This window comes from Elgaria multicarinata, chromosome 9 (genome assembly GCF_023053635.1).
Source record: "Elgaria multicarinata webbii isolate HBS135686 ecotype San Diego chromosome 9, rElgMul1.1.pri, whole genome shotgun sequence".
Lineage (NCBI taxonomy): Eukaryota > Metazoa > Chordata > Lepidosauria > Squamata > Anguidae > Elgaria > Elgaria multicarinata.
Genome location: NC_086179.1, coordinates 61,086,786 through 61,218,983, shown reverse-complemented (window position 1 = coordinate 61,218,983; position 132,198 = coordinate 61,086,786). Strand labels below are relative to the sequence as shown.

The window sequence follows — 132,198 nt, the reverse complement described above, 5'->3', positions numbered from 1 at the left end:
TCAATACTGTGGAATCAATTTGTCATATATTTTTGTTGTTTATTCGTTCAGTCGTTTCCGACTCTTCGTGACTTCATGGACCAGCCCACGCCAGAGCTTTCTGTCGGCTGTCGCCACCCCTAGCTCCCCCAAGGTCAAGTCTGTCACCTCCAGAATATCATCCATCCATCTTGCCCTTGGTTGGCCACTCTTCCTTTTGCCTTCCACTTTCCCTAGCATCAGCATCTTCTCCAGGGTGTCCTGTCTTCTCATTATGTGGCCAAAGTACTTCAGTTTTGCCTTTAATACCATTCCCTCAAGTGAGCAGTCTGGCTTTATTTCCTGGAGTATGGGCTGGTTTGATCTTCTTGCAGTCCAAGGCACTCTCAGAATTTTCCTCCAACACCACAGTTCAAAAGCATCTATCTTCCTTCGCTCAACTTTCCTTATGGTCCAGCTCTCGCAGCCATAGGTTACTACGGGGAATACCATTGCTTTAACTATGCGGATCTTTGTTGTCAGTGTGGTGTCTCTGCTCTTAACTATTTTATCAAGATTTGTCATTGCTCTCCTCCCAAGAAGTAAACGTCTTCTGATTTCCTGGCTGCAGTCAGCGTCTGCAGTAATCTTTGCGCCCAGAAATACAAAATCTGTCACTGCCTCCACGTTATCTCCCTCTATTTGCCAGTTACCAATCAAGCTGGTTGCTATAATCTTGGTTTTTTTGAGGTTTAACTGCAACCCAGCTTTTGCACTTTCTTCTTTTACCTTTGTCATAAGGCTCCTCAGCTCCTCCTCGCTTTCAGCCATCAAAGTGGTGTCATCTGCATATCTGAGATTGTTAATGTTTCTTCCTGCGATTTTAACTCCAGCCTTGGATTCGTCAAGCCCAGCACATCGCATGATGTGTTCTGCATACAAGTTGAATAGGTAAGGTGAGAGTATACAACCCTGCCGTACTCCTTTCCCAATCTTAAACCAGTCCGTTGTTCCTTGGTCTGTTCTTACCATTGCTACTTGTTCGTTATACAGATTCCTCAGGAGGCAGACAAGATGACTTGGTATCCTCATACCACCGAGAACTTGCCACAGTTTGTTATGATCCACACAGTCAAAGGCTTTAGAATAGTCAATAAAACAGAAATAGATGCTTTTCTGGAACTCCCTGGCTTTCTCCATTATCCAGCGGATATTGGCAATTTGGTCTCTAGTTCCTCTGCCTTTTCTAAACCCAGCTTGTACATCTGGCAATTCTCGCTCCATGAATTGCTAGAGTCTACCTTGCAGGATCTTGAGCATTACCTTGCTGGCATGTGAAATAAGTGCCACTGTCCGATAGTTTGAACATTCATTAGTGTTTCCCTTTTTTGGTATGAGGATATAAATTTATTTTTTCCAGTCTGATGGCCATTCTTGTGTTTTCCAAATTTGCTGGCATATGGCATGCATCACCTTAACAGCATCATCTTGCAATATTTTTTTCAGTGGATTACCGTTGTTTTAACACTTTGAGCAACTTCAACTGGATTAACATATTCTATTCTAAACATAGTGGCTGATACTGCATACCAACTCTGTTGTTTCCTCTCCATAGGAACAGTGTATTAAGTGTAGGCCATGTCTCTATTTTTTCCATCTATTTTATCTAAATATAGAAGGTAGCTACTATATAGGGCTACTGCTCAGCACCATGGGAATTGACTCAAGGCATCCCATGGAAATCCATGCCATTCAATATCTATATGAAACCATTGGGAGATGTCGTCAGGAGTTTAGAGTGAGGCACCTTTAGTATGCCAATGACACAAAACTCTATAGTTGCCGATGACACCCAATGATGTTTCACACAATCATTGCATTCCACTGTGGCTTAAATAAGCCATGGTGGGTTGTGGTGCATGCCAGTGGCCATTTTGAATATTCAAACCCTGCCCAGATCGACACCAAGCAGGATATAGCACTATGAAAGCGGTATGAAAGCAGGAGCCACACTACTGCTTTGTGGTGGTATTGAAGTGCACTGACAACTGTTGGGGCCCATGACACATATATACTGCTTTCATAGTGCTAATCTGCTTGGTGTAGATCTGGACCCTGATGGGGGTTGCCACAATTTGTTGTATCCCGGACAGCAGGGTTTGTTTGAGGGTTAAACAACTTCAAATAACCCTACAACAGAACATGGTTCTGTTTATCTGAGAATAGCTTAATTCTGAAACAACCCCAGCATGCACCATAAGCCATGGTTGACTGCAGTGATTATGCAAACTCAGTCTATCTCTCTGTTCCACTTGGTGGAGGTACTGGGCTAGTTTGCCAACACATCAGGCCACTTTGGATTAATTTATCCACAGGAGCTCTTGCATCATGCCAAGCTACTGCACCACCAGTTTTGCATGGTGCCCACAGGTTGTTGTATTGTGCAAACCTAAGCTGCAGAGGCAGTTTGATGGTTAGACAACCCTCAAGCCATGAGCTATTAGAGGATTAACTAACCTCTGATGCCTGGATTCGCAATGACATGACAACCCATGGCAAGTTGGGTACCCAACACAACACAATAGCCCCCACAGGTAAATTTACCCACAGTGGGCTGTCATGTCGTGCTAAATAGATCACTGTGTGTTCTGAGCTCTTGAGTCCAGGAAGTGGTAAGATGGACTGTTCTGGATAGGGTTGTGCTCCCCTAGAAAGAGTAGATATGTAGCTTGGGGGTTCTTTTTGATTAAGCATTGTCACTTGAGGCCCAGATGGCCTCGGTGGCTAGGTGTGCCCATTTTCAGCTCTGGTTTGTTTGCTAGCTGTAGCCTGTCATGGACAGATTTATTAGATTTGTACACTGTCCAAATGGTAAATGCCCTGGTAATGATTTACAAACAACAACAAACTAAAAATAAATAAATAGAAATAATGATCTAATAATACAAGTTTCAGAATAATTAAAAAATATTAAAAATATTGAACTAGCAGTAAAATTAATAAAGCAGCAGAGTAAACATTAAAGCAACAGAGTAAACAGTAAAAAGCCCATCTAGTGAAATCTACAGGGTTGGAGGATGCAAAGGCAAACACCGCCTCTAGTGCACTTCCTGCCTGGCAGTGGATGATCGGAAGACTCCAAGTTCTGGAGAGTCCTATTAAGAGTGCAATTCATAGAATTACTTTAAATGGTCCAAGTTACCCTAGAGACCTCTTCCTCCCATGCTAGCCTGTCTGTGCCCTAAGATCTGATGGCGAGGCCCTTCTCTATGTCCCAATTGTGGTAGAGGCATGATTGACAGGGACAAGAAAACGGCCTTCTATAGGGCTGCATTGAAATTGTGGGATTCTTTGTCCCAGGAGGGTTGTTTGGCACTCTCACACAATCTTGCCCTTTGGCAAAAGTCTTGTTTAGGCAGGCATTTACATTAACTGATGGATAAGTTTTCTTTGCTGCATCTGTCTGTTTTTATTGTATTTTCTCTCTTTTGCAGTATGCCAGTCTGAGGTAAAGCAGGATCCAGGAGTCCTAGGACAAGCCAGTAATGAGGACCGAGTAACAATTCAGGTCCAAAAGGCAAAGCAGGCAACAGGACCAAGGAGCGAGTCAAAGCTGGAGTCTAAAACAGGCTGCAGGATAAAGGAGCAAGCCAGAAGTCAGGATCAAAGAATACCCAATGGTTTTTAATATGAGAAAGAAGACTTCTTCATTCCACTCTTCTTGGTTTTAAAAGAGCTCTGGTTTTTATCTGATGTATTGTTCATTCTTGCTTTAATGTTTTATTTTGTATCTTCTATCTTGGGGCCCTTGTTAGGGCTGGAAGGCAATTTATACATATTTCAATCGATCGACCAATGTACAAGTGGAACCTGCAACAAAATGTTGCAGAGTAGAATGCTCCTGTTCTGTAAACAGCCAGCCAGGCCTTCTTTTAGGAGACTGTATTCCGTTCGTGCTTCTCAACAGCAACAACATTCTGTAGCCACCGAACATGCTCAGTCCTCTTTTGGCTGCTACCGCCCCCACCCCGGGGAGTAGATTTTGTTCCCTAGAGATTTTTCTCCCCCTACTTCTTCAAACTTTGGAGTTCCGTCAAGTATGCTGATACCTCCCTCTTATTTCTTTGTAGCCCTGTTTTAGCTGCATAGCCACCATAACAGTATTTGAGTTCACCATCACTGTATATTATATGTAGCACCATTTTAAGCATTACCATCAGCGTTACTAGAAGGACGATTTAGTAAAATCCCGGTTAATGAACGGATATGTCCCTGTGGTTCTGGAGTAATAGAATCTGTTGAACACGTTATTTTGCATTGTAACATGTATAAGGAATGCAGAAAAAAGTTAATCTTTCCTTTATTAACAGCCTTTTCTGGATGTAACCCCACAATGTTGGTATTAATCTGATTAAGGGATGTGTCCTCCCATATTACTGGAAGGGTCTCTAAGTTTCTCATGACCTCAATGCAAATTAGAAAAATAACGCTGCAATCCTTCTGAGAGAAGTAACTCACTAAGCTGTATTTTGTTTTTATGTTACTTTTTATCTATCCTTTGCATGTTTTGGTGTTGATTTTGCTGGTCTGCGACCGTAATAAATAACAATTTGATTTGATTTGATTTTAATATGGAAGAGCTGCTGGGTTTTTTAAATTATCTGTGCTTGCTAAGGTATTTTTTATTCAGGCTGATTGGGGGGAAATAGCAAGACATACTGCTTGTCTTGGTGCATTTCATATGCCAAATTTTGTCCTTGGTAAGGTTAACATTTACTGCTGTAGTATTGGATGGCACTGGGAGGTGTCACTAGGGCTTGCAGGGGGAGGAGGAAATTGGTGAAAAATGCCTTTTCCCCATTTCCACTAGAAAATGCTACTACCTGCACAACGAAGCTCTGAATCCAGCCCAGTTAAAAGAGAACAGAATATAACGTATTTGGATTGTCTTGAAAATGTCGCTTATATGGAGGTGAAACAGGATATTAAAGAAAAAATATGCTAACATCACTTTTTTAAAAAAGTAATGTGATTAATTGTCTTGGTTTTTCACAGAAAACATGTAAGGAGTGCTCTCCGTGGACAACTAAAAATAAGCATATACAGTACTACTAGATTTGTCTTGTCACACATTATATCGCAACTAGTTATTTAAGAAAGTCCTCCATAATTCCTTTCCTCAAGTCGATGCTATAGCAAAGCAGGAGAGAAAAATTCTGTGAGCAAATTCATTTTATAGAGGAAAAAACTAGGCATGGTTATGATCCTATACACATGTACATGGGAGTGAAGCTCATTAAACACAGTGAGATTTACTTGAAAGTAAACATGCACAGGATTGCATATCACATCGAGTTACTACAGTGATAGTAATACACAATAATTATTTTCTTTCTGAGTCCTAGTGTGATCAGTGATTTATTTAAAAAATACATCTTGTCTGCCTGGTTGCTGTTCCATTGAGCACATTGTAAAGACATATTTAAAAATTAAATTGAGAAAGCAAGAGTAAAAAAAAGCAATAGGTGTGAATAGTTAAAAGTAAACTTCAACTAGAGACAGATCAAAATCCGAAGAAATAATCTGAACATCCTTTATAAGATACATATTTCTTCTTCTTCCTGGACATAACTCCTTGGCTTTGTCTACACTAGTAGGCTGAATGTGAATTGGGGGCACCTTTAAAAAATTGTGTACCTGATCAGCATCTTCTGCAGAGATGTCCTCTCAGATCCTGAAATGAGACACACTAAAAACATTACAGATTTGAATAAAGGCAAATATCCCGGTTTCATTCTTACAAAACTGTGTGTCAATGAAAGTCCTTAAAGACAACATCACTGGTAAAGCCCCATCACATCTAGGTAGAAACGCGCAGCTCCCGTTGCTTCTCTGTCGTCACTCTGACGTTGCTTCCTGAAAACAGGAAGTAACAAGGCCCATTCAGTCTGGCAGGAGAGAGCAGCAACTGGACTTTTTCGGGTGGGGTGGGGTGTTGCAGCGCAAGGAATGCCAGAAGGGACAGAAGATGCACAAGAGGCAGACGATGTCATGTGAGCAATCCATGAGTGCCCAGTAACGAGTGTGCAGTAAAACGCTCATCGGATGGAGCTTGTAGAGAACGCCCATCTTGTCTGTCTTCTATTATCCCCTAGTTTATTAGCAGATAATTGTTGAAACAAAATGCTGGACCAGATTGACCTTGAGTTGATTCAGCAAACCAATTCACTCATGTTTCTGGTCTCTTGACTTCCACGATTGCACTATTTTGTTCTGAATGAATATATTCAGTCATTGGAAGAATTTTTTTAAAAAACTTTAAACGTTTATGCCGCTTATACAAGTCAACATGTAAAGGGGTGAGGAGACTACTCTGCAAAAACAATAGCGAGCAAGAGGGAACCCTCACAACTGGACAAAAAAAAATCTAGTGTATGAGATCAAAACAACATATGTGGTGGTGAACAACATGCAATTAAGGAAAGGGGTCAGAATCTCCAAATTTCTCAAACTGGTGCAGTGCTGAAAATGTCGTCCACATTTTTTCAACCATTCTCATTCAATGTGATGGAAAAGCAATTACTTTCAAAAAGGAATTGAAATTTTGGAAGAATTATCATGGGTTGTTTTCAGGGTTTCTGTGTTTATCTTACTAATGAAGTGGTTAAAGTGTGTATGAGCATCCTATCTTTCTTTGTACAATCATCTTTCTGGCAGCCCGTAACCTCTTGGTCCATATACCCAGTCTCAGTTAATACCCTCATGGCCCTATGTTGTTCTACCTGTGATTTCCATTTTCGATCTCTTCTGCTTCCAAACATTCAAGATAGAACTGTACAGATTTTGGCATCCGGAGTGCACTAGATCAGGGTGAATTTGTGTTATATATGAGAGTACAAGAAGCTGAAGTCCCAAGTAAAGCTATGTGAAGGAAACCCACACTGAGAGCTTTATCACACCAGCATTATACTGTGCAATCACTGTGAATTGTGTGCAAAGGACTCTGAAGTTTTCCAGTTTATAATCTGCTTTGACTGTGAAGTACTCCCATGCATCCTGCTTTAATTGTGCTATAAAGGGAAAAGACCTGCCCTATTTTGCTACTAGTTTTCGAGCGAATCATTTGTTGTTTTCCGAGCAGCCACTGGGGCGCAGGAGTGGGATTTGATATGTTTAAAGAAAAAGTAGACAAATGCTTACATCTGTGTAAGCTTTAAAGATAACGACATCAAAATTGGCACAGTAATAGATATTAAGGAGCGCTTTAAGCATACCAAATTTGAATCGGATTGGGTCATCCGTTGATTTTTTATGATTTTTTTACATTTCCCTCCTTAAACCCTTTGCAAAGGATCTTAGGAGTGCTGCCGCCCAGGGTGTGATTTAGGATTTAGGAACAACAACAATGGCAACAGCTTAGCGCTGTAGGGGATAATTCGAGGGAAACAGGTACGTGGGATGAAGCTATAAATATAGCAGAAATATCCTCCAGAGTAAACACGGTCTAATACAACTACTTACTTAAGACTAATATGCAATCAACTCATCCTTGGTTTCTCCTCTTTCTTTGAGTTATACCAGGGGGCTCTCTATATGTATGGAAAACCCCGGGGTGAGTGTACAGTGGTGCTGCATCGATTATACCCTGACTTTTTTCTCCAGAGAGAGGTGAGTACAGCACATCTGCTGTTTATCCTCGCTCCAGAGTCACAGCAGAGGAGTGACCAGGTAGATGATGACCTTTGATTGGCTGCTGTCCACATGGGCAAGGGGTGGGCCCAGTTGTTGGAACCCCCATGCTTTTTCTGATGCATTGGGATTAGCCACCGCCACTGTATAGTCACCATATAGGCAGCCCCCTGAATATAGGCTCATTTGTGTTCACAGCAATCAATGAGCCAATAATAAACTTACAGCATCTTTTTGTAATGATGTCATACACACACACACACACACACACACACACACACACACACACAAAGTCAGGTAGAGAACGTTCAATAACTTGTGTCCCTGGAGCTGTTGTATGCACTGAAACCATGGCAACTAATAAATGGTCTCAAGACGCAAACAGGAGAAGCCTTCAGAACAAGAAGAATCTTCACGCCAGAACATTTGGAAGCACCCATCACATGGAACAGGGCCATCCTGTTGTGAGTCTTCATGGTTGCTCCATGTTCCCAGCAGGCATGATGAGCTATGAAAACTCAAAACTTGAATGTGCCAAACCACCTGGATTGTATTCAACATTATGCAAGTGGAAGTCTGCTTACGCAATAAGGCTTTTCCATCCTGTATTCCCCTACTCCAGGTCCCTGTCCTCCCACATACACCCCCCCCCCATCTACTGAAGGTTTGAAGATCCTTCAAGAAAATGTCTGATATGTGGTGCAGGGGAATTGCTATGTGGGGGAGAAATTGCCAAAAATTGGGCAGAGACAGCTTCCTCTTGCAGAACATTGAATACAGTGCATTATAAGTACTTCCCAATGTTACTGTGGTGGTAGTGGAGAGATCAGTCATCACCGGTGGCTTTTATGGAAGCATCCCAGTGGCAAAAATGATACTTTTTGTGAGCCAGTGGTGTGTTGAAACTGCTATGATTCCTATGGTGGAATCATCTCTTGTCCATTGCCTAAAGACAAATCATATGAAATTGGACTGATTTCCATTTGTGAATTATTGAGCCTTTCTACTCAATATTTTATTGGTCACTCATGTTTCCTCACAGTAGTTTGCAGGTCTTTTACATGGCACCGTCATGTTCCAGAACGTCTTCCGTGCTTTGCAACCATTATCACAGGGTTTTTTTTACTAACAAGGAAATCTGGTATTTTTTCTCAATGGTATTATAGCATGCTCACCCTGTATCTGCATAATTCCACTATATCACAGTGCACCTAGTGGTTGTATAGTGGAACCTATAGAAATAAAAAACCCGGAACAAAAACATGTGTAAAGGAGCGGATCTTAATCCTGCAAAGAATCCAGAAGCAGAAGCCTTGGCAAAAGCTGTGGGTTAAAAGCCTCATGTAGAAAAGCCCATTGACTCATAAAGACTGGAGTATGCATTTTACATCTTTCAGGTTGTTTGCAAATAGAGGTGCATGGCGTTTTTAGCAAGTCAGGTGGTATATAAATGTCAGTAATAAATAAAGAATAATGATTCCAGCTGCAAAGGATAGACTTGGAAGATAATTCATGAAATGTAATTCAAAATGGTCTCAAAAGCTAGGATAACTGAAGAAAATGTTTTAAAAGAATGCAAAGCAGTGATAGCCTATAAAACAAGCTTAGTAATTAGAAGCAGATGGAAGTTAAAGCAAATTACAGGTAAATCTAAAACAAAAAAACTATTAACTTCTCTATTCTGCTGCACTATAACACAATTGTATCTCTAGATCTAACAGACTTTTAATGTGTTCTGATTTGTTGCTTTTATTTATATATTCTTACATTTGGCAAAATTCTTGGCTAGTTGGGCATTCAGCAGCCATCAGAAATAACACTGATTTATCCTTAAGTCACCACTAGTAAATGGAACCACATCAAACAGAAGTTAGAACACTGATTTTGTATTCTGTTTGTGCATATTAGCCTTCAGAACTGCCCGTGTGCTCAAATTTGTTTATGCACATTGCTCAACAGATCCATTGTAAGGATGGTTGGACATCATGCTTAAGAAGCCATTTTTCATTCATAGATATTTAATAAATAGTGCGTCTAAGTTGAGATCTCACCCCTAAATATATTTACATGCATTTTAATCAGATAAAATAATACTGCACTTTTTTGCAGTTTACCACACTCTTTTTCTTTACATTATTTCTTTGGTAGGGTTGGAAAAAACGTAAGAGCTCCATCCGACTAGCGTTTCATTGCACGCTCATTACTGGGCACTCACGGAGTTTGCTCAGGTCCTTCACATGACGTTATCTGCCTCCCATGCGCCTCCCACCCCTTCTAGCCTTCCTTGCGCAACAGAAACAAACACACACACACACACCCCGGTTAAGTCTGATGTTTTTTTAAACTCGGAATCACTGCTCTCTCCTGCTGTGTGCAGGAGAAGCAGCGCCATTAGAACAGCGGACTCAATGGGCCTTGTGCTCATTGTGTACTTCCTTTTTTGAAAGAGGAAGTAACTGAAGAACGAAAACACGGGCAGAGAAGCGACGCTAGGGAGCGGTTTCCCCTGGTGTGATGGAGCTCTAAGTGCCTGGTTGCCCCAAAACCAAAAAGGTTAATACTGCTGCCTAAGAATTATAAGATATTTCCATCGCTATGCAAGGCTAGGGTCTAAATACTTGATTGTGCTTACTACCCATTTGTTTCTATATTTTTCCAATTCTGACAGTAGGAAATCATATCCTTAGTCAAAATACATCCACTTCTTTCTGGTACAATGTGTTTATAAGGGGAAAACACATTATTGTTTTTGTACTTAAGACACTGTTTTTTAACAGAAATGTGAAAATGGATTTAATTTTGTGTGTGCATGTGGAATGGGAGAATACTAACTAGCCAAACTAGTCAAATTTATACAATTATAGGTTCAATCCTATGCATGTTTAGACAGCAAGCTGTGTTAGCTGGGGAATGCTGGGAGTTGTAGGACTTTTTTTCTGTCTAAACATACGTAGGATTGCACCTTCATTTAGATTGAACTTATACTGTGAATTTATGATGCAGGGTGTGAAAAACTACAAATTATATTTTAGATGATTGAAGAATAAATCCTCAAGTAATAGCCATAAGGTGATGAAGAGTACAGCCAAAAAATAAAATAAAAAAGGTGATCTTGTATTCATGTCTGCTAGAATATAGATCCAGATTCCAACAGCTGTATGTGTTTAAAATTGACATCTTTTGCAGAATCTCCCTGGAATGCTAGCCAAGATAGCTTTGCAACAGCAATATGCTTGCAGTTGACGTGCTTAGGCTATGACAGTTCATTTTGACCTGTTCAACAATCCAATCTTCTCTTCAAATCTAGAAACCTGCATAAACAGACAGGTGCTTTTAAAATACAATTTGTTTTGTTCCAGGGGCTGCTGCCACACCAGGACTACATTTTAACTTACCGTTTAAAATGCAGATTCATGTTAAGAATCTGGAAGAATCATTTCCGCATCATCCTCTAACAGAACAGTGAATGGCAGCACTCCAGATAAACAACTTAGAAAGTTTTGTTTTTGATGGTTTCGGACACTGGTGGTATTGCAAAACAAAATGTTCTCTGAGTATTTATATATACATGATTTATTTGGTACAGTAGGAAGCATCTTAAGTGCCTGGTTGCCAACAAACAGCACAAGAACAGTGATTATGAACACAGTTTATCTCTCTCTGCACATCAGAAATGTCAAGTTGTTTAAAGGAAGAAACTACATTTTATTATGGGAAGGCTGCACGAAACCATTGCTTGATTGTTTTTCTACTTGGCAAAGAACAGCAATCAGAACCTGATGCAAAGAATCAAGGACTTATCTATAACGATGTTACTATATTGTTTTTTTTTAGGAATCACATATCATAGACACATTCTTTATATAGAATAATGGTTGACAAACATCTCCACTGGTTGTCACTAGCCTTTAAATGTACAAAATATGTTAGATGTAAAAGGCTCACAGAAGGACTTCTTCCATGAATTGAAAGTCCTTCCATTTTGAGGGCAGAATCCAACAATTTCTTGTACCAGTCCACCACTTCCAGTCTGCAAGCAGGCCCTGTCTCTTGCAAAACAGCAATTTAGCACTTCTGGAGGCAAGTGGAAATGCTCATTTCTTGAAGGGGCAGGTCGGAGGAGCTCACAGATCATTCCACAAGCTTGACATCAGAAGCACTAAATTATTTTTCCACAAATGGTAAGGGCTGCTTGGGGATCAGAAGTGGCAGGGCTGGACGGCCAGCATTGGATTCTGCCCACAGAGTGGGACCTTTGGAGGCAACCTAAAATGATCATAATTCACTATTACAGGTTTAAGGGGAAGTGATGTGGAAGGCACAGTGATGTGGAAGCCACTTTCAATCCATATTGCTCTTTAACATTTGCAGGCCAGGCACCCAGTGGGTTCAGCACTTAGATAGATCCTTTAGAGTTTTGATTGGTTCTAACTGAAACCTAGGGCATGTCTACACCTTAAGGGTGTAGAGAGAGGGAGGGGGAGGATGATGGACTTACCTGCTTCCATGATCCTCCCCCAATGTCTTGACAGCTGCACCACATCCTGGAAGGAAAGAGGGATGTCACGGCTGGCTTTTTTCTTTTCTTTTCTTTTTTTAAAGAGGAGCACTGTATGTGCGGAGAAAAACAAGGGGGGAAAGCACCCCAAACCCCCATCCTTAGGATGGTGAAATTGCTGGGGGTCCCCACCCCCATGGGCATGTGCCTGTTTCCGGTCCTGGGAGTGTGCGGCACACCAGCTGCAGTCCTTGAGATGGTCCCAGAACCATGGCGAAAATCGGGATAACTGGGCAACCAGTTATCCTGGGAAAATGCAGGGGTCATCCCTGCCTGCCCCTGGGTTCCCCTCTGCATCATTTGGACACACAGGGATGATCCAGGGATGACCCCAGAAAAAAGGGGTGTAGACATGCCCCTAGAGTGGATTTATAGCACCACTGAATTTGGAGCCACCGGCCTCCACTGCCTAAGAGTTATAGGAATTTTCAAGGCTAATGTTTTGCACACGACTGAGACAAAAATATGCCTATGGCTGAAATTACATTTACATTATCTGTACCTACATTTTGGTGCAATTTTAGAATTCATGATTACTGAATTATGCAAATTTATTATAGCTTAATTTTTAGCAATAAAGTGGGATGATAATGATGAGTGAGATCATGAATGAGGAATGAAGATAGAGAGGGTGAAAAGTAAATTTTTCTCGAACAATAAAATAATTTAAAATGATGCTTAAACTGTTCTACTTTTCAAATAAAATAAAATTATATTCTACTTAAACATTTTACGATAGTAGGATCTTGACAAAATAATGATTTGGCATTACAATAAAAAGGCAAGTAGAATCTGTATTATTAAATTTGAAAACAATGCATTTATCATTTTTTATAATGAAACTGTCAAAGCTTTTAAGTCCTGTAATAAAACCATCAACAAAACTAACCCTTTCGGAATTTCAACATTTCAGACAAATGTGGGCTTATTGTAATTCTCATAGTATCATTTTGTGCTTTCAGAAAGCTGTCTGTATGCACGATTATTTCAGCACTTAATTTCTGCTTTGTGAAGGCACCAAAGTGTGTGCATTCGACATTGCTCCCCCCACCACCACCAAAAGCCTAATCAAAGATATGTTACATTATTTCAGTTGTGAATCATCCAATAAAGGAGAACTGAAGACATAATTGAGACTTCTTCTTGGTCAAGTCTGGAAGACAGACATTTTTAGTGCCTGTACAAGATTTTTCTGTCCCATGGCCAACAGTGAAAAACCCATTCAGCCTGAAATGTACTACCTGGGTCTTGTTGTCTTGCAATAATCATCTCTGTTGCTCCATTATTTCAGTCATAGTCATATGGAGGAAATATAGTGTCAAGCCTTTTTCTCTAACTAAAAATTATGTTCTGACCATCTCTCTTGTTAAGCATCATTAGCTTAAACCGTTCCGCACCATAGGAAAAGAAGACACGAAATACCTCTTTTAAGTTCATTCCTGTCCTTTCTATTGTGGCAGGTTTTCTTCTATAAAATTATATTATGCAGGGCCCACACTTAAGCTGGAGACGGTGAGATTGTTCTGATCAGCTTTGCGTCTTCAAAAACAAATACATGGGAACTGAAAAGGATTGCATTTTGGTGGGGATATGGAATTGCTTAAATGACACCAAGCAAGGAAAGTGGAAAAATACTGTCATCTTTAATCCACAAAATTGATGTGGAAACCTATAGGATTGTATTTAGCATAAGTGAAATTTATTTATTTATTATCTATTATTTAGTTGAAATGATCTGTTTACCAATTAAGTACATCAGCAGGGAGACACAGTCTTTGCATCTCACACATCCATTCATTCTTCTGATGTAGCCTGGAGCGATGATGATCAATTATTCAGAAAGGCATTTTAAGCTGCATCCATCCTTTCAGAGCATGTCATCGGCTGGATTGCAAGACACAGCAAAAGATAGGAAACAATACGATATTTCCCGAGCCTGTCTGAAATTTCAGTTGCTGGAGTAGGGATTCGATGGAGCTATTAGCATGGCTGAAAAATATGTATTCCCAATTGTTATTCCCAATTTTTATGTACTGTTCTCAGAGTAAAAGGAAAGGCTAGCTTCCAGTAGTCCAAACGTGCAGCCATATTTATTAAGTAAACAAACAGAGACACCTTTCAGTCACACTCTTGTTATTATATATCTTTGTTTCCAGACATGACAATCAGAATACAAATATGACTAAAAGGAATAGTTCTGAGATTGATCAGTATTCTTATTTGAAACAGAGGAACAGTAATCATCAGATCACCTCCTAAAGTCACAGATATTATCCTTATAGGGGAAATTGCTGTTTGAATGCAGAGAAAGGGAATATCTTAAAGTTAAGTTACCTGCATTGATTTTTTTTAACATGACACATCCTTCAACAGTTACATCATGTTCTCCTCTTGATATGATTTCTATTTTTATTAATAAAATTAGTAATAATGTAAGATCAAAATTTATTTAACATATTAATGGAAATATGCAGCCACTATCCACTTCTTTAGCAGCTAAACTCTCCTTAAAATAAAAATGAAAGTTTCTTAAGATGGATATATAATGAATTCAAGCAGCCTTCCCCAACTTGGTGCTCTCCAGGTGTTTTGGACTCTGACTTCCAGAATTCCTGACCATTGGCAGTGCTGGCTGTGGCTGACATGAATTGAAGTTCAAAACAACTGGAGGGCCCCAAGATGGGGAAGGCTGAATTATAGAGTCCAAAGCTGGGAAGCGAAAACCAAGGATGCCCATTTATGAACCCCAGTCATGGATTTCATCTCTGGCTTGTCCGTCCCCATTTGCAACAGGAGCAATCACACTGCTACATTCACAATAACCCAGATTTTTTTTAAATAATAAAATAAACTGGGTTATTGTGACATGTGAACTGGGCCAATGATTCCAGTGAGTTTTTTAATGAGTGTGATAATGGTTCCAACATGCTTAATGAAGTTCCTGCGTGAGAAAAAGAGGCTTAGCATTTTTCTTATAATGGTCCTTGGGCTGCAATCCTATACCCACTTACCTAGGAGTAAGCCCAGCTGAACACAATGGGACTTCTTTTTGAGTAGGCATTATAGGATTGCACTGTTGTTCTGTTTTTCCACACAAAAAGAAACTAATGAATCTTCTGAAATAAGATGCTTACAAACTACAGAGCAATCCTATAAACTAAAGCCAAAGGCTGCAGTCCTATAGCCATTTACCTGTGGGTAAGCCCCACTGAATTCCATGGGACTTATTTCTGAATAGACATCTATAGGATTGCACAGTTAATTGGATTTCATGTTGTTGTTATTAATACAGTGACATCAATATCCACACCACTTTATAGAGTTTATAAGACAAAAAACAACAGGTCCCTGCCCACAAGGAACCTACAACCTAAGTATTAATGAGATTTATGCCACTTCATAAAACATTGAAAATCCATTTCCTTACTACTTCTAAATTACCAGCCATACAGGCCTAACCACAATGTCCAATCAATCAGCACCACATAGTTGAATAAATGTTTAAGTATTTGCTTCATATTTATCATCCAACCTTTATAGTTCATGGCCATTCAGCATTGGTAAATTAGTTTTACCTCACATAAGGCTTTTTTTTAAAAAACAAAAACAAAAATACTTTTGACAGGAAAACATACCAAAGGTCACTGTAAAAGAATCAAGATTCTTCACAATGATAAATCTCTTATTCTGCTGCAGGAATTACATTGTTATATTCTATCTTTGGGGCATTCATTTTTTAGAAGGGAGATGTGGGTAAAGGGATTTCATCTTCCTAAATTCATGCACTACATGAATCTGTTAGAACTATGAATATGTCAAAAGCATAGTTGTTTAATGCACCTCTTTTTCCAAAGGTTGTTTTATTTTATTTTTAAATAAAATAAAATTAACCTTTAGGGTCTGCTGACTTCAGTTTCAGGAAGCTGACTGTAAACTACATCTTGGGAATAAAGATGGGAGGAGGATCAGCCTGTGCAAAAATGAGATGTTAGGACAGCTCTCTAGCATCTCACAGCCACCTTTGATATTTTGCAGGAGGAATGAATGCAATATTTCAGTCCATTGATTAAATGTTGAATTACTGATTAGTGAGAAGATAAGGAAATATAAGCATAAGCAAAGCTGAAGTAAAAAAAAACAGTGGAACGATTTAAGCAGAACAATGTAAGAAAGGGCAAAAGATAAGAAATATGACTTTTCTCAGTCGATAGCAATTTTGCCTGCAAAGGTCAAACTTTGATGACGCATGAAAGGACGACTAATGTAAATATTTCACAATTCGAGATAAATATTTGGGCAAAAATGGCAAATTCAGATACTATGGTCAAGAACTGTGCATCAGGAATGCCTAACCGGTAACTGGGCAAGTTCACACAATCACTGCAGCCCACCTTGGCTTATTTAACTTAAGTTAGGTTGTGGCATATGCCAGCAGCCATTTTGAATGTTCAACCCCTGGTAAAGGGTTGCCATGGTTTGTAGTGTCATCTAAATCCAGTGGCATGGTTTGTTTGAGGGGGAAACAACCATCAAATAACCAGTGCTCTGTCATAGGGTTATTTGAAGGTTATTTCCCCCTCAAATAACCCCTGCTGCCCTGGTTAAGACAACACAACAAACCATGGCAACCCCCCTGCCAGGGGTTGAATATTTAAAATGGCCACTGGCATGTGACGCAACCCTCCATGGCCTAAATAAGTCACAGTGGGCTGCGGTGATCATGCGAATCCCAGCGAGTAGGTTGCCTTCAGGGTATTTGAAAAAGGTCAAAAAGTAGTGACCAGGCAGAGAGAGGAGGGCAAAACCAAAGCTGGCTATGGAGCTCTTCCTGCATGCCACATGACAGTTAATGCACATAGGGAGAAGTAGATGTGTAGTGCCAGGCCCCACCTCTGACCTACCTGTACTAGTAGCCTGTGAAAGTGCTCAAAGAACAACAGCAACAAAAATAGACCCTCATGTTTTGTGGGGCCATGCAGTCTAGTCTTGGAACCTGCCACTCTCCCCCTACACACACACACACACACTGGCTGTGCATTTTGGAGAGCATGATAGGGCCCCTACCTGGGTATCACCATTTTGTGTAGCACTCTTCCATATGAGGAGCATTCCAATTGGCTCAGAATCTCCCCTCATGTAGAAGTGCTCATGCAGAAGAGCTCAAAACCTGATACACCTACCTCATTCTCACTGAATATAATTGACAACTCTGGAGTGATTTTAAAATGTGAAAGTCTAGTTGGAAACCTGACAACTGGTACTTCAAAGTGGACTAAAGAACCACGTCTAGACACAGTCAATGTAATTTGCTGGCTTCACTGTTGAGATGAATGGTATGCATCTTCTCATCAGTGTTATCTTACATGATTAATTGTTCTCTCTTCACAATGGTTCAGATAATGGCAACAGAGTATATTTTTAATCATCTTAGTGAGTTCAGTGCAGACACTTATTTTTGTGTGTAATGAAATGGCTGTAACTATGCTCTAGGACTTGGAAAAGATAGCACAGGAATTGAAGAGAAAGGCTGTATTCCAGGGGTGGAGAACCTCTGGCCCAGGGGCCAAACCTGGCCCTCAGAGGTTCCCCACAGGGCCATGTCCCCTTTTCCCTGGTCCTATCCCTTCCCCTAACCACCGATTGTTTGGAGGTGGGGGTGTTCCTGGGGTTTGTGCAGTTTTTCCCTCATTCTAAAAGGCTGAAATGCCTTTTCTAAAGCTTTGTTACTGGCAGTAAGAGCTTTCAGCTAAAACATGTGGGTATTTTGGCCCCATCCCACCACAGGATGTGGGTATTTTGGTTCCGAACCCAACTGTAATTCAGCTTCCGAAAGCTTCTTGTGGAATTCAGCCCTTAGGGCAAAAGAAGTTTGAAACGATCCTTTGCACACTTACCTGCGAACTATTAAACATTCAGACGACATGTTAAGCCATGATGGTTAAGCATTTTGAGGTAAACATTATGGCTTAGTGTGCTGTATGAACCATGACTTAGTGTGTCGTGTGATTCTTAATCATGGTGGCTACATAATCACGGTTTAATAGCTACTCTCTTCAAATTGTACCATACCCACTTACCATTTCAGACAATAGGGTTCTATATATGACAGCCGAGAAGATCCAAACAGCCTGTGGTGATCATGGCTGAGATCTGAGTAGCTTCTTTAGACATGTCTAAGAGCTTGGGCATACATCCCCACCCCCTGAACAAAAGACTGCCATGCCATACATTAGGGGTGGGGACCATGTGGCATTCCAGATGTTGGACTGCTACTCTCATCAGCCCTAGTCAACATAGCCATGATAAGTTGTGGACCAACATCTGGATGACCACATGTTCCCTATCCCTCCATACATAATGGGAACCTGATGTTTGGGAAACATGTTTTTCTGGGACCAGGTCCATCCCAAGAGAGTAACATGATTGGACATTTGCCAGGGGCCAAAGTCCATTTGATGGACACTGCCTTAAATAGTACTACCATTCTCACTTTGCAGAAAGTGCCCAAGATCAGATGCAGCATAAAATAATTCTTGGTCTTCATGGCTTGCCGGTTCCAAGTTAAGGAGGCCCACTAAGGGTGCAACACTTAAGGCCCCCCCAAATCCCAGAACCAGTATTCTTTGTTACCCAGTGCTATACATCTTTCAATCAAGAAACATGCTACATTAGGGATAGCATTAAATCATAGCTGCTTACTTAGAGGAAATGGGCCTTCAACTTCAGATGAACCCTGGTATGGAAACAAACCTTGGATTAAATAAATAAAGGATTAGTATTATATGTGCAAACCAAGCAACTACCTCCAGTTGCTGGGGAACCTGAGTGAAAAGGTGCTATTGCGTTCATGTCCTGCTTATGGCCTCCCCATAGATATCTGGTTGGCTACAGTGGTTACAAAATGATGAACTAGATAGGCCTTTGATCTGATTCAACAGCGCTCTTATGTTCTTTTGGTAGATTTTTGAATGGTTCATAATATGTCCACAATACGCCTAGCATCCCCAATGGCAAGATCGGAGCTGGGTTACTCTATGTTCATGCTTTGCTTGGGCAAAGCCATAGATGCTTACAAGGCCTGCTCTTAAAAGGACTTGGACCCAATTCATAACAGTGTCTTCATTCGATCACATAAACAGTTTCTGTACATTGCAACTGGACTCTTCATGTATTTCACCCCTAATGGATTGTTCCAAAGTGCAGCAGCTTGCAGAACTGAATCTTTTATCCACTGCCTCAGGAGCTGTAATAAACTAGATCACAGTTCCAGTAAGCCACGTGATTGCCTGCAACGTACCACTGTTGCTATGATATAAACTTGGATGTCCTCTAATTTCCTTATGCCGCATTCTGATAAGAATGGACTATTGGGGATTGGTTCACTACAGTGCAGGATTCCTTCCCCGCTCCACACTTCCTAACGGTTGCCTTTGATGGTCTTATAACCTTGGAGATACATTTGATCTGAAACTCTCCGGAGGAATCATCGTATTAATCAGACAGGAAGATTCCGACATTGATGTCTCAGGAACTGCTTCAAGCGAGTATGACCTCTACAGTCTCACCAGGGACTAAGCCTTTCATACATGCTTTTATCTCATCCTGTTGACCTAATTGCTATAACTCTTTGCTTGCTGGTTTACCGACTTCCATCTCTTTCCAGAAAGAGAGAGAGAGAGAGAGAGAGAGAGAGAGAGAGAGAGAGAGAGAGATGAGCAAAAACATGGCTGCCAAGAATGCACCACAGAGGGAGAACATGTAAGTATTTGGTACTGGAGGAAATTTACGGCCGCAGAACAATAGATGTTTAAGTTTATATAGGCTGTAATCCTATGGTTCTTTAGAGGGCATCCCGGGAGCCATAGAATGTTTTGGAACTCCCTCTCCAAGAGAAGAGAGGCTCACCCTCAACAAGGGAGATTTGACCTTGGAAACCCCTTCCCAGTTGCTGCAGAGATCTAGGGGGTATCTATAAGGCACCACTTTACTAGCTGATTCTCCCCAAAGGCAGAATCGATACATGGCAGGAGAGAGTGCAGGATATCCAGCCAGGAAAATCCACAGCATCATTGTCAGACAGCAGGAACGGGGAGGAAATATGGAGGGGCCTGAAAATGGCAAAAAACATTTTCCCTGGCAACTCTGAAAGTCTACAGCAGCGCAAATGCACTGCTACAGTTCATTTAATTTCTACATTATATATCATAACTGCCCTTACTTTATTCCCCAGAGTTTCACATCACAATAGCGGCCATTCCAAGGCTTGTCAAACCCGTCCACTTCCCCTCCCCTGAATTCCCGTGTTTACTTTGCACCAGGATCCACCCCTACCTACGCCCACATTCTTAACCCGAACCAAAGCCACCACTGGCAGAAGAAGAAACAACGTGGTGACATTGGAACAAAAAGTCGTGGTCAAACAACATTTCAAAAAAGTGGTTTCACGGGGAAAAGCCCGACGTGGTTGCAAGTTTGCGGCTGTCATTTAAACATTGGGGCGCAACTGCTCAGCCATGACTGCGCACCACATATAAACAAGCCCCTTGCGATAGTAGAAGCAAGACGGGAGCAATCTGTGGGTGTGTCAGGGGAGGGCTTGGATGTGCAAGACCCAAAGCCTCCCCATTCCCCCGGCATGGCCCCAATCTAGCAGCAAATCTATGGCAGCTCTGGAGGTGGCATAGATTAATTCCTTGCATTGCAAATAAAAAGAGGGAATTCAAAGGAATGAACCTGCCAGGACTTTGGAAACAGCAGATCCTCTGCCTTCAGTTCTCTCCCCACCACACACCTGGCAGGATTGCACTGCCCATCTTATTTAAAAGTACTTAGTACCACTCTTGATCCCTATAGAGGAGAACATTATGGGATATGCCGAAGACTTTGGCTATTTTATCTTGGGCATCTGTCACCAATCCCCAAGCCTGCACTAGTTTTCTGTTGCTTTCCAATCACACAAAAATGTTATTATTTTTTAAAAGGACAAATAGAGTGTGGTTCAAAGATACAAAATGCATTCCATACTTTAGCTCAGTAATCTTGATAAGAACCTTGTAAATTTGGTCACAACTATTGTCCCATTATTTTAGATGAGGAGCTGAGGGGGCTGGCTTGCCTAAACTACCTAGAGAACACATGGCAGAGGTAAAACATGAACTAGTTAGGCAACTCTTTGGGGCCTGTGGGCACATTTGGCAATTTGAAAAACTGTCTTGGGCACCATCACAAAATGGCTTCTCAATTTAGTCCTCCTCCCCCAGTTTATCAGACAGAAGAGACAGGAGTCCCTTTTTCTCCCCCAACCATTTGTTTCCTTGCTGACTGCATGTGCCGCAGAGAAAAGCAGACCTGCAGCCACCCACCACCTTCCTTCCCTAAGAATGTCTGAGCCACATATGTAGTCTAGAGGCAGTCACGGGAAACAAAGATGGCAGCTGCTGGAGGCCACTTGGCTTTGAAACAACCCCAGATGCTAAGGGCCTTTTCGGTGGTGGCCCCCAGACTGTGGAATGATCTCCCTGATGAGGCTCGCCTGGCGCCAACGCTGCTATCTTTCCGGCGCCAGGTTAAGACTTTCCTCTTTGCCCAGGCATATGGCAGCACATCCTAATTACCCACATGTTTAGTTTTTAATCGGTTTTTAATGCTTTATGTATGAATGTTCTGTTTTAGAGTTTTAAATTTTGTATACTTGTTTTTACCTCAATTTTAGAATTTCTGTAAACCGCCCAGAGAGCCCTGGCTATGGGAGCGGTATATAAGTGTAATAAATAAATAAGAGAATGTGTTAATGTGTTGTTTTTAAAATTAAAAGTAGGAGTAGAGCACCAAGGAAGGTGTCTGTGGTTGTACCACTGCACATGGGTGCAATATTTCCTACCCCTGAACCAGAGATTTTCTGGCTCCCAACTTACAGCCTTAGACTTGACACTACAGCTGTTTGTCTTGGATATTCTCTTTCCCGCCAACTGCATTCTTAATGATCTATTGAAAACACCTCCTTCACTTTGGCTGTGATCCAGGGAGTACATAAGCATAGCAAGCTCATGTGTGTGTACATTAACACTTTTCAGTCCTTTACCTGACCACAACCTCTTGTGCTATTGAAGACAACTTCCAAACACAGCCAGTCCTCCACCCTATCACTTTGGGAGGATCTTATCAAGGAGACAGGCTGCTTTGATAATAGATGCTTTGTGTATTTGGCGCTTTTCACAAGGCCCTTTAGATCCAGGCCTCTACATCTTGCAAATTTGCCAAGAGTTGACAGAGACACATTCATGATAGCTGCTCCCTGATTGCAGAACTCCTTTTCCTTGGCACTGCCTACAGTTCAAGCATAGTTCAAACGTGCAGATCTTCTGAAAGCTTCTTTTCCCATTTTGCCCCGTTTTCAGTTAAACCTTTGATGAAATAAACTGAAAACGTGAGGTTCTATAGTTTAATGCAGTTCTGCAATTTATGCCTTATTTAGGAAAAAAATGCTTCCCATTTCAATCTGTCTAGGGTAGGCTCACCATCTGAAAAACAACACATTAGTTCTTCTCACAATAGGCTATATTCTAAACACAGCAGTACAAGCAAACCATAATGTTCATTTATTAAAAGGGTAGAGTGCTTTAAGGCATATTTTCAAGCCAAGTATGAACTGTTGATAATCTGTAACAGTTTCCCACAGGTTTTTATAATAACTCTTGGCCTTGAAATAGGCACATGCATGACTTATTCTGCTTCCAATTTTCAAAAAATAAAAATGCTTTTTTAAAAACCGTAACAACCAATTATGTGACAAAAGAAAGAAGAGCCAAATGAGGGTTCTTAGATGGGCAATGGATAACTAAGTAGAGGAGAAAGAAATAGCATGCACTACTGAAGTCCCAAGGTGATCACCAGCTTTTCCCCACCACTTTTGAGGGCCACTTTTGATCTTATTTTAAAGGCACAGATTCAGAAACTTGTATCCCTCTGACTCCTCACATTTCAGATAATGCACAAAGTGACCTGGTTTGTGTGATCACAGTGGCTTAAACAACTGGCCATGGGTTATTTCAAGGTTACCCCCTCAAACAAGTCATGCTACTGGGGTTCAGCCGACACAAGCCACACCCAGGTGGGTAAGTAGACACCCAGCATGCACCACACCTTAAACAAGTCATTGTGGCTTTAATCCGCAATGATCATGTGAGGCGGGCTACAGAGATTTCATAGGTAACAAAATTAAATGCTAGGGAAGGGCTCCCAAGCTAGCTCTCATAGGCAAGGATCCACACTTCTGCAAAATTTTCTTTTGGCACGCAAGAGAAATCATTTTTAGGGGCACTTTTATGTTTACTAACTCAAGAGGCATCACAAAGTTAACTGGAGAAAAGCATTTTTGTTTCAATTTTTAAACTTTTAAAGCCACTCTAATTATTTCTTTTCTCTCCCTGTCCCATAATTCACTCTTTTCTTTGCAGCATTATGAATAACTTTGAATCCTTGATAACCTTCTTTGCTCAAATAATCCACACCAGGGGGCTGTTCATACAACATGCCAACCCATACTCAGTGGCTAAGGGTGGGCTGTTGAACCATGGTTTAGTGTGTTGCCTGTACACAGCCAGGGTAATCATACAATGTGGCTTGACCAACCTGAACAACTCAAGAACAAACAATGGTTTCTTAAGAGAAAATAAGCCACATTGCATGGTTAACAAGCCACCCTGGCTGCATTCAGACAACACGCTAATTCGCAGTTCAACAAACAACCCATGGTTCAAAATAACCCACACTCAACCAGTTTGTTTTGTGAACAGCCTCTAAATTTTGTAATTTTAGCACATATTCTCTGTAGCACAATCCCACATTACCTTTTGTTTCGCCACCAATTTTCTCTGCCCAAATAAAGCTCTTCTCTAAACCCTATCCCATTTAATGGCAAACGATGGCACATTTATGCCAGTGATCTAAAAAGGTCTAGTTTTTTTTTAATTGGGACTGTTTTTAGCTATCTTAAGTTGTTTTAAATTTTGTATATTTCTATGCTGTATTTCTATGCCATTTTTAAATTATTTTATCAACTGCTGTAAACTGCCCAGAGAGCTTCAGCTATGGAGAGGTAAATGAAATAAATAGTAACAATAGTATTCATTTAAACTAATCCTCAATTACAACACAATTTTTAAAGCAGTCACAAGAAGTACCCACTTATTTTCATTTTTTTCTGGATAATCATAAGGAGCAATGTCATTTCAGTAATAACAGCTATTTTCAAGAAGACCGTCTGCATAATAGGTATCAGATTTAGCACTGCAAAGCTATAAGAGAGCAAGTACTTTATCCTCACACTTTTCAGATTTCAGGCATTCTAACTTCCACAGTTCAGCACTACAAAGAATTAAGTGATTTTTCAGCTTACCTTGGGTCAATGCAGCACTCGTATTTACTTTTTTAATCTGATAGTCGGAATTTTTTTACAAGAATATTGTAAAAATATCCCTAGGCATGATGGGGGAGATGGGTAGTCAGAGTGCCTGCTGCCTTTACACCACCACAAAACTGCTATTAGCCACAAAGTACGAAGAGAAGATCGTCACAGTATGGGGCAAACAGCCATTTCATGAATGTGTGGGAGGATTACTTGCCTCGGCCTGACTACCATAACCTTGATCCAAATGGCTTCCCCCACATAACTGCTTTTATTAAAGAAAAAGACACCGAGACATTTGATCACAAATATCATTTGCAGCTTGGCCCTCAGATTTTACACATCTCCTCCAAAGCACAACGCAGAACTAACTTACAATACAGATCTTCCGCATACCATGGTATCAGAGTAAAAGTAGAACATAAGCTAGGTCAAGCATTTTTTAATCTTCTGGCTAAAAAAAAAAACTCTTCAGTGCTCCTAAACAACTTTCAAATAGAAATAAAAACATGTTTATTGAACCACAGTTAAGGATAAAATGGAAACAAAGTTGCCCATGATTTTAAAGGTTACAAGAATCATGAAAATATGGTACTATTAGCCATAAACAGTGACTTACAATGCTATAAATATTTGGTCTTTTCAAATTTCTATTTACAGTGGCATAGAACACAAGTCTTTATTTTATAAATTTACATAATATATAAATCAATCACTAAGTTCTTCCTCATCACTAAAATATGCGCTTTTTTTGATCCGGGGTCGCCTTGAATCAAATGTTGAGGACTCGCCTGCTACCTGTGTTGACTTCTGCTGCTCTTCTTCAATTTTGGCTTGCTGCAAGACAATCGTATAAAACAACATCACTGAAGACACAGAGCTACATGAAGCTATGATGTCTTGCGGTATAACTTTTTTTGTCAGGTCAGTCGTTTGCTTGGTCCTAGATTGCTATGATTGCACTGTGCCTGTGTGTCTTGCCTGCAACATTGCGCTTTTACCTTCCTGAGTGAATCTGCCTTTCGGATGGATGAAAAAACAACAACCCTACATCAAGTGTTGAAAGAAAGAGTGCTTACAACTCAATGCTGTAGTCATCCCTTACTTTCTTTTTTATAGCCCCCTAAATTAAGTCAAGGAATGTGGAGCTTCTTTTCTATGAAGAGGCATTGACCCATGCGGGGAAAAAATCAATCAAGGGCCAGATCCTACAGGTTGTTCTGGCCCCCAATGGATTCTTTTACTCAATCCCTCATTCACACACAACCTCACACCCCATGTCGGCCAACCACACCCCCATGTGCCTTGTTCCCACTGTCCCCACACTTGCCATCTCTTCTCCTCCAGGCAAGCTAGCTTACTTTCTTATAGTGGTTACAGCTGCAATAGGGAAAGTGGCATTGACAAAAGCAGCAGCAATGGCTCTTTGACTGGAGTAAGACAGTCAGCTTTTTTTATACCCCACAATGCAATGCATTGGTCGTCCCATTTTTTTGTACCCTACAACGCAGTGTGTTGGGTGTAAACGTTGGCAGCTGCCCAATCGGAGCAAAGCAGCCAGTCACATCCCTTCCAGCCTCGAAGTGGCTATAGCAGTGGAGCCAAATCACTAATTTATTTAGTCAAGCAATAAAGGGAAAGATGTCATCTCATTGTGATGCATATGTAATAGAATCATAACTTTGAAGTAATCCATCAAAAGGGAAAGATGCATCTACTCAACATTGGCCCCAACCCATGATTCAAACCCAATAATCATGTTTTGCACAATCACAGTAGCTTAAACGTCATGATGAACTGTGGCACCCACGGGCCTCTGCCATCTTGGACCAGGATCAATTCAGCCATCCAGCTGAAAATGGCTCCCTACCATTGGATTACAGAATAGCAACAACAAATATGCTAAACAGAAGGAAGCTGAACAATCCTTTAATGCGATTCTGGATCCCTCCAGCTTTGCTTTAAACGGAAAGGAACATGAACATTTGTTAGAAGCAAAATAAGTATTTTAGTACCTGGAAAGCTATAGCTTGACTGAGGCTGTCAAGAGCAGGATCTTCTCCCTCATCTTCACTTTCTTCTTCTTCTTCACTGAACAGCATAAAAAGAAGGAGGGGGGAAACCCACGTGTGTTTTATTGCTGTTGTCACTTTCTAAAAAAGTAGGATGCGGAACCTGCTTCATACACTTACATTTCTTCTTCTGGCTCAATTACTTTCTTCCTTTTCTTCTTTTCTTTCTTTTTGGGTGGCTCACGCTCTCCTAGCATATTCTTAGGACATGCATAGCTTAAATGTCCTGTTTCCTTAAGGGAAAAATATTAATGAACAGAATTCATGAAAAAACACAATCGCTTGGAGAATCAACATAGACATAAAATATTAAGCCAACTACACTAATAACGAGGTTACTAATTTTCCTTCACAAATCCCCACAGTTAAACAGTGGATCTGTACCTTTGAAGGGACGATGCAGAATTTGTAAATACTAAAAAAGAAGAAGTTTGAACTGAAAGATGTGACAAAGCAGAAAGAAGCTGCAGTCTTTCTGACAGATGCAGTATAACAAACAGAATTAATTTTAGGTGTAGTGTCAAAGACACTTTAGCAAACAGACTTTCCAAAATTATATTAATTGCTGCAAAATAATTCTGACAATTATCTATCAGCTTACTAGTTGGTAACCCAAGAGCTTACTTTTGTGCTGGACCAGGTTAAGCATAAGAGCAATACCAAAAATAGATATTCCCGCTAGTGACATTATAAACGTACTCACTCCACATTCGTAGCATTTTGATTTGTCATAATAGTTTCGCCTGCGGATAAATTCAGCAGCTCTTCCATTGTCAATAGCAATACTTGCTTTTATCACTCTTCCAAAAAGCTAAACAAAAGAGGGAAAATCCAAACAGAATCATAGCATTCTGAGTGTCATGAAAACGTCTCACAATAATGTATTGTCACTTACCTGTTTATTGTTAAGTGCCCGAGAACAGTTCTGTGCGGATTCTTTATCCAAGAACAAAATAAATGCAACCCCTTTACTCCTTCGCGTGTCTTTGTCTTTCATAATTGTAACTCTAAAAGGCAACCAAATTACTGATATAAACAAATAATAGTAGGTTATCTTTACGTATCATTCATTTTTTAATATTCTGTAGTTTTAAACTTTCATACTGTATTTTATCACGTTGTATTTTATGGTTTTAATTGTAGTGGACTGCCTAGAGAGCTTCAGCTATTGGGCAATATAGTAACGTAATAAATATAGAAATGATAAACCAGTGCTTTTTAGAATTATTTGGGTTTTGACCGTATAGTATTAGAATATGAAGTTCACTGACAAAAGGAAAGGTAAAGTTTCATATATTATTAAAGCACAGAGGTATGCCTAAGTCAGCATTTAATTCAGATCTCCTGTATCGGGTTCATTCAAAATATGCACAATGAGAAAATCCAAAGAAGCCAACAACAAATAGGGGAGGGGGAAGAGACCCTCAATAGGGTGTTTTCAGAGAGTCTACTGATTAAACCTTAAGAAATAGTCATTACTGAGAGTTATGACATGTGAAAGCAGTTTCTGAAAAGCAAGATACTAGCAGGCTATAATGGGTCTGGACCATTTCAACTGAGATATGACACTTCTGCATTTCCATGCAAAATAGCTGACTCAGAACTGTGATTGCTGATGTTTCTCTAACAGGACAAAAACATGCTATCAGATAGTCATGTGCTGTTATTAGCTCACAATAAAAATGTGATCTTCCAGTATTGTATCATTAAAACAAAATAAAAAGCCCACATTGCCATTAAGAAATAACTGTGCCACCTTATAAAATGTGAATGCCGTATTCTTCTATTTTGTCCACCTACGTCTGCCTGCCAGACCCCAAGCCATTTAATAATACTTAATCCTTAACATTTGAATCACACTTTCCAGTGTTGAAAGCTCCCTGCTCAGATAACAGTTCAGGGCTGGAACGAAGATCTTCTGGACTTCCAGAAGCCAATGGTCAGGAATGCTAAGAGTTGAAGTCCAAACCATCTGGAAATATACTTTCTGTCCACCTCTGTCCTAGTTGACAGTCAGCCAGTTCAGTGTGTCTTGCACTTGGTGTTGGAGAAATGAGAGAGGACTGGAATTCTGTTGGAGTAACAACCACCCAGCAGTACAAACATGTTCCTGCCTGGTAAGGCCTGTGAGCATTTCCCATCTGACTGGGCAGCTTCTTCCCCTACTCTACCCCTTTCGCCACAGAAAAAATAGGTCTCATCTTCAATAAGGTAAGAAACATTTTTCAGTGCTTAGGAGGGGAAGTGTTTCCCTGTGAGGCAAATCCAAGAGGGAAAGCTGCTGAATGGTTCAGGCCTGCTTCCTTCTGAGCCTTGTCTTGTTTGCTTGTGAGTAGACATGCTGCTCATGCTTCCTTCTGAATAGAAATGCAGTTAGAAAGTTCTGCTGAGTGATTCAGTCTTCCTTCCTTCTGAGCTTTGCTCTCCATACTTCTGAGCAGACATGCAGAGGCTCAGTGCAGAATTCAACAGTGAAAGTGGGATAGCATAGGAGCCAGTCATTCTGACCAGATTACACTTCTCCTGCATCACTTACACTGGCTGCCCATTTGTTCCCAATCACAATTTAAGGTATATATATAAAATGCTTAGGTATATTTCCGTACAGGCTTCAGCTGATACAGGTTTCTAAGCAACAGTAAGAACGTGTAACGTCAGCTTATACAGGTTGCTAAGCCCCTCGCCCAACTCCTCCGGGCTTTCCAAGGTAATCCTACCCCTCTTTCTGCCTCTTTGCTCCCCCCGCCCCCGAAGGGGGCAGCGCCATGGTCCGGAGCATGAGCAAGGCACAGCTGGGGCCCTTGGTGGCCGGGTGGGAGGCCGCTCGGCTGCTGCGAGCCAAGGCCCGGGCCTAATCTCATGCGAGCTGGGCTGACAGGAACCCCAGGGAGAGGGGGACACCTGCTCCCCCTCCTCCCGATTTCCCTGCCCCCCAGGTCTGCCAGACGGCACTGTATCAGCGGCCTCCAAGCAGCTCGCACCCCCGCGATGATATTTAATTAATAAACTTTAACATATGCTACAATAGGGTATATTACGCCAGGTACAGCTAGTTAACCTTTAAATCCATAATAATTTTGGTCCTGGCTCTCTGAAGGACCACCTGAACTCACATGTACCTTTCTAAGCCTTAAGCTGGGCAATTGAGTCCCTGCTCTCTGACTAATTTATTTGGGTTATTGATTTATGCACTGCTGATTTTCTGTGAGCTTATATTTAATGCAATTTGCGTGTGATCTTATGTTGCTTTATTGACTATTTTAAGATAATTTGGAAAGATTATCTAGAGGTTTAAATAGTAAAATCAACTGTTTCACATGCATCATCTAGTGGTAATCCTTACAAGGCAAGTTATGGGAATGTGGTGGAATCCTGGATATGTCAATGACAAGATGTTAACTATTACAGACCATAATCAAAAGTATGCAACATATGTCACATCTATACTCACTTAACCACTTTGCCATATTTGGAAAAAATCTGGAAAGATATAAAAAGAGATTTTAGTTGTTAGGGTCAGAAAAAAATGCAAAAGGGTATTTTTCAAAAGTTAAAAAATACACAATGGCTGTGTTTGGACAACACAACAGTCAACAGTGGGGTAATAATCAATTCAACAGTTGTTTAACTAATGGGTACTCCCCACACAACATGATAATAATCAACCATGGTTTGGATTAGGATCAGCACTGAGTTGACTATTAGTCCACACTGAGTTGACTCAATCATCCCTCACCCTCTCTCCCCCCTTCAGTCCTCCTGCTAGTATCCCATCAGCCATTGCTGCTGAAAATCTATCCTTCTGGCTGGACTGGAGCGGCAGCCCCCTGCTTTGACCGCTCTTGCCTTTCAACTCTGTGGCTGAAGAAGTAACCAATGGTGGCCAAGGAAAAAGCAACTGCGCTGTCCAAACAACATGATAACCAGCAATGATTTAAAAAGCCAACTCTATACAGTGGCTGAGTTCGGACGACACGCTAATCAATGGTTGTTTCTCATTCTGTTCCTATTAGCCACACACCACCACCCCAGTTGATTAGCGTGTCATCCGAACTCAGCCAGTGTTGATTATTTGTGTTGCTTATTTTAGCCAAATAACCAACCATTGGTTAAAAAACTCCCTCCACACAACACGATAAACCATGGTGGGTTAAATAACCAACCGTCAACTATTTAAATCACCGTTGGTTATCATGTTGTCTGTACCCAGTCCATATGATGTAACATCCCACAGTTATGTGTATGAGAAAACAGGTAACACTCAATATTAATATTTAATTTCAAAGTGCACTTCCTTACCCTATATAAGTCATTGTTTGTCAGTGAGAAGGGCAAATTGGACACGTAAACTGTGCTTTTGCTTGGTGCTAGCCCTCCACTCATTGTTTTCTAGAGACCAATAAAAAAAAATTAAAAAATTAGTTATCTGTCACCCAAAAATAGCCCCAACTTTAGTTAATGAACTGAGAGTTTGATAAATGATAGACATGTAGTAACATTTCAGATAGCAAAGGCTTTGATTTATTTCAGCTATATTTACAGGTTAATGTACAGGCTCAACAATGTTGAGTGATGAAGTCAGAAGAGGCATTCATCCAATCTGGGCACAACTCCAGCTGAGACTCCTTTCCCCAGCAAGCCAACTTAATCCTATTAGAAGCTGCTGCAATCAGGAGCAGAAAGGTGCCTCCAAATCAGCTCCTTGCTGCAGAGTTATTACTCCCCAATAAAGAAAGATTAAGCTATTTGGGGCTTTTTAATTTTAAAAAGGAGCAAGTAAGGGGTAGATATGATAGAGATTTATCATGCATGATGTAGAAAAGGCGGATTAAGTTAAATTTGTCTCCCTCTCACATAGTGCTAGAACACAGGGTCACCCAACAAAACTTAATGGCAGGAGACTAAAAACAGACAAAAGGGAATACATCTTCACACAGAACATAGTTAATTTGCTACCACTAGATGTGGTAATGGCCAGCAACGTAGATTATTTTAAAAGAGGATTAAACAAATTCATGAAGGGTAAGGATATCAATAGCTACTATTAATGATGGCTATATGCTACCTCCAGTATCAGAGGCAGCACACTTTTGTATATCAGTTGCTGGTGACCAACAGCAGAAGAGGACTATTGCTCTTATGTGTTGTTTATGGAATTCCTAGACATCTGGTTGGCCACTGTGGAAACAGGATGCTGGACTACATAGATCTTTGATCTGTTCCAGCTGGGCTCTTACGTTCTTAAATATACTGGATGCTGCTATATTGGAGAAAGATCAAACAGTCACTTTCTCATTCTATGCAACATATACTCTTCTGATAATAAAGACTGAGTGATACCTCTGGCAAGCATGCATAAATGAACAACACAAGAGCTTGCTAGGCTATGGAGGACAGAGTATAGGGGTCACTCCCCTTCCCATTTCTTTTTATTCAGCTTGTTCTTGGAAATGAGTATACTTGGAAGTCAGAGAAGCTAATATCCGAGTGAAAAATGGGGCTTGGAAACAGAGAGGCTGGGTTGGAGTTGGGCTGAATTTTTAACAATGGCAATTCAAAGCCACAAACAGCGAGTTTTTTTGGGGGTGTGTGTGTAAAACAGGTGCCATATAAATAAATAATAATAATAATAATTTTGATATGTACTTTTGTCAATTTTAAATCTATAGTTTAAAATCTGAATCCTAGCAATGGCAGCAAAAGGCAGTCTTCATTCAACTCTGCTCTAAGTAGTAGACATAAATTGCATGGTACATCTAACAAAGCTTTCACAATGTAATTTCAGCCTAAGTAGCACGTACTTCCTCAGAATTAAGTCACACCAATTTAAATAGGAAATACTCCCAGAGAAACATGCACATCATGACAACCTCTGGACCACCCCTAGCTCTTCTAGGTTACATGCTGTACAGAGTAAACGCACTCGAAAGAAGTTTAAATATAGGAAAATTTGTCCACGAAAAATAGTGAAGAGCCCAGAACAAACTGGAATCCAAGGTGGTAATTCCGCTGCAATGTCAGTCCTACTCAGAGTAGACCTGCATTGCAATGAATGGGAGTTTACGTTAGACTAACACTGGACACAACCCTTAGAATGCCACCCTTACGCTACTTATCTGGGAGCTCAAGCTTACTCCTCAGTAGGACCAGGCTGTTTGGGGGGTTGGGAATGCTTTGGGGAATCCAAGCGAAACAGGAACTGAGGCACGGAGCGAGGCCTTACTAACCGCAGCCGAGAGCAGCCGCTCAGTGGGGCCCAAACGACACCATCGCGCTGACTCCTTTCAGTTGACGCCCACCACCCTCGACAGCTTGACTGCAAGACGCCTCCGCCTGACGCCTTTCTGATGACGTAAGCACAAGGCCCGCTACTGGGAAGGTAAACGAAAAGCGGACATAACAGACTCCAAGGGCTGTTGAAGAACAATTACACCTCATTTCCGGCTTCCATTTGAACGCCGCCGTATGCGGGGCAGTTGGTCTAAGTCCTACATTTCCATGACGCTCTATCTTCTTATTTCTTTGCCGTGGTTAATTATCACGTTGCAAGCCAACCGGAGATGTTGACATAGCACAGTTCGTGAAGTCTCTATGGTAAGGTCTTGGGGTGGGGGGTGAAGGGAAAAGGAAATACCGCGCAGTGCATTTCCGGTGACGATAGCGAACGCGCCGGAAGTGGTTTGTTTCGCGTAGCCGTGTGGCAGTGGCTTTGATTTGCGGCGGGTGAGTTCGTTGGGAGGCGGCCCTGTGGCGCGCTCCGTTTCCCTCGGCGGCTTCTGTCAGAGGCCGGACGACGCTCGGTGTCCTGCCTGACTCTGGTCGCGTCTTCTCGGCTCCTATATGGGTGGGTTTTTTTGACGCGCATTCGGGTTTCGTCTGGCCGACGACCAGGCAGGATTAGAGCTTGTTGAAGCGGTGAGCTGGGTTAAGCTTGCAGCCTCCATCCTGTGCTCGTCTACTCGGAAGCAAGCCCCGCTGAAGAAAGTGGAGTTTCCCTCTCACGTTATTGTGCGCAGGACATTTGTCAACCCGTCCAAGCTGTATTTTTAAAGGTGCAATCTTATGCATGTTTCGGCAGAAAAAAAAGATTCCCAACTCCCAGCATTCTCTAGCCAGCTAAGCTGGGAGTTATTATTATTATTATTATTATTATTATTATTATTATTATTTATTTATATAGCACCATCAATGTACATGGTGCTGTACAGAGTAAAACAGTAAAGAGTTGTAGGCCTATGTTGGCTGGGGCATGCTGGGGGTTGTAGGCCTCCCCGCTTTCTATCTTAACATGCATAGTATTGTACCCTTAGCTGTTTTGGGATATAGCTGAGGGAGGGCTGTAGAAGTCGGAGCAGCCTGTACTGAACCAAAACCACGGAGGAGGCTTGGAAACCTCGCCAGGTGGTGTGGCTACCTTAGTTTTCAAGAGCTGTGTTGAGTGTTAATATAGTGTTGTGGCTAACATAGTCTTCAAAGCCTTCCCCCCCATTGTCCTTTCATTACTGTTGCTTTGACCAAAAACAAAAAGCTGAATATACATCTAATAAACGTTGAGCCAGTTGTTCCCTGCTACCATTCCCATTCATACGTTCTTATGCTGATCAGACATGTAGACGTGGGGGGTGGGGAATCACAACTTGTATGCCTTGCTCCTACCTCTCTATGATTATGTTTTCGCTTTTAAATAAACTTGTAAAAATTTAAATATTGCAAGGAGTTGTCATAAAATTTCATAGAGGGAGAAATGATAGGCAGGGCAAGGACAGGGGAGCTCTTTCTCTTACCTTTTTCCTCCTTTCCCTAACCCATGTTTCCTCACCCCATATAAGTAAGGAAATTCACATGCAGATCAGGAGTGAAGGATAAATCAGATCCACATGGGTATGTAATCTATCTGCCATGGGTAGCTTTGAATGGCATTCATATCCAGAATGGGTACAGAAAAGCACAGCCAAGTAGCCATCCCAAGGCAGTTTCAATAGATTGCAACAGTCATTGAATTATTGGGAGAGGGAGTAGGGTGGCCTTCAGTGAGTTCTACAAGGCCTCTTCCTTGATCCCAAATCATCCCCAACACACTTAGTAGTCTTCTAAAATAGCTGCTAAGGGAACTGGTTCCCTTTGTTCTTCCCAGTAACATGAGCACTGGATTGCAACTACAAGATAAGCATCTGATTTGTCCCTTCTTCCTGATCCAGCAAGTGATGCACATAGGAAAATCTATTTCCATTTATATGTTTGGATTGGGGCACCTGAGTTCACAGGAACAACTGCTGCAGCATCTCTGCCTGAATTCAGAAGTGTGGTTGAACTAGAAAGCCTGTGGTGGGTTTTCCCAACATCTGCTCTGTAGAGCCAATTCCAGGGACAGCCTCCACTTCTGGCTGGAGAAGATGCAAGTGGTGGAGGTGGGACGAAAGAGCGCCTTGCACAAGCATCCTTTTGTTCACACACTTCTTTGGATCCAACCCAATATATTAGGTTTTGAAGCTTCAGTCTTTAATGGAGAAGAGTATTTTCTAACATAATTTTCCTTAATCCATAGGAACTAACTGATTTGGATTGTTGAAGCAAGCACAAAAGTAAGTTGCATTTGGAAATGCTATCTTCATATTGAAACTAGAATTAGTGTGGTAAAAGCAAATGAGGCTCTTTAAATTGGTTGTTCTATTTTTAAATTCTGGTATTCTGTAATTTGGAACATAATTTTTTCAAGTGTTTACTTTTGTGAGGAAAAGTTTCCATTTTATAGATTCATTAGTTAGAATGAATAGATGCCAATAGCAAATGCAATAAGAGGTAAACTTGGCAGTTTTAAAGTTGTAATTAATGTTTTTCAGATGATTATTCCTAGCAGGTATGTGAGAGAATATGTATGTCATTGAAATACATACATGCCTTGGTGTGAAATGGAACTAATAAGTAGTGACCCTTAATTAACCCATCATGGGTTATCATGACATTTGAACCCAATCAATGGGTTAAACAACCTATAGGCTATGGGAGATGAGGGGAAGACAGCGAAACATGCTTCCCCCCCCCCCCCCCCCCGCAGTCCTTCTGCTTTTACTCATCAGCCATGATTGGGTCCTTTGTAAGTTGCTGAGTGTGATGTTCAAGCCTGGAGTGCTATTCAAATCAGCAGTTAATTTAAAAGCAAACCATGGGTTAACCGCTGTCTGGGGTTGGATGTCATGCTCAGCAACCTATGAAAGAGCCTATCAATGTGTGTGTGTTGTTTTCAATGTAGGTGATTGTTAAGTGTACCTAGGTAATTTAACTCGTGCCTAGCTCTGAGCAAGATTGGACTTTTAATATGCTTTCTAGTTTTTGGCATTCTGTGGCTAAAGGCTAAGTGGATTCTTTGATGGTTGATTTGAATTAAAAGGAAATCTTAAGGTTGGGGGAAATATAACCAAAAATATCTGTAAATTGCATCTGACAAGTGGGCAGCTTGTGAAAACTACATGCATGTACGGAAAGTTCTGCTGAGAGTTTGCTTCATATAAGTATAGATAAGTTAACGTTCCTCAAATGCACGTTGAAATTTGCCACTGTGCAAATGAATCTGAGAGTGAACCTAATAATGCTGGGGATGTTTGAGGGATGTTTGTAATGTCAGAACTCCATCCAAGATTTCTGGGAAATTCTGAACTTGGGAAAGTAAAGGAGGGCTAGGCTACAAGTGGTTGGGACACCCTTGATTTGGTCTCTGGGAAAGTGACAACCCTAGCACTTGTGGAGCAGGAAATTTCTTCATCACTTACCCTAAAAGGGAAGAGGAAGGAAATTATAAGTTGAAGAGGCTTTGTATTTTGAATTCTTCAAAGATCTTGAAGTCTATATTTCTTACAATGCAAAGATTCTTTAAATGTGAAAAGCAGAAGCTGAGAAGGAAAACAATTTTTCAGATTTTTTTTTTCATCCGGTCTGCCTGGTTAGTAGTAGGTTTTCTGGAAAATTTTTAATTTGAATCCAGAAAATTCAGCTAATTTGCATTGGGTCATTTGCTTTGAAAAATTTCAGTTTGCATTGGACAATCACTAGAGAGTGAACTAATTTAGCATGTCTACTAAATACAAGTAAAATAGATAACAAAGATAAAAAGACACACTTGTGGTGCATTGTTCCAATGTACCACAAATATATATCAGAGTCAAAACTTATTCAGAATCTTTCCTTCTTGCTGCCAAATATCAACTACAGCTAAACAAACTTTTATCTTTAGTGGCATATAGAAGAGATGAAATGTGGTCTGATGAGCGATATGGGTATGAAAGACTTCCACGAGAACGGCTTCCTCCACGTCCTGATGTAAGTAGCTTTTTCTTAATATGCATTATGAATTTTCAGTTGTAAGTTGTCTTTACCATTTTCATTTCTCAAATATTGTGTTATTTTGTTATTACATATTTCAATTTAAGGTACCAATCTTGCAAAGACATGAGGTGGTCAAACCTTTCAGGTTGTAAAGAGTGCGCATATGAAATAGGGCTAGGAATCTTGACAGTGATTCTATGTAAATTATGTTCCATATATTTGGAAATTCAGTAGACTTGGGTTCTAAGGAAAGGAGGGACTAATTAGGTGAGGTACCTTTTATTGGAATATCCTGGTTCACTACGATACATTTTGGTAGATGTCAAAGTAGGCAGAAGTAGTTTGTTCTCTGGACAAAGTGCTAAAATGTTGTTTAGATTTTGTAAAATTACAGGATCATTTCTAATATGCTCATTCTCAGATTTTTGTCTTGGGCTGTGTGAGGCATTTAAATAGTAATAAAGGTGCCACCTAATAGAACCATAGGGTGCAATCCTATTGGAGTGCCCTTGATACTCATAAACCTCTGAACGTACAAGTTTCTGAAGCAGAGCAGGAAGCACACAGTGCCTCCCATTCTGCGGTTTATCTGGACAGGTGTTTTTGCCTGTCTAGTTGAGGCACTGGGGATGGGGAGAGAAGGAGACTGTGGATACAGCATACGCTGTCCTGTTCTCTCCCCTCTTCACCCACCAAAAGGTGTGAATAAGAAGCTCATGCTTGAGACAATAAAAGGTAGCTTCTTACATCTTTTATTTCTTGAGTGTAGCATGGCTCCTTAATCTGCATATCTTTAGTACAGAGGTTAAGCATAAAGTAATCTCACCTTTCTTTTTGTGATCAAAGTTTGTCATATTGGACTGAATTGTTCAGAGGGTTGATCCTTTCTTTTCAAAAAGCATGTTAAAAATCAAATTTGCATCCCAGTCCTCTGAATGTCTATCTGAAGTAAATTCCACTGTCTGCGTTCCACATAATGCTAACCCATGTTTGTGTTAAACATGGTTTGTTGCTTTAGCCATTAATTGTTTTGCAGAAGAGCAAAAAACTGTGTCTTGTTTTCAATATTTCTAGTTTATTTCTCTTGTCCATTTTGCCAACCTTCAGAGCAGTTTCATTTTTAGGTTGCTGTTGCTGGGCACCTCTATAGCAGGACAGACAGCAGTGCAAACAAGCCAGAAATAAGCCACGGTTCTGAGTTCAGGACTCACAACAAGGCATGGTTTAAACAAGGGGTGGGCAGAAAGTTCCCCAGATGTTTTGGACTTCAACTCCCAACATTCCTGGCCATAGGTCTTCATAAGCCAACAACAAACAAAGATTCTATTTATGGTTTATAACTTGTTAACAAACTACGGTTTGTGTGTGTGGATTGGTTCAGACACAAAAACAAGCCATTTGTCAACAAAACACATGTTGGCTTAGCGTTTTGTGTGAATTAGACCTCTGAGTTGAGTGGGTATGAATTCTAAGTAAGTATTCTCAGGCTGTAGTCCTATGTAAAAATGAAGAGGATTTTTTTTCTGTTCTATCTTGAATACACCATCCTAGCATAGCTGTGGAATATTTATTTACAAAAACATAAACAGAACTCTATTTCTATGTTAGTGTTCTCTGGATCCTTAAATGTAAAATCATTATAGAAACTAAGAGAATGCAATATTTAGAAAGAGTAGATGCAAGGATTAGGTGAAAAATAGAATACAGTTGAATCTTTAATTTCAAAATGTTCAAATGCAAGTCTTGACATACAGAATTTGTGGGCTAATATTAGATGCTCTGCCATTTTGACACAACATCAATTCTTGCTTTTGGCCTTCTTCACCTGCTTCCCTACTTTTGTCATAGTGATCCAGTTCACACATCATGGTAGCAATTCATGGGTTGTTTAACCTTGGAATTGTGAGAATGTGCAAAGCCTTTAAGCCATGTGGTCGTTTTTTTCTGCTTTTAATTAACAACCCAGGAACCATGGGCAATTGTTATGTTAACTCTGGGTTGTTTAACAATCACCCAGAGTTCTGGGTTCAGACCTCACGAAACAACCCAGAAGCAGGGTGTCCTTGGGTTGTTAATTGAAAGTGGAAATTCTGAGCATGCAGGAGGCAGTGTGCTCATCATTTCATTCAGCCCCTGTAATTCCTGGGTTAAATGATCTCCACCATAATGTGTGAAAGCATCAAAAAAGATAATGTCAGATTTGGCCTTTAGGATAAAAAATTGTTTGCCCTTATTTGGACTTTAATAATATGCCAAAACAGTCCTTTCTCTGGGAGGGGGAAAAAAAAAGGTTCTCCTATAAAATGGTGCCTGTTAAGGCAAATCCAAGCCATTTCCAATCACAATTCAAAATGCTGGTGTGTACCTCTAAAACCCAACATGGAGTACTTGTTACCATATTAACCTGTCCATCCACTGAAATCATCTTTAGTTGTTATTCAAATGTCTTTGCCATTTGAAATGATAATTCTCACCTTTAGTGTCCTCTCTTTGGAACTCCATCACCAGGGTGACTTGCTTTGACACCTACATTTTTTAGTGCCAGACAAAGACCTAATTTTTCAAGACCCTTTAGTCTTTTAGGGTACAATTCTATGCATGTTTAGACAGAAAAAAGTCTGTTTATGCTGGCTGGGGAATGCTGGGAGGTATAGCAGTTTTCTTTCTCTAAACATACATAGGATTGCACCATGAATTGTTTACATGCTACTTGAGTTTGTGGCTCTGTCATTGTTTTTATTGATTGATTTATGACATTGTAGAGTTCTCATCCGAGGAACTCCGTTATTGAAGATGCAGTATTTTTCAAAATAAATACATTCCTTTAACTTGAGCCTTTGTGCTATGAGGTAGGATTTTTAAAAAAAACTTTCCAAATTATTTTATTTACAGGTTATGCCGTATGCATTTGGCAGCATAAAATTCCAGGTATTAGCATTTGCTACCAAGGTTGCCATTCTTTTCTTTATTTAGATTGGTTTTGGGTAAACATTATGGACCTGTCTCTTTTGCACACAGTTTTCAGGCAATCACAGACTGTGTTGTTTGTACTGGAGACTACATTTGGGTACTCTTCTTTGCCAGGCACATCACCTTGGGATATCTTTGTTCTAGGTTTCCTATGCAACTGTCCAATTATTTGTGTGTCTGTTGCTTGTTCTGAAGTGAGCAGCACTTAAAGACCCACGACTGAACCAGCTGTTCCTAGCTTAATTCACACCCCTCTCCATATACCCAGGGAGAATGTGTATGCTTAAAAATCCTGCAGTGAGAATAGTCCCTTGAAATCTTGAAGGGCACAGACTGCCGTATCAGCAATGTTTTGAAATATGTGTAAGGACAAGAGCTTGAAGAAAAGCAAATGAAAAGGAGCAGTGGTCAAAGTACAAACTTAGGGTGTGTGCTCACTTCAGAGTAAAAGTTTAGCTTGTTTGTGATATTTCTTAATTCTTTTTGCAGGAGTCAGAAAGTGTTCTCCATTTTCAACATGCTGGATATTGGATGAATTGGAACAGGGTATATATAGTCAGCCAGTCAGCTGTTGTTTTAGTAGTCAATCAGCAATAGGATGCAATAAAAGGGAATTTACTAATACAGTTACCATCTGATTAACGGTTGGCTAATGCATTTATGATAATAATAGTTTAAACATTTTTCAGGTAATGGTCAGTGCATTTTGGTTTATCTTGAAATAATTATTGTGTGATTTGATTTAGATGCTCTGAACGGGTTTATGTTTTTAATACAAGGTATAATTATAATTATCACCAAGTTAAACTTCATATAAGATCAGATCCCAATAGAAGTTGCAAAATTTTGCATGTGTTCAAGTTTAGATAGGTAATGGAAGTATGTGCTGGTTGTTTCAAAAATGTCACCTTCTTGTAGATTGTTATCCCATCAAATGTTCCCAAACTGTGAGCAATATGGCCCAACGATTCTTCCTCACTCTGTATTATAAATTCACATTAATTCCTTATCCCTTCAATTACCCTGCACCATAAACTAAGGAAACTTTTATTTTTGTACACCCTTAGTACAGTAACAAGGTGTTAGGCTTCAGCCATGGAATGAACAGACACAGATAATTATTTTGAAGGTAAAACAAATAGTTATTTTATTAAAGCCTTTTTTTAACTTGCATCAGGACACATCCAGATTTAAGTGCAGGCACCTGGGTTGGCTGAAGCAGACTTCCCACCCCTTTTCTCCCCATAGCAGCTGTTCCAGCCCCCTGAAAATGCTACACAGTGGTCCGGTTCACACAATCAGCAGGCAGTAAACAGGCCATGGTGGCTTGTTAACTACGCTGCATGTGCCAGTCACATGCCAGGGGACTTGCATAATTGTCCTTGGTGGCACAGCTTGTTGTGTTCTGTGAACCCACCTAGGGTGGCTTGTTGCCATGGGTAACAAGCCCCCCAGAACAAGTAACTGTGGCTTGTTAACTGCCTGCCGATGGTGTGAACCTGGTTAGATGATCAGGGGGTCCTTCTGAATGGGATAGGTGCAGTGCCTGGAGAAGGGGGAATCCCTGAAAAATCAGGTGAAGGCACCTTCCATGAGCAGAGCTCCATTTATGGAGGGCACGTCTGACTGATTTTCAGGGTCCCAAAATCTAATATACAATTAGATGTTAATACTTTTCAATAGTTACTTTACATCACTTTATAACTTTTAAGGTCAATTCACTAAATAAAATGCACTTACTCTTTCCCTAACTCCACTCCAGTAAGCTCTCCTAGAATGACACAGATGATAACACTTGAAGTTCTCTTTCTAGTCAGGATTTCATTAGAACAGCTTTCCCAAACCTGTTGTCCTCCAGATGTGTTGAGCTGCACCTCACATTATTTAATGGCCTTTGCAGTCCAATACGTCTGGAGGTCATCAGGTTGGGGTAGGCTGCGCAAGAGGGATACAACGTTGGACATAGACTCTCAGTTGTCACTCATGATGGACTCAGCTTCTTGAGGCTGATGTTCTTGCTCTGGCAGGCTTTCCCTTAATGTTTTTCTTCTGATCAGGGGCTTGTGGACCAGGTTACAGCCTCTCTGAAGTCTTCCTGCTTCCTGAGGCCAACTGCCTTCTGCTGTCATTCTGCCCAGATGTTATCCTGGATAGCTGCCATGGAGTATTTCTCTCCTGGCTAGCTCTCATAGCTTCTGCCTTTTAGTGATCTCAGCTTGTCTTCTGCCTCATCCTAGGCTCTTCTTTGTGTTCTGTCTTGAGAAACTACCAGACCACACTAGTCCCCTGGACAGTGGTTTGTCAGCCCCCCTCTGACCAAAGACTTACATTAGCTCGATAGCTGCTAGTTCATTGGCCTTTATCTATGGGCATGAGAGTCAATAAAATATTCATAAATAGCATATCAAAACTTGACCTTTTTAATCTTGCTGTCTAATATATAAGCTGACAGGTCTGACTGGGAACCACTAAGGACTATAACAGCTTCTTTGTAGTAACTGACAGCTACAGGCTGTCCACAGTATACTTAGTACACAAAGTAGAGGTTAGACTTCAGCTAGAGCTGGACTTCTCATTTTTCACTGTTACTATTGTTTGCAAGTTGGTATTGCCTTTCACAACATGCTCTTATTTTATGTTAATAATACATTTTAACAATATCTTACCTCAGACTTCAATTATCCATAGCTATGAGCAGAGTACTTTGTCATTGATGATATAAAGAGTTAGGGTTAGGCATATCCAGTGAGATTTATTTTTTTTGGTGTGTGCATTGAACAGCCTTGTTCCAAGGCCTATCACAGTGGATACCAATCTTTAATATCAGTAAAGAGTAATTAGTTGTTCTATATGTTTTAATTTCTACTTCCACGTCTTCTTGTAATCAGGAAGATGTAATGCTAATTTTAAAAGATTTTTTTTAAAAAATCACAGCACAAATTTACAATGCATGCAATCAATATGTTTTAGGATTCTGGTTTGAGAAATTTTGCACTACTTTGTCGGGTGGGTGGGAAATAATTCAAAGTTTATATCTTCCAAAAATATTCTACGTTTGAGAAATAATGAAAATCTTTATCAAACAAGTCAGGAATAATATGTTTCAACCGGTTGACATCATTAAATAAGAACGGACAGTTCTTGAATTTTAAAGATGATTAGCAAGCTTTATTTAAATTGCCTTTTGAAAATTAGTGAAAATAAAATGTAATGGAAGAAAAACTCAGAATTGCCCCTCTCCACACCCAGTTAATTCAGTCTTTTCCTGATTCATTTGGTGAGTTCACACATCACACAAATCCACCCTAAAAATAAGCCATGCTGGATGGGTGGCTTATCCGTTACTCCTGACACACGATTGCCCGTTCGGTGATTTACTGTGTCTTGTTTCTCCCTCAGTTCCTCTTCGGCCTCCTGGTTCCTGTTGGCTGAAATTCTCATTTCCCCATTTCCTACACCAGCACCATTTCTGCAATTTGTCCTCTGGGTTGCTGGCTCTTGAAGGAGACCCCACCCCCACCCCTGCATCAGGTTGCCAAAGAGCTTTATGTTTCTGAGTCTTAATGAACACAGGGAAGTCTTTGAAAGACCGCCTGCCCACTATTGAGCCTAGCATAGCCATCTCCTTTGCTTTTCAATGCCCTTGTCAATTTCATCCTCCACTTCCCTGCTTCCCAAGTGAAATTACTCCCTGCCCTCCTGCATCTGATCACAACTAGGAAATAATTTTCTGAGCACTTAAGAATGCAGGAACCTGTTAACATTTTTTTTCAGGCTCTTGCCCAAGTGCCTGTCCATTGTTTAGCCAAGCATACCCTATCCCCCTCTTGTCATGTCCTTCTCAATTTCATCCTCCACTTCAATGCTTCTCTTGCTAGCAAACACCTTTGATTTTAAAGACTGCTTCACATTCTACTGAAGTAATAACACCTGAAATCTCCTCTCTTGCAGCTGCATTCATGCCCCTTCAATGCTTGTCACTTCCCTCTACTGGTCTCCATTGCTTGCTGACAGAACCTTTTAATTTCAGTCTTTCCTGCAAGTCATTTACAAATATGTGCGAGAACGTAAACCACCCAGAGAGCTTCGGCTGTGAGGCGGTATATAAATGTAATAAAAGAAATGTATATGAAGGTTACAGAGGAGTGAGCTGGGTCGCGAAATATACGTAAATTTCAAGGCAGAACAGGGACTGGGTAGGTAACTGTATGCAAATTTCAAGGCAAAACCACTAAAGCACAGTAGCTATTTTGCTTTAGCACAGTTATTGTGCTTAAGCATAATACTTACTGTGCATTAGTCGATTTGTGCAAATCTCAGCTAAAGTTAAATTTGCCCCAATTCCCCTAAAGGTGGCGACTTCCTGCAGGTGCAAAAAACCAACAACATTAAATTTGCGCAAATCTTTCTGAACCAGGAGGAAAGGTATCACTGTTTATTGAGGCAACGAAGTGGAGGAGTAAATTGACTAGGGTCATTTCAAGATGTGATAGAGAGAGGATATCATTAGCAAGATCATGAGGAGCAGCCAGCCGGGCTTTTTGCCAGGTGGCTCTCTCGCCGTTTTAAACAACCCATTCTGAAGAGGCAATGGCTGGGTTCACACGATCATAGGGGGAAAACTATGCACTATGGGTCGTTTCTCTCTGCCTGCTGCTTACATGCCCGGCATTTGCTTAATTACACACACTGCAGGTTGCCATATTATCCAGTCTCAGCATGCAGCATGGTGGTGGTGGTGGGTAACTTCTAACTCACCCCATATCCCCTATTACAAGCCAGGGGTTGTGCAGTGGATTAGAAGCTACTCCTGGCAGGCTGTACACCACGATCGAATGACATGGCTACCTGCGATGTGGCATGGATAATTAAGCAATGGTGGCCAGGGGTGCAGAAAACAACCCATACTACATGGTTTCCCCTGCTGATCATGTGAATCCAGCCTCTGCCAGGTTCAGACGTCATGACAAGTCACTCTGAGAATAAGCCAATCTAAACAACTTGTTACAAGCCATGGGTTCTCAGGGTGTCTTATTTGTGAAAAACAATCCATGATGGAAGAGTTGTGCTGGGTTCAGATATCCTACTAACACCTGGTTCCGATGATCACTGCAACCCACCATGGTTTATTAGTCGCTGCCACATTGACGCTCTATGCGCCTCCACTGCGGTTTCTTATTTGTGAATGCACTGAAAGTGGGTTGTTGGGGTGTTTTTGGGTTGTGGGTGGCTTGTCACATAATGAGAAGCTATAGTGCACCTCAGCCACACCCTGAATATTCAAAATGGCCGCTGCCGCGACAAGAAGCCCTGCAGGGAAATTCACCCACGGTAGCTTTTTGTTATGTGCAAACCTAAGTCACCCTGCAACCACCCGTGCTGACAGTCCATTGTGGCTTAGTGTGACAGGTAGACCAGGTAATTGTGTAGTTTTAGTAGCTAGGTTGGCTAAGTATCTCACCCTTAGTATTTATGAGCAGACAATTAAAAAAATGTTCCAAAACAATTTACACATAATGGTAAAAAGTTCATAAAATGATAGAATAAACTGGGTTGCATTGACATAAATACCCTTTATCCTTGAGGTCCCCTGGTATTTGTTTTTTTTTTAAGAGACCTGGTTCACACGTAACAGTAGCAAATTGTGTTTTAATTAATTGGTTTAATTATTGAGTTCGCTTTTAAGGGCCTTTACATGGTGATCTCAATGTGGTATGGAATTAAGCTAATTTTGAACTCAATTGACCTAGTTCGCACATGATGACAACCCATGGGTTGTGTGCTGTAATTAGTTGTTTCATTTTGGGTTGTTTAACCCACGAGCAACCTGAAGACCTACTTCACATGGTCACCATGGCTTAAACAAGTTACAGTGGCTTGTTTATGCTGTGGCATGTACCGGGCATCTTTTGCCTAATTACCCACCCGGGCTTAGCTTGTCATGTTGTCTAAACAGGCAACATGACCAGCTGTTCCTGGGTGGGTGGCATGGTTTATTTGAGTGGGAAACAACCAACCGATAACGCATCAAAAGGTCGTGATTTATTTGAATGTTTCCCTCCCTCATACAAGCCAAGCTGCTCCAGTTCAGACAAAATGACAAGCTGTGGCCATGTGGGTAATTAGGCAAATGATGTTCAGCACACGTCACAGTTTGAACAAGCCACCATGCTGTGCTTAAGTTGTGGTGACCGTGAGAACCAGGTCAGAACTGGGTTCACATCACAAAGTAACCTACGATCAGGCTGATTGGAGGTTGCATATTCAAATGGGAAGTGGCTCATGCGCACGCAGCATGTGACCCAAAAAATCATAGGTTAATTAACTAATTCATGATTTGCCACCATTATGTGTGAACATGTCCAGAGTATGTTTGTTCTGCCTGTTTTTTGGGGGGACGTGTGGGGGTCTTGGGGAGATGTTTTGGCTGTCTGTGTTTCTCTGAGCATCACCAGTTTGCCTTTTGTGAAATGGGTATTTTATTGTGATTATGGGGGCAAATATGTGATTTGGCATTTGGGCTCAGATCCCACCTCTGCCTTGTACTCAGTTTCTTGGACTTATTACTTGTCCTTGAGCCTCATCAATTGCTTTCTTGAAATGAGTGTTGGAGCAGAAGATTGTGGGTTCAAAAGCATGGTTTTATGCTTTGAAACTGAGAACCCACTTCTGCCTTGTAACTTAGGTTCTTGGGCAAGTTGTTTTTCTTTTAGCCTCACCAGTTTGCCTTCTGGAAATTGGTATGGTGTGACTAGCCACATCAACCATGATAGCCATTTTGTGAGAATGCCCATGACAACACTCAAAATTCCTAATGTGCCCACTGGCTAAAAAAGATTGAGGACCCCTGCTTTATCTAGTTCAATTGTTTATCTAATTCTTTTTTAAAAACCTCTATATGATGATCTTAATGCATCATGGAATTAACTCATTCGCATTGATGACAATTCATGGGTTGTTGGGACCTCCTGCCCACTTGCTGCTTTGCATCTGATTTAGAAAATAACCCAGGCACTCGCTGTTCCTGGGTTGTTTGGCATGATTGCCTTTAATTTTTTGACTGGTTGTATTAAAAAGGCAATGCCTATTAGTTGTTTAGGCTTTAATTATTTCATAATAGATTTCTGTAAAATTGGGTAATTGCATATAATTAATTTTTTTAGGATGACTACCATCGAGTAGTGAGCTTCGCTCCCAAGAAACCACCACTTCCAGAGAGACCTGGGGAAGGAGCCTACAGTAGATATGAATATAGTCATGCTCATGTTGGCTATAGAGACTATGGAGAAGGTCGCGGTTTTGCCCATGAAAGAAGAAATGAACCACCACATAGAATTGTAAGTTTAATTTTTCCCCCTAATGGGTGCATTGCTAGAAGCTAAATGCTCCAAACGGGCTTTGTGTATTTCTATCTTTACACTCTTAAATATTTATTTATTTATTTATTGCATTTATATACCGCTCCCATAGCCAGGGCTCTCTGGGCGGTTTACAGAAATTCTAAAATTGAGGTAAAAACAAGTATACAAAATTTAAAACTCTAAAACACAGAACATACACACATAAAGCATTAAAAAACGATTAAAAACTAAACATGTGGGTAATTAGGAGACAAATCCTGATATTTGTCTCGTATACCATAACTTGCCATGTAATCCTTGTAATAAAGTAACTATGATACCAACATAACACACACATAACCTTTAATGGTGCATAAATCGTCTTCAAACTTGAATAACCTCTTTTGTGTTCATTTCAGCAATGAATTTTTACAGTTCCAGTGTACTATATTTGATGGCTGCCTATTACTGCTGCAGTAATATTGTCTTTTAGACAGATGAAACTGTATCCCTGATAATACATGCTGATCTCTTGGTGCAAAAACTTAGCAAATCATCCTCTAATCTTTTGATTTAATGTTTGATCAGTGCATTTTTTTCATTCCCTCTTTAAAATATTTGTTTTGATTTTGTGGTATTTAGTAACTTGAGTGTATGTAGAAGACACAATATTGGGTTATATGCTCGGGGCAGGGGGTATGCCACAAATATTAAACGTATTGTCAGGGAAATTGAAACACATGTGATGAAGTTAACTGTGTTTAAAGTATAGTTAAAAAGTAACAGTCTTTTATTTTTCAAATTTGGATTTTACATTGTATTGAATTTTAATCTTCAGGCGTTGTTTTTCTTTTATAGGATGATCCAGAATATAGATGGTCAAGAGAAGACCATCCTAGTCGTCAGCCTGATTATAGGTATTGTTTGATTTTTAAACTTAATTGTATACACTTCTGAAATCTCTAGAACCAGTTGTTTGTATATATTTAAAATCAATTTGTGCATAGCAAGTTGAATGTTAGCTTTACAAAAAAAAAGTATTCTTGAAGCTTTGCTTTAAAGGTTGGCAATGTCCTTGCACTTCAGCATTGATACTCCCTATCATTCCATCTACAGTTGAAGGTTTGACTTATAAACTCCAAAAAGGTATTTGTCCCTAAATACCTTGAATTCTGTGTGTATGGACTTGCTTGGAATCTAGCTATGGGACGAGTGGGTTGGAGAGGCTCTTTAGTTGTATTTTTCTGCAAGGGTAGTCAGGCTAGCTCTCCACTTCTCATAATTCTTCCCTCTCCCACGTGTGTGGTGTGATATGGCCTAATCTCTCCCTACCTATTACCTCCTATCCATCCCCATCCCCCAAATCATCAGGAGCTGGGAACTGCAGATACATGCTGCTCTCATTCTGCCAGGAAAATGCCAGCTTAGAACCAAACATGCCAGCTAAGGCTAAGAACAAGAAAAAATGAGTTCTCAGGGATGTCCAAAGGAAGAGGAAGAAAATGGTAGACCTGCTGCTCAGTAAGGATGAGAAAACGTTGGTGAAGCATTTATCAAAGTTTCTTTTTATATTTTGATCAGAAGACTGATAAAATGCAGTTTAAATTATAGTGCCATTATTAGGTAGATTCACAGTGCACACTTGTGATTCCTTGCCAAATTTCCTCATCAAATGAAGGCCGTTTCATTTGGGGGCGCTGCAGGGCTTTGTCCTGGACGTTATATTCTTCAGTAACTTTTATCAGAGATTTAGATGAAGGAGTGGACAGAATCATTACCTGATTTGCAGGTGACACAAAACTGGGGGTGATAGTTGTGAAACTGGTGTCAGAAAACGTCCACCATCTGGTGTGTGTCCTCTTCACTCTGTTGTGCACAGCCCCAGATCCTTTAAGCTTGCAAGGCGCTTTGCCTTTACACCATCTTTTAGAGGATTGTGTTGAGGAAGAGGAAATTAATCTCAGAGAGAGCACAACCTCCAAGGTCAATACATTTCTAACAGTAAAGGGTCGGGTAGATTATAAATTTAAATGCTAATAGTGATGGTAAAATTATATTCTCATGAAACTACTTGGCTAGTTTGCCTGTCATAGAGGCCAGGCCTATTGATTACTGTTAGCCTGAATGTCTGTTCGCTCATGAACAGAAGAAAAGTTGTGTAACAATATTACTTGGAGTAAATGGGCTGCATTGTTTCATAATTAACTTGACATTTAGATTGATGTGTCTATTATTGATCTGCTGGCTGAGACATGATGCTAATCTATGTGTGATATTGACAGGTCCTGTGTGATCTATGTTGAGAACTTCCAACATAATACTTTGTTGTAGCCTTTTGTTGGAGTTTAGCACTGAGGTATACTTTTAATTTTATGTGGATGATCCCAGGTTCAGTCTTTGGCATCTCCACAGTAGGGTTGGGACAGAGTCCTGCCTGAAACCCTGGAAAGCTGCTGCCAGACAGTATATATACTACTAAGCTAATCATCAGACTTTGTGTAAGATAGTTTCTTATGTTTGTTCCTAAGAGGGCACTATAATATATTTCACCAAAGTAACTTAATAGTAGAAGATAATAGTAACTATAATTAGTAAGTAAAATCTGGAGAAGGGTGGTAGAGTGAACTTCATTTTGTTTTTACAGAATTTGGGATGATGATGTTGGAAGTACAGAATGTATCTAAAGTATTATTTTAGAAGTATTCATTTGTTTTTAGTCTATAAAAACATCAGCCTGAGCTGGCTGTTTGACACAGAAGCACAGTTGTGTTCTACCCTGGTTGTAAACATCTGCCCCATTTATTTATTTATTTTGCTTACAATGCAATACTATGTGAATAGGTAGGTGTCTCAATGTAAGGCCCATGTTAAAATATTACTTGCTAGTACAGCAAGGTGTAGTATTGCTGAAAATTTTGTTGAAAATCTTTTGAAGGTGCAAAAATTTAGCTGATAAATATCTTAATGACAATTTTAAAATGTATTGCTATGGTAAGGACTTAGAATTTACAGATTATTAGCATTCACTTGAATGCTAATAATCTATAAATGCCTGAAATCTTTGCCTTTTCTTCTTAAAACCTGAAATTATTGAAAGCTACAGCAAAGAAATTAGCCAAATGTTAGGCAGCTTGTTTTTGAAGAGCAATAGTGGCCTCCAGTGGTCAAAGGGAATTAATCTTAAAAGTTCAGCTTGCCTTGACTTACAGGATCAAGTTAAAGGGTTTTCTCTTTAAGGTACAAGAATTATTTCTGTGTCCAAGAAATTGGTAGCGGACAACTGAGTGGCAAAATCTAGAGTCCCAAATGAGTGTTGTAATGAGTCAGTGAATAAGACCCATATTTTAACAACTGGTTTTATTGAATTTGATTAGTTTCATTGAACATCACTTTCTGTGAAATTGTGTTGTTGTCTTTTCTGGAAAGGTGGCTGATAAGTTATAGAATAAGATGCATGCAGAGATGGTATAATGCCCGATTCTGTCTTCAAAATGTAAAACTAAAGTAATGCCTCAATAAATTTGTAGAATGTGAAAATACCTATGTGAATTTGCATGTTGGCTAATATTTTAATGTCAGTGAATTCCATAGCATTTCATGGTTCTGCCGGTGTCTGTTAACTAGGGGCAGAATCCAGTGGGGTGCTTACATGTTGCTGATTCCCTTCTGCAGGTGGTGGGTTCCGCCAATTCCATTGCACAAGTGGGATCCACCACTTAACGCAAGGGAGATTTAGCTTTTTTGGGGGGAAGCCCTGAAAAATGCAGAAATGCTAGTTTCTGGAAGGAGGCAGATCGGTGGAGGTCTTATGCGAGCTCCACCAACCTGCCTTCTTTCAGAAACAAACATTTCCATTCTTTTCATTTAGCCCCAGAAGTGCTAAATCATGGTTGCTCAGTGGTGGGGGCTGCTTGTGCAATGGAAATGGCAGGGGTGTAAGAGAATTTGGTGCGGGTGTAAGCACCTGTGTGATTCTTCCCAAGGACTGACACCAGATTAAGGAAAATCTAGTTCATAGTATGAGATCAGAAGCACAATCTTACGTATGTATACTCAGAAGTAAGTTCCACTGTATTCATTGGGGCTTATTCTCAGGAAGATGTGCATAAGATTGCAACCATAGCAAGATTGTGACCCTCTAGCAAGCATTGACTTTAGCTCTCACACTCCCCCCTCCCCTTGCTGTGTGAGTTGTGCCTATTTCAAGTCCTGGATGCAGGAAAACTAAAGCCTAGCCAATTCATGTGTTAAGCTCTTTTAGCTGTGCAAAAAACATGATTGCTGAAATGTCTGAACACAGGCAGACTGGATGTTGTTGACTGTAGCATTTAACCTATCACTATGATTTCTTGACATGCAGCTACGCTGATGCACTGGATCTAGGGTTCCCATGCTAGCGAAATGATTTATTTACAGTCCTTATGTAATCGTGGTTTTCAGAGAAGACATCTCTTGAGAGGCCACTGTATAGTAGCGAGTGCCTGGAGTTAATTGCCTTACTGTAGTGCTAGTACTCCTGCAGAAATAATAGCAGGAAGTCTTGCAAGACAAGCTTCTGTGATTACAGTTTGATTACATCGGAAATCCTTCCTAGTGACCTTGTGGGAAAATGACTAGACAGGCGGATTCCTTTTGACCCCCCATTCAACCCCAGATTATTGGTGCTGTGTTTGGCTGATTATTCAAAATAATATAAACATACATGAAAGCAGTGATTTGTAGTAGAAAGGTTACTTTTCTTATGAAAACGTTATAACATTGTATCTGATGGGACATAGTATAGGTATTTTAGACAGTATAGGCATCTTAATCTGAGTAGTTTTTGTAAAGATGCCTGTCTAAAGTTAAAGTAAATTTGCAGTCTCAGTGCAATTTTTTTCTTTGAAAGCAGCCTTATATTTAACAACTCACCTGGTTGCCGTAAGCAACTTGGAATTCCATGCAGAGGAAGTATGGATCTCTTCCCCCTACCTACATGAAGGGATGTGAAGGCCTGAAAAACCCCCGGAAAAATTAGGAAATAACCGGGTTTTTCCCAAAGCCTCCTTTGGTTTTTTCCAACCCAAAATTGGAAAAATTGAAAAAAATGAAGAAAAAACGGATTATGGGATGTTTTATTTTAGCATGATGAATAAAATGTTTAAGACAAGGTGTTCAGATATTTACTTCTCCAAATGATTTCTAAAAACTACAGTATCAGATTATTACAATGTCTGTGCACCAAGGATAAGCAAGTCCTAGGTTGCAAACTGAGACTACAACTCTCAAATGCAAAAGCAAGATGCGTTTCTGCCTCTGAGGGGCACTGCCATTGAAGCAGAGACTGAAACTAATAGTGACAGCTATAGGTCAGAAAATGAGTCTGATTCAATTTCATGCATATTCATTGAATCTTGGTTCCCCCTTTTTTCTCAGTTCTTTTTATGGGAATGGGTGCTTTATGTCTTGACGCTGGAGGACTAGCAGAAACATAATTTTCTTTGTTACTAATGTTGGTGGTTTCTTCTGTTGTTGTTTTAAATTGATTTTTTGCCTGCTCCCCATAAACTGGCAGAACCAAAGAAGTTCCTTACAGTTCAGGTGTTACAAACAGTTCAGGAGCTTGTAGCTCCATTTGTTACCATAAAAAAGTAAATTAAATTTGTAATAATGGTTTGAATACACTGTACTTTTAATATACCAAATGTAATAATTTTATGCCAAACCAACTTGGACATAATTACATTTTATGTTACTAAAGTAACAAAGTGACTTTCAATCTGTAAAAAGTGCTAATGTTGCATTATTTCATTTCCCCCCACCAAAATTTCTCTTTTTCCCCGAAACCCCCCGGGAAAAAACGGCTTTTTTCCATGGCTTCAAAATTTCCAGAAATTTCACATCTCTACCTACATGGGCAGCAAGGCAACAACAGAGGAGGGATGAACACGGTGCAGGACACGGAATAACGGGCTCAAGTTAAAGGAAGCCAGATTCCAGCTGGACATCAGGAAAAACTTCCTGACTGTTAGAGCAGTGCGACGGTGGAATCAATTACCTAGGGAGGTTGTGGGCTCTCCCACACTAGAGGCATTCAAGAGGCAGCTGGACAACCATCTGTCAGGGATGCTTTAGGGTGGATTCCTGCATTGAGCAGGGGGTTGGACTCGATGGCCTTGTAGGCCCCTTCCAACTCTGCTATTCTATGATTCTATGAATGTGATAGCAGGCAAGTTTTAAAATTAGCATGTCAAGAGGCTAGTAGCTTGTATTTCCATACTGGTTGCAGAGGCTCCCTGTTCCCCATAGCCAACATGAAAATACAGTCCACTAGTTTCTCAGGAGACTATTAAAAACACTGGCTGATCATAAGTTTTGTTGGCTTATTTACAAGTCTGCTTTAGATGTGGTGGCGTCAGATCAAATATAATCTTTCCAATCCTCTAAATCATGGTTTGAAGAATCAGGAAACCTGGACAATATATCTTCTTGATAAAATAACATTTAAAGTGAAGCTGTAACTGTGGCACTGTTGAGAGGAGCAACAGAATAGCCAATTATCTGTCAGCGTTTCCATTAGAGGATTCTTTTTAGCCTGACAGAATGAAGCTCAGCAGTAAAAGGTCTGTTTGAATAGGAACTTGGCAAAAAAAAATGGTATATAGCACTGAGACCCTCCCCCCTTCCCCACATCACAGCTTATTTTTTTTAAAAAAGCTGGCATAAGAACTTAATTTGTAGGGGAAATTAACAGATTACTCTATCTACTGGAAGAAAGATTTCATCTAAGGTTACTTTTCTTTAAAATGTATTTCCTGCAAGAAGTATGATCCCCTAATAATATTGAAAACTATGCTCCTTAAACACAGCACTGGCAGAAAGTTGCAGCTTGGAATAGGACATTTGAAGGAGATGTATTCCAAAATTTTAGTTATGTTGGTTTGTATTAACCAGAAGACAAAATACAATATCTCAGAGTGTACTCAGCAATACCTTTAAAAGGAGTTTGATGTTTATTTAGAGCAAGAATCTACACATTTTGGCTGAACTGATTAGCCAGTTCTGCTTGCTGACCTTGTCCTATGTGTGGTCGGTTACAATCCCCTTACCATTTCCAAGTCTGGAGTTTGAAATGTTATCAGGTACTTGCTGGTTAGGTGAATGCATGGCTGAGGTTACAGCTGTCACAAGAAAGCTATCACCACTGCAATGTGCCCATCTTCACAAACAATGACTGTCCTAGTAATTCCAAAGCTAGTGAATTCCATCTACCAAACAATAGTTTGTTAACCACAAACAACCCACAGTTCACAACCCAACAATAAATCATGGGTTCTCTTCATGGGTTGTTAACAATCCATAGCTGGTTAACACAACTAGATTCAGACATTACGATAACCCATGTTTCAGTGACAACCCACACTCAATCCTTGAGTGTGAGCTATCATGTTGTGTGAACCCAGTCATTGTTTCCTATGTCATCTGAACCAGGAAAGTGTGATGCATGTGCTGCTTAGAACCTGTTTTGATACTTTGGTCAGTGTGAAGTGCTAAACCATACTTTCCCAGCATGTGCATGGAAGCAGCTTTGCAGTTCTTTGGATCCCAGTTGAAGTGTCTAGAGTCAACAATAAATATACACCAAGTTTGTATTCTTAGGTTTAGTTAACCTGATAAGATTCAATTAACCTGACATATTTGTACTGCCTTGTCTTAACAGTGCAACTTCTCAGTGTTAAGTACTATAAACAATTCCTCAATCACAAGCAATGAAAGCCAAACGATAGGACAATCCAGCCTTTATTTGTAACATGTCATGAGTTCAAATGAGGGTCATTCATTCCAGGTGCATTTTACTTACACCTACAATAGTGCAGTACTGTATGTTCTTAGCAGAGAGAAATCTGGATGGAGCTGATTAGGATCTTCAGGGGAAGGGGTGCTAATAAATGCCATTATGTGATTTACTGCCATGCAAATTGACCTGGTTTCTCATCAGATGAATAGCTTAACAAGTCTTGGATGTTTTTACTAACTGAAATCTTTTGAGAGAAGGAGCTTTTTGTGTTGTCTGTGCACATGTATATGCAAAAAAAAAAAAAGGGGGGGGCTTTAACACTCAGGAAACCAATACTCCTGTTCTCATCTTTTGCATATTGTCACAATGTCTAGATTTATTGTTGGGGCTATTCCATGCCTTTATGGATGTAAAGGCTTACTTTAGTGGCAATAAAGTAAAATGTTATAAATATTTACTTTGTTCCTTTTTGCATTTTCTGTGTTATCTGTTTTGCTTCAAAGACTCAAAGCTGTTCTGGCATAGGCGAGCACTTGCTTATCTGTAGAAGGCTTTGGGTAGAATTTAGCTAGTGATGTGGGAACAATAGTGCTCTTACATGGGGTGGTGAGTAACATTAAAACAAAAGATTTATTCAAGTGCAAGGACTTGAGCTGGCACACAAAGTTAAAAGGGTTACTGCTTTCTTGGCCTAAGCGCACTTACCTGGTGTAGAATTCCTAGACTTATGCCAGTTTGGTTTCTACCCAGAGTATGCTATCTAGATCTTGTTTTCATCTCTTGCTGATGCTGTTTTCTAGGTCTGTGCACTGCCTTGGGTCAAAGCCTTGAATCCAAGTTGAGGCGGACGGATTCAGCCTGCCTCTGCCCAAATACAAGGTTGGCCTGAGGCACGCTGAAGCCAAGTGGATTGGTTCCAAAGGCCTCAGGTACCTTGGGCCACTCCCCCCAGACTGCCTGGGAAAGCCAGAGCGAGGCCGATGATGAGTCCATTGGACTCCCTGGACTCCCTCCTCCCCCCCCCCCCGGGTCACCACCCCCAAACCTGCTGTAGTCATTGCTGTGCATCTTCTTCCCTTAAAGCTGCAATTTAAAGGTAAGATGGGAACTTGCTTTTTTTTCATAGTGCTGTGGTCACAAACTAGGGAAGCGGCCCTATGAAAAGAGATTCATGAGTATGCATTCTAAATGTTATAAAACTTGTGATTCCAGGAAGATCTCAAGTCTTTGAACTTTATTTGTTGCTTGTAATGCTGGCTTTCCTTACCCATTGGAAGCTAATAAATGATTCTGAGAAGACAAATGCAAACCAAGACAGTATGTTCACTTTGCCATTCTTCTCAGTAGCAATTTTGACCTGACTGACCATGACTTGTGGGTACAAAACTATTAAGTCCTGACAAATATTTGTGGACAGCTTTACCAGATGTGATGGCTGTCAGTTTAATACAGTTTAGCTGAGAAATCATGTAGAGATTTGAAGTGTCAGAAGTATGTTAATAAAAAAAACAGTGGAATTTATTTTAATTCTTTCTTGATGTTCTCTGCTCCTAGTGTCTGGCCATAGTTGATGATTCAACCTTCCAGTTTCTAGCATATAATTTTTTTATTTATTTTTTACTTTGTTCATTTCAGATATTCTAATTTCCAGAAATATGTGTTTCTAAATGTGTCTGTTTAAAATTTAGGATACATAAGTGCTATATTCTAGAAAAACAAGGTTGTATGTTGGCAAACGGGTACAAATAATTTTTATAAAAGTAGTGCTTATGTATACTTTTAGCTACACTCCTTTAGAAACATACAAATAAGCTTTGCTTCAGCATTGAAGGCCCTCTACTAAGTGTACACTAGAGGGCTCCTTTTCTTCATTTACCTTTACTTCAGCTGCTGTATTTGTGCCTGGCCCTTCTGCAGGTCATGCACTTAAAGCATATACTTACAAAGTAAAGCAGTAAAATAACCTGTGTTTCAGTTTACTTTAAATATGTTCCCTTTATTGCATGGCAATATAATAGTTGTAAAAGTCTGGTGAGGATGTGAAAGCTCTTCAGTTCTCATTTACGTATTTCCTGGCTGGTATAGACATTCCTAATCTAGATCTTGTTGGTGTCAGTTTCACACTTGTTAACTTTATGAGATTTTTCACGCTTTGAAACTTTGCTCATGATTGCTGCATGACTTTTTCCTCCTCTTTAGTTTAATGTGCAGGTGCAACTTTAATTTTGGCCATTAGATCTTTTAGTGGTTGGAGTTTTGCTTTAACGGTTTTAAAATGGATTGTCATTTAAGAACATGACATAATATAAAGCAAACGAGGAACCTTGTTTCTAGAAGGGAAAAATCAGAATGCCCTGTGAGTAGCTAACAAAGTCACACCAATGTACGTCAAATAATGTTTTGCTTCAGCGTATTTCCATTTAGCCATATGGTAGGACAAGGTGACACAAAATATATAAGTATCCATGAGTACGAAGTCCTTTTTTTTTTAATGGGAAAAAAAATCCTCCTTTAAAATAAAATAAAAATAAAATTCTAGGGCCTTGCCTCTGAGTAGACATGCATAGAATCGAAATGTACTTTGCATGTTTTGTGGGGAAATGTCCACATTGGTATAAATTGCATCTGGCCCTGCCCACTCCTGGAATACAGCCCCAAGACCCTTCCCAAATTGGAATTCAGCTGCTGGGCCAAAAAAGATTCCTTACTCCTGTTTTCCTATAGGTGTATCTGTGGAGCAAAACTTTTCCAAATCCATGAGATGTGATTTACCAAGTGGACAATGCTTATGTCAGAGGCTGTCCACTCAAAGCTTTATCTTATCTCGTGTGCTGAATCCTGCCACTTTATGCACTGCATTTAAGTAAATCTCTTAGCCCACTAAATATTAAAGGTAGAGATAATTAGGGGATTAAAAAAAATCTATTCGAGGAAGTTATCATTGATGAGGTTGCTTACTGATTTAATGACACTAATAAACTTTGCTTTGGATACCTAATTGTGTACTTCCCGATTTTTGACATCTGCTAAGCAACACTGCATTGCAGTGGTTCCGTTACTACTTGACGGGTCAGCTCCAGAAGGTGGTCATTGCTTGGCCCCATGGATTCTCCAGTATGGGATTCCACAGGGATCAGTCTTGTCCTCGATGCTATTCAACATCTACATGAAACAGTTAGGTGTGGCCATCCCGAGTTTTGGAGTGCATTGTCATCAGTACGCTGATGACCGCAGCTCTGTTTCTCTTTTTCATCTTCATCAGGGGAGGCTGTGCTGAACCAGTGCCTGGGCACGACAATGGACAGGATGAAGGCTAATAAACTGAAACTCAATACAGACACGACTGAGATGCTGTTAGTGGGTGGTTCTGCTGACTGGATGGAGGGTGTTCAACCTGTTCTGTATGGGGTTGCACTCCCCCTGAAGGAACAGGTTTGTAGCTTGGGTTATCCTAGAACTATCTCTGTCACTTGAGGCTCAGGTGGCCTCGGTGGCATGGAGTACCTTCTACCAGCTTCGGTTGGTGGCCCAGCTATGCCCCTATCCAGAAAGGGATAATCTGGCTTCAGTTGCCTATGCTCTGATAACCTTCAAGTTAGATTACTGCAATGCATTCTATGTGGGGCTGCCTTTGAAGATGGTTCGGAAGCTGCAGCTTGTGCAGAATGCAGCAGCCAGATTGATAACAGGGACCAGAAGGTTCAAGCATATAAGACACACTCTGGCCTGCTTGCATTGGCTGCCTGTATGTTTCTGAGCCCAATTCAAGGTGTTGCTTTTAACCTATAAAGCCTTACACAGCTTGGGACCACAATACCTGACAGAACCTACCTGTATACTACGCTCAACATCTAAGGTCCTCCTCTGGGTACCTACGTCTAGGGAAGCTCAAATGATGGCTACAAGAGAGAGAGCCTTCTCTGTGGTGGCCCCCCCAACCGTTGAACAATCTTCCTGGCGAGGCTCGCCTGGCACCGAGATTGTTATCTTTTAGTCGCCAGATCAAGACTTTTATTTTCTCCCAGGCATTTAGCAATATGTAATAAGCCTGGGTTTGTTTTTAAGCTCATAGTTTTTAAAGTCGTTATAGTGGTTTTAAATGTAAGTATATATTGTATGTTTTTGTGGTTTTTAATTTTTGTATATTGTTCTTAAGTGTCTTAATCTTATGTAAACCACCCAGAGAGCTTCGGCTATGGGGCGGTATACAAATGCAATAATAATAATAATAATAATAATAATAATAATAATATATTATTACTGTGGTCTTTAAAGGGACATTAGAGATGGCATGCGCCGAAAACCTGTATATCCTCACTATGCAAGAGATCGCTCCCCACATAAGCGAGATTCACCTTACTTCAGAGAATCGCCAGTTGGCAGGAGGGATTCTCCACACAGCAGATCTGGCTCCAGTGTTAGCAGCAGAAGTTACTCTCCTGACAGAAGCAAAGCCTATGCCTTCCACCAGTCCCAGCATAGCAGAAGTATGTCATCTTTACATAAAAGAAATATTTCTCAACAAGGTAATGCAGGATTAATGATGAAAGTCAATACTAGTGAGCAGATGTTGACTTCCTCTGAATACAACAGAGGTGCAGTACCACAGGCCAAATCCCAGAGGGCCATGCCGCTTCTCTTGGCTCCACCACTTTTCTCCAGCCATCAAAAGTTTCATCATTTCCTGGCTTTTGTGAAGTCCCCACCCACCCCCCATCCTGCGCCATTCTATAAGTGCTTCTCCTAAAGCAGAGTTAGTCGTAATAGGAGCTTTAAGATGAAATATGCTGGAGTATTTGGTGCTTTGACCCCACTCCTGTTGCTTTTGCCCACACAGATGAGCAGGGCCAATGTGGTGTAGTGGCTAGAATGTTGGACTGGGACTCAGGAGATCTGGGTTCTAGTTGTCACTTGGCCATGTAAGTTCACTGTGTTACTTTGGGCCAGTTGCAGACTCTCAGCCCAACCTACCTCACATGGTTGTTGTTGTGAGGATAAAATGGAGCGGAGGCGGATTATGAACGCCACTGTGGGTTCCTTAAAGAGGTAAAAAGGCAGGATCTAATCTTGGAATTTCCCCCTTGGGCTGAAAGAGATTCAATACAAGTGGTATACAAGGGACACAATGCTCAATTCTTGAAGGAATTCAGTTCTGCACTCCTTGTTTGTAAGTATTTTTCCGTATGCAAGAGAATTTCATCAATACCTTTTAAAATATACAAACCAAAATGAAGCTACATTAAATGAGAATCTTCTTTTCATTGAAATCTGCTGATAAGAATTTTTCTTAAGCATGTAAACCATGATATTTAAAGTGTGTTTCTAAGTCCAATATCTAAATCTGTTTTATGATTTGGGGTTGGTTTTGTAAGCTGAAAGCATTGTAGACTGGGCTAGTGTTCAGGGTAGCAGGAGCTGGTATGCTCAATTTTAGGTTCTTATTTCAGGTTCTTACCACAAGAGGGCTCTTACAGCTGCTATACTTCAAACTCTTTATTCGAGACTGTCAGGGAGCAATATAATACAACTACCTACAGGAAACAGTTTTGTTTATGTAGGTCAGGGGCTATAAAGGATGTTGCTCATTTTCTTCTCTGCCCCTGAAATTCCTTGTTGCAACCTTTTTCTGGATAATATCCCAAGATAACTCATGATCTGCTCAACGTTTATCTCTGGGGAAATGTCTAAGCCTACTACTGTGAGGATTGCAAATTTTATTGTAAAGGCCTGGAAAATTAGAGTTGCTACATGTGATCATAGGTCCTTTCAAGCCAAGGTGGTTGCCAAGATCTATTTTATTTATGGTTATTTTATGACAATTTCCCCGTTATATAAACAATAATCATGCAATGTGTATAATGCCTGTTTTGTAAGATCTTCTGAGACCCTACTCCAAGTGCCTTTCTTATCATAAGTGTGGTATGGAATCAGAAATGAGATTTGTAATTCCATAGGTCTCAGTGGTGTGCCTGGATTTTGAAATCCTCCCACCCCCTCTGCAAACAGGACCTCCCTGAGCCCACTATGCAATCTTTTCAGCACCAGCTTAAAATATATGCATTTACCTAAATATTCTAATTTGTATAATCTCTGTCTGCCTTGTATTTTTTATTGGCTGGCTTTTATTGTATTGGTTTGGTATGAGTTTTATTTTATTGTAGTAGGTTTTAAAACCATTACTTTATTGTACACTGCCATAGAATCTGATTTAATGAAGGATAAGTTAGAAATGTTTTAAATAACTCCATATTTTGGGGGGCAAAATTGATTGATAGAATAGTAGTGGCTCACGGAATGACTTTTTTGTATGATTCTGTCAAGAAGCATATCATTATTAATTTTGTTCCTTTTTATTGTGATGTCCAGAAGGTTAGGATTTTGTATAATTAATTTTCAATAAATCATGTAAAGGTTTGCACTTTAATTAAGGTAACTAGGACCCAGGTTAGCTGATCTAGTGTTTGGAATAGTAGCACACATTTTCCCAGCCTAAGACAAAATATTTAGTGATGTGTGCATATAAGTGCCATACTAAACAAAGGCAGAAAGTTTACTGCAACAGCAATATCGACAACTACCATTTCCAAACATAGAACCATCAAATTGGAAGGGACCTCAAAGGTCATCTGCTCCCTAAAATGCCAGTAGTTCGACGTAATCAGTTGCAAATCTTTGTTGGATCAAGTAAGGATCAAGTAGAACAAAAGCACACTTTCAGTATATTATAACCAGTGCTACCACTAAATCCAAGGAGCTGCCTTATTTTTCTCCTGTAAAAAAAACACCCTAATTTTAGATTATACTTTAAGTGGTCTGGCCTTGTATGCATTACCAAAAATTGTAGGTTCATAAACTAGTTTAGGAGCACTAGTGATGCACAGGTTTTAAAATAATTGGATATCAATGTGGCATGTTGATCTGATCTAAATAGTATCGTACCAGTGGCAATGACGCCAATTGTATTGAGACAAAACAGGCAAAATGCAATATAACATAAAGCAGTTACGCTTGGGGAGGAAAACAAGTGGTGATTATTCGCCCTGAATGCCTCCCTTCCTGTTCCAATCACAATGGACTGGCCTGTATTGTGCTTAAATAGGGAGGTTGGTGTGCAGGAAGAAGCATCCCCACCTGCCCAGCTGATTGGCACTGAGAAAAACTTGGGGTACCTGGTCAGTGCATGGTAGCATCTGAATGTGAGGAGGGGAAGTTTAAACCTTCCCATTCCTGGATGCTGAGATGACCGGCGGGAGTGAGAATGTGAGAGAGATTGAGTAGTTGAGGAAGGGAAGACTGTGTGGATACATGCATTTGTTTGAGAGTGAGGGGAAGGCTGCCTGTATGAGAGAGAGGGAGAAAATGGTGGGAACGCCAGGCCTTGCCAGGCCAACGAGCATCATGTGGCCCTGACCTACCATTCCATGAAGCCCACAGTGGTAAAAAAGTTGACCAACCCTGATTTAGTTTGATATAAAAACTGCCAAATATGTGGCTTTTCATTGCACTTCTGTGAACTCCTGCACTTTTGGGGTCTATTAATTCCTCCATGACTGTGTATATGATACATAACTGTGTGAATGCGGTGTGAATGCACTCTACAGTCAGGGAGCTGGCAGCCATTTCCAGTGTGAACCAGTGCTTAGAATTTTCAGATTTTTAATTAATTTTATACTGTAGAAATGTATATGTGCGCACAACCCCTCTGGGTTGGATCCATACCTGCTCTTACATGTATGGAATTGTTCTTTTCATTCTTGGAAGACATTCAGATCCAGTGGAAGCCCCTGCTGTAGGAAGTGGAAGAGGCAACTTTTGCCAATTTCCCCATGGCCCACTCCCTGTGATCCCTTGAAAAGCTGTTTCAGAGGGTTGGGGGTCTCTCCAGAACAGTACGGGAGGCGGTGCAGAGGGAAGCATAGTGCAGTATGGCTGAGGGAAGAACGAATCAACAAAACCCACTTCCTTCTCTCCCACAAAATCTGGCATTTCCTCTTCAGGGAATTCTACAGATGTCTTACCACTTCATGTTTTCAGGAAGCAGGCCTTTGGATAAAATGTGTTAGGTGGTCTTAATTCATGTGTAAGTCTCAGGCAATCTACTCTGGTTAAATAGCCATCTAACAGTTACTTTTACAAAGTTTTTTTAAGCCTTTGTGATTGTAGTAATACTTTTTATGCTGTTGTCTATTTAGGTAAAGAGAGATCTTCATCTCAGTCTTTAAAAACCTCAAGAGATGTATCCCCTTCAGGAACTACAGCAGCGCCACCTTCAAAGGTGAGTTCATTACTAGATTTTAGTAATTTGGATGCAAAAGGGCTAGGTTACATCCTACTGGCTGCATTCGGACATCATGATAGTCAACGGTGGGTTAGTAGTCAGAGAAATAACCAACCATGAGTTGAATATTAATGAACTGTGCATTGACTAATTCATTCCCCTCCTCCCTCCTCCCACCTGAACAGTGGTGCTGGTTCCCCCTTGTGATCTCTGGGAACCAAAAACGAACCCCTTGCCAATGACTTTTCAGATTTCTGCAAATCAGTAATGTGGTTTCTAAAAGATAAGCTTGTTGGTATCTTCTTGGAGGAGGCAGGTTGAGTTTCTTCACTGGTCTTAGCAGGGATGGGGAAAAAATGAAAATCTTTCTATGGACCTGTTTCTTCAGGGTCATTTAAACTACTATTATACATAAGTTTTGAAATGCTGTTAAAAGTGTATGTTAGGCCTTGAATATTAAATTACATTTGAAGCAGTTCTATGGCAACTAATGACCATAGTTCTGTTTTTGGTATAATCCGTTGGAAGACAAAGGCTGCGTTTGGATGACACTTTAGTCAACACAGTGTGAATAGTCCACTCCATGGATGACTATTTGCGTGCTACACTTGGGCGACATGGAAACAGTGCTCCATGGAGTAGTATTCACACTCTGTTGTGTAGTCGTCTCTTCCCACCTCTGCCCTCCCCACGGAATGGCAGCACTGGTTCCTGCTTACCTTATCAGGGCACTGCCATTCCATGGGGAGAGGTGGAGGGCAGAGAAGAGACACAGTGCATGGAGACACGCTGCAGCCGTTGCTAGAGCACGGGAAATAATGGAGCCTGCCACACAGCACAATAATAAACCGTTGTGCAGATAGTCAACTTTGCACAGCATTGGTTTCTCTTGTTGGTTGTTTCTCGCAAATAACCAACCATGGCATGGTTTTTCCCGACAGATGACACATTAGTCAATGGTGGACTATTTAAGCAGCAGTTGCTTAAATTGTCCACCATTGACTAACGTATTGTCCAAACTGAGCCATAATGTTCACAGTCTCCTAAACATGATAAGGAGATAGGTGATGCAAAAAGCTTATTGCTTCTTCACTTTCCTGTTTCCTTCATCGGTTTGTTATACATGTGCATCTTTGCTAACAAGGATTGCTCTCCTATTGTGAGTTTGAAATCTACTTCAAATGCTATTTTCAAATTCCGGGTTAGCCATAGTAAAAAGCGAATCATGGAAGAAAAGGGGAAGGATCCAGTGGCATGTTCCTGATCTCTTAACTCATTTGCGTGTATGTTTCCTTGAAAAAGATTCCTTTAGTTTTGAAAATTAGACTTTTCTGTATATTTCCAAATTCTCATTCAATTTCACTCGTCTTGAACTTGCTTTTAAGTCTTCAACTTTCTTAATCCAATTGATAGTTTTCATAACAGTAATATTTATCAAATACTCTCAAAGATACTTAAAAACTGTTGCTTTCAGCTTCTGTCCACGTATTTTTTATTGTACACAATTTTGCATGAACACCCACACTTTTTAGTTTCTTTTTTTTTATCAGGCCTTGGACAAAAGTAACAGGTTGTCAGAAAAGGAGCTTGCAGAGGCTGCAAGTAGGTGGGCAGCTGAGAAAGCAGAGAATGCAGACTCAAGCAATGTACCTGAAATTTCAGAGTATGATGTAAGTAAAAATAATATTAATAGATATTTATCCATATAAACTATTTAACTTCTGAGCTTTTGATGTGCTTCCAAATTAGTGAACAGACAAAACTCACAACATCTCATAGTAGAGTAGCTGGTGTTTCACCAAAGATGCTGCTGTATATTTTGCTAAACCAACGTTATTATTACGTTTGGTGAGTTCACAGCTCTGCTGATATCTCTTCAAGCAGTCTTTAGTATCTGCAATTAAGCTTCTGCAGAACTGAGTCTAACAATAATAAATAAAGTTAGGGTCACATTTCTTATTTTAGCCAGAGTAATACATAATTGATTGAATTTTCTTCATTTCTGTATTAACCCTTTGAAAATTAATATTCTTTGGGTTAATCCAACAAAAGTCCCTTATAGCTCAGTCTCTTTGAAAATCAATGAAATTACAAGTGCAGTTTTCAAAGAGGAAAGTGGTGTGTTGCATCAAATCCAACAAAGAACACTATGGCATCAAAAAACTATTAGCTTTATTGTAACATATGTTTACCTGAGTCTACTTCATCAGATACATGAAATGTTATCCTCATTTGTTTATCCTCATGGAGCCAAATATTAGTGAAATGCAAAAAGTACACTTTGCAACAATTCTATATAAATCTTAAGATAAACAAAGTGGGGATTCAGAACAGCACTAATAGGTGGAAACACAATCATCCCATTTGTATTGGGACTGGAAATCATTGCCTCAGTTCAGGCCAAAGTATATAGAATCAAGCTTCATGGTAAGTTCTAATTCAGCAATTTCAAGCTTGTGTCTCATTTTGTGTTACTATTCTGCAGTAACAGAATTTCAGTGGGAGATATTGAGCTGGCTCATGTATCATGCTAAACCATAGTTTAGTGCAACATATATGAAGTGGAAAGACCCTGAGTGAATATTGGGTTCACGTGTTTCCCTCCTTCTCATTCTATACAGCCAGGAAGAGGAGTTTTGGAAATTTTGCTTCTAACTAACCATGACTTGTGTTTTTGGACTGGCAAATCTACAATTGAAATTAACTGGTTAGTTCAAAAAAGCAAAATGTGTTTTCTGAACTTGGCTTATTTAAACTAGCCATAGCTAATGTTATTCACACTTCTGAGCCTGGATGATGCAGCAAACTGTGGCTAACTACAAGTTGAAGTGAACGTTTTTGAACTTATTTCAGCCACATGGGGATAGGAGGGGAGAAGAGTGAATTTGCTTGACTTTGTTTCAGCTTGTGCATGTCACACGGAATGCGGCCTTAGATTGTATACAGGTGTACCTTCAAAAAGAGGCAGGATGTTTTTTGCTATAGTGTGACTTCTGTTTCTTTCTGCCTTAGTTCTTTATGCACATGTTCAGCCTCTAGGTCCAGCGTTCTCTCACTTTCCCCTGCATTGTGTTGTCATCAGATGGAGCCAATGAAGTGGGCTATAGCCCATGACAGCTTACGTTGGAATAAATTGGTCTTTAAAGTGCCACACGAGTCTTTTTTTCCCTTTTTTTTCTTTTTTGCTGCGATAGATTAACATGGCTACCCTCTGGAAATTGTCCCCTCTTGTTTTCTTTTTCAAGAGCCTTATCTGGTTGTTTATCTGGTTGCAGATTTGTTCCGTGGTTTATTTCCTTTTTATAGCACATACATAAATTACTTTAAAACCTGATCCAAGAAAGGTTGGGAGGAGATTGTTACTGGGACAAGGGCCAGCCAATTAGCAGTGAACAGAGAGACCTGTCCCAAGGAAGAAGGAGGTGACTTTGATTGAAGGCCAGCCAATCAGCACTTTGCAAATCCAACTTCTGTTGCAAATGAAGAACAGGACTGATGTAGTAGATAAAATACTACATCTTCAAACTGCTGAGAGTGTTCTTCCACAGTGGGCTAAAATGATCTGTGTGCACCTGAACTCAAGTGGCTTTTGTCACATTATATCCATTGCCTTTTATCTTTTGTTTGTTTCTCTTATTCCTTTCCATCTGCACACTTAAATTTGAATAGTAGTTTGCTGAAACACCCAATAAGATATTTCTAACTACTGTCACAATTAGGGTACAGATCAAAAAAATATCCTCACTGAAAGATTAATTAAACATTTTAAAATCTGGTTGAATTTACCTTTATAAATGCCTTTCCATTGACACAGCAACTTTGACGATTTTCCTAGCTTGTACTATGTAAATGTACAACATTTACTATGTAAATGTTGCTTGAAATATATGAATCCCGCATATATGAATGAACTATTTTATTAGAATATACTTAATTTAATATCTTTTTATTTAACTATGCTTTAGCCACATAAAATTATTATATGCTTCTTAAAGGCTGCATCCACGGAACCTTTATATGTTGAACATCACGAAGAAAACAGTGCCAATGTTACAGAAAATATTGAGTTGTTTGAAGACAGCCAGCATGTGAGTCGCTCAAAGGCAATTGCTGCAAAGACAAAGGAGATCGAACAAGTAAGCCTCACATTTGTTTTTAACTAACCCTTTGTAAATATTTTTTGTCTTTTTATTTCAGAACTGGGAATACAACTTGAATTCTTAAAGCTTTTAATGGTGCCTTATAATATAAAGTTACACTATGACCTGATTTGCACGTAACAACAAACCATGGGTTGTTTAACACATGGATAGTTGGGGCTGCGCACTGCCTCCCTTCCACTCACTGCCTCTACTTTGCAAGTTGCAAAGCTTTTTCTTTAAAATGCAGAAACAAGGTTTATCTGCCTTGCTTGACAGCGTTCCTAATTCTTACAAAAACGGCATGTTGCAATGGCAGTGCAGGAGTGGCCAGGCTGCTGCTGGGAGCTGAGGTGGGAGCTTCTTTCCAAGCCATTCCACTAATGCTTGTATCCAAGAGCCACGAAAGGGTTCCACTTTTAAAGATAGACTAAAAATAATTTAAAAGCACACACAAAACACTACACGCATCAGAGAAAAAATGAAGAGCTTGCTATGTCAAGGGACAAAGAAGCCTATCCAAAGTTCTGCTGATGTTAGGTTTCTTGACTTAGTGTAAGTAAAACCTCTTCGTCCAAGTTAGGAAGCATATGGACTAATAGTAAGATTGTGTTTTCATAAGCATGCATTCTAGTTTCCTTCACATTCTCTAGTATTTAACAATATTTCCCTGTGAACATAGTAGAAACTGCCCCCACGCCGTGGTTTTATGAATATTTGTGAATGGTTGCTGTTGGTACAATAGAACCTACTGGATGTTGGTAGCAGTCTGGCTGTTGCAGCCTTCCCCAACCGGGTGCACTCCAGATGTTTTAGACCACAACTCTCATCCCTGATCATTGGTCATGCTGTCTGGGGCTAGTGGGCATTGTAGTCCAAACTATCTGTTGAAATGTTAAATCTTGTAAATCCTGTTCCATCTCTAAATCATGTTGTGCACTACCTGTTTCCAAGGTCTGTTACTGGGAAGTAGTAACTGAAGTAGTCTTCTTAGAGCATAGCAAGCTAATGAGAGTTTAAAAATAAGTGCAGATTTGAGGCAGCTGCTCTTAGAGTTAGTTACAGAATGAACCAGTGCAGATCTAGAGCAAGGTATTTCGTCCCTGCAAAGAAGCTGTAGCAACAGCTGCTTAGAAGCCATATCTATTTTTAGACTGTGCTGAAAATTATTATTCTAAGATGCTCTTTTATTTATATGGAGTACTTGCATCCTAGGGACTGAGGTCTACTTGTACTGTATTACTTATGTTAAAATCGTTTCATCGAACTATCCAGGACCTAATGATGAAGTGAGTTTGAAATCTTTTTATTCAGTTCAAGGATTATTGATCAAAAAAATAAATCCATAGAAACTAAATTGGTTAGAAGTTTTGTTTTATTTAGTGTATTTTGGGTCTGCTCCATTCTATAAACTGAGACTTTTTGACACTTTTAGTTTCCTTTAAAGCACATTTTATTTATTTTTATTTATTTATTAATTACATTTCTATACCGCCCAATAGCCGGAGCTCTCTGGGCGGTTCACATGTTTTTCTGTGGTGCCAATGACAGCTTTTCCCCAGATCAAATAGAGATGAGTTGTCATTACTGTGGGAATAAGAGTTAAACCCTCTCTATGCCACAGTCCTGATCCTGATACCCCTCATTTAGGTGATATTTAAAAGGACTAGGGTGCAATCCTGTGCATATTCTGGCAGGAGAATGGGAATTGTAGGACTTTTTCTATTTAAACATGTCAGGATTGCACCCTAGGTATGTTAAATGCAGTCAGTTTAACAGTTTGTTTGACTCTAAGAATAATTCTATTTGCCTTTTAAAGCAAGTAGCAAACATTATTACAGTAGTCATCTTTTTAAGCCTTCTTATAAAATAACAAATACTCCATGTATAAGCTTAGCACAATCAGGTGTTCTGTGCATGGCCCAAATTAGTGATTTTGCCTTGACTAAATATAGAGGTCTGAATAGGATTTGTTAAAATATCAGTCTTCCAATTAATACACCTAAAAAGGAGCCATCTGAAGAAAGGAAATCTGTTGTCTTGGAATTTTTGCTTCTTACACTTTGTGATTTTTTCCCCTGGTATCCACTAGGTAAATCAAGCTGGAATTTTCACTTCAGTTCCTAAATTTAAGTTTATACTTTTTATGTGTTCTGTTGCCTTGGCTGATATTTCTTTCCTTAATCGCTGTTGGAATAAATCACATTCCTAAAAGTTGTCTTAAATGGTATATATGGAGTAGGTAACATTGGGTAGTTTATACTACAGCTATCACACTTCTGGGGGTAAGCCCTGATATCCGCGAAAACGTGTGTTTCCAGAACGGGCAGGTCTCAATTTCACTTGGGTCAGCAATTGCCCACAGAAGCATGATGTTGCATCCACACGCGGATGTGGGCTAGCAGAACTGTGTGCATGCAGACCTGGGTTGATGGGGCTGGCTACGCACACATAGCTTCTATTGGATACTACCCACAGATTTATCATTAAGACTTTGAAATTGTGTTCAAGTCTGAACTACTACCAGTACAGCCAAGAAAAAAACCCTCCTTGATTGACATATCTGAGAACTAAATAATAATTTGTGTAATACAAGTAATATATTTTCTTTTTGTTTACATGAATGTGGCTTGTACTATATAGTACTCTGAGCTAGAATTTTTCCCATCAAATGCAGTAGGTCAGCTAGCTTGGGAAAAGCCCAGTCTGTGTCTTCAATATTTTTGGAGGGAGGGCCTGCCAATTTTACTGATGAGTGGAACAAGCAGAGGAAAAGTGGGCTTTGTGCAACAGCAGCGGAGGCAGCCAAATTAATCTGGTACACAGATGCATATTGCCAAACTGGATCCTTTCAAGCCCCACCCCCTACCTCACTGTTCCTTTCCCTGCTGCCAGAGAGGCATGGGTGAAATGGGTTGGACTTCCTTGCCTGGCTCCAACTTTTTCCCACGGCCAGAGAACAACAGAGGTGCCACGGCTCCTTCCTGCCACAGAAACTGATGACCTAGGATTAAAACTGAGGGAGCAGAGCACAATGGTAGAGAGGGAGCCCGTGGGAGTGCAGCCATCATGAGTGTCATCCACATTGGTGCCTTCATCCATCATCACTTCCCCCTCCCCCCCCCCCCAAGAATGTCAGAATCACTGGGAAGTACTCTACCCTTTGGATATCCACAGGGGAATTGTGTCCCCAGCCCCACCCCACCCCCGCGACCCATTGAAAAAGGGCTTCCAGGAAATCATTGGAAGATAGCAACAACATCCACCTTCCTAGTCTACTCATCCTTGGACTCATTTCGACTGGAGTGGGAGGCCAGCTGTGCAATTTCTCAGATGTTCGGTGGCACTTTTATTTACCTTCTACTGGACCCTAGAAACTGTCCAGAAGAGCTTCTCAAAGATCCCAAAAGATGAGATGATGATGATGATAATAATTTTATTTCTTGCCTGCCTCTCCATTTTGATCGAGGTGGGGAACAACAATAAATGATAAAATACATCAGGATATGCCACCTGATTGAGCTATCCAAGTATCTGAAGACTCAGACAGCCTCCTCCAAATCAGAGTAATTGAGACAGTCCGTATCAGAGAGAGGGACCAAGGAGTTCTCAGTCTTCTTCACAGTCCCAAAGAAGAGTGGGGACAACATGGCTATTGTAGACCTAAAGAGAGTGAATCACTACTCAAGAAATAAGCTCTGCATGGAGACATTGTATTTCATATGGGAGAACCTCATAAAAGGGAATTTCTATACCTTCACATCGCTAACTGTCCTTCGCATCACAGGTTCTTGTGCTTCAGCTATGGGAAGGAGCAGTTCCATTTCAGGGCCCTGCCATTTGGACTGGCCTCTGCAGTGGATTCCCAGTGGCCATGGTACGGCAACCTGGGGAACCTCTCGATGATCAGCCCAGAATCTCTTCTTCCACGGAAAGACCTGAAGCAGGGCCCAATCCAGGACCAAGGGATCCTGAAGATGACCACATGGAGATTGAGAATGGCCTATTGAACAGACAGGACTACTTTGCCAGGATGGAGTCCACCTTCCTCTCTTTAAGAAAGGCTTCTACCTTCTGAACCTACCAAATAATCTGGTGGTCTTTCATCAAGTAGTGCCAATGTGCTGGAAAGGTTTCTCTCTCCAATAGCATTTCGGTGGTTGTGTAGGATGGCATATCAGTGGCCTTTAGTGCCAAGACTTGCCTTCTCAACTTCTGAGAAGGCAAGTCTTGGCACTAACATCTATCTTAGGCAAGTCAGATAGAGGTTCTTTAGGGACCCACCCCCATGTTAGGCAATTTTGATAATCTCATCTGCAATATGTATATTCCCCACTTAGAGTCTGAGCGTGTTCCTGACCAAGCACCCTTTGAACCCCTCAAGATGCTAACCCCAAGGAGCATTTTTCTTTTGGCTATCACCTCAGCCAGGAGGGTGTTAGACCTAGAAACCCTCTCTTCCAAGAGGAAGCTCTGCATTTTCCAGAAGGACAAGGTGGTCCTACAACCAGACTTCTCCTTCATCCTGAAAGTCACCTCAACCTTCCACTGGGCACAAGATATAGTGATTCACTCCTTCTGACCTCAGCTGTCCACTCCCCCTAAAGAGGGAACATCCCAACCTTGATGCCCAACAAATGGTTAAGTTCAACTTTTGCAGGGCCAGCCACATAGACAGCATGGTGCCCTTTTTGTCTTGTTTAGTACCTCCTCTACAGGGAAGGAGGCACTTGTAGCCTCCTCCTTGCACATTGGCTGCAAGAGTATGTTGCCCTAGCATCTTTTTTCAGTAATTTAGCAGTACCAGAAGGGATCCTGACTCATTCAGTAAGGGAGATGGCCATGTCAGCGGCCTTCTGGGAAAGGGCTCTCCTAGAGGTCCATAACTTCACCAGGCACTGCAAGTTCAACTCATTCTCCTCTGCAGAGTTTGCTTTCAGGAGGTACATCCTCCAAAGTGTCCTTGTACCCTAGGAGGAGGGTGGTGTGGGGGTGAGGTGTCTGTTGGTCCTCTCAAGAATGCACTAGTTTTTTTACATCCCCAAACAAGCTGGCCTCCTGAAGTTGGTGGAAGAAATGGAAATTCTTTACTCACTAGTGAATTTCTGTTCTCAAGTGTAGGAGGCCACTTAGGTTCAGCCTTGGGCCGGCTTTCTTCTAGGCAACACTAAGGCTAGGCAGATCTCACTACCATTTGCTTCTACAGTTTGTTGCTTCCAGTCCCAACAAAGGAATGCAGGGATTAGTGAGCAAAGGAAATCCTGACCTGCTATGTTCTGACAGTGGACAACATCAATAGAAGAATCAACTGGCAATCCTAGAACAGGTGTCCTCTCCCCTGGGAAAATCTTAAGATGGAGACTGCATCCTGGCCCTGGAGACAAGGCCTTCCCCAGGCTAGCTGGCCTCCTTCATGCAAGAAAGACAGAAATTCACCAGCCAGTACAGAATTTCCATTTCCTTAACAGAAAGCAATACATCACCTCCAAGCTTTGCAACTCTCTTCCTATCTTGTCAGACTGTTTGGTGTGTGCAAATGCCTCTTCAGAATTCCTAACTACCTCCTTATTAGAATACTTCGTTGGAATGAATATCTGTTTTCAACAGCAATTTGCATTCCTTCATCTCTACAAAAAAATACTGTTTCCATGCCAGTGCAATGGACTCCTCCACCCTTACTTAACCTATGCACTTCTTTAGATAAGGGCTAAATTAAAACGTCATCCTGTGTGGGTCTATAAACATAAAATCAGAATTATTAATGCATTGCTAGCTAGCAAATCAATACTAAACAAACAATTTTGGGTAGATAAAACACCCTTCCTGTTTTTGACAAAGAAACAAGTTTACTATGGAACAGATTTAGGAAACAGCTTTCAATTACTTTGCTATTTTTATAATAAATCATTGAAGGGTGGGACCTTCCTGTAGTAAAAAGTTGATTACTCCCTAGTTGTATTTTGAAATGTTCTGAGTGAAGTTATTTGTCCTTTTTTAATCTTTGGCAATCAGTAAAAGCAGTTAAATAGATTTTAAAGGGTTTTGTGTTAGTGGGAAGTACTTCTCATGCAAGGTGGGGTGCCTGCTTTTTGCTGATTCCCCCACCCACTGTAGTCCTCAGTCCTCCTTAATTCTCCTGAGAATTGGGAGACCCTCTGAAATAGTATGGGGTATGGTGCAGGAGGCTGCAGGAGGTATCCTGCCTTGCATGAGTAGAAGTACTTTCCAGCAACCCAAAAAACACTCTTAGATACAATCCTAAATTAATGTGTGACAAGATAGCAAGTCTGCCCACCCCAGTTGCACAAACAGATATATAAAGCTTTTTCCAGGATGGGTGTATAGTCTGGCAGTGTGAAATGGACTTTGTTCTGAAATCCACAGATTCTTTGTATACTGGTGGATTTTTTTCATTCAGGTTTCTTAGTGGGAGGAAAATAGCTGCTCAGTATGTACAAGTGGATCTTTTGGTTGTAGTTTATACCTGTTCAGCCATCTAATTAGGCCAACTGCAGGACACTGTTTGAAGTTATCAGTTATATTTCATTATAATTAAATGGGTCTTTCATTCCATTTTTTTCCTTAAGGGAAAATAAGGCTAAATATGACATTGAGCCAGATGGGTGTTCTAGTGATATGATTGTAACAATAGCATGTGAAGTAAAGTTTAGGGAGGATGGCCACTGCAGTTTCTCTTGAGGATCACTAAACTGTAAATATCAAGATTTAAACCAGTTCTATTTCAAACATATTCTTGTGCAGTTTGTTAGTATGCAATGCATTTCAAAAAATTGAATACTTCGTATCTTTTAGCTTTTGTGATATTGGGGTTGTTGCTTTTTAAAAAAGGTTTTGTGTTAGACTATTAATTAGCATGAATTTGTTTAACTTGTTGAAGATAGTTCATGTGAATTTTTCAAAGTTGAAAACTAATGAACTGATAAGGTATAGTATTATTCATCAAAAGGTAATGGCAGTACCTCTTCTTTTATATTGTATTTTATATTGTGGTTTTATACTGTTGTTTTATACTTTGAATGCTTTTAATTTTTGTGAACCGCCCAGAGAGCTCTGGCTATTGGGCGGTATAGAAATGTAATAAATAAATAAACAAATAAATAAAGGTAAAAAGTAGACAAAGTTACCAAGTCCAATGCTCCTGGAAAAAGGCATGTTATAATAGCTGTATGTTGAAGTCTCCAACCAGATCATAATGCTTGAATTACAGCAGACTAAACAAGAACTGAATTATCTTCAGCACCTAACTAAATGTACAGGCTTGGGTGCCTTCTGAATACCAAAGTGTATTAACAAGACACCCTTTTAAAATAATAGCTATCTTTTACCATATATACTAATAGGGAATTCTTTCTCTTAGTGTAGATTTTTGTCTAGCCAGAGTGGTACCTTCTATTGCACAAGAAGGAGGCATTGGCAGACTTGTGGGAGAACTACAGACAAGAACATTTAAGAAAAGAAAATCCTAAAGTGGGTAGGTGAGAGACAAACAGCTGAATGAGGACTGGGAATGCCCCATAGGAACAAAATACTGATGAGAGGGAGAATGGAATATCTTGGAAGACTTTATGGCTGGCAGGAACATTGAACAAGTTGAGGGAAAAAGAAAACAGGGAGAGGGAATGACATGGGTTGGCTGCCCAGAAGTGGCTGCGAAGGGAAGGGTGTGGCTGCAGCAGCCCTGTAGGCTGTAAAATGAAGCTGATCAGCTGGAAGGGAAAGACTAGATGAGAGAGAAGGCAAGGAGCTCAAAGGGTGTAAGGAGGAGAGTGAAAGGTGAGCAGTTTCTTTGCTCCATTTCTCTTCCTCCCCTAAGAGAAAAGACTAAACAGACAGTGAGAACCATCTCATTGGATAAATAATTTCCTGGATCACACTGAAAAGCTTCGGACTGAAGTGCCCATAGAGATAACCATAGAAATCAACAGAGAAATCCAATATTTTTACGTAGCCATGATTGGGTGCTAGTGTGAAACGCTTAAATAATTTGGCTAAGGCAAATTCCAAAGCAACTGCATATTGATCCCATATTGCAAATTGGAAGGAACTATATCTGGGAGTACATGGCATATGATATTTGAGGTGAACACTTCATGCATCCGATGGTGGACAGCATCCATGGAAGCATGTGTCAAAATAAATTAGTTAGTTTTTAAGGTTCCACAAGGCTCTTTTTGGTTTTGGCTTATGACAGCATTCATGCAGAATATGCTGGGGTTACGTTAACCATAGTGTTGTATAGATATTAAAGCCCTTTTACAGGTTAGACAGAAGCTGAGGGAGTGTTATTCATTGCTTGTATCCCTATGTTGCAGGTTGGGATGAGTGACAGCACACCAAAACCTAGCAGTGTAGTTCACTGTTACACCCATATTGCATGTTGGAAGCTGCTGAAAGTAGCTTATTATGACAGAGGTGGGGGTGATACTTGTTTGGATTCCTGGTTAAAATTCCCCAAATATATCATATCACAGCAGAGGTCAATCTACTTAAAGAACTTCCTCTAACATTCCCCGCAGGCCAAAACCAGCACTCATTTATATGCAGAAGCTTCATGCTCCATTGACATTCTTGCAGATTAGTTGTGCTTTTAAATTCGTAAAAAACTAAAATTAAATTTTACATATGAAGGAAGTTACATGCTAGAGATGGCAGTCCTGTTTGTGAAGCTTTAATGTTTTCATCCACTAGATCAAGTTCAACATGTGCACCCAGGTACACACTGCAACGTTGTTCACTTTTTAGTCAAATGTCCAATATGATTACAAATTGCATAGAGCTATTTGAGCAGGTTTTCAGAGTTGGACTTCCCGCTTATGAATCGAATTAGTTTAATTTGTTCTTAAGCTGAAGTAGGGAAGAGTGAATTTTGTAAACTCCATTCCGTCTGATTTTACAGATTGTCAGGACTTTTTGTTGTCATTTTTTCCAATTTCCCAAATTGAGCAAATTTGCACTTGCAAAAATGCACTGTCCCCCCCCAGAATGCACAAATCCCCCTCACCATGTTCATTTTCATGCTTTAGCCTTTGGAGAAAATGCACATTTTTTGCAGTGATTTTTTTTTTTAAAAAAGATACCTATTCCGACTAAATTTGTGTAAAAATCTGGAAAGTAAAAAACACATGTCCACAGAATCCATTGGCTCAGGAAGAGCTGGTCCTCTGCAGAATCCATGGGTTGGATTCATAGAAATCTGAACATATTTGTTTCTGTTGTGGATTTCTCTGACATCCCTTACCTAAAATCGTCTTCCATTTAACCTTCTGTATTCCATAGTACTTCACTTATTTATTTGACCAAAGCAGTAAATGCACATTTACATACTTTCCCATTTTACATATTCAAAATTTTGTTTGCAACTTCAGTGATAAAGGGATAATATAGATGAGATGTGGTTCTGAAAATGGACATGTGCTGACTTGATGTCTGGAATCAGTAATGGACTAGGTGAGGACTGGAAAATTAACACAATCCTGCCAGTAAAAAGGGAGAAGGGGTTGCATTCCTTCTAAAGGATTGGGTTTATCATCTGTGTGCTGACAGATCCAGCAGCCTCCCCTCCATTGGTTCTGCTATCGTCAATCAGCCATGTCTGCTCTTCTTCCCCTGCCAGTTAGCTGAGCGGCACATGAGGTGTGTGTGCGTGTGAGAGAGAGATTCCATGGAAGTGGGGTGAGATCACAGAAGTGGGAACATTTAAACCTCCCCCTTCCACAATCAACCTCACACTGCTCAGCTGATTGGCAGGGACAGGCATGTAAAAGGGCTGGGCTGCAGACCGTAGATAGAGCTACAGTTTAGCTTTATCTACGGTCAACCCCTTTTCCATATTGCTTTATCTACGGTCCACCCCTTTTCCATATTGTTCTCCTGCAGCGCCACTCATACCTTCCTTTACTTTGACTCCCTCATCTGCAAGAGAGTTGCAAGAGTAGAAAATTATTCTTTCTTTAATGCATTTGTATCCTGTCTTTTAAGGTAAAACCCTGCTGAAGCAATTGATAAGTCAATAAAATATGGAACAGGCAGCAAAGAATAAAAACAGGACTCAATAAATTAACTACTAAAAGAGCAATTAAAGTATGAAGCCAGCATAAAATCATCAGTGAGACATATTTATTTATTACATTTATATACCGCCCCATAGCTGAAGCTCTCTGGGCGGTTTACAAATACTCTTCCTAAGGAAGAGTTTTCCAAAGATGTGGGGCCATCACTGAAAAGCCCCTGTCCCTTTGCACCTGCCAATCTGATAGTTCTTAGCGGAGGGCCAGAGTACAGGGTGTCAAAGGTCAGTATTTGGGGCCATACTACTTCATATGGGTGCAGGAGGTTTAGAGCTTTGAAGGTCAAAGTCAACACTTTAAGCTCAGATCAGAGGATTGGAAAACTAGTGCAGCTGGCATAGAATTGGTAGCACAGGGTTCAAACACCTGGTCACAACAAGTATTATAGTTGCGTTCTGTACCAGCTGATGTTCCTACTCTGTCTTTAACAGCAGCCTCACTTATTTATTTATTACATTTGTATACAGCTCCATAGCTGAAGCTCCCTGGGCGGTTTACAAAAGTTAAAAACTTAGAGAGCATTACAGTACATTAGTCTGGATGTAATCAGACCATGTGTAACTGAAGCTGCATCTGCCTACTTCAGATAGGATCACAACTGGGAGAGAGGATATAGGGCCAAGTGGTGGGGCTGAGGGGCCCCAATTAGTGTGCTTATGGGTAGAGGGAGATATGCTGTTCAGAAGAAAGCTAGCCAGATTAGGGCACACAGCCCAGACAATTAACTTCTGTGCTGTGTTCCAGCCCTCCCCACATCTGCAAGTTTGGAGGTTGCCCTATCAGCTTGCTCTCAGGTCTCAGGATGCTGCTTTTAAATGCCCGATCAGTTCACAATAAGACCTCCCTCATTCATGACCGAATTGTGGATAAGGTGGCTGATCTGGCCTGTATAACTGAGACCGGGGTGGGGGGGTAAGCAGGGAGGAGTTGGTCTCCCCCAGATAGGCCCACTAGGGTACTTGTTTCACCATCATGGTAGACTTGAGGGCTGAGGGTGTTGTTGTTTTTTGCTGTCGTCTGTAAGAACTCCATCTCCCTCTGTAGGCTCCCTGTTCATCTGATTACTGGTCTGGAGTGTTTGCACCTTGTGTTGGGTCAGTGGGCCAGATTGGGAATTCTGTTGTTGCACCGCCCACCCCGCTGATGGTGGTCTAGGATGTACTGTTGAAGTCCCCACCCCCAGACTGTTGTTTCTGGGAGATGTCAACATTCATGCTTAGGAAACCTTGTCTGAGGCATCTCAGGATTTCGGGGTCTACATGACAACCATGGGACTGTCCCAACTTGTCATCAGCCCAACACTGTCAAGACTTCATTTTCAAGACTTCATACTCTAGACTTCATTTTCTCAACTGGACATGGAGATGGTGATCTAAAGGTGGAGAGATTTTGAATTGGTCTCTTTTTCATGGTTCAGATCATTTTATGCTTAAGTTTAGACTTACGGCAGCTTTTCCTCTGCGAGGGCTGGGGAAGCGGGGGCTATTAAGATGGTCCACCCTCAGAGCTCTGGGGAGTTTTCCATCTGGAAAATCTGGTTTCTTTGTGAAATGCAGAAATGATACAGGTGGTTGACACGATTTCTTCTGAATACCCTCTCTGGAGTAGAACTCAGTGTTTTGTTTTGTTTACATATTTATACTGCCCAACAGCCAAGGCTCTCTGGGCAGTTTACAATTCCTCCGTGGTATACTCCAGAGCTGAGAGCAATGAAACCAACTGTGAGACAACTTGAGTGCAGATAGAGAACTAGTGGATGTAATAAAATACGGATGTGTGCCCATCTTACGGTATATTCAGGGGCAGTTAGGGTGACAAAGAAACATCTTGCTGCATCTATTGAAACCTCTATCTGCCATCCAGGGGAGCTTTTCAGGGTTGTCCGGAGTTTATTACATGCCAGCCCTAAGGACACTGTAGTTCCTTGTGTTGTCCACTGCAATACATTTGCTAGGCAGTGCCAAGATAGAATCTCTTGTATCTGCCTGGACTTAGCAGGTGAATCAGGTGAGGTATCAAGAGTACAGCCTTGTCCAGGTTTCTTGGATGAGTTTCAATTAGTGTAGCTCAAGGATGTTGACAAGGTGCTTGGACAGATACATGCAATTACTTGTGTATTGAATCCTAGCAGGAAGGGAACTGCTGACTGGGCCAGGGAGGTAATTAACACCTTCTTGCAAGAGAGTGTGCCCCACCTGAAAGATACAGTGGTGAGACCACTCCTTAAGAAATCCTCCCTAGACTTGGAAAATCTTAATACTGTTAGGCCAGTGGCAAATGTTCTATTTCTGGGCAAGGTCTGTGAACAGGTGGTTGCAAACCATCTTCAAATACTCTTGAGAATGATTACCTGGATCTATTTCCATTGGTGTTCAGGCCAGGGGTTGGCACAGAAGCAAACTTGGTTGCCCTGTATGATGACTGATGTCAGGAGACAGAAGTGTGACCATGTTGATTCTCCTTGATCTCTTGGCAGCTTTCGATACCATGAACCATGGTATGATTGTCTGAGTTGAGAGTAGGAGGTGTTGCACTGTGACTATTGTCTGAGTTGGGAGTGGGAGGTACTGCACTACAGTGTTTTCACCCCTGCTTAGAAGGTCATCTCCATGAAATGGAGCTTGGAGAACATTGCTCGGCCCTGTGGATTCTCCAGTATGGAGTTCCGCAGGAGTTGGATTTTTGTGCTATTCAACAGCTACATAAACTCTAGTCATCCAGAGTTTTGGCATACACTATCATCAGTATACTGATGACACACAACTCTACTTCCCTTTTTCATCTTCATCAGATGGGGCTGTGGATGTGCTAGATCGGTTGCAACAATGGACTGGGTGAGGGCTAATAAACTGCAACTCAATCCAGACAAGACCGAAATGCTGTTAGTGGATGGTTCTTCTGACTAGATGGAGGGTGATCAACCTGTTCTAAATGGGACAGCACTCCCCCTGAAGGAGTAGTTTGTAGCTTGGGTTTTTTCCTGGAACTATCTTTGTCACTGGAGGCTCAGGTGTCTTGAGTGGTATAGAATGCCTTCTGCCGATTTTCTACCAATCCCTATCTGGACAGGTATAACCTGGCTTCTGTAAGTCTGTGCTCTGTAACTTCCAAGTTAGATTACTGTAGTACATTCTACATGGTCCTGCCTTTGAAGATGGTTCAGGAGCTGCACCTCATGCAAAATATGGCAGCTAGTTTGAGAACAGGGACAAGAAGTCCAGCCATAAAAGACCAACTCTGGCCCACTTACATTGTTTGCCTGTATGTTTCCAAGCCCAATTCAAGGTGCTGGCTTCAACCTATAAAGCTTTACATGGCTCTGGACCACAATATCTGACGGAGCACCTCTCCCTACACTACATTCAGGCTGCCTCCTCTGAGAGAGGCTTGGAAGGCAGCAACAAAGGAGAGGGCCTTCTCAGTGGTGACCCCCTAATTATGGAATGGTCTCCCTGATGAGGCCTGCCTCAGGCTAACATTGTTATCTTTTTGGCACCAGGTTAAGAACTTTCTCTTCACTCAGGCTTTCAGGAGCATATGATGAGTTTTTTTAAAAATTTTAGTCCCAGATTTGTCTTATGGTTAGGAACATAGGATGCTGCCTCATATTGAATCAGACCCTTGGTCTTTCTTGCCCAGTATTGTTGACACTGACTGGCAGCAGCTCTCCAGGGTTTCAAGCGGGAGTTTTTCCAGCCTTAGCTGGAGATGTCACAGATTGAACCTGAGACCTTGTGCATGCAAAGTATGTGCTCTACCACTAAACTATGGCACTTCCCTGAGCTATGGTTGACTTTTTCAAATATATGCGGACTCTGTGTGTGCTATCTGCTTATGTTTTATGTAAATGGTTCTACGCAAGTATTTTAATGGGTTTTAATCTTTGTAAACCGCCTGATAACTTCAGCTATGGGGTGGCATAAAAATGTAATAAGTAATAGTAACAAACTGATGAATCAGCCAAAGCTGATGAAATGCACTTCTAGCTACCAAAGCCACCTGTGCCTCCATAGATAGTTCCAAAGCTGGATAAGACATCTGCATGCTGATGACCTCAGCCCAAATCTCTGTGGGGAAATTCCCAACTCTTTACTTCCACCTTCAGGGAAACAGGTGCAGATTGACATCAACTAATCCTTGGAAATGGAGATACTGAAGTTGTGTATTATTTGAGAAACTGCATAGTTCAAGTTAGCCTGTTGCCTTTAGTTTACTGCAGTTTGGAGTAGAACATACATATATTCATTTCATGAACTTCTGTAAATCATTTCTAGGTCTACAAACAGGATTGTGAAACCTTCGGTGCTGTAGTGAAGATGCTGATTGAAAAAGACCCTTCATTAGAAAAACCCATTCAGTTTTCCTTGAGACAAAACTTACATGAGATTGGTGAGAGATGTGTTGAAGAACTTAAACATTTTATAGCACAATATGATACTGCAAGTCAAGAATTCGAAGAATCCTAAGATCAAATCTGGATTGTCTATATGTAAATACTACAGTTTAAAAGTGATGATTGCCATGGATTTCCCTTCAACATCTGTACATCCTCCAGAAGAATTTTCTTCAAAAAACCTAATAAATGCAGAACTTTTTATAGTATGGCTATTTCTCTGGCAAGGTAATTAATTCACTTAGTAGAATTTTTGAAGAAAGCAAAATGTTCTTGAGGCACGGTCATGGACTTTTTTGAATCTCAGTGCAGATTTGTACATTCCATTATACTTTAAATTGGAAAATATATTGAACATAGTTCAGTAGATATGATGTTGCATATCTTTGAAAATATTTAACAAAATGCCATAATTATTGAAACAGGCTATTCATCTGAATACAAGTGACAGTTTTCTAATTTTATTAATATTGACTGCAGGAATGTATATACAGTAGTAATTGCAACTGTATTTATGTATATTTACATGTGCTGTCTTTAGGTATGGTAGCCATTTGAAGTTCTATTGTAATTTTGAGTAAACAGTTGTTTGAGTAAGCTAGTTGTTTTAATTTAGTGTTTCTTTTTGTAAAATAGCCTGTAATTAAAATACTTCTAAATCAATTTGAGAATTTTCATTTTCTTGACACAAGTTTTGAACACTTAATCTCTTGTATAAACAGTATTCACCTATAGTATGTATTTAAACCTAGAAGTAATGTCATGGAAGAAAATGTTCACATTCCTCTTCTGGACTGCCCATTTTCAGTATATTAAAGTATGTTCTTATAATTTTTATAAATGCATCCATTTAACATAGCACGCCTATTTTTTTAAGCAGTGTGATAACTATACAGCTGATACTCTACAAACAGTATACTGGTTCATATACAGGTTTAATATTTCCCATGATTGTTAGCTATGCCCCATATACTGCATGTCTGCCTCGCCCTTTAGATGAAATCAGGAATATTAAAGTAAGTAAACTAATTTTGTACTCAGTGGCTTAGCTTGGTTGTTTTACCTAAATCATAGTATCTGCAATATAAGGATAACTGACCTACCTTAAAAGGTTCTTCCCAAAATTATAATGATGTGACACTTTCAACACCTTAAAAATCTATATACATCTTTCAATTTTCTAAACATATCCATTGCTTAAAAAGCAAAGATGAGATGTACTCTTGGCCATGGGGAAATCCTGCTAAGTTTATCATGAATGTTCAATAAGTCATGTTTGTAAGTAATGCCAGATTATTTCCAGACAGACTTCCGAAGAGCTCCACAAGGATGTCTCCAAACTGGAAAAATAGACAACAGCAATACGCCTCAGCGTAAATGAGTGGAAATTATTGTAACACTACATGTTACGATGGAATCTCAGCTGGTACTTCAGGTCATGATGAATAGGCTCAACTGAACTCAACTTGACCTGGTTTGCATGTAACAACAATACAGAGTATGAGTTGTCATTGAATAGTGGATAGTTGTTGAATCGTGGCTGTTGTTACATGTGAACCCTGCATTAACCTTGATCAGCCCAGGCATCCTTTATCAATTACTCTGTTTTTGTTTGAACAACACAATAGGCATGTACCCCGTGTGTAATGCAGAAATAAACATGTGAAGGCCAGGAAAAGAACCATTCCCCCCTCTCCACCCCCAGGACCATTTTTTCCCCTGAAAAATTGAACCGCTTTGGATTGTAAAATATTTTCTCTTAGAATGGTGAAATATTTAAGTCAAGGTGTTACTCTCCACAAATGAATTCTAAGAAGTATGTAATAAGAAAGCTTATATTAAGACCAGAGATGCAAAATTTCTGGAAATAATGAAGACATGGGGCAAATGTGTTTTAATCCTCTCTGTAATATTCCCAGAATAGTTATTTCTTCCATTCCATTTTGAAATTATTCATCTACTGTATCTTTTACTGATAGACATTAAGCATGCTCCAAGTTGTGCTCAGTTTCCCAACATGTGAATGACATAATATGGAAGAAAATGTGCAAGATTGGTAGTTGGGTGGGTTTTTTTAATAGAGTCCTGTGTTTCTGGGCATGTTCTGGTTAGATGCTGTAGCAATCAATTAATGTAGTTCTAATCTAAAACCCACATGTGAATAAAACACTATAGGTTATCCTGTTACTGCCACCAGATGTGACGAAGCAACATGTGAGTCATCACACTTAAATTGTCTCTTTTAAAATTAAATTTTAAAACGTGGGTCTACAGAACTCCCTGCTACAGTTTAGTTCTCAATTAGACCCTAGCAGTAGGGAATACTGCCTCAGCTTTTAGTTGCTACTACTAGAATAAACTCTATCTATAAAAAACAAAAACTAAGCCGCACACATCCTATGGCAAATGCATGGAAATGACACTACCATTAAAATCTTTCAAAATGAACAAAAAACCAAGATGTTCATTAACAGGAATTATTTACAAAAGTGAATAAAATGTCATTTTTCCAAGAATAGTATGAGATTGCTTAAAGGTTCTTAAATACGATTACTTACCATTCTTAAGCTGAGTCTTTTCTGGCTAAATAAAATCTCAGTAGCCTTTCCTTCAAATCAGATTTCCCTAAATTCCATCCCACAAACAACTGGTTTAGGCATTTCCCTACACTTCCTTACAAACAAGAACAGATGTTGTACATTGGTCTTCTTCTGCCTTCAGTTCTTCCTGCTTCTAGGATGATCCAGAAGTTTTAGGGACTACTTGCTAAAGTTTCCCCTACTCAGATATAACATAGGAGTCTAAAATGTATTATGTATAACTTGCTTTGATCATAATTGCATGTTTGGTATATTAAATTTAAAAGTATAGTTTATTGGGACAATAATTACAAATTTACTGAGTTTACTTTTTAAAGTGTTTAATGATAATTTTTATGAGCAAACCAAGTTATGCACAATATAATTTGTTACTAAAACAGCCTTCCCCAACTTGGTGCCCACCAGATGTTTTTGACTACAACAACCAGCATTCCCAGAAGTCCAAAACAACTAGAAGGCACCAAGTTGAAAAATGAGGTCCTAAAGCAAGAAAGTGACTTTAGATTTGTAAAGAGTGCTACCAAATAAGAAGAAAAAGTTTTGCTTTTTCCATTTCCCCCCAAATTCCCATTTTCCCCCTGTGGCCTCAGGTTTTCTGGATTTTGTACACTTCAGTGCAGAATAGGGTTTCATAACTTTGTGGGTAAGATTTTTAACTGTTTTAGGTGTGGATTCAATAGTTTTAAGATTCTGCTACTTAGGTGTCTTCTAATATTTTACTGCTGTCATAAAAGCATCCAGTCACCCCCTTTTTGGAGTGAGGGGGACTGTAGACATCACCCATTCAGTATTAATTTTAAAACCTGGTACAAACAGTTCAGCTTAATGTCTTATCATTGGATATCATTATTATGATGTGTTTTGTTGGATTTGTATGTGCCAGTTCTGTTGTGTATTTTACTTACTCAGTTTCATTTTCTTGACCCATAAATAATTCCTTTAATGTTAAGAACCATAGCTTAAACAGTATTTACATAGCTCTACCATGCAAACAGAGCTTTACTCTCAAAAATTAACATTTCACTACTATAAACTGATGAACATTTAACAAACCCCCTGCCTGAATCAAGCTGATGTTATCCCCTCAAATAAAACTACTCTTGTATTTAAAACAAATGACTTGCAATTCAGGGATATAAAAATAGTCTGTTAAATCTTAACTTTACAGTATGTACATTATTTGCACTGTTAAGTTATGGACACAGTTTCATCTATGAAATACTACATTATAAATATCAGTTGGCTCTAACTGCTGTTCATATACTATATGGGATAGTGTTTCAAATATACAGCATTCTCACTTATTTTCACAATAGTTTTAATATAAGCAGACTCAGACAATGTAATTAACTTCATGAGTAGAGGCTTTAGCTTACATTACATTAAGTAGCTGCTTAGGGATGATGAAATTTTAATGTAAAATTGATTTCTGTCAGAGTGAAAATCACTTCAACGAAAATCAAGTGGAATAGTCAACTTGATTAGCCTTAAATGCGTCATTTGTCCTGCGTACAAGCAGAGCAGTCTTGTTTGGAATCAAAATGGCCTTTCCTCAGTCTGTTGCATTTGGACTACAACTTCCATGGCCACTTGTCAGCTGTTGGATGTTGCAGTCCAAACATCTGGAAGGCACAATGTCAAGGGCATGTGGTCTACAATACAGATATAAGATGAACAATGCACAATGCAAAACCATGCTTTAGTGCAGGGGTAGGCAACCTGGTGCCCATTGGCCATGCTGGCTGCAGCTGATGAGAGTTTGAATCCAACAACATCTGGAGAGCACCAGGTTGCCCCTACTGGTTTAGTACAACATACACAAGCAGAAGGGAGCCATTCCAAACCTTGTGCACTCCCTGGCACCCATATGAATGGGAGGATGGCTGTGGGAGTGTTTACTTTCACTTTCCCTGACCTTTGACTTGCCTTGTGTGAACCAGGGATAGCGTTTTAACTCACTGAATTTTGTTATAAACAAGCCAGCTTCATAACCCAAAGTTTGAAGTTGGCTTCTGTGTGAACCAGGGATTAAAAACTCTGGTTAATTCAAAATAAGCCAACTTCAAACCAAGGGTATCAACTTTGCTTGTTTATAACAAACGTTGGTCAGTTACGATACTACCCCTGGCTCATACACAGGCAGAAATTCAGATAAAGTGAAAGGAAAGGCTGCTGAAGTCCTTCTCCCCATTCCACAGAAGAGAAAGTGCACAAACCCAAGCAATTAAAATAATAATTTGGCTACAGCAGGGTGGGGAATTTGTGGCCCACCAGAAGCTGTTGGGACTGCAACTCCCATCAGCCCTAGGCATCGCAGCTAATTGTGAGAGACTATGGCAATTGCTCATACCTGGAATATCTTCAATTGCTGACATGGCCTCTTAAAAGCCACATCAACTGTATTAAACCTATTTTCAATTTGCTCTTCCTCCACTCCTAAATCTGTTGATTATTAACTGCAGGTCCGTGACAGAAGACATGGACAAAAATTGCCCATGCTATAGGCTTTATTTAAACCATTTTTCTACATAAGATCTGAAAAACAGTGTAGGCACAGAGTTCATACTTATTAGTAAAACTTAAGAAATTATACAGTTTTTGCCTTTGTGTGCTTTTCTCTTTTTAGATTTTGTTGTCCTCTGTCCAAACTGAGAACCGGGCAGTTCAGCACTTGGACTAGAAAGGACATCTGTATAGTAGGGATATCTCACTGATCTGGGCTGTGGAATGGGCTGTCCTAAGAAGTATCCTTCCTCCTCAGAATCAGATGATGATGAAGATGAACACCAAGAGTCTTCCTCCTCAAAGAATCTGAAAAACTGGTCTCTCTGGTTCTCCACTGCATAGTCAGAGGCCGTATGAGTATACTGGCTATATGAGTTTGGAGTGTATGCCCGAATGGCGTGAGGGCTTTTATTCTGAATAAACTTGTCATAATCCTGAGGAGAATAAAAATTAAGTCTCTCCTTTGGGGAAGGTTTTCTTTCTGCAACCAAGTGAAGTGCATTGTCAGATCGAGACTTTCTACTTCTCCTGCGGCGATGTTGGTGTCTCTTCCCATGATCTTCAAACTGGTAAACACGTCTGCGAGTCCTTTCGCTCATGGGAGGCTGACGAATGTCAAGACTCTCATAATTTCCATTATCAATAACATCATCAGAAAACTTAACTTGCTGAGGTCTAGTCTGAGATTTGGATCTTCTTAGTACTGGCATGTGCATTGGCTTTTCTTCTGGCAGTGTCTCAACTTGACATAATTCAGAGCTCAAACTTTTTAAAGACTCTGTGCTCCTATGAAGCATTGAGGAATTCAAAGTTCCCATGTTGCTCATTTTCTCACAATCCTCAACTTCTTGATAGGTTGGTAAGGAATACAAAGGTCTTGGTTTGACTTCTCCATCAACAGAAGCACCTAAAAGAAAAATATATATAATGATATATATTTAATAAATTGCTGTCACCAACCCACCCACCCCCCAACTTGGTTGCAAAATGGTTTATACATTTCCTCCATGTTTAATTTTTCAAAACATAATTGAAGCCTATATGTTAGAAATTCTTCAAGTTTTGGTTATGAAGAATGGTGGAAGAAAATGATTGACCAAAGTTACTTCTTAAGACTGCAGGAGGAAATCATTTCAACTTTGCTTTCACTTTCTTTCCTCTATCATTAACTCCCATAGATGGGAATAACCATACACACTTCACTCTCGTCTCCTCCATCAGACTTAACTCTATGCAAAGAAATTCCTTCTGTTGCAGGAAATAGCTTTACTCATTGTTCAATTGGTCAATAAGGAAAAGAGGAAGAGAAAAATATGCATCTTATGTTTCACTGACAGGTGCACTTCAGCCCTTGAGTGGGATGGTACCTGTTCAGGGAGCACAAAAGCAAGTAAACCTTGCAGAGATTCATTCATATATCCCTTGTACAATACTGGTAAGAAGTAAATATGCTAGCATGAAAGACACCTGTAGACAAGACCACATAAATGCTTTACAACTGAACTTCTTTAAGTCTTCTTACCTGTGATATTAGATAAAGCAAGGGAATCCATCGAGTCCCGAACACACTGCTCTTGTTGTTTCAGGTTTGACAAACACTCCAATGAATCATCATACCATTTCTTTTGGTCATGTTTGTATCTAGTTGTGCCATGTTCCATGTCCAACTCTTGGATTTTCCTGCTGCTGCCGGGTCCCGGGTGGCTACCATATGCAGAATCCCCTAGGCCATCTTGAGATTGTGTCCAATACATATCTGATTGGTATTTCTTACTTGCTAGGCTCTGACTGTTTTTCTTCAACTCAGATCTCCCTTTAACCATGCTCTCACAAATCCACTGCTCATTTGATCTAACATCAACTTCCACTGGCTGCTGAAAGAGGCCTTTATCACCAAACTTTAGGAGCAGTTGAGTCATGTAGTCTTCATGTTCAGCCCACTCTTCTGGGTCATCGGGCATTTCATCTCCCCTTTCTTTCCAGAGGTCTTCATCCACAAAGCTTACCCCTTGCCTTGAAAGGCTTAAGTCATCCAGTTTTCGTGAAAGTGTATCATCAGCAGTGCTTGAAAGGCCAGGGAATTTGTAGTTCAGTGCTGGGGACAGGAGGAGAGACTGCCTACATTGATCAGCTGACCGGCTGCTTTTCCCCATACGAACGCTCCTTCTGGAGTCTCTTGAGCGGGCAGACTGAAAAGCAGAGTCTGATGAGTCAGAAGCATGAACATCCTCTCCCAGACTGCATGATTTGGAACAGTAAATCTGCCCCTGCTTGGGAAGGAAAGGACAGCCAAGTAGGGAAACTTTGCAATGAGCACAAGAAAAGCACGTTTCTGTAGCATGCCAGTGTTGTCCATCGTAAGTCATCTGAGCATGATCTACCCCTGTTAAGAAAAGAGTATATAGTTTTTTGTGCAGATCTGATTGCATTTTTATGCCCTTTGTTTCTTCTCCACTTTATATAAAATGCTGTGATATTTTGTTTTGTTTATATACACTAGGCACAGTTCAACCAAAGATGACTAGTCAATAAAAATATATAAACACTTCAAACATTCAAAAATATGATGTGGCAAAGCTTTTTTATAGGACTAGAGCTACAAAAAACATTATACCACAGCATATTTGTTAGTGTTAACCTCAGCTGCCGATATACATGGGTACAGAGAAAACTGGAGCTAAAGGAAATACAAGGAAAAATGATAAATCTGAGCACACATGTATACTAGAGAAGAGCACAACAGTCACTGGTGATAATACTACCCTAACCAGCTGTGCCATGCTAATTTAACATCTTAAGTCATAATGAAACCCACAGTTCCAATTAAATCAGAATGGAATAGATCTACATTTGCTGATAGACTAGTTCAGTAAATACATGCAAATTCACACTTGAAGTCTTTTGTTAAAGTAAGGTGACTTTGAGGTCAGCAGCAGAACGCTTTGAGTGACTAAAATGTTTTCCAACTGGCTTCTAAAGTTCAGGCAGACCTGGGAATTAGGTCTTGCAAGAATTGAGATGCAAGCTCTGTTCCTAAACTAGGCAATGCTATTCCAATCTTAATAACATCAGCTATTCTGTCAGAGACACCTTCACTTGCGCATCAGATTTTAATCTTGGGTTTGTAGAGATTAGTTTGCAGAGTAAACATTTTTTCAATGTTAAGATGCAAACTTACCTATGTGTTCCCCACAAGTCTCACAATATTCTGCATAAAGGGACTCGAAACAGCCACAGCAGAACGGGCGACCATCCTTCATAATGTACCTCTGTCCTCCAAGGATGGTTTCACACTCAAGGCAACAAAAGTGTTTCATGTGCCAATGGCGACCTTCTGCTTCTGTGCATTCATCAGCAAAAATAATCTAGGGGGGGAAAAATCTTTAGACAAATATTCCAAGCTGCACACAGTGCTAGCTACCGAATTAAATCTAACTATTTTTGCAAGGTACATTTCTTCAATTTACTAATGGAGAAGTTAATGTGTGGAGAGTCATGTGAACCTTGGATTTCAATTTTCTATGGGAAGTTAGTTGCTTAACTGAGCAAGGAACACCATGTCCATTTCCACTTCTGCCTTAAGTATTGAGGGAATGCAAGATTACCTCATCACATGCTGAACACCGTGGCTTGAGTAGTTCAGCATGGTGTCTTCCACAATGAATTTTTCCATCTTGATAGAAATAGATTAAATCAACAAGAAGTTCATTGCATGTAAAGCACACAAAACAGGATGGATGCCAGCACACTCCAGGCCCAGCTCTTGAAGCAAATACTGCAACTTCACCTCCATTTATCTTTGTACCACACTGGAAATAAAACAGGAAAGTTCAAAATAGATTTCTGTAGTATGAATAGTGGTTCATCACAATTCCCTAGTAAAATTTTCATTATTCCCCCTGCTGTAACTTAATATGTAGTTCAGATATCATAATTTATCACTTTCCTCTAGTTCAATAACTTTATAAAATTACAGGGGACACTGTAGTGTCCCCTGTGTTATAGGCGATCAGTAAAAAGAGCATTCCACCATGTTACCCTGTAAATTGGGGGGTGGGTCATTCTAGCGTTCATAAAATGGAAAATGTTTCACCAATCTTTCTGAAAATACGACCTGCCAGAAAGAAATGCTGGTTTTACATACCCTGGCAATTTCAAGAAGTTTGGTGAAATATTGAAGGGGTGGTGGCAGTTGAAAGGACGAAAGTAAAAAAATCCTCTCTGACTCAAAAGTGAAACTGAAAACTGGGGTTGGCGACTTTTTTTTTGCGCAGGGAAAGCTCCGAATTGGGACCCTTACCCTCCAATCCATTGGTGGGATCGTGTTCCCCAGTCCATCTCGTTGATGGAATGGCCTTTCTTTTTTTAAAATTCCCTTCCATTGAATTTTAATAATAAAAAAATTGCCCCATTAAAGTCAATGGAGGCCTCATAACACATCGCATGCGCAGTAGCGGCGCTCTCCCCCCCTCCCTCCTGTCTTGAGGGCTATCCGGAGTAGGAGCCAGCCCGGGGGCTCGCTGCCCAGTCCAGGATACACAAAATGTGGCTGCTGCCGCTGCCCCTCCTTCCCTGTCAGCGCGACCCGGCAATTGCCCCAAGATGGCAGCGCAGGCCTTGCAGCAGCAGCAGCCTAGCAACACCTGAGAAGCCCCGGCCGGCTGGGGAGTGGAAGGGGGAGCCGGGCGGAAGCGGAGCAGCAGGACCGGAGGCAGAGCCAGAGCAGCAGCAACCCAACAACGACCAGACGGAGCAGCAGCAGCAGCAGCAGCAGCAACCCAACGACAACAACACAAACGGCTGCCCCGCCTCCTCACGGCTGCTCTCCCGGGGAAACAGGCTCCCATGCAGGGCCTCGGCACGAGGGAGCACAAGGGAGAGAGATCAGCGCGCCACGAGGTCTCCAGGGTGCTTACTTTAAAGAAAGTTCTCCTCGGGTGAGTGCCTGGATCCAGCTCACCTCCTGGCCCTTCTCGTGTTTGGAAGAAGAAAGTCCTACAACTCCCAGCATCTCCAAGCCTTAGACTGGTCTAGCAGCTCCCTGGGAGTTGCAGGGCTTTTTCCCCTTGCCGAGCAAACCTGCTGCTGCTGCTTGTTGTTGTTGTTGCTGCCGCCTCCTGCAATCCTGGGGCTGCAATCCTGGGCATGCCTCTCTGGAAAAAAGCCTCATACAGACCTGCACAGGATTGCCCTGTTAAAAGTATGGGGAGGGGGGGGGGGGAGACTGCTTAGGCTTCCTGCTGATTTTAAAACTGGATTCTAGGTCTACTGCAAATTAGATCCTGGCTTCTCATGTTTTGGACTACAATTCCCATAAGCCCTCACCAACACAGCCAATGAGTTGTAGTCCAAAATATATATTGAGGGTAAAATCCAAGGTAAATCCTACTTAGAGTAGACCCATTGAAATGAATGGAACTTAACTTGGTCAAAACTTACATAAGTCTTATTCATGTCAATGGGTCTGCACTACATAGGACTCATGTGGGATTCTACCCTCTGTTGCCTACCACACTTAGAATCATAGAATAGTAGAATTGGAAGGGGCCTAAAAGGCCATTGAGTCCAACCCCCTGCTCAATGCAGGAATCCACTCTACAGCATACTTGACAGATGCTTGTCCAGCTGCCTCTTGAAGGCCTTTAGTGTGGGAGAGCACTTAACCTCCCTAGGTAACTGATTCCATTGTCGCACTGCTCTAACAGTCAAGAAATTTTTCCTGATGTCCAGTTGGAATCTGTTTTCCTTTAACTTGAGCCCGTTATTCCGTGTCCTGCACTCTGGGAGGATCGAGAAGAGATCCTGGCCCTCCTCTGTGTGACAACCTTTTAAGTATTTGAAGAGTGCTATCATCTCTCCCCTCAATCTTCTCTTTTCCACGCTAAATATGCCCAGTTCTTTCAGTTTCTCTTCATAGGGCTTTGTTTCTAGACCCATGATCATCCTGGTTGCCTCCTCTGTCTGCGTCCTTCTTGAAGTGTGGTGCCCAGAACTGGACGCAATACTCCAGATGAGGCCTAACTAGGGCCGAATAGAGAGGAACCAGCACCTCACTTGATTTGGAAACTATACTTTTATTAATGCAGCTCAAAATAACATTTGCCTTTTTTGCAGCCATATCGTATTGTTGGCTCATATTCAGCTTGTGATCTACAACAATTCCAAGATTCTTCTCATTTTTAGTATTGCTGAGCCAAGTATCCCCCCCCCATCTTGCAACAGTTCATTTGGTTTCTTTTTCCTCGGTGTAGAACTTGGCATTTATTCCTATTAAATTTCATGCTGTTGTTTCCAGCCCAGCGCTGCAGCCTATCAAGTTCACTTTCAACTTTGATTCTGTGTTCCAGGGTATTAGCTATCCCACCCAATTTTGGCTTAGCCTACCTCACAGGGTTGTTGGAGGGGGGGCTAGGAAGGGGAGATGTTATTTCTGCCCTGAGCTCCTGGGAAGGAACAGAAGTACCATAGATGCCTTACGCCAGGTCAGATGATTTCATCACCTATTCCGCTATTATATGTTTTCTACTCTAACTGCCAGCAAAAAAGTTACCTTCTTTCCAGCAGGCTATCTGAAAGCACACCCAAGTCATATGTAATATGCACATTTGATTTTTAAAAGATTTAGAAAGTAATGCTTCCAAAAACTGCATTAGCCTTTTATGCTGCAACATTACACTATTGGCTCACATTGAGAAATTGATAAAAAATGGTCACCTTCTTTCCAGCAGACCCAAGTCATATGTAATATGCACATCTGATATTTAAAAGATTTAGAAAGTAATGCTTCCAAAAACTGCATTAGCTTTTTGTGTGGCTTTTATTCCTGTGTGTCGTTTATTACATACTAACCCTGTTCAAAAGGCATGCTAAACCACAGTGGTTAAGCATTTTGAGCTAAACATTATGGCTTAGAGTGTCATGTGAACCATGACAATTGATGGAATGAGACCCTTACTCATTAATCCAGTGGTGGTGTCTTCTTCGGCCTTCATTGTAGTTGGTGGAATGACTTTTCTTTTTTTAAAAAAATCCCTTCGGTTGATTTTTAATTATTATTGTTTTGCCCTAGAGCCTCAATGTTATTATGTAAACCATTGGTTTTTTGTTTATTGAATATAATATATAGGGTGGCCATCTTGATTTGTAAGCATGCTCAGTAGTGCCTCCTCCCCCCCACCTGCCTCAGCTATATTGGAACATTGAGAGAAAATGGCTGCCTCCTCTAGCAAATATTGTCAGTGTCTTCTCAGAAGTACGTCCCATTGAATGTAATGGTCTTATTCCCTGGAAAGTGTGTAGGGGATTGTAGCTTTTTCCACACTCAGTACACAGAAATGGTTTTTCACCTCGGTGAATTTATTTATTTATTTATTTATTTATTACATTTTTATACCGCCCAATAGCCGAAGCTCTCTTTGATGTAAAGTAAGGGTGAACATAATTTTAAAGCTTTCCCACACTCTACACATTTTTATAGTTTCTCCCCTGTGTGGGTTCTTTGATGTCTACTCAAGGTCCCACTAGAGCTGAAACTTTCCCCACAGCCCATACATTTATATGGCTTCTTTCCTGTGTGGTCATCCGTTACACAAAACCATGAAATTCCATAAACAAAAAACCTACGGTTTACAAAACAACGTTATAGGCTGTACAGTTTTCAACCAAACTCCAAAAAGCAGGGAAATTGAGAGTTAAGGCTCACAGGCCTATAACGCCACATCCTCCCTAAGGAGGCAGAAAGTGCCAGTGAAATTCTCATTCTCCCAAAGCAGATATAAACCATGAGGACAGGATGGAGAATAGGATATGCAGAGGTGACTGTGGGGTTGTGGAAAACTGATGACGAACAACTTAGGGCCACCTACTTTTTGTTTGTTTATTTATTTATTACATTTCTATACCGCCCAATAGCCGGAACTCTCTGGGCAGTTTAGAGCAGCCCTTCCCCAACCTGGTGCCCTCCAAAGATGTTGGACTACAACTCCCATCATTGCAAGTCAGTATGTCCCATGGACAGGAATGCTGCGACTTGTACTCTCAAACATGTGGAGAGGTGACTATGGGATTCTGGAAAACTGATCGGGGAATGTTGTTCTAGAGCAGCCTTTCTCAACCTGGGGCGCTCCAGATGTGTTGGACTACAACTCCCAGAATGCCCCAGCCAGCTGGCTGGGGCATTCTGGGAGATGCAGTCCAACACATCTGGAGTGCCCCAGGTTGAGAACCACTGTTCTAGAGCAAGGGCAGGCAAAATGTAGCTCTCTAGATGTTTTAGCATTCAATTCATAAAAGTCTCTGTCAGCATGGACAGTGATCAAGAATGCTGTGACCGCAGAAGAATGCTGTGACCGCAGAGGATTTTTCTTAGTGTTCAGCAGTGTGAGATCAAAGGCAGAGCTACCACCTAATAGATTCATGTGTAAGGAAGGATTATTTTAAAAACTATTGATGAAAATGATTTTCGTCCTCACCATAACATGGGAGTTGCAGCGCAGCACATCTGGACAGCACCAGGCTGGAGAAGGATGGTTTATACTTGGGTCCTATACATGTCTTCTCAGAAGCCAGTGCCACTGAGTTTACTAGGGCTTCCCCCCAAGTGGTATAGGATTGCAAACTAATCTCATCTGAAAGGAGTTCAAGACACCCAAACTAATCCTTTTCTGTTCCTCTGTCACTCTGATGAGATGATGTATTGTGGAGGGATTGTGGGGAGTGAACAGTATATTTTGTATGAACACATTTTAAGAAAAAAATTGGTTCTTTGAAGGGCAGGGTATTTACGAAAAGCTGAAAGTGCCAGCTCTTGCTCTGGTTCTACATCTCCAACAAATAGTGCCCCTTCTGTTATCAGTCGTGCTGCTCTATGCGAGATGTGTGTGAGAAAAAAATATTGCGCAGCCCCTGTATTTGGTAAGGATATAGAACAGCATTCCCTCTCCTTCTGTCCCAGCTTTCCTGACCATGGGACATACTGACTTGCAATGATGGGAGTTGTAGTCTAACACCTTTGGAGGGCACCAGGTTGGGGAAGGGCTGCACTAAAAAAAAAATAGAAGTAGGTGGCCCTAAGTTGTTCGTCATCAGTTTTCCACAACCCCACAGTCACCTCTGCATATCCTATTCTCCATCCTGTCCTCATGGTTTATATCTGCTTTGGGAGAATGAGAATTTCACTGGCACTTTCTGCCTCCTTAGGGAGGATGTGGCGTTATAGGCCTGTGAGCCTTAACTCTCAATTTCCCTGCTTTTTGGAGTTTGGTTGAAAACTGTACAGCCTATAACGTTGTTTTGTAAACCGTAGGTTTTTTGTTTATGGAATATTTTCTTGTTCTTTAGGAAAACATGGCTTTATGTGATGGATTTGGTTTGATTACCTCCAAGAATAACACAGTTGAGCAGGCTTTTATACAGTGCAGAGGTAGACAACATGTGGCCCTACAGATGTTTTGGCCTACAATTCCCATGATCCCTCACCATTGGCTATACTGGCTAGGGTTGATGGGAGTTGGTGTAGTGGCTAAGGTGTTGGACTAGGAGTCAGGAGATCTGGGTTCTAGTCCCCACTCAGCCATGGAAACCCACTGGGTGACTTTAGGCCAGTCACAGACTCTCAACCCAACCTACCTCACAGGGTTGTTGTTGTGAGGATAACATGGAGAGGAGGAGGATTATGTATGCCGCCTTGGGTTCCTTAGAGGAAAAAAGGCGGGATATAAATGTAACAAATAAAACACCTGCAGGGTCACAAGTTGCCCACTCCTGCTTTAACTTTGGTTCTTATGTAGTTTTAAATACCCATAATTGAGCTTTAAAAGTTCCAATGATAAAAAGTTCTTTTGGATAACAAGAAGGTTACCTGTTCACAAAGTGTATGCATAACTGCTCTAGGGAGTAATTTGACTGTGCCTCGTCCCAGTGCCTCCTTCTTTCGTTGTGAACTAAATATCTGAAGTTCCTTCTTCTCTTCTTCACTTAAAGATTGGCAGTATCTCACCTTCAGCAAAACAAACAGATATCAACTCTAGGATCAATACTAGTTACGTATGAAAGAAATAATGCATTAAAATGCACACCACCCTCTTCCTTCTTAAGATTAAAACTAGCAGATGTCTGCTAGGGCTACAGAATGTTTTCCCTTTCTTCACCCCTGCAGCCTTCCTTATGGCCTGAAAAATCTGTTCCAGAGGGCTTCCCAGCCCCCCAGAAGTAATTTCGTCAGCAGAGGGTGCACTGGCTGTGTTACAACAGCAGTGTTACAATAATTATGAACACAACCCTTAGTAATTCAAAGTTTGTATATATGGCCCAAGTCAAACAAGCAAAATGCATGCATGTGAAGAGAGCTGCAAAGACTGCCAGAGGTTTCCTCTGATGTTTTCACTACTGCGCAATGATTTATCTCTTGGCAATGGGAACTGCTACGGTGATATGAAGCAAATGTCACTGGCTGTGTGTGCACATTTGCCCTCCCTGTAGAGATTGCTTTTGGAATTTATAACCTCCGGGCATTTAGTTTTAAACGTTACAGACCAGGATTTAAGCAGAGCTCTAGATATATATATTTGCATAGTATGCAACAGCGGTGAACAGAAAAATAATGGATTATTCTCCCAAAGTTTAAAGCCTGCTTAGATATACTGGACTACTTTTGTAACTTTGAAGCAGCCTTCCCCAACTTATTGTCTTCCAGATGTATTGGAGTACAATTTCCATCAACCTCAGTCAGCTTGGCTAATATTTTGCTAGACTGTGCTAGACAGTTAACCCAATAGACTCTGAATGCATAGTGTTCAGACTTGCCAGATGGTGCAAGGCCCAAACCTTGATAGTAGTTCCTGCCTACAGCCCACCTTTAGAGACTGATTGGGCAACCTGCAGCTCTTGACTTATATAACAAAAGGCCTCTACAGGCCATCAGTTCAGCAGATCTCTGGCAACAGGGATCTGTCTCTTTCCTGGCAGTCTACTGGGTGGGGACAGAGAGAGACAGAAGGGGGCAACAAAAAAGGAAGAGAGAGAAGGGGCTGGTGCCATCCTCTTCAGACACCAGCCTCATCCACCACCAGGCATGTGGTCCCCAACAGATTATCCACAAGGAATTCAGCCCACAAAAGTTAAAAATATTAAGATACAATAAACCAGTAGTAAAACCCATCAGGACATTAAAAAAACAGATGTCCACAAGATTTTAAAAATGCCTAATATATTTTGAAAACCTGGGAAGACAAAAAGAGTTTTGCCTGGTTACTAAAAAACAAACAAACAAACAATGCTGGCATCAGGTATGCCTCCCTTGGGAGGACATTCCATAAATGGGGTACCACAGCATAAAGGGTATTATGAGGGTGTCAGCTCCTTCATCTCTAACAGAGATAGCACATCATTCAAGAATTACTGCCATTAACAGGGAAAAAAATCATGGGTTTTTTCCATATATAGTATGCCCCTCTGCCCAGACTCAGCAGGACAGGAAGTGCTTGTTCATATCTACCTCATTATCATGGGGTGGTAGTTGATAGAGAAGTTGCTTAATTCGGTGTTTCTCTCCAGGGCTGTTAACATAAGGGACCTTTTCCTCCGACAGACAAGCAAAGTATAGCTGTACCTGGATTGGAGACCAGAAATACACATACTCACCCATGCACTCCTGTGTAAGAATTCTTTATCTACTACCTTATCTTAGATTTTGTTTACAAAGCATAGTAGGATTTTCTACTTGATGGCAGAATTTGCATTCCTCTTGCTAAGAGGACCAGATGAGCCAACTCGGCAAAACTGAATTGCCTGAGATAGCTAGCACCCAGCTGTTGAATTGCTGTTGTGGAATGCAATTTGCAGCGACAATTATGGGGGTCATAAATTATGCACATCTAATTTCCACCCCCTTCAGGGATAGTCAGCTAGTCTGTTAAAATTCCACGTTTTCTTTCTGTGTTTTATCACACAAGTTGTGAAGGTGTCTAGAAAACAACTGTTATATCAAGAAGTTTGACTTTCTCTCAGAATTGTATAGACTAAAGAGGAAAATGTTTTGCAATCTTCTGCTGATTAAATTAATTGTTTCCAATGTTGGTAGGAACTTTTGGATTGTTGGATACAGCAGAATTTCTCAACATGTGAAAGTGAAAATTCACTCAGAATTTGTCATTTTGAAGTAGGACTCAAAAAAAAAATTATGCTTCAGATTTTCAGGCCAGTCTGTTATTGTTCTTCAAGTTATAACAGGATTATAAACCGGACAGTTATTTGTAAATAAACCGACAAATCCCAATACAAACAAACTTCTTTATTATTTTCTAGTTCCAGCTTGCTTTAAGGACTACAGTAAGCTACTGGCCAAAATGGTGTTCGAATTTTAATTGACACAACGGATGCTCCAGTTAGAAGCTTATTGTAATTAAACATACTGAAAGAGAGTCTAGAGACAGAAAACTGCAACCTCATAGAATGATTAAGAAAAACAGATGACATTCACAAAATGCCACCCCTAAATTAGACAAAAAGCATTCACAAAAAATGAATTAATGCATCTTTGTAAACAATTTCACAAACAAAACTGCCAGAAGAATCTTATTTATATTTAAAATTATGTTTAGAACTACCTTTAAAGGTGAAGCCCCTAACTACTACTATACCTAGAAAATGATATTTGCTCAGATATTATTTTATGTACTTCAGAGTTCCAAGTCTACTTATGAATTTTCTTTAAAAACATCATGAAAATAGAATTATGCATAATGTAAGCACCAAAAGATTCCTGACCAATTACTTCTTGAATGAAAAAAAAAGGTCAGAGTAATAGAGATGTAGAATTACTTCCTTTTGTTAAACTTGAATCATCATATCTGCCCTCACCTGTTCTGGTCGAAGACCTGGAGGGACCCAGGCATATTCTTCTAAAGCACATCCAGAGTCGTCATCAGATGTTGAGCTTCGCTGGAAGCCAAGAGTAAGATTGCCAATTTTTGGCTCCATTTCCAAAAAATACACGTCAGTGGGGTACTGTCAGGTTATTTACTTGCAGTTCATCAATTAAGAGCTCTAAAAAAGAGGTTCAAAAGTAAAACGTTACAATACAACACATGATTGCTATTTTCAAATAACAGAGATGTCTCTGGTATATTATTTATATTATATGACATGATAACAGTCCAAATGGGTGCAAAGCAAAGAAACACTTGACTTCTTCCCTATTTCTAATAATTTACAGCTTAAGCATATAAAAGGGAAAGGGAACAAGATCTATATGGTGAGCAGCAGTACAAATGGATATTTACATAATCTATATTACCATGAATACAGAAAAAATATGTATTAAGTGGTAAAAAAATAGCCATTCCAGAATGTATGCCTTCTGTGTTCAAAGCTTAAATCAAAAAGCTATTTAGATAACACACTGGCCAGGATCAAAGAGCTTTACTCGGCTTGCTAAACCATAGGGCTACATCCAATGGTGCCCTTCCCCCAGGGAACTGACATCACTGGTGGATTAAATTCCTCCTTTCCTCTGCATTCACCTCTGTGGGCCCCAGATCTGCTCTGGAGTATTGGGGAACCCTCCAAAGTTGATTCAGAGGACACGTAGGGGTGTAAGGTGGAGGGTGGGGAAAGAGAAACCCCTGACACACAAGCAGATCTGTTCCTATAACAATGGATTTAGACCATAATCTAACAAGCCATGAATATACAATGGAACCATAAACCTTGGCTCTCCCTTCACTAGAATCCTAAACAATGGTTTGAACATGGTTTAAGATTATAGTCATTATGAAACCAGTTAGTAAGCTGGTTATGAAAGTACTAATTCCCATTAGGAAGCACTAGCTGAAACTAACCAGGATCGTCATCAATGGAGATGGCAAGGGCAATCCCAATGTTCATTCCCCAGTTGCTAAATTATGGTTTAGCTTAACCCTAGTCTCCTTAAACATAAGAGTGAATCTCTGAAAGTTCAAAATATTTTTTCCTATAAGATACTGATGAAGGATCAAATAAACTTATGTAAATTGTTATAAAACATATTAAGTGCATGCAAGAACCGAATTCCATTGAGTTACTAATAAGTGAATTATAGCCAAATAAGATGTGGTATCAAAAGCCTACAAAGTTTGAAAAATGCGTGTGTGCGCGCGCGCAAGTAAGAAAAAGAGAGACTTAAATGCATGTATAGTGGCTGTCCCATGAACCCCCATGAGGCTGGATCCAGGATCTGCCTTCCATGAGAAGGAGGAGGGTTATGCTCTTGGAAGGGCCCCTCCACTCACTTTTTGGAGACTGCCATCTCCCACCATCATGTTTCACCTAATTCAGCTGGATCCCCTGGCTCTCTATTTGTGTAGCATTTTCAGGGGACTTGAGAGGATGCTGTGTGGAAGAGAAGGCAGGGAAGTCCACTTTGTCAACACAGTTGATCCATCATAAATCTGGATCAAACCCAAGGAATTTAACATGCAGAAGCATTCAAACACATTATCTTCCACCTGCATTCTCAATCTGCAAATTCTGCATTGCAATACCCAATAACATGACTGCAGTGGTGCCACCATGCCCACATATATGTTATGATCCCATGCCAATTATCAGATCACATCATATATTTTATTTATTTATCTATGTTTACCCCGCTACTCAGACAAAAATGGCTCTTGGAGTGGCTTACAATCAATTAGCCCCTGCCCTCATGCTTACAATCTAAAAAAGACATAACACACAAGGAAAAGGAGTTCGGGAGGGAAGGGGGGGAATTAAGTGGACTGGCAACAAGGCGGACAGGACTGTCCTGCTCCCAAAAGAGCAGAGTCAAACTGGAGCAGGCCCTATCCTAGCACTTTTTAGCAGTATCCCAAGCAAAATATGCTTTAGACTCCATTGATGGCAAAGGATGCTTCTCACAAAGTGAATAGCCACTGTTCTTTAATAACCATGCTGGATTTCAGCTACTAACAAAATCATAATGCATATTTTCAGGAACAACTTCTAAAACTAGTGTCAATGTGGAAACTGAGTCATCTCCTCACAACCAATACCATCTGCAAGGTAAACCTCTAGTGCAGAGGTCATTTGTAAGAACGATTTCAAAGTATGCCTCAATTTGAATTTGGTTTACCTCTATTAAACCAATCACAGCATATTTCCCACAATGAACTGCACATTTTGGACTGTGAGTACAGGTCAAATCAAATACCAGACTAAATAGGTTTGCCAAGACTAAATGTGGTCCATGTGTGTGCTACAAATATCCCTGAATTGTTCTCTCACCTTCACCCCTTGCTTTTCCTTTTGTTTTCTTGAAGGAACTTCCTGTCCTTCCTATGCAATCTGATACCTATTTGTGGTAAAGGGAAATTTTACATTTGAACAGACTGTCTCCTTCAATTCCATGTTAGCAGAGCAGATTTAGCCAGCCATTACTTATCTCTTGAAACTATCCACAAAAATGAAGGGGAAACAAAATAAAACCCTTACAAATTATGCAACAGTCTGTCGAGCATTCAAATTTGTCCCTTCTCCTTTGGCACTTTTCAGAGAAGACATCACATACGTTCAACACATTTTTGCAGTAAGATTACATTTTAATCAGTACATTTGCTAGTAGTAAAACATAATTTACAAATTAATCTTAGACCAGACAGTTACCTTTGGGAGCTCCTTCTTTAGGTGCCCCATCTTCTGAGTTATAAGGCATGGTGGCAACTCCAACTTTCCCTATCATTGTGCCCTCCAGATGTTTTGGTCGATTTCCACCAGCCCCAGTCAGCATGGCCAATGATCAGGTATTTTGTAATCCAAAACATCTGGAAGGCACCACATTGGGGAAAGCTTGTCTATATGGTTGTGTTGTTGTTCCTTTGGAATGTTGTCCCCAGAGAGCTCACCCTGAAGCATCAGGCAAAAGTTTCTTCCCCATGGTCCCTCACCTTTGCCTATGCTGGCTAGGGCTGATGGGAGTTGTAGGCCAAAAGCATATGTAAGGCCACAAGGTGCTCACCCTTGTTCTATATCATGGATAAACCCATTTAAGGCTGTACTGCAGTTCTGTGATTTTACTATCATAATTAATTGATGCTTTCTGATTTTATTGAAATTTTTATTGTTAAGATGCCCTGGTAACAGCAATATCAAAGGGAAGCATAGAATTGTTTAAATAAAAATAAATTGCAACCAATGCCTCCAGGAACATATCTTCCTTTGTACTGGAGAATAGGAGATTGACTTAATCCTACACCAGACAGAAATGTATACCCAGACAGAAATCCAACTGAGTTCTATGGAGCTTCCTCCCAGGTAAGTGTGAATAGCAGGTATAAGCAAGTTGTGGCCTCCACATGAGTTGACCTGTGCTTCCAAACCATTGTCTATGCTGGTTAGGGCTGATGGAAGTTGAAAGCCAAAATATTTGGAAGCCCAGAAGTTGCCCACCCTTGGAGTACAAATTTGAAGCCTATGCTACTTTTATCAACAACATTTTTTTAGCATTCCAAGTAGTGTTTCTGCTAAATCAATGGGATTCAATGGATTCAATTCTATGACAGGATCCAACCCACTTGTGATGAAGGACAGTATTATTTTAACATGATAATTATGATATGAAGTGGTATATGTAGTTTAAAGAAAATAAAGAACGTCCTCCCATTCTATTTTGTAGAATTTAGAATATTGACATGACTGACCTAATGCATCACCTCTTTATAGCACTAACTAGGAGAGCACACAAAGAGAATCCTTTCACTGGTGAATGAACAATTAACCATCTAATTGGATTAAAGAGTACTTTGATTAAGAAGTTTAGACATACACCATTTTATTTCATTTCTTGCATTTCTATACCGTTCTATAGCGGAAGCTTTCTGGGCGGTTTACAAAGTGTAAATGTCGCCTATTGTCATTTAATATAAACTGTTCTAAAGACAAAAGTCTTGCACAAAAGTTACAGGATACCCAGTTCTAAAAGAAAAATGTGTCCTTGTTCTCTATGTAACAGTTGAAGCCATGTGTGAAACTCGCCCTTATGTTAGGATTTCCAGCTCACTGAGTATGCTCCATGGTCACCTCTGACCAGATCGAAGAGGTCACAATTCATAAGGCCAGTTACACAAACATCCTTGCCTATCCCCTGCTGTTTAACTCTGTCCTGCAGGGCAAATTGTTTAACAACTTTTTGTTAAACTGCTTGTTAACAAGGCTATGGGGAATACAAGATGCATATCACACACCTCATTCACAATGCTCTGCAACTACAACCTAAAGGGTCATGTCTTGAGGTTAAAAAGCAGGTGGCAGTGTTACTATTCTAATGTGCATGATAATTTGATCTCAAGAGGGCAATAGTATATGATGCTGTATACTACCAAATCTGAAGATTAGTATTTTTAGTATATTTCATTAGGGTGGTGATGGTGGGAAACATTTTATTAAATTATGTATTGAAATATTTCACTAACTCTAAAAAAGAGGAAGAATAGTAAAAAGATCCTACTTCTAATTATACATGGTTTTATAATACCTTAGTTTTGCACTATTCTTGAAGTATCACAAAAGCACACTATAGTTGACCCTCTGAATGTCTAGGAATGATTCCGCCAAAATGCCATTGATTACACTGGAATAGATTAAGTGCATATTTAACTCTCCCACTGAAAAACAATGAGATTTTAAAGTGCTCAACTTTGGCTGTATCTTGCCATGTAAAAGCACTGACACTACATGTTAATTAGAACCATTTGCCTTCATACTAGGATATATACATACAAAAGGCATACTGTGGCTCCATGGAAATAAAACTTGACCGAATAGTTTAGAAGAGAGAGCAATATCCAAAAGATATAATTCTCTCTAATAGTTAGCTAAGATTAAGCAGCAAAACTATGTGTTTTACTTTTCTTTTTCAACAACAACAACCATAGGAAACAGCAGCCCGGCTTTACTCCAGTGTAAACATATACTCGAGTTTCACTCTGTCACCTGCTGGCTCTTGAACACCACACTTCTTTGTTAAAAACTTTCAGCAGTAAGCTTGGAAAGCCATTTACAAAGAAAACATTTCAAGGAAGTAATAAAGTAGTCAATAGATTTGTATATTTTAAAAAGTTGGTCCTTATTATCTTTACTTTTTAAAATGTTGGCACGCAATTTCTTGGAATAAGTTACTATAACAGGAAGAATGCTTGATCATACTACATATTCAAATTTGGGATAGAAAGAGTTAGTAATAAATCCAAGGTTAGTAGTTTCTTCAGACACTACAATATTATATATATCTATATATCTATACATACACACATACACACACACACACCTCCCCTTAGTCCCCTACTTCCAAATAACTGCATTTCAATGTGATTTCAGTAAGTGTACAGGTTTTTTTTCATTAATAGAGCTTACTTCAAATATGGAAAATTTCTTAAGGTCATCATCTCTAGGCAATGCCAAACTAAATCCACTGAGATCTACATTCCACTTAAATCTACTGCATTTAAAGCAACTGTGCTTGGAATTATGTAAGCTACAATCTACAAAATATTATTTAAAGACATTCCACAGCAGTTCTGGATGGGGGGGGGGGCATGCACAGTCCTTCGCACTCTACACAAACGACTTAAGTCCAGAATAGTCTTCCTGGATTCTCTAAAACTCCTTGCCCCCACCTAATCTTTCTCACTTTTTTTTTTTTTAAAAAAAGTAAATAACTTGAGGACTGCAGCTTTAAACATGAAGATCCTTATGTAGATTTTGGTCAAAACTCCGTGTCTTTAAAAGGGGAGCACTCACCAGCAGGCAGGTTTGCTGAGTTAAAGGTCTCCATGTGGCATGTCTAAAGGAGCAACAGAACTGCCCAGCAGTTAAGCCCATACAGCAGTATAAATAATAAAAAGCCCTGGGTTCAGAATTGCGAAGAGAAGGGTAAGCCCTTCCTCTTTTTCTCTCCCCACCCCCAGGCGTCTGAGGTGCAGGCGAGGGCAGAGAATGCATGAGGTGGAAGGAGCTCTACTGTAAGAATCACCCCAATGAAAACACAACTAGTGTCACTGCATTACAAAAGAAGGCTACTCCCCCGCCCCACACACACACACTGGCCATAAAAGCTTTTTGCCCAGGAATAAAACATTAAAGGGTGTGTGTGTGGCCAGGATCGGTGGGTGTGAGCACATAACAGTGAGGAAAACTCACTGGAGTTTGGGGAGGGAGAGAGCGCTGACCCACACCTCAGCCCTGAGGAAGTCCAGACTTCCTTAGGGCAAGGAATCTCACCCACGCACCCTTTTCAGGGAGGCAGGAGGCGGCCCTTCTAACAGCTCCAGCGTTCACTGCCTCAGCTACCCGGGGAAAGAAATTATTTATGGTATCTGTATACCGCCTTTCTCCAGCCAACCAAGGCGGTTTACAAACAAAGCGAGGACACAATCCTATGTACGTTTAGTCACAAACACGAAAAAGTCCTACAACTCCCAGCGTTCCCGAGCAAGCCGAGCTGGCTGAGGAAGGCTGCAGAGGTGGCGCCCTGAAATACTAAATGCTTTTTTTAAAAGAAAAAAAGGCATACAAGTCTCCTCCACACTCTTGGTCTCTAGGAACGCTACGGCCAAAGGCAGGGACAAGTCCGCTTCCCTCACTGAAGGCGCCGCGTGTAAATGCCTACAGTAGAAACCGTAAAGGGCGCCCGGAGGACCGCGCATCCTTGCTCATGCACACCGGTCAGCCGCCCGTGCCACGCGAGGCGGCGTTTCTCCTGTAGCACAACCCCTCAAATAACTGAGCTCTCCTCAGCCTCCCCACCCAAAAGGGAGGGAAGGTGCCCGCCCCCCCGGCAGACATCCCCTCTTTTTAGCAGCAGCGGTGGCCAGCCGACTCTCTCCCAGCCACCCCCGCCTTGCCCGGGAGGCAGGCTCGCTGAACCGCCCCCTCTCGGGTCTCTCGCCCACGCCTTCCGCAAGGCACGACAGGTCTTTCTCCGTTTCACCTTACGGGGTCGTTCCTACGCGTTCCGCAAAGTATCGCGCCCAACCATAAGACGCACGGGGGGGGGGGCGCAATTCGCTTCACGGCGTCGTTAGCGGCCGCCTGGCACACGGCGAACTTCTCAAGGAGCGGGGTGGGTGGAAGAAAAACCTCCCTCTCACAAGACGGCGCTTTCAGACCCCCCACCACGCGCCCGGTTAAAGCCCACAACGGGATTCTTCTTCCCTCCTCGCCGCCCCCTGCCTTTCCCGAGCTCGCTTTACATTTCCTTCTGGAGCCTGTCAAAACCTCCAAACGCAGCGTTATCTCCACAAATAATCTTTCCTCGGGTGGTTACTTTTAGCTGTACAGGTCCCCTACAGACAGCGGAGCGCGCGCGCGCGTGTGTGTGGAGGTGGAGTCCTCATTTATGCCAAGTTCAGTGAACGAAGGACAATTCTTCCTTTTCTGCTGCTAGTCTTTCCCACTTGGAAGATGCATCAACCCCTTTCAGGCCACTGGCTGAGGGAGAGTGGGGCATTGTCTCCTCTGCTGGGGGAGGAGGAGAATCAACATTTGTTCTCTCACTCCAAGCAACTGCTTCGAGGCAAGATATTTACAGACACTGCAGGCACCTTCGGTGGCAGAGAGCAGTCGGGGGCTGCAGAAGTTTCCGTGTCTAGGAGGAGCTCTGTCTTTTAGTTGAAGTAACCCTAACTCCACCCTCCATCGTGTGTAAAAGCCCTCCTGGCTACACATCAGAGGCACTGAGAGCTGACCCCTGTGCAGTTTCTAATTCCTTAAGCACTAGTCAGCCTGCAGATCAATCACGGGTGACCCAGTATGAACTACAGGTCACACATTGCAGGGAGAGAAACATCGTTTTGAAGCACATGGATGCATAAATCTAAAAAGATGAGAGGCATAATCTTTTTTTTTATTCTTCAGGCTCAACGCCTGCTTTAGCCGCCCCCCCTCACCCGCCGCCCCGTACTCCGTTACACATCTCACAACAAGGAAGTCAGCAAGAGGATGCTGCTGGAACAGAAATTAAACAAGTGTCTGGCTATTCTAGGTAAAGTTCGTTTTTCCATATGAATTGCCAAAGCATTCACTACTATGTAAGCCAAGCAAAGGTAGGCACTTTTGTAATGAAAGGTGTCACTCCACTAGACAAGCAAAAGTAAAAGTGACTTGGAACTTCGTTTAAGTTAGCCTGCCTCTTATGACTCAGTATGCCAGGGGTACTGAACCTCAGGCCAAGGAGCCAAATCCAGCCCTCCAGGTTTCCCCAGAAGGCCACATCCCCTTCCCCATTAGGTCACAATATCCTAATACATGTATTGAATTGTGCACAGGTGGCATAGTCAGCTTAGTTCATAACTCCATGAATCCAGGTATTTTTATTTAGTCCTATTAACTTTGGCAGGACAAAACTGGATTACACCCAAGTAGATTTATTTAGGTTGTATATAGAACTGCTATCTGCCCAGGTTAGGTGATTATATGTATTTAACACAAACTTTTTAGATCTACTTAAACATTAAACTAGTATTTGCCATGGTAACAGGGATTTACAGTGCATCCTTTCCTATTCAGAAGTAAGCATTATGAAGTTCAATATAATTTACTCCTAGGTAAATATATGCTCAAGTGTCTACAACAGATATACATGTACAAATAGATAAGAAAAAATGTATACTGGTGGCCATTTGTAGAGGCGTTAAAGTTAGAAAAGTGGTTATAATTCCTGAAAGGAAGTCATGCTAGTCTGTTACAGCAAAGTGGCAAATGCTTAAGTCCTCTGTGCAGTTAAGCTGCTTACATCCCATAGACTTCTCCAGGCTGTAAGCAACCTAATTGCTTGAGCTGGACAATTGCAACAACAACAACAAAAATGCTTCCAGTCCCAATACTTGCAGACACAAAATTATGTTCTGTATCCAGTCACTCCACGACTGAAAACCTATGTTTCAAATATTAATTTATGGCAGTGAGCTTTCATAGGTGAAGAATCTACTTTATACATCTGCTAGAAAGATTCTCTGGCTGTCAACAGCTCATGGTGCTATAAATTCATAATCCTTTAAGGTTCCAATATCTGAATTTATAAACTATTGAGATGACTGAAAGACAATACTGAATAAATTGTTATCCAACAACTTAGGTACAAAAGCTGTCTAAACAAACATTTGCATTCAGCAGAACAACAGACCACATTGTAAGCTTGACCACTTAACTGTGAGGAGTTTAGTAAAACTTAATAGCTCAGTAGTAGAACTGGGTTTCTAGTGCCAAGTAACAAGGATAGAGGAAAAGAATGTTGGTATTTCAGCGCAGATAGCTGAAGGTTAAGTTTGTAAGTACACTTGGCTCTCTCTGGTCAGACAATAGAATTTATAATTCAGACATGCTTGGCCAGCAGCCAGCATTAAATCAACTTGATGAACTTTCAAAATGGGAGGAACTACTGACATGGCTGTTGCTTCTATTTCCTTTGCACATTTTTAAGTAGAGTCATTTCCCTAGTTCTCATTTTAGAAACTTAAAAAAAAAAGGCACCAGTGCCTGTTCACCTTCAATAGTTAGCATGTGGTTTTCAAACATATAGAGAACCTATAACCCCCTAGATGTTGCTGAACTGCAAATTCCATCTGTCCCAAACAGCATAGCAAATGGTCAAACAACTTCTAGAGGGCCACACATTCTCCATTCTTGGTGTACAGGATAAAGACCATCGGGGTAGTTGTAAGGCAGCCTTCCCCAACCTGGTTCCCTCCAGAGGTTTGGGACTCCAACTCCCAACAGCCCAAACCAGCATGGCCACTGGGAGTTGCAGTGCAAAACATATGATGGGCAACTGGTTGGGAAGACTGGTGGACAGAATAAAAATGAATATAGGACAGGTCTGGTATTAGCCTACTGAAGACCAGACCAGCAAACAATGCATTCAGGTGACAGGGCCCAGAGGGCGCACCATTCTCCTGCTCCCAATCTCATTCAGTGTTTGTCATTAATTTAAAAAATTGATGGAGGGAGAATAGGGTAGAGATGTTTTTGTCTGCGGTAAGAAAATATCTCAAGACCAATAATGGATGTGCTAGCAACTGTACACTGCATGTGCAATGACACTAAGACTTTGCAGTCTATTATGTCCGATGGGAGAAGTCTGTGCTTCCTAAGAGAATAAATTTAACTGAGACAGACTTATCCACAGGGTGCTAAGAGGAGTCAATCATGTCCCAAAGGCATTGTTATTGCCAGGAGTGAATCCATTCTGGAAAGGAAAAGGCGTGAGTCACAAGTCCTGGGGAGCAACGATTAGCTGTCCTTAAGAAAGCAATTGGCAGCTAGCAGAAAGTGTTTTGTTTTATCCAGCTCCACCTTTTCCCCCATTTCCTTTTCAGCCTGTAGCAATAGGGATGAAATCCTTGGCTTATAAATTATACAAGGAGAGATTCATGAAGCCAACAAGCAGTAGATGACATCTGTCAGGCAGAGAAGAGTTTATGAGCACACTGGAAATTGTTATAGTTTACACTTAGCCAAAACTCATGTGACCTGGCAAGTACAAATATTGTTAAAAGTTGCTGACTCCTTATGCTACATTTGTACATCAAATGTACAAGAAAGATGCTACATTTGTACATCATATTTAATGCTTCATATATGAAGCCCATTTATATATAGAACCACTCCACCCCCACAAGTATTTTCCTATCACACAACTGGATTCACAATTGCTAATATACTAACAAGGAGCCAGGTGTTAGCATGGCCACAACAGGAGTCTTGTCCTGGGGCTGAACTCAACCTTCATAATACCCCATTTTCTGTTCCCTCTGTGCAGAGTCCCAGATTGGAAGCTATATTGAACTTTATGGCACAGCAGCACCTACAGCAGATGTTATGGCTCAGTGTTAAAGCACTTGTTTCACACGAAGAAGGTCCCAGGTTAAATCCCCAGGGAGAACCACTGCCAGTCATTGTGTAGACTATATTGAGCTAGATGGAGCAATGATCTGACATAGAATATGAGAACTTCCTATGGTCAAGCAGTATATTGCAAACCACACTATTCTTGTTACAAATGCAGGAGAGTTCTTTAGTCAGCAACTTGCTGTCAATAATGGAAAAGTCTGAAGAGGACAACCAGCCAATAGGAAAATGAATAAATCTTGCAGATCAGGAGTGGGCAGAAGGTAAATGAGGATCTACTGATAGATCTCTGCGTGGCTTGAAGTAGCTCAAAAATTCCCCACTCCCAGTTGTTTAATAATGGCAACTTTCACCAGGTCAACCAGATGAAGGCTGTTGAAATAAAGGAAGCTTGGAAGGAAAACCAGAAAAAGATTACTGTGTAAAAGGACTGGGTGCTCAATTCTGGGCTAAGATGCACTCAGAGGTGTTCTATTTTCCCTTCTTTCTCAGCCACTATTTTGTGCTGGGTATCCCAGGGTTCTAGAAAACACACACACCACACAGATCCTATAAGCCTGAAAACTTCCCACCTGTTTGTAGAGGCAATGTTCCAGAGGGCAAGAAATAATTGCACTAAAACTCTTCACAGAAATTCAAGTTTTACTTGTTAAGAGCATTCCGAGGAAAGTAGTTCTACTTACTAGAGACTCTCACTTTAAAAGCATGAAAAAATCCATCACATCAGTTCAGTTCAACTACTACAAGTATTGCTACACATGGCAAAAAGGATTCTGATAGAAAAAATCCCTTGCAACATCACTAGTGATGTTCATGTGCTTTCACAGAAAGATGTTTTTGAAGTTGAGTTGAATTTTGACCAATCTCTACTGGAGTAATAAAATGTAAACTTTTGAGTATTGAGGACAACTGTGTCCTTGTGGCAACACTTGTACGATGAAATGTTTACCACATTGAATTTAAAAGCTCTTCTTGTTGATTTACTGCTCTTACTCTGTTAAGTGTCATGTATACTGAATGGCGTTATATAGTAACATCGGCAGTCATGTATTTTGCTATATGTGGTGGGAAATCAGCAGAGTTCAAAGGTATAAAATTATCCATTTCTCAAATCGATGGTCCAGCTATTGATTTATTCCTCTCACAATTTTGTGTGGTGGTGCAAAGTAAAGACTAGTATCCTGACACTGAGATGAATAACTGCTCTATTTTATGTATCCTTGCATTTTTACATTTTAAATTGGGGATAAGAAAAAGAGCATGAACATGCACATATATGTGTTTATCTTAATGCTACTTTTAGTTTGGTCACTGCAGCATATCTTATTTAGGAGGAAACCCTCTGTAATAGCTCAAGGCTGACAGTAAATGTCAGGGGCTTCGAGTACACCATGTTACCTAGACTAATCACTTTATTATCAGACATGTACCTCTAGGCTAGATGGATCACTATAACTCTTTCCAGATAGTTATCAACTTACATCTATGATGACCCATTTAATCCTTCATCCCCCACAACATGCATACAATCCAGGTGCAAGTCATATATAGCAGAATATTTCACAAAGGAACATTACACACTGTAATAGGATGAAATCAGTAAACTCTTAGCCTTACTGATTTAAAAGAAAATGTTTTCAGTGGGCTAGGGTTAGGGCCTTTTCTTGGAGTTAGCAGAGCATAGGGGACTGAGGGTACGAAATAGAAGTGATATCTTGCGTTTATCGAGTATGTTTACTTTCATGTATGTGATAAGTTGGAAATAGTTTTTACGTTTTGAGCCTCTTATTCCTATTTTTTATATGCTCTTCACTTGTAACCATTTATAATTTTAATATGTTTATGTACACTGGCAAAACGATTGTGATAAACAATGATAACCATATGGATCTATAATATTATATATATATAGATCATCCTGAGAAAGGACCCCTAGAATCCAAAACACATCATATTTCGGTTTTTAAATAAACTACATCGTTTGTTTTACCACTTTGCCTTTGGTTTTTTAGCATCAAAATGGAGAATAAACCAAGTTTACAAGTTGAAAACTAAAAAATAATTTTAACACTCTCAAAGTGCAAAAATGTGAATACAATTTATAATACTTGCTGAAACAAAGCATGAATAGCAAAATCACCATCCTAAGGTTAACAGCTCAATGAAAGAGTTTTTTATTGGCAGTAACTAAGGGCCAGTAACAAATCTTATTTATTTATTTATTTATTTATTTATTTATTTATTTATTACATTTTTATACCGCCCAATAGCCAAAGCTCTCTGGGCGGTTCACAAAAATTAAAACCACAGTAAAACACCCAACAGGTTAAAACAGAATTACGAAATACAGTATAAAAAGCGCAACCAGGATCTTATGCATGTTTAGACAGAAAAAAGTCCTACAACTCTCAGCATTCCCCAGCCAGCCATGCTGGGAGTTTTCTGTCTAAACATGTATAAGACTGCATACTTAGGCCTTAGCTAGACCTAAGGTTTATCCCGGGATCATCCTGGGGTCATCCCTGTGCATCTAAATGACACACAGGGATCCCGGGAGCAGACAGGGACGATCCCGGGATAAACCTTAGGTCTAGCTAAGGCCAAAGTCTCCTTACAGATCCTGCTGCTCTAAGTTTCATCTGAGTATCCTGTTCTTGGTTATGTTAAAAAAAGAATTAGAGCTACCTCAAATAGTTGGAGGGGTGCAGTAAAAAAAAAAGTATTAAATAAAAAAGACACAAGCGTAGTTAGATCATAAAGCACAGTGTAGACAGCTGTACCAAAGCTGAATTTGGCATGAATGTTTTTTGCTCAAAGTTGACAAGCAAGTTAATAAGGGGTAGGGTAATTTTTTTTTAACAAGTAGTATCAAGACTAATTTCTATAAAATGCACCTCAGCATCTCCTCTTTGTTAAAATTGGTCAAATTTGTTTCAATAATCCTTCCCCACCCCACAACAACGCATCAAAATCAAGTCACAGTCACAAAATTTATTTATTTATTTATTACATTTTTATACCGCCCAATAGCAAATACATGCAAATTATCTTTATGTTCAATACCCAATAGATCAGCATTTCTCAGATATATTTATTTCCCATCTCCTCTTCTACCCTTGTGTAATGGATTAACTGAAAAACACTACCATGAACAAAATGGTAGAGGTTGGACTAGATTACCTTTGTGATTCCTTCCAACTCAATGATTCTACGAAAACTAATGTAGTTTTTCCGATTTATTTCTCTTTCATTATTTAGCACAAAATAGCCAAAGTGACCATAGAGGATATATGTTCACAGTCTTTTTATCTCAATGTTTTTGCATATGAAAGCAAACAGGTAAGGATCAAATGCTAGTTGTGGCCCTGTAATTCCATTTATGGAATCTTTATTTTCCCCTCCCTAAGGGCCTGCTCTAGCCTAGTGCACATTATCATAAATGAAATAAAATTCCTACCCCTGCTTCATATTTCTAACAAAAAAAATTGTAGTTTCCATCATCTTATGTGGTCCATCAAGAGTAATGCACCTCCTGGTACTACATAGCAAGAAGTGCTATATGTCTCCAATTGACAAGGGAAAGTTACCTTTTCAAACTTTGACCTTCTCTGGCCAAAGCTTAACCCTTGACCTTGTTCTTACATCCTGATTTGGAAGAGAACCCTTAAGCCATAGTTTCCTGGTTCGGTCATAACAGGAAACAGTGCTTTAAGAAACCAAGAGAACTTTCTTCCCTCCTACACCAAAGAAAATGGCCTCCATATGAGTTCAGTCAAGGAATATGAGCAACATTCTTGGGCAAGGAGAGAGAAGGCACTGGACATGGCACGTGTTCATGCATTTAGTGAGGGGTGGGGAGAAAACAGAGGTCTATTATTCCCAATGGGATTTGGGACTGTAGGAAGCTGCCTTATACTGAGTCAGAGCATTGGTCCATCTAGCCAGTATTGTTGACACTGTCTGCAGGAGCTCTCCAAGGCTTCAGGCAGGAATTTTTCCGGCCCTCCCTTGAGATGCCAGGGATTGAACCTAGCAGCTTCTGCAAACAAAGTAGGTGCTGTACCCATTGAGCTGTAGCCCCTCCCCATGATTTCTCCCCGTGGATCTGATGTGCCTGCATGGGGCACTGTTGTACCTGTTACTGCAAAGGCAATAAAAAGCTTTTAATCTCCTCTACCAATCACTAGGCATTATTTACACCCTGACATTTTGTAGGGAAACAGTTATAAAAATGAACTTTATATTTAAAGATATATTCTCAATTGTAGTAATCACATGTATGCTCACCATATTTATTTATTTATTTTTTATTTATTTATTTATTTATTTTATTTTATTTATTACATTTCTATACCGCCCAATAGCCGGAGCTCTCTGGGCGGTTCACAAAAACCGCCATATGATTCTCTTAAAGCATCTTCAATCTGTTTAGCTTGATCATATAATTATTTTCAGCATTTATTAGCTTAGACAGAGGTTCTTCCCTCTATCACTTCAATTCAACATAGGAAGCTGCCTTATGTCAATTCAAACTCCATATAGTTCAGTATTGTTTACAATAGCTGTCAGAAGCATTCCCAGCCTTACCTGAAGATGCCAGGGATTGAACATGTGACTTTCTGCATGCAAGTAACAACAATTTATTTCTTACCCACCTCTCCCTTTGGATTGAGGCGGGGAACAACATTAGTAAAACAATACAATATAAATCAAATGCATAAAATTAATTAAGACAATCAGGACATCTTAAAATTCTTAGGTTTAAAATTCATCTGGGTAGGCCTGCCGGAAGAGACTAGTCTTTATAGCTGTCTTAAACTCTGAAAGAGAGTTGATTAATCTCCTCTGACAGGCCATTCCATAGTCTGGGGGCGACAGAAGAAAAGGTCCTCTGGGTAACAGTTGTCAACCTAGTTTTGGCTGACTGAAGTAAGTTCTCCCCAAAGGACCTGAGTGTGTGGGCAGTATTGTACGCGAGAAGGCAATCCCGTAGGTAACCTGGACCCAAACCATGTAGGGCTTTAAAGGTAATGACCAACACTTGTACTTTGCCTGGAAACTAATTGGCAGCCACAGGAGTGATTTTAAAGTTGGTGTAATATGGCCACCCCTAGATGGCTCAGCAATACTACAAACGAGACTTGGAATTATTGTAGATCGCAAGCTGAATATGAGCCAACAGTGCGATATGGCTGCAAGAAAGGCAAATGCTATTTTGGGCTGCATTAATAGAAGTATAGCTTCCAAATCATGTGAGGTACAGGTTCCTCTCTATTTGGCCCTGGTTAGGCCTCATCTCAAGTACTGCGTCCAGTTCTGGGCTCCACAATTCAAGAAGGACGCAGACAAGCTGGAGCGTGTTCAGAGGAGGGCAACCAGGATGATCAGGGGTCTGGAAACAAAGCCCTATGAAGAGAGACTGAAAGAATTGGGCATGTTTAGCCTGGAGAATAGAAGATTGAGGGGAGACATGATAGCACTCTTCAAATACTTAAAAGGTTGTCACACAGAGGAGGGCCAGGATCTCTTCTCGATCCTCCCAGAGTGCAGGACATGGAATAACGGGCTGAAGTTAAAGGAAGCCAGATTCCAGCTGGACATCAGGAAAAACTTCCTGACTGTTAGAGCAGTACGACAATGGAATCAGTTTCCTGGGGAGGTTGTGGGCTCTCCCACACTAGAGGCCTTCAAGAGGCAGCTGGACAACCATCTGTCAGGGATGCTTTAGGGTGGATTCCTGCATTGAGCAGGGGGTTGGACTCGATGGCCTTGTAGGCCCCTTCCAACTCTGCTATTCTATGATTCTATGTCAGGGCATAACAGGGAGGTTACAGGGAAGGCCTTCAGTCTATGATCTTTTCCATTTTTATTTAATTTAGCAAAAACATTGTACCTAATTGTTTGCTCAATCATCACATATACATGGAGTTTTACTTACCAATGGATCCATAAACACCAGCCCCTCCATGGAAGAAAACAACAGCTTTCTGTTTTGTTGCAGTTTGGTTTTTAGGCTGATAAATCCTCACTGGCACCTCATCAAATTTCTTGTTCTGAATGAGAAGTGATGAATCCCTGAAGAGTAGGAATCCTTGCAGTGCAAATCGTAAAAAACTTCTATGATTCTATGTACCAGTGACCAACCTGGCTGCCATATTTTGAACTAATTGAAGTTTCTGAACTTGGTATAACGGTAGCCTCATGTACAGCACACTGCAGAAATCAAGCCTTGCAGTTACCAGCATGTGCACTAACGTCTTTAAGTCTTCCAACTCTAGGAAAGGGTGCAGCTGGAGTAACAGCCGAAACTAATAGTAGGCATTCCTGTGCTTTGTCATGTGCTCTACCACCTAAGCTACAGCTTTTCAAAGTGAAGAATAAAATCCTTTCAGAAAATATGCTCAGCTGATCAATGGAAGCTTTTTATAGCCTCCTCTTGTACTTCTTGTTGATGCATCACCATTTCCCCCTTGTTGCTTCAGTATTCTCACTTTGATGTTTGTTGATGCAACTTGCCGATGATGATGCCACCAACTTCATTCTCCATGCTCTCATCTTGGCATTTCACTAACCTTCCTTCACAGCCTCAGAACTCTTCCCAAAACAGGACACATGCCAGACTGCCAGGTGGGTATGTGGGCAAGGGCTGAAGGAGCGCTAGCAATGCTCTCAGACTCCCCCTGGATGCTCAGATGTTGTAATTTTATGAAGGGGGTGGGGGAGGAAGTGCTTTTCCCACAATGAAGCAGCTGCTGTGATGATTTTCGGTCTTTCTAGGGTAGGACTCACTGGGCCCGCTCAGAAGGCACCTTAAACCATGACTTTAACCACAGTGAATAAGGCTTTTTGCCTTATTCACCATGGTTAAAGCCATGGTTTAAGGTGTCTTCTGAACAGGACCACTGAATCTGCAGCTGAGTTAGTTCATTGAGGAAGGGGGCACAGCCAAGTCCTAACAACAATGCTTGTCCTCTGGCCAAACTCAGCACATTATTAAACAGAGATGTATGTAACTTCTTTTTTTAAGAAAATCAACTTATTCGACTAAACCAGGATTAAACAAGAAAGACAAGTCTTGGTCAGAATAATTAATTTCAACCCTAGGGTTATCTTGACAAAAACAACAATGTACTGTGAGCATAATAAAGTTGTCAAAGTTCTGCTGGCATGCTAAGGAGGAAGTTTTAATACAGCTGAGAAGATGGGGCATGTTGCACATGGAAGAACACCATGACATCATGTCTCCCTCCCCCCACTGCCCCAAAGATAGCCATGCCGGTCCATGGGGTGGGGAATCCACAATTGGACAATGCCTTGATTAGGACCAATAAAAATTCCACAAAAATGAGCAAGCCTTTGAGTTCTCCAGAACTCTTCATCAGGCTAGGAGGTACAAAAAGCAGAGGATGGGGGGTGGGGAACCACTGAGATATAACTTCAAATTTAGAGGCTGTATAGAGTAGCATTTTCAAAATGCATCACACACAGCATATATTTCCTCCATCATTTACATACAAGATGATCAATTATTAAGTGACTTTTTTTTTAAAAAAAGGCTCATAAATATCACATAATTGCATAAAGTTTTGAAGAAGTTCTACAAGAAATGAACTAACAAAACATCTGAAAACTAGATTTAGTTCCACCTTAACAGAGGAGGATGACTAACCTTCTGTTTGATAGATTGGCTTACATAGCTGTCTGGACCCTGTTATGGGTAAAGAATTGTTTTTCACATATTTTTCCTGGCTTTTTGAAGTTTCCATAGGAGGAAGAGGTCATTTGTCAGGAGCTGCAGGAAAAAAAAGCTATTTCCAAAACATTTGTGCTGTCTGTCGCACAGACATGTTTTACTGCTATTTAAAAAAAGAAAGAAAAAAAGTGTTTAAGCTGAGGGCTATGAATGTAAAGTGAAGCATGGACCTGAAGATAATCATTTCCCCGCCCCCCCAAAATTCAAGACAATGATTATGCAGTTGCTAAAAATAAAGCTATACCTACTCCTGAACCAAATTCTAAGAACCCTTCAAACATCCTCATGGCTGATATTTATGCAATCAAACAACAGTCAGTTGTAAATGTAAACACTCCCATAATATTCCACCTCCTCCTTTCTACCATTCAGCAAGGCAGCTTCCTCATACCCATACCAGGGATATGAACAATAATTTGTCCAACTGTGGAACATGTTCTGTGGGTAAGCTTTGAAAGCTGAATAGAAAAATGAAGATACATATTTTGATTTTCTTAGGGTGACCATTTCCAGCACATGAATTTGAGGTATAAACAATTGGGTGAGATTTGGGCTAACAGTATACTCTGACTCAGAAGTAGTGAGTATACAATTGCAGCCTTAGTTGAACCTAGGTCCCATTAAACTCAATGGGACAACTTTGTCTTGACTAGTTGGCTACTAGTTATAGCTAGTCATGATGGCGCCAATACTTCCAGTATCGGCTGGAGTATGCCTGCTAGGTAGCATGGGTGGGAGGGTACCATTGTACTCATGACCTGCTTGCAGGCTTACCATAGGAATCTGGTTGCCCACTCTGGGAACAGAATGCTGGATTAGATAGGCTTTTGTCTGATCCAGTACAGTTCTTCGTATGTTCTTAAGAAATCAATGGGAACGAAGTGCAGATCCAAACCAATGAGTACCAGTTCAGATAGGAGCCTGTGAATGAAGCTCCTCATAGTGAGAAGGGTCCAAGTAGGTGACTATAGCAGAAAGTATAGCAACCAAAGCCAACTCTCTCTTCACTGCCACCACTCCCTATCTGGTCTCCTTCCCACTTCAGCAGCCGCTATCTTCTTTTTGGACTCCTGAGTCACAGAGATTAAAAAGATAGTTGTTGCTCGCTGCACGTATTACTGGTGCGCAAAGCATCAAAGTCTGGCTGAAATTCTATTAAGCACACTGCACCTTATCTCAGTCTCTCCACCATACTAGAGACTATGTTCAGTGTAACTCAAGGTCAGATGGCCTATTCTTAGATGTCAATTTCTGCTACCTCCTACAGTGAGACCTTTAATCCACTGTTGTGTAGGTTGCAGTGACGCTATTACTAGTTTTGTGTCACTCTAAAAACAACAACACATGAATCATTACTTTAATATTTTCTAAACAACTTGAATTTATGACAAGAGCAAATAACCCTATTTTTTAATATTTGTAAATTTATGGCTGTCACACACTTAGTTTCAACTGAGCTTACTACCAATATAACTTCCAAATAAATAGTTAGGGCAAAGGTCCCCAACCTTTTTTGGGTTGGTGAACACATTTAGAATTTTGATAATCTGTTATGGGCACTCTCACAAAATGGCTTCCATGGTGGGCATGGCTGGTCACAAAACACTCATTTCCTAGAAGGCAAACTGATGAGACTAAAATAAATGTAACTTTCCCAAGAACCTAATACAAGGCAGATGTAGGGACTGAAATCTAAAACATAAAACCACTCCTTTGAACCCAAATAAAGGTGGTGCTTGAGGGCGACTCTTCGTTTCACAGCCTTCCAATTTTAAAAAAGCGAACTTTAAAAAATCTTAATAAAATCAAAATCAAAAGGGGGAGAGAACCTGGCAGGCACCAAAGGAGGCATCTGTGAGCACACTGGTTAGGCTATATCAGTATTCAATTGGCACAGCTGCACATGCACAGTGACATACTATCCATAGTCAGCTCAAATTTTGAGAAGCATTTTTCTTTCTCATTTTAAAAAAAGAAGTAGTAATCACAGATTGCTACCTGAATTCAGCAAGATGTTCTGACTTCTCTTGAATTTATTCATTTTACATGGGGTGGAGAGAATGGAACAACATGTTTTTCCTCCCAATACAAAGTAGCAGTGTGCTACTTTCAAAAAACCCATGAGATGCTTATTTTAAAAAATAAATGAATGCTGATACAGTACTTTAATTCTGCAAAACTGCTCTAGGCATAGACTACGTTTCTTTCAATATTATATATACTTATAGTTCAGTATAATTAAATTAATGCATCACTCTTATTTTGAGACATTTCCAATTTTTTTTAAATGTACCATGTTATTCAATTTCCTCAAAGCTAGTCATTCAAAAGGCACCCATCCCCTAATTTGAAATTTTATATATTCCTTAAGTCCTCCCAATTATACTCTATCAGACCAACGCCCTTTCGAGTTAGTTTAAACAAGATTCAGACTATTAACTCAGGGAACATTTCCTAAGGCTACACTGGAATGTGTTAAGAGAAAAAAGGAGGTCTGTCATATGCAGTGACAGCCATCTCAAAAACAGGACACTCCTGGATAAATTGGCATGCATAACTTAGGGTTCACCTCATCCTCTAAGCTGCATCTTGAGAGGGTGACTGGGGAAGATCTGAAGCAAACAGCCTAAAGCAATAGAAACAGAGATACTCAGAAGAACAGAAAACTTACACCTTATACCAAGTATAGACCAGCTTTCCCTAACCTGGAGCCCATCAGGTAAGTTGGACTGCAACTCCCATAATTCCCAACTAGCACTGACCATGCTAGCTGAAAATTATCAGAGTTGCAGGGCAACAACTCATTTTTAATTTTTCCTGTTGATTTTGGTTTTTGAGTTAGAGTTTAATATGGGGTCCCACTTGTGGAAGATTTAATCTGGACTGTGGCTTACATCCTTCTCTCTAGGGTGGAATGAAGGAAACATAAGGAGGGTCTCAGAATGGGCAAAGTGTATCCACCTCATCACTGAGCTACTGCAAGTATCAGGAAGGGATTTCTCTGCTTTCCTTTGGTAGGGATTTACTGAAATCATGGTGGGGTGGCGAAAAGTACACAAGCACCCCAGAAATCTTTAGCACTCTGCCCCCACCTTTCCTGAATTAATAAATTGTGAAAAGCCAGACTAGAAGCGATTCAAAGCTGTCATGAACTTGTTGCCCACACACTGGTTCCTGACCCATCCGGCCAAATTGTTGCTTTTTCCTAGAATCCATATCTGAAAGCCTTGAATCTCTGATCCCAGCTGTATATCGCAGAGACAGGAAGGTGCATCCTTCCTGTGTCTCAAAACATCTCAAAGCCCCCTGACTGGCATTTTGAAGTCCTCAGAGCGGGCTTGGGGACTTTCCAACTGCCCTTGGAGGTGCTTATTAAGAACAAGTAGTAGCATTTGTACTGATTATAGGCTGCCATAATATAGCATTGTTTTATGTAGAATAGTTTTGTTTATGGGAAAAGTGATGGGACTTGTAATCAGGGTGGATAAAAATCAATGATTTCTTTTTAAAAAATCAGATCTTTTTATTTAAATCGGTTTTTTTTTAATAAAATGCTTTTTGAGGAAGAAGTATTTAAGATACATTATAGTCCAAAGGTTATTCATCATGAAATAAGGATTAGTTTTTAATTATGTAGCATGAGGCTGTTTAAATTTTTTGGTAAATGAATTCCATTAATCCATTCATAATGTCATGTTCTTTCAGAGGTTTCTGTAAGATTATTTTTTCTCCTTCCAATAAAGTACAGCAGAAAAGTTGTCCAAATATGAATCATTAACCTATTAAACTGGAAATAGTTCACCTCGCAATAATTCCATAATTATCTATCTATGATGTGTTTCTAATAGTATAACCAAATCAGTATTTTTTATATATATAACTGTAAAACTAATCTTAAAAGTTGCTATTCTAAAAATGAAACCTTCATCTGGTTGTAAATATTAAGATTATACCAGCAAGAATGAGTCTTTGGTAACTCTGAGTTGTGTAAAATATAGCGAGGAAGAGTGCACTTTGGGGTGGGGGAGTCACATGATTAAATCGAGTCTTTCTGAGTAGTGATTTAAATCATGATTTAAATCAAATTGATTTAAATAAAACCCACCCTGCTTGTAATCAATCGTGGGAGGGAGGAGGGAAAGTATGATTTCATCAGAGCAACTCTGCATGTATGGACATTTGTTCTGTGTGGGTCATGGTCAGTGAGTCTGTCCTTCAACTTGCTTGCTGAAGGCTGCCTGTCTCCTACACGTGTAGCGCTGAATAAAAGCCTTTGTATCTGGACCTGCCTGGAATTTCGTTTTCCCTCCCTACCAGAACAGGGAATTTCCCTGACACCATGTGTTTTGGTTAAAATGTTCCCTTGGCTTTGTGTCCACTTGTGCTGGTTTAAAAATGGGTATTTAAGGCTACAATCCTATGCCCACATGCATTGAACTCATTAGGATTTACTTCTGAGCAGACATGTATATGCCCTCCCTCGTCTTATTCTCTCAATGGTTACCACCCTCATCTAAAAGAGTGCACACTCAAGATTTACCTACAGAGCTGTTGTCAGACTCTTTTCTCTTAGTTCCTTAGAGAAAAGATTGGATACAATTGTAACAAGAAAAGCAAAGGTAGTCCCAGAAATGCACATTTCCCTACCATTAATAGTCTAACCTTCCAAGTGGTATCAGGGCTTATTGTTTAACCAAACACTGGATACCTTCAACCAGAAAATGAACATGCATTCATTGACCACTGATGGCTCCATACCTCCTCCAACTCTCTGAAGAGCTGTCATCTGCCCACAGTACCTCTCCCTCCTAGGGCTTATCTGAACTTCGTTTTCTTTCTCTAGCAGAGTCCTTTCATTTTCAGGCAATCTTGGTCAGACATCAAGAACAGGACAAATGCATGCATTTGTATGTTACATATACATTATCCAATATATTATTTATACAGGTTAATGTGCTGCATTTTCAGTCATGCTTTGATGGCCTTAATTTTCCTCATTAAATGGCAAAAAAAGAAATAAACATGTAGAATTACAACTTATATTGCCATGGGGGGGGGATATTGTGATTGTGATTGCTGTTAGCTATTACCCATGAAAATTTTAAACACAATTAGAAACCATTAGCATGAGCAAAAAACAATATCCATTTTGAGTACTAGCAGTGGAATCAAGTACTCTATAAACATACTATAATTTAATAAAACGTTTGTGCCAGAGCCTAAGAAAATGAAGATTCTAAACATTAAATTCTTTGCCTTTAAAAGTTTCAGTTACGTCTCTTCCACCAAAGAATTCATTAAATTGTGTTAGATTAGGAATATCTGCTTTGGCCAGTATAAAATATCTTCTTCCATTGCATTGCATTCCATTCCAATCAGAAGAACTGCAATCAGACATTTCCCCACCACACGCTGGCGTAATGCAAGATAAGCAAACGCAGACAACTACTGATTTGTCAATGCCCTTTTCATTTAAATGTTTGAAAGATTAAAGCTATCCAATGTTTAGTGTCAAGGCTGACCCCAAACAAATTCAGATCAGCAGCCAACTCTGATCAAGTCAGTATAAAATTTGCCTTGTGACTAAAACAGGATTACTACCCATGATAAAATCAAAATTAAGTAGATATAAAACCAGTGTTATCTGAGGGCCAAACTAGACATGATGATGACAGATCTATGTGCCGATCCAGGTTTATTCATGTCGAAGTGTGTGTGTGTGTATGTGTGCGTGCATTCGTGTGCACACAGACGTACACTTCCAATTTTAGAGGCAAAATGTGTGTGTATGGATGAGAAGAGCTGAGCAATCTCTCCTGTGGCTAACATCTGCAGTTCCTCTACCAGGCATTTTTTGAATCCCAGAGAGAGGTGCTGAAAGAAAAATTGCACAGATCCCACTTTTTGCTTCTTAAAAATTGAACCTCCCTGTTTCTATTGACTGCCACAGATCCAGGTGGAAACACACAGAGCAGCCACCATCATGTCTTAACTTCAGCCCAATAGATTTGCCGTTGTTTCAAGTAGGAATCGAAGATAAAATTCAGTATCTGTTGGGTTAAGAGGTTTGTTATCATTCAGGCCTGGAGTCTTCCATCCACCTTCTGGAATGATCTTATTAATCAGGTCCCAAACTTTGTGTTTCCTAGAAGAAACCAACAATCCCTTTCCATGGCATTCCCCACGTCTCAAAAGTTCATGCATCTTGCATAGATAGTCCTTTTGCAGAAAACAAGTGTTGCATTTCCCTGGATTTCCTTAAAGTTTGGATGAAAAAAGGGTATTTTGTTTAAACGAGAATCAAGGGCTTTAATTTTAAAGGCCTGTCTGAGAAGGGGTTCAAATCTTATGTATTTACCTATACCATAAGATGTACCAATTCATCTAGAGGAGATACTTATCACTTCACCGGGCTTGGGTTTTTAAGCACAGGGTTGGGGAACCTACGGCCTTACAGATGTTGTTTTCCTCCAAATCCCATGAGCAACAGCCAGCAGGACCAGTGGTCACAAATGATGGGAGTTGTAGTCCAGCAATATCTGGAGGGCCACAGGTTCCCCAGCCCTGCTTTGGAAGTACAAGCTTCTTGTTCACACCATCTTAATTCCTGTTCTTTTGAAGGCTTGCAGAGATTCTGAAAAATTGACTCACCCGTGTAACTCTTTTGTTACAGGGTGGGTCCAAATGTTTTCCCTTTGAGGGTGGTGCCTGCATTGCAGAGAAGCTAACATATAAAACTGCATTTAAGGAGCTCCATCAAATTGTAATTGTCCACCAATTGGGCTCTGTAACTGTCACTCCTTTGTTTACTGGATTCTGTCTGAAATACAGAACTTGGTATTAAACTTCTCTTAAATTCTACAGGAACCAGCATGTAACCCTTTGAAAAGAAAAAAGTAGTCACTGAAAAATAAGGTGTGTCTCTCCCCCTCCCCTGCCACATTGTAGGAATTCTACCCCCTTTTTTTCTTTGAAAGGAATGTTTCAACTCTCTGGCATTGAAAAACACTTCTCCTGAATAAAACAGGAACTTCTTTAGAAAACCTACTGCACTTCCAATTATATTTGCACTGATCTTGGAGGCTACAGGATTTGAGCTAGAAGCAGCATAGGATTTGAGCCTGCGTGGTCTCTCCTAAAATCATCCTGTGTACAAACTCCAAGGAATGTGAGGAAGTGGTTGATTCTGAGAAATGTGTACTCGGTTATCTACATCCCAATGGAGGTGAGAGAAAGCACTTTATTTAGCAAGCAGTCTGAACTTTAAATACTGCAAACACCCCAAACAATAAAATGTGAGGCATTTTTATCACATCACTTGTTGCTTATCTGAAGTGATTCTTCTCAGTTCAAAGGGTCAATTTCACACCAGGATACCAGTATTTATCAGCCTACTCTGCCCGGCCTCCCAATTGTAAAGAGAAGTGTTGCCTCCAACTGGTATGACAATGGCCCAATCAAGCAGGCACTTCAAAAGATATAGACTATGCAGATACTTTGAATTGACCAGTGTCCCCCTGCTAAATTCCAAGGGGCTTTCTGCATCTGCATGCAGAAGTTCGAACACCCTCTCCAGGACTCTACAAGGAAGTATGCAAAAAGTCAATGTCGCAAAGCTGTGTCAAAATGAACACAAGAGACCCAACTATATCCAGTCATTCCTATTGGCAGAGCACTGGGTAGTGAAATACAGAATCATCATCATCATGATGTAGGGACAAGCATCAACACTTTTAGTGATGTAACCCTAGTGGCCAAGGGGATTGGATCTGGACTTAGTCATGCTTAGAGTAGACCCACTGAAAACAATAGGACAACTCATGACTTAAGTTGGGTCCCACTGATTTCCCTGGGTCTTCCATAGGTATGACTAAATCTTCATCAGGAAGAGTCACAGCTCAGTGGTAGAGCTCATGCTTTGTATTCAGAAGGTCGCAGGTTCATTCCCTGGCATCACCATATAGGACTGAAAAGATTCCTGCCTGAAACCTTGAAGAGGCACTGTAGTCAATGTCAACAATATTGGGCTAGATGGACTAATGGTCCGACTCAGTATAAGGCAGCTTCCTATGTTCCTAAACCAAGAAGTATCCTATGCATAAAAGTCTTATTACCTTGCTGCACATTTTGGGGCATGGCAATATCCATCCTTGCCCTGTAGTAGCTAGTGTTAGGGGAGAATAAGACCCTAACCAATGTGGTATAGAAGTTAAGAGTGTTGGACTGGGAGATCTGGGTTCTAGTCCCTACTCAGCCATAAAGCTCAGTGAGTGACTTTGGACCAGTCACTGACTCTCAGCTGAACCTACCTCACAGGGTTGTTGTGAGGTTAAAACGGAAAGGAGAAGGACCATATCAGCTGCCTAGGATTCCTTGCAAGAATGAAAAAAGTGGAATATAATCAATCAATCAGTCAATAGACCTTGCTCACCTGCACACAGAAACACTTAATTATGCAAAAATTGCCCAGACAACGTGCTAGGATTCAACTTGCCCAGTATTGCCCCCTCCCCCATGGTCATAGATGAATTAGCCCTCCTCCCCACCTCTTACAAGGTTTTAGATATGCGGCCATCTCCACATGTAAATCAACGCCATTCAAACTGGCAGATCCGCAGGTGAGTGGCTTTCCGAAAGGATTTTGTTTCTGTTTTACAAATCAGGACCAGGTATCATCAAGGCCCTGGGCACCCTTCCCCTTCCCCTTCCCAACCTATTGTAACTGCTGCAGTAAACATCTCTTGATCTCTCCAGAGTAGGATACTTAACAGAGACACAAAGTGACTATAAAAAGTAAGTGCCAGAACTTGGCTATTTCACTGCCTGTTTACTTGCTTTGTTTGAACAGGAGGCTCCTGGTTTGAGCTTTCAAGCAGAGACGAGAAGAATGATACTCTGCTCTCTTCCCCTCTCTCTCTTTCTCCAAATGTCCTCCTTTTCAAACTTTAGTTGACCCATTAATGAACAAATAGCCCCACACATATGACATCTGCCTTGTCCCAGGAGCCAAAAACATGATTTAGCAAAAACGCAGGAGGTGGTTTTCCTATGAAACCCTTCTCACCTCAGTTTACCATTGTAGTCCAGGTTCATTCAAGAACATTAAAAAATAAAATAAAAGATAGAACCTTACTTGTAAGTAAAATTGTGATAGGAAAACAGACTAATTGTCAGGACTCTATTCTTAATTGTCAGGACTCTACTCTTAATGTCTACGAACAGTTCAATTTGAGGGTGCAATCCTATGCATGTTTAGACAGCATGACTGGCTGTGAGTTGTAGGACTTTCTTCCATCTAAACATGCATAGGATTGCACCCCAAGACATTTTTATTTAAACAAGCCTGCACTGAATAAAAGACCTGCCACAGTTTTATTGCTATATATATATCCTTTTCTATTTTGACGTTTTCCTCCTATTGTTTCTTGCTCTTTCATCCTTTTCTATTTTGACATTTTCCTCCCATTGTTTCCCGCTCAGGAATCTTTTTTAAGATGTAGAATAGTTTACAAATGCTATAAATCAATATTACAGTTTTGAACTGAAAAGAGACAAAAGGCCGGGAAGTGTAAGCTCTGCTGCATTGTGACAACTGGTTTTGCACTCAAGTATCAAGATAAAGCAGCCTCTCAGCCTAACCTACCTCACAGGATTTTAGCAATGATAAAATGCAAAGGGGAGGGGGGAAGTGGCGGGGGAGATCATATACACCACTTTCAGTTCCTTGGAGGAAAAGTGGGATATAAAATATATTAAACATAAGACACTTAAGAGACTAATCTGAGCAGGTAGGAACAGTCCAAGGTTGCAACACTTCATGCCATCTATTTGTGCAGATACACAGGAAGGATGGGTCCCACGGCATCATAATACATCCCTTGTTCTATTTAGATTTAATCTAGGCTGTTTTGGACATGCTTGCACTTCTCCTAAAAGATCAGATTTGAGCTTCAAGTGCTCTTATATCTGGCCTTGAGCTATCATCTATGGCTTGTAGCACCTATAAGCTGGTTCACCAGCTACAGCCTTTTTTCTGAAAACACCTGGTCAAGGTTATACATATAAAATATAATAAATAAATAAAAAAATGCCCTGACAACATCCAGGTTAGACTGCTGTAATGTCATTTTGCATACAGCAACTTTGGAAGACCAGCTCTGAAAGACAGCTTCCTTCTGTATAAACCTGACCATAATCTGTGATCCTCATCAGAAGCCCTGCAAATGTCCCACCACTAAGAAAGTCTAGTTTGGTGGGTACACAAAGCAGGGCCTTTCCTGAGTCAGCACTCTGGCTATGGAACTCCCTCCCAAATGAGGTCAGATTCACTCCATTCCAAATTTTAGACAGGCAGTAAACACTGCATTGTTTCATTGGGTCTTTGTGGTGAATTTCAATATTGTTCTGGCTTATTTTAAGGAAGTTCCCCCCTGCTTTTATTCTGCTATGGTTTTATTGCATTGCTGTTTTAAAGTGTACATAGCTCTGAGAGCTCTGGTGGACAGAAACATTATTTATAAATTCAATGTGACCTCTGAAAGAACTGACCTGGAAAGCCCTAAATGACCTAGGATGGGATGCCTGATGAACTACCTTCTCCCATTCAACCTTCTCTGGTAGTTAGCATCTTTATCAGAGCACACTCACCTACTGACAGCAAAATATGTTCCTTTAAGCTTCTGAAGGGATTTACAGGTGTGTTGTTGTTTTTTAAAAAAAGGTGTTTTAAATGTTAAAGTGTTGTTATGAATTTTATTCTGTTGCAAGCTACCTCTGGATCGCAGCTGATAGGCAAGGTATAAATAAAATATATAATGTAAACCTTTTTCTTGTATTCTAAGCTGGAACAAATTTAAGAATTACTGACAGGTATACTATAGCAACACAAATGACAGAGTTTGGGGGCTCAACAGCCCAGGCTTCATGGAAACATGCCTTGCTCTTTGCTCCAACATGTTGGTCGTTCTGTTGGGACAGATTGCCAAAGTTTTTCCTTTAGTGCATGCAAGTTTTACTGGCATTTCAGATCAATATGTAAACTTGGATCTTCCCAACAGCAGCAGCAGCAACGGATAAACAGGGAAGCCATACACAGTTGCTTCAGATGCATATGCTTAGGCTTAGTTATAGTAGGGCATGGGATCTAGGGTGTTTACATTTTAAGATTATCTTAACACTGTTATCCAGCTACATGGCCAGCGGACAGCTAACCTGATTGTTCCACTTCATCTCTTGAATGGAAGAAAGAACCACCAAGCAGCTTTATATAGTACCCTGAGGAAAACCAGTCTTCTGAAAAGACACACAAAGAGTAAATTAAACATTTCTACTCTTGGGGTTCCAGATGGAACACATTTACCAAGTTACACGTTGGACTAAATGGCAGTTTAAAAAAACACAACTTAACAAACATGGTCTTTCCACATTAAATATTTAAGATTTTATTTGTAATTAAAGTGTTCCACAGGAAACATTTATTGTAGCTTTAATTGCCCAATTAAACCTGCTCTTGCACACTTTTATGCAATCTAGTAGAACAAACATACAGATGGAAAAGGTTTAAAACTGGTGATCTTATGCATATGCAACTCCAAAAGATATCCAGAAGAGAAATAGCTAGTGTTGTTGGGTCCCTTATAAACATCATCAGTGGTAAAAGTCACTGGCTTTGTCTTATTTCCCTGAAATAAGAGGAAGTTGGGACAGTACTTGAGGGTAGAGGCTGGGCCAACTTGCTCAGCACTATAGTGAAACTGTGTTTAGTTTTCTGGTGTGAACAAAAACACACTTTTCTGGTGTGAACAAAAGAATCCCTGGCAGACACAATATCTGGGGTTGGGGGACAGGGAAGCTGTCAGCTGTGAAGTAGGTTCACTAAAGGCCAAAAATACACATGTGTTTTAAAACACACACCTTAAATAGCACCTGGAGGGAGGCACAATCATGATCATACCTCATGGGCAGGAGGGGGGCAGTTAACCCTTCTGCCCATACTGTGATCCAATGAAAATCAGACATACACCAGTAACGGGCGTTTGGCAGGGGATAGAAGCTGCTGTTGCTGCAAAGAGTGGTTTCTCTAGCAGCATCAGGGGGGATTTTTATAAGAACCATAGATCATGGAAAAGGTTAAAAACAAACAAAACTTCTTCTACACCACAGTCATCATCCTGAGTGCCCCTCTCTTTTAGCTGCTTTTAAAAGTTTTTACGTATGTGTTTAATGTAATGTGTAGTTTGGCCTTGAGCAGCCCTGAGCAAGTAAGTCGGTTTCTTCCTCTCATCTGCCTAGCAGGTCAAGCAACCTGTACCATACTGTTGGTATGAGGATTAACAAAAAGTAAATCTATCAAGCACTCTGAAATTAAAAGCACTATATAACTGCCATGCACTAATACAAATTTCTTTTCAGCATCTGGAATGGTAATAACTCTGAACAGACTATATCCAAAAGAGTGGGAGGCATTAGCAATGTGAAGACAATGATGGGGAAAACTTGCAAAATGCTTTTTGAGTTGCTGGTAGGAAACAGATTTGGAGAGACTTTCATGGAGCATTCTCATCAAAAAGTTCCCTAGTTCTAGAGCTTTTAGTTGGCACTACCACCCTTTTTAAACTTCATATAGTCATGAAGGCTGGCTATTTTATTTTTGGTGTATGTGTGTGTGGTTTTTAGATATGTGTTGTCTCTGTGTGCTATCTGTTTGTATGGCCATTTATGTAAATGCATTTTTGTATTTTGCGTAATGTGTTTTAATGGTTTTTAGCTTTTGAGCACCATCCAGAGAGCTTTGGCAATGGGGTGATATAGAAACAGAATAAATGAAATGAAATTTACATGTTATCCTCTATGGCAGCCTTCACCAAGCTGGTGCCCTCCATATGTTTCAGATTCCAACTCCCTTCAGCCCCAGCCAGCTTGGACATTGGTCAGGAATGCTGGGAGTTGTAGTCCAGAAATCTGAAAGGCAACAGGTTGGGGAAAGCTGTTTTATGGATCAAAGATGGGGAGGCATATGGTGCACCCACTTTGCTTCTCACAGCCCTGTCCTCAAGATCAGTGCAATATTTCTCCGTATGTCAATGCTTTCCACACAATTTTAGCATGCACACCCCAGTTGGAGCACAAATTTTACCAAAGCAATTTTACCAAAGCCAGCCTGGATGACAGTCCACAAATTTGACTCCCATTCTGTAGTGATGTAGCAGAATGACAGCCTTCACGTTTAAAATAAAATGGTTTAAGGCAGCCATTTCTTTCATTCAGAATTAATAATGATAAACAAATCCTATAGATACTTCTACAGAAGAGGGAGCTAGAAGCAAAACAGCACAACAAAGGAAGCATGATAGACTAAACAAACAAGACAACTAAACCTAAATCAATAGCATTCCTTAATCTTGAAGTGCTGCTTTGGATTTCTTAATAGATGTCTTGATAAATTTGGACAAAGCCCACAAACATCGTCTTTGGTA

The 132,198-nt window shown here is 40.5% G+C and overlaps 3 protein-coding genes across 8 annotated transcripts; 1 reads left to right on the top strand and 2 right to left on the bottom strand.

The window, feature by feature from the left end:
• Nucleotides 1-25,301: 25,301 nt before the first annotated feature.
• ZCRB1 (zinc finger CCHC-type and RNA binding motif containing 1) lies at nt 25,302-33,274 on the bottom strand. 2 transcript variants are annotated; one of them, XM_063133992.1, is made up of 8 exons: nt 32,911-33,274; nt 30,983-31,072; nt 30,135-30,163; nt 27,579-27,690; nt 27,387-27,494; nt 26,804-26,916; nt 26,627-26,702; nt 25,302-25,448 (listed from the first exon to the last, which is right to left on the bottom strand). In XM_063133992.1, exons 2-8 carry the CDS (start codon nt 31,064-31,066, stop codon nt 25,320-25,322), a joined length of 651 nt encoding a protein of 216 aa, XP_062990062.1. In that variant the 5' UTR covers nt 31,067-31,072; nt 32,911-33,274; the 3' UTR covers nt 25,302-25,319. The 2 variants fall into 2 exon arrangements, with proteins under 2 accessions (XP_062990062.1, XP_062990061.1); XM_063133991.1 differs by lacking the exon at nt 32,911-33,274 and adding an exon at nt 31,726-32,229.
• On the top strand, nt 33,260-82,651 carry PPHLN1 (periphilin 1). Of its 5 annotated transcripts, XM_063133989.1 has the most exons (12): nt 33,390-33,527; nt 35,229-35,265; nt 36,912-36,997; nt 39,896-39,931; nt 40,463-40,519; nt 47,137-47,310; nt 48,172-48,230; nt 59,366-59,616; nt 63,283-63,365; nt 64,919-65,038; nt 67,364-67,504; nt 81,870-82,651. In XM_063133989.1, coding segments are annotated over exons 2-12 (1,200 nt in total). In that variant the 5' UTR covers nt 33,390-33,527; nt 35,229-35,264; the 3' UTR covers nt 82,062-82,651. The 5 variants fall into 5 exon arrangements, with proteins under 5 accessions (XP_062990056.1, XP_062990059.1, XP_062990057.1 ...); XM_063133986.1 differs by lacking the exons at nt 33,390-33,527; nt 39,896-39,931 and adding an exon at nt 33,260-33,277; XM_063133987.1 differs by lacking the exon at nt 39,896-39,931 and having other exon boundaries at nt 59,366-59,577.
• Nucleotides 82,652-86,371: 3,720 nt separating this feature from the next.
• Nucleotides 86,372-100,132, bottom strand: PRICKLE1 (prickle planar cell polarity protein 1). The gene is made up of 7 exons (XM_063133984.1): nt 99,952-100,132; nt 98,588-98,701; nt 96,953-97,090; nt 90,699-90,902; nt 90,272-90,458; nt 88,616-89,476; nt 86,372-88,000 (listed from the first exon to the last, which is right to left on the bottom strand). The coding sequence occupies exons 1-7, from the start codon at nt 100,069-100,071 to the stop codon at nt 87,168-87,170; spliced, it is 2,457 nt and encodes an 818-aa protein (XP_062990054.1). The 5' UTR covers nt 100,072-100,132; the 3' UTR covers nt 86,372-87,167.
• Between the last annotated feature and the right edge of the window lie 32,066 nt (nt 100,133-132,198).

Coding starts and splice junctions, on each gene's coding strand:
- PRICKLE1 (XM_063133984.1), bottom strand. CDS start 100,071: ATGGAGCCAAAAATTGGCAATCTTACTCTTGGCTTCCAGCGAAGCTCA. Junction 97,091..98,587: donor TACCACCCCATGATAATGAG/GTAGATATGAAC, acceptor GTTTTGCTGAAG/GTGAGATACTGCCAATCTTT. Junction 90,459..90,698: donor GGTGTTCAGCATGTGATGAG/GTAATCTTGCAT, acceptor TTCCCCCCCTAG/ATTATTTTTGCTGATGAATG.
- PPHLN1 (XM_063133989.1), top strand. Junction 39,932..40,462: donor TTGGCAGCATAAAATTCCAG/GTATTAGCATTT, acceptor TTCTTTTTGCAG/GAGTCAGAAAGTGTTCTCCA. Junction 67,505..81,869: donor AGACAAAGGAGATCGAACAA/GTAAGCCTCACA, acceptor AATCATTTCTAG/GTCTACAAACAGGATTGTGA.
- ZCRB1 (XM_063133992.1), bottom strand. CDS start 31,066: ATGAGTGGAGGGCTAGCACCAAGCAAAAGCACAGTTTACGTGTCCAAT. Junction 30,164..30,982: donor CAAACAATGACTTATATAGG/GTAAGGAAGTGC, acceptor ATATCTTTCCAG/ATTTTTTCCAAATATGGCAA. Junction 27,495..27,578: donor GGGCACTTAACAATAAACAG/GTAAGTGACAAT, acceptor TCTTTTGTTTAG/CTTTTTGGAAGAGTGATAAA.